Source organism: Dipodomys spectabilis, unplaced genomic scaffold (genome assembly GCF_019054845.1).
Source record: "Dipodomys spectabilis isolate Male_0828 unplaced genomic scaffold, ASM1905484v1 ptg000066l, whole genome shotgun sequence".
Classification (NCBI taxonomy): Eukaryota; Metazoa; Chordata; class Mammalia; order Rodentia; family Heteromyidae; genus Dipodomys; species Dipodomys spectabilis.
The window spans coordinates 3,756,013-3,884,041 of record NW_024870743.1 but is presented as its reverse complement, the minus strand read 5'-3'; the positions used below and the strand labels follow the sequence as shown (position 1 = coordinate 3,884,041).

Genomic DNA, 128,029 nt, shown 5'->3' with positions numbered 1-128,029 from the left:
AAATAACTTTAATTATCCACACAATTTTTCTCAAGAGTTTCTTTTTTGTGTGTGTTGATCCTGGGGCTTGAACTCAGCTGTTTACTTTTGGGTGTTTTTTTTTTTTAACTCATAGCTGACACGTCACTTGAGCCACACCTCCAATTCCTGCCTTTTGCAGATAGTTCAGAGGATTTTTCTGCCCGGGCTGGCTTCAAACCTCAATCCTCAGATTTCAGCCTCCTGAGTTGCCAGGATTACTGGCGTGAGCCACCAGTACCCAACGTAAGATGTTATGTTTTAGAAAATGAATATGCCTTGCAGTGTGGCAAATACTACTGTATTTCTTTTTTTTTTTTTTTTTTTTGTCGGTCGTGGGGCTTGAACTCTGGGCCTGGGCGCTGTCCCTCAGCTCTTCAGCTCAAGGCGAGCGCTCTACCACTTGAGCTACAGTGCCACTTCCGGTTTTCTGGTGGTTTATTGGAGATAGGAGTCTCACGGTCTCTCCTGCCTGGGCTGGCTTTGAACCGCGATCCTCAGATCTCAGCCTCCTGAGTAGCTAGGATTACAGGCGTGAGCCACCAGCGCCCGGCACTACTGTATTTCTTAACAGTAGAAGAATTTAAAAATGAGTATGTCTCTCCTACTGTTAAGTATAAAAGGATTCTTACATTATGTGCTTGCTTTTCATTAAACAACCAGAATAAGATTCAGTGTGTGTATCTGTCATATTTTTCCATTTTTCATGTACTGTCAAGTCACTCCAGACATGATCAATCAACATCATGTACATTTTTGTTTATATTGCTCAGGGAAAGATGAACAAATGTAACTTTTCCCTCATTTTCATTTTCTTAAAACAATAATAGTTGCTTTAATGTGATATGCCCCAGGGTCATCACTTTGCAAATAGCTAGTGACTGGTTGGGGATCCTTTAGGTTTTTAAATGTCCAGAGGAGGAGTTGGAGGTGTGGCCAATGAGCAACAGCCAATGAATGAAAGCCCTAGATACCGAGTCTGAGTCCCGGTCTTGGACAAAAGTGAATAAGTACCCAGAGTAACAGGGGAGATTTATTTGGTTTCAAAAATAACTACTATGGCTATTATCAGCCACACCATGCCATTAAAAATGCTTTTGTTACGAAATTACCTTGTGCGTGACACTCATCCAAGATTTCCACACAGACCATTTTTGAGGAAATATTGCAGTAAAATGAGAGTTTCTGAAAGAAGGCAGTGACTCCCTGTAAGCAGCAGTTGAGGAGAGGGATATTGGATCTTTCCCTGGCCCAGCCCCGGGTGGGGAAGAGTGAGGACTGCAGGAATCAAGGGTCAGACTGCAGAGAGGAGTCACAGTCCAGTAACTCTAGTTTTATTAAGGTAGCTCATGTTATAAAAGGGTTGTCATAGCAACAAGAGAAAAGCCTCTTAATCCATTAATCCAGAAACTGTGGGAACAGATCATTTCTGCTTAATATAGCCCTTAAAATGGCTCTTTCATAGTGAAATAGTCCCTACTGGAAAACAAGCAAACAAAAAAACATTTCCCTCTGCTTTCTCTGCTTTTTTGGTTTCTGCTTGTATGTTGAACTGAAGAAGATATATATACTATTAAATATTTTATATAATTTACTGACTTTACTAGAAGGGTTTGCAACTACATAACATCTCAAATGTTATTTCATTCAAAAAATTAGTTATACTATTTTAAACTGCAGACAAAAATTACTTTAAAATTTTGCCAGCAAAATAATTGTGTACAAGTTCTACTTTTATTTCAGGATCAGATTAAAACTTTTAGGACAAGAATCTTTCCTATTTAAATTCAGACCTTGTAAATATTTGATTTGTATATTTGTGAAGAAATCTGGACATGTGTACTTACTCGTTTCCTTATCAGTCTTTCATAATTATTAGTTAATTGATTTTAGGATTTCTACAGTATAATTGACAGAAAAAATTACTTGAGAGAAGAATTGTTTTAAAATAATGTCTATTCAGTGTCCAAAGTTTTAGACATATACCAGTAGTATTCTGAGGGTTTTATTCAGGCATCAATAGCCTCTCCTGGCTGAAACTGAATACACCCAATTTAACATAGGTGCAGCGTTCTGGCTAACACTGTGAATATCACCTCAGTTGCTCATGAGGACTTAATACACCCAACCCAGAGGCATCTAGTGGACAGCTGGTGACTTATACACAACTCGGATGCTAAATTTCTGCTTTCTACTGCCCTTGTAAAAGTGGGTTTATATCAGTGTGGGTTTCTAATGTTCAAGAAAATATGTACATTTACAATGAAATCCACACTGACATTTGAGTTTGATGAGCCAAAATGTAGAGGGCTTTACGGTGTTCTGCAAAACCACATGTAGCCCAATATAGTTGTAATAGTAACTCTTTGGAGAAGAAAGCTTAAAATGAAATCTTCCATGTGGATATTTTGTAGGAATGAATGCTCTCGTAATCAGAGATAAAGCTACTCTTTGAGGCTCTTGCTGCACAGAGGAAGCAGCCAGTGAGATTTTAACTGGCAGGCTGCTTAATAATGTTTTGTATGTTTTAAAATAATATTTATTTTAATAGATTTTTAGCATAATGCAAACCCCAGTAAAGAACTGATGACGAGCTTCATAAGTCATTGTTAGGAAAACTGTGAAACAGAACCTAAAGACACATTTTTATGCCAATTAATTTGTCTTGCCTGTAAAACTGATTATAAGTCTTCATTTAATACAACTTTTATAAAGCAGAAAAAAGACCCAACCCCAAACTAGCCTATATATTCTATAAATAGTAGGTAAAGAACCATGTAAAACCATTGTCTGAAGTGATATGTAGTCATCTCTACCCAGTGATACATAGTCATCTCTAGCCATGTTTTGTTACATTTTGCTACTGTGAAAAAAAGGAAAGACAGTGAAAAACAAAACTTTACCAGATGACCAGTTTTTTAATACTATGTTTGAAATGGAAAAGTGGCTGCTGTTTACTGGAGTCTTAAATCAGTATTTCCTACCCAGTCTAGTTTGTGCTAACCTCTTGGAGAGATTGATTTGTTAATATTGTTCTGTTCTTTCTTGGGAAAGGACATGTGTGGATGGTTCTCAACCTTTAAGCATCTTTGGTTTTGTCTACACGGTTTGCCAATGAAGTACATTTTCTGCTGACTTTTTATCACATGCACACACAGACTCGGATGTTGAACACAACTATGTTCCATGCAGTCTTGTTCATCTTCTGTCCCCTTTATGTCACTGCTGCCCCAGAGCAGAAGGGGCCTGACATAAGGTAGCAAGAATGAAGTAAGTGAAACTGGCTGAGGTGAACAGTTCTCTGGCAGTAGATGAAATGTGCGATTCCATTCCTGCCTTCCATTCAAAGCGGTTTTCTGACTTCTGCCCAGTAGTAGTCGAACCTTTGTGTCCCAGACGTGGAGGGGAGGCCCAACTCCAGCAGCCAGAACTTAATAGTATTTACACTTGCCTTCCCAGGTTGAAAATATCACGTGGTATTCTATGCTTTTTGTTTTTATTCCAAAATATATTTTTAAAGAGGTGTTATTTTTCAACAGATTCACAGGTCAGTTCTTGTGGTGTGGTCACTTGAAACCACAACTGTGTCATTTAAGCTGTGATGTGATAAAGTCATAACCACTTGCTTCTGATCTGTGTCCTCAGCTCACTGGTGGCTTATTGCTGGGTTTTAAAGGTGTTTTTAACTACATGTGGGTTTTTTTTCTAACTTGTGTGTCTTTAAAATTGATTAAACGGTAGTTTAAAAAAACATGTGTGTATGTTTGCTATTTTCAGAGAATTGCATCAGAATGCCAGCCCCATCATGAGAATGGTAGTCTTCAGTTTGGTGACAGTATTGTTAAGGGTCACTGACTCCTCAACTGCTTAAACACTGTTTGGGGAGGCAATGAAGAAGAAAGGACCGGCTCCTGGTCCATACAGTTGACTTTTTTCCACCTCTCATGTCTGGATCTGGTTTTTGCTTTTGAGAAGTAGTCCCAGGAGCCCCATTTAATAAGAGATTTCTCTATCATGGTAACTTAGGGGAACTTGCGCATTCACTTCTTGACTGTTAACGAACTGTGGAAGAAGTACCTTATGTTCGTTGCTATTGTGCTGAGGCACTGGGCTAAACAAAGAAATAAGTCCAGTCACTTTCCATATGGAAGACCTTAGAATATCCAACAGATTTAATCACACCTTTTTGAGATTCTAGGCCATGCTGAAAAGTAGTGGGAACCAAAAGCAATTTGTGTAGCATTCCTATTCTTGTGCTGGGTAATAAGAGAATTGAACATCTTGCCTTTGAGGGAGCTATTTAGTAATTGCTGGGCCATAGACACCGTCAAAACTTTGTTAGATCCCTAGGGAAGTGCAAATGAAATGGAGAGGTGAGGAGGAGGGGCATGGGAAGGTCTGGGGTGGTTCCTTCGGGCCTTGCCTCCTGGCCTCTTGTAGAATCTTTTTTTTTTTTTTTTTTTTGGGTCCGGTCGTGGGGCCTGAACTCTGGGCCTGGGCGCTGTCCCTCAGCTCTTCAGCTCAAGGCTAGCGCTCTACCACTTGAGCCACAGCGCCACTTCCGACTTTTTTCTTTTTGCTTATGTGGTGCTGAGGAATCGAACCCAGGGCCTCAGGCATGCAAGGCAAGCGCTCTACCACTGAGCCACCTTCCCAGCCCTCTTGTAGAATCTTACTGGGATGAGAAAGGGAGTTGGAGAAAGAAAAGCTCTGCCAAAAATTCTATAAAATGTTTTCCACAACAAAATAAGAATAACAGTAAAAAAATATATTCAAGTATATAGAACAGGAATGGGGCTGGGAAGGTGGCTCAGTGGTAGAGTGCTTGCTTGCCTTGCATGCATGAGGCCTGGGTTCCATTCCTCAGCACCATAGAAGCAGAAAAGCTGGGAGTGGTGCTGTGGCTCACGTGGTAGAGCGTTAGTCTTGAGCTGATAAGCTGAGGGACAGCGCCCAGACCCAGAGTTCAGATCCCACAACCGACAAAAAAAAAAAAAAAAAACCACAGAAATAACAGGAATTATGCATATTTAATCTAAAGTTCTGTCAACAATATGCTTATTATTTGACAATTTTTCTCCCAATTTGGAAAAAGGAGTGATTGTAAAATTTATCATTTTTGGCACTATGATGTGTCTGCTAAAGAGAAAGAACCTATGCTTGTTGATACAGATGGATTCCTAATTCACACAAAGCAACAAAGTTTTGTGGAATTTGGTAAATTTAGAAGAATCTTCAGCATAATATGAAAAAATACTAACATCCAAAGTCCTGTAGGCAGTATTGGTGACCTGTCTAAACTCAACCAGTTTTGTGTGCTTATTAGTTAATTGTCCCCTCCCCTCCTCTATATTAGGCTTGATATAAGCAATAAAATACATTCAAATAAATACAACAATCATCCATCATCCTACTACTGACAACCAGTTTTAATATTTTTGGTATATTTCTTTCTGGTTTCTCAATTGGTGGATAAAGATAAATATATATAATACTAAATTCTGGAACTTCATTTTGAGTTTAACATACTTCATTACTGTTTCACTTATGTTTATGTGTATGGACAACAGCAAGAAGAAAAAAGAATGGATGGCAGCCTTATCCAGATGAAAGAATATGTATTTAGTGGACCTAGTCCAACACAACACAGGAAATAAGTTATCCTGTCTCGTTTGTGGTCTTGGAGACAATGAGGATTGGTAACTATGCATCTTTTACTTTTCACTGGAGCAGTGTTTTTACCTAAAGGTATTTTCTGGAGGACTATGAGCACACCAGCAATTAATTGAAATACCTATTAACTCTTACCCAGAAAGATCATAGAACAATTCAGGACACATTCAATATGAGGAACAGCTGTATGATGATCATCTGATTTTCTGAGTCAGTTTACTCATGGAACTGACTAGCACGGAAGAAGCAGGGCACTTGATTCCTGCAGTCACACGCGCCTGGCAGTGGGTTCTATCAGCAGTTTGTGGTGATCTTTGGTGGGATCTGTGTCTTTCTGTCAAAGCCCTTGGGTAGTGTCCTCTTGAACCTACACTGAAGTCCAGTGTCACCCGATGGCCCTCTCATCTCCTTGTCTCACTGCTCCTGCTGCTCTGGCTACCTGACACTACGGACCACTGAACATAGAGAACATGTCCCCACCTCTGGGACTTGGTCCTCATGGTTTCTTGTGCTTCACCACTCTTCCTCCCAACAGTGGTCTTTTCCCTCACTTCCCCTTGGCTCCTGCTTCTGCACACCTCAACTCTCTATATGCTGTGCCTCATGGCACTCCTGACACCTGCCACTCTACTGCTGGTGTTATTCATTGCCCATCTCTCTTATTAGAATAAAGACAGGTGGCCAGGATTTTATCTGTACATCCAGTGCTGCTGTACATCCAATGCTCAGAATTGTACTCAGCATGTTATAAGCATTCCACAATATTTGCTGAATGGTGAGCACAGTCACTTGAGGTGTTTGGAATATAACAGGACTCATTAACTTGGATGAGTAGAATGAGTGACCAAGCTGATCTCACAACCGAGATCTTCCTCTTCCAGTATAGTATTAAATATCCTATAGTTCTCCCATTGTTTACTTATGAACAGTTTCTCTCCTAGTAAGTCTACAGGGGCATTCTGTTTTGGAGACTACCAAAGCTTTATCTAAACCCTTATTATACAACTATTAAGCTGCTTTTTAAAATAAACCATTCCTCACAATCCTGCTTAAATAAAAATGCCAGTGCTGGCGGGAGTTTCTAGCCAACGTTGTAAGGAAGGACCAGTTAGAAACATTTTTTTTTTTGATGGCCTGTAACAGAATTTTACTCTCTACCATTGAGCCAGACCTTCAGCCCCAGTTCACATCTTACCTTGACCAATAAGTGTTCTAAGCTTCCTCTAGCTATAATTAATTTTTTCATTTGCAAAGCATGGATCAGTGTAGCATGCAGAGGGGTACAGAGGAAATCCAGGGAAGAGAGGAAAGAGAGGTGGTTAAAATCTGCTGTGAGTAAACATATGCGGAAGAGGGAGAGAATGTCAGAGAACTTTATCAAGTAGTATGAAGAACTATAAGGTATACACAAAGAGTGAATGATAAACCCCAAGATTAAATAGTGAAAATTCAAAAAGGCTAAGGAGGAGAATCTTAGATATATTCTAGAAAATATTGTGACTAGATAAAGACTGTACCATGATACATAGGCTCGAAGATGCCCAAATGCGTAAGTCAAGGTAAAGTCAGTATAGATTCACTTAGTGGGAAATTTGGAAATAGAGAAAATACTGCCTAAGAAGCAAATGGAAAAGCAGCTCTTTAGGCTAAACATTAGTTTTACCAAAAGTTTCAGGAAAAATTATAAAGTAAAATCAGAAACATAAAAAAAGGAATCTGCCGGCTACCGGTGGCTCATATCTGTAATCCTAGCTATTCAGGAGGCTGAGATCTGAGGATCCTGGTTCAAAGCCAGCCTGGGCAGGAAAGTCTGTGAGACTCTTCAATAAATCACCAGAAGTGGCACTGTGGCTCAAGTGGTAGAGCACTCAGTTTGAGCTGAAGAGCATAGGGACAGTGCCTAAGCCCAGAGTTCAAGCCCCATGACTGACCAAAAAATAAAAAGAAATCTATGGGTTGGGAAGGTGGCTCAGTGGTAGACTGCTTGTCTTGCATGCATGAGGCGCTGGGTTTGATTCCTCAGCACTACATAAGCAGAAAAAGCCAGAAGTGGTGCTGTGGCTCAAGTGGTAGAGTACTAGTTAAGCTGAAGAGCTGAGGGACAGCACCCAGGCCCATAGTTCAGGCCCCACAACCAACAAAAAAAAAGGAATCCAGTCAGGCGCCTGTGTCTCATGCCTGTAATCCTAGCAATTCAGAGACAGATCTGAGGATTGCAGTTGGAATCCAGCCTGGGTAGGAAAGGCTGTGAGATTCATCTCCAATTAATCACAGAAAAAGCCAGAAATGGTGCTGTAGCTCAAGTAGTAGAGTGCTAGACTTGAGCAAAAAGAACTTAGGGGCAGCACTTAGGCCCTGGGTTGAAGGCCCAGGACAAGGAAAGAAAGAGAGAGGGAGGGTGGGGGATGAGAGTGAGAGGAAGGGAGGGATAGGGCAAAGAAAGGAAAGAAAGAGGGGTGGAGGGAAAGATAAATGGAATTTAGTGCTGCTGAGTAATGTGCTGACCTCATTCCTTTTAGGATAAGATCTCACTATATAGCGCAGACTGTCTTGAACTTGGGGTCCTGTTCCCTTCTGCTTAGGAGGCATATGCCACAATACCCAGCTCACACTGAAAAAGTAATGAACCTTTACCAAGGAAAAATTGTTGGGTCAATTAAGATATGATAAAATGAAACTAAATCTTAGGTGAAAATATGGGGCTGGTGGAATTTCAGAACATACCAAGTGGTATATAGGACTTACACATGTTTATGGTATAAACTAATAAGGGCTGGGAAGGTAGCTCAGTGGTAGAGTGCTTGCCTTGCATGCATGAGGCCCTGGGTTCGATTCCTCAGCACCACATAAGCAAAAAAGAAAAAGCTGGAAGTGGCGCTGTGGCTCAAGTGGTAGAGCGCTAGCCTTGAGCTGAAGAGCTGAGGGACAGCACCCAGGCCCAGAGTTCAGGCCCCACGACCGGACCCAAAAACAAAATTTAAAAAAAAAAAAAAAAAAAAACCTCAGATAATTGAAGGTGTTAAAACCAATGAGTGGACCTAATGCACTACTAGGTGTTAAAAATCCCTGAATGGACCAAATGTATTAGCTTTGTGTATGTGTGTGTGTGTTAAAGGGAGGAGGGAAAGTTCACTTGTCAATACATTTTGGCTTCAGAGATTAATAGAGGTTCAAGGTGCCCACTTAGCTTGAATGAGATATTAAGATTCTGGAAATGGGCAGGGGTCATAGGTCTTAAGAAGCAAAGGGACTGGACCTAATGACTTAATTCTGTCCTAAAAATTAAAAATAGGGTATATATAAAAAATGTTGCCTGGTGCCAGTGGCTCATGCCTGTAATCCTAGCTACTCAGGAGGCTGAGATCTGAGGATCACAGTTCAAAGCCAGCCCAGGCAGGAAAGTTTGTGAGACTTGTATCTCCAATGAACCACCAGAAAACTAGAAGTGGCACTGTGGCTCAAGTGGTAGAACACTGGCCTTGAGCTGAAGAGTTCAGTGCCCAGGCCCAGAGTTCAAGCCCCATGACTGACCCCCCCAAAAAACAAAAAGACATTGATAAAAAAACCTTTAAAGTGGCTGGGTATTGATTTCCAGTAGTTTCTGACAAGGCAATGTCCATTCTCTTCCTCTTAGTCCACATCATTTTCCTGACCCCTGCTTGATCTCTCTGCTTTCTGTAGGGTCATTCATTGTTCAACTCCCAACTGGTCCCCAGAAGACTGTTCACTCTTCTAAGCTCTCAACTCTGTCTCCTAACCCACCTTATTCTGATAACATCTCTCTAGAATATCATTATCTACTTCCCCAAGTGGATTAGACTGTGAAACACTGGACTCTGCACCTTGTTTCTGCTAGGAAGAGTTTGGTGATGAGAAGAGCTTTCAGAGTCTGAAACAGCTTTGCCCACACATTGAGCTGGCGCTGTGAACAAGTGCCTTGCTTGTTGTGGATTTCATCTGCACTGAATCAGAATTCTCTCCAATTCTAAGTCCTCCTGACCAGGAACACGGGCTTTACACTGTTCCCTCCTCCCTTGCATCCTGTCTGTTCTTCACTCTGTCCTCTGGTGCATAACTGTTTATTTTTGGCACCATCCTCATGTTAAGGAACCTGCCTTCTATGTATTTTTATGTAGGAGTATGTAATGCCACAGAGCATCATGTTGCCCCTCTCCTCTCTAGCAATGAGTATCTCAAGTAATGAGTTTGCCTAATAGATGTGTGTTTCACATCCCTAAGAAGTCAGAGAATTCCATGCGGTGAGATTGAAGGGGAGCTTTCCCTTCAAATTTTTGTGTACTTTGCAAAATACAATGAACACATTCTTTTTATGATCCAAGAAGAACAAATTTGTTTTTCTTTTGCCAGTCCTGGGGTTTGAACTCAGGGCCTGGGCACTGAGCCTCTTGTACTAAGGCTAGCGCTCTACCATTTGAGCCACAAGCACCACTTCCGGCTTTTTCTGTGTATGTGACCCTGAGGAATCAAACCCAGGGCTTCCTGCATGCTAGGCAAGCGCTCTACTGCTGAGCCACCTTCCCAGCCCCAAGAAGCATAATTTTTTAAGCAATGTGTGTGAAACTTCTTGGGACATCTATGGAAAAGTGGGCAGGTAAAAAAAATGAAATGTAAGCCATGTGAAGCGAGTTGGAGTGCCGAGGTCATCATCCGAGTGTGCTGATGCTGTGGAAAAAGATGAGGAGACTGAATTAAAGTGCTGAGGGGAGAGTAATGAGGAATGCAGGGAACATTCCCAATTTCCTGGCCTACAGAAAACCACACCGCAAGGGCTGGAAAGGCGGCTCAGTGGTAGAGTGCTTGCCTTGCATGCCTGAGGCCCTAGGTTCAATTCCTCAGTACCACATAAGCAGAAAAAGCCAGAAGTAGCACTGTGGCTCAAGTGGTAGAGTGCTAGCCTTAGAGCTGAAGAGCTGAGGGACAGTGCCCAGGCCCAGAGTTCAGGCCCCATGACCAACAAAAAAAAGAAAAAAGAAAAAAACACACTGCAAGTAGAGAACCTGGGCTTATTTGAGCTGTGCCATTACAGCAAAACCTTTATGCTGCATTTGCTAGAGAGGCAAGCCATGTAAACCACAGGGATACCCAAGAACATGGAAAGACACAATTTGGAAACAAAACTGGTGAGAACTCATTTTAGTTATCCTTTGCCGCAAAGGCAGAAAGTGTTAGAGGCCACGAGAGTGGAAGCCCACAGCACTTGCATCAGTCACAAAACATTTGTTCTCAAAGCAGATATGTGCTGGGCACCAGCAGCTCACACCTATAATCCTAGCTGCTGTGGAGGCTGAGATCTGAAGCTCATGGTTCAAAGCTAGCTTAAGCAGGAAAGTCCATGAGACTCTTATTCCAATTAACTACAAAAAAAAGCTGGAAATGTATCTGTGGCTCAAGAGGTAGAGCACCAGCCTTCAGTGAAAAAGTTAAAGGATAGAGCCCAGGCCCCGAATTCAAATCCCAGTACTTCCCTCCACACATACACAAAAAGAACCCCAAACGGGGCTGGGAAGGTGGCTCAGTGGTAGAGCGCTTGCCTTGCATGCATGAGGCCCTGGGTTTGATTCTTCAGCACCATAGAAGCAGAAAAAAAAAAAAAAAAAAAGCTGGAAGTGGCACTGTGGCTCAAATGGTAGAGCGCTAGCCTTGAGCTGAAGAGCTGAGGGACAGTGCCCAGTGCCCAGGCCCAGAGTTCAGGCCCCATGACCAACGCCCCCCCCCCCCCCAAAAAAAAAAAAAGATTCCGTTGCATTTTTTTGCCAAGGCTGGCTTCAAATGTTGGTCCTCAGATCTCAGCCTCTTGAGTATTTAAGATAATGGTGTGAGCCACCAGCACCCAGATCCTTCTTTCATTCCTTGGGTTTTTGTTGTTGTTGTTGTTTTTGCCAGACTTAGGGCTTGAACTCAGGGCCTAGGCACTGTCCCTGGGCTTCTTCTTGCTCAAGGCAAGTAGTCTACCACTTGAGCCACAGCGCCACTTCTGGTTTTCTGGTGGTCAATTTGAGATAAGTCTCTCACAGATTTTCCTGCCAGGGCTGGCTTTGAAGCACCATCTGCAGATCTCAGCCTCCTGAATAGTGAGGATGACAGGTCCGAGCCTTTGGCGCCTGGCTTCTCAGCCTCCCAAGAAGCTAGGATTACAGCTATGTTCTACCACATGTAGCCCAGTAACTTTAATTGAAAAAAATTCAATTTCAAAGCTATTACTTAAACATTTCATGTATAAACTAAAAATATGCACACTGTTTGTGTGTGTCACCTATGTTTGTGTATGTCACCTCCAACTCCAGATGTCATGACAGAATTGAAATTGATTTCAGGGGGCTGGAAAGGTGGCTCAGTGGTAAAGCGCCTTGTATGCATGAGGCCCTGGGTTCGATTCCTCAGCACCACATAAGCAGAAAAAAAAAGCCGGGAGTGACACTGTGGCTCAAGTGGTAGAGCGCTAGCCTTGAGCTGAAGAGCTGAGGGACAGTGCCCAGGCCCAGAATTCAGGCCCCACGGCCAGACCCAAAAAATAAAAATAAAAAATAAAAAAGAACCCCAAACAACAACAAAACTCCCTGAACTACAACAAATAACTAGAAGTGTCTTAGTATAACAATTATTTCAGGCAGGAGAATGTAGTGTGGAAGAATCGTACAGCAACTCCATTTTCCCCAATGACTGCAAATTCCCCATATCCCCTTGCTGTTCACCCCTCTCATAATTTTCATCATTTCTTTCTATTCAGTTTTAGATCACAAAATGTTACCCAATCTTTTTTTTTTTTTTTTTTTAGTTGGTCATGGGGCTTGAAATCTGGGCCTGGGCACTGTCCCTCAGCTCTTCAGCTCAAGGCGAGCCCTCTACCACTTGAGCCACAGCGCCACTTCCGTTTTTCTGGTGGTGTATTGGGGATAAGAATTTCACAGCCTTTCCTGCCTGGGCTAGCTTTGAATTGTGATCCTCAGATCTCAGTAGTTAGGATTACAGGTATGAGCCATTGGTGCCCAGCTGCCTAGTCATTTTTAAGTCATTAAAGTTTCTCATTTTAGTACTGAAATGCTGGTCTCAATGATGTAAAAATAATGTAATAATAAAAATATGAGCTGAGAGTGTGTTCCTTCCTGGTTTAGATCTGCCTTGGAGCAGGAGCTGGTTGACAAATATATTCCCTCCCTCTCCTCACCCATCCCACCATGCATCCTGGTGTCTGATGCCTCAGCCATCTGACATTAAAATGTGGACTAAAATGAGGCTTGATTCTAATCCCTTCTGCTCAGATTGATATCAGGGCTTCTTTGAGAAATATTACTAAAAGCCAATTGGGGCTTAGGTATGGCTTACGTGGTAGAGCAGCTGCCTAGCAAGCTTAAGATTTTGAGTTTAAATTCCAGTACTGCCCAAAACAACACGCATGCACGCGCGCGTGCACACACACACGCACACAAGACAAAAACTTCACATGGAGATCTGTATTTGGAGGCAGAAGGAACAGGAGGTCCAGGCAGCCTGGGACCATGGCTGAGGCTGAGGTGGGCTTGGCCAAATTCTTCATAGAGAAATTCTCCCCAAATGGTTCCACAGGACCTGAAGGACATGAGTCACTCCTCGGGGGCAGAACTTGGCCTGGGCATGAGCCTGCACATACCTAAAGCCAGTGTCCAGGCTTGTAGAGAGGAGTGGTTTCACCAACAAAGCGGTAAGCAGTTACAGTGACTGGGGGTAGGGGCTCTGGCACCTGTGGGAGGTGGGTTACAAGGTGGGGGGGGGATGGTCAGGGGCCTTAGAGGCCAGCCCTCAAGCCCACACGAACATGGCTGCTATGGCTGTCTTTTTCTTTTTCAATGACGAACTACATACACAGTCCACATGGCCCCTGTGTCTCAAACCTGCTGGGAAACCTGGCCAGATGGTTCAGATGTTTGCTGTGTTTCAAATAATTCAGATAGCTTGAGAGGTTTGAGCGCAGCTCCCCGTTCCAGGGCCACAGTTCCACTTCCTGTGTTGCTATCACCTTTGTAAAAGGACACCTGTCCCTTCTGGGTCCTCAAAAATGTAATCTTCTGAGTAATTGTTCCGGACTTGAAACCGCTGATTTGGACAGTCTGAAAATGGACTTTCATTAGATCAGCTGGGAGCTGTTGTGAAATCCCCTTCCCCGGACCTTATCCTCAACCAGCTGCAGTTTTGATGTCTACAACAGTTCTTGGCCACAGCAGAAGTGCATCAGCCAACTCGGGAGAAAAACCACGGAGGAGTGTGCTCCGTGGTTGTGACTTAGAGGGACAAAGCGGGCCCTCGTGCCTGTGTCAGGAAGCCCCCGGCCGGCTGAGCCCCCCAGGCCTGTGTCAGGAAGCCCCCCAGGCCGGCTGAGCCCCCCAGGCCTGTGTCAGGAAGCCCCCCCCCCCCCCCCCCCCCGCCGGTTGAGCCCCCCAGGCCTGTGTCAGGAACGCCCCCCCCTCCTTGCCCCCGGCTGGCTGAGCCTCCCAGGCCTGTGTCAGGAAGCCTCCCGGCCGGCTGAGCCCCCAGGCCTGTGTTAGGAACAACCCCCCTCCCCGCCCCCGGCAGGTTGAGCCCCCCAGGCCTGTGTCAGGAAGCCCCCCAGGCCGGCTGAGCCCCCCAGGCCTGTGTCAGGAAGCCCCCCAGGCCGGCTGAGCCCCCCAGGCCTGTATCAGGAAGCCCCCCCCCCTCCCGGCCGGTTGTGCCCCCCAGGCCTGTGTCAGGAACGACCCCCCCCTTGCCCCCGGCCGGCTGAGCCCCCCAGGCCTGTCAGGAACGATCCCCCCCTTGCCCCCCGCCGGCTGAGCCCCCCAGGCCTGTGTCAGGAAGCCCCCCAGGCCTGTGTCAGGAAGCCCCCCAGGCCGGCTGAGCCCCCCAGGCCTGTGTCAGGAAGCCCCCCAGGCCGGCTGAGCCCCCCAGGCCTGTCAGGAACGCCCCCCCCCTTGCCCCGGGCCGGCTGAGGCCCCGCAGAGGACCAGTCACACTGGTGATTGTCCAGAGCTCTGCCACTGTCACCGAGTGTAAGGGGTGCAGTCTGACGGGAGGAAGCGGGGAACCACAGCCACAAAGCCCATGCCAGGGGGCTTTTCCAGGAGGGGCCGGTCACCCACGGTGTCCAGCGGGAGGCGGTGCCAGTTCTTCCGCGTATAATTGTGGTTTATTTCTCTGAATAAGCTTAACTGCCGTGGAAGGTTGGGTCACACGGTAACTATAAAGGGTGGCCCAGACGCCGAACTAAGATTGCCGGGAGCACTGGCGAAAATACACTCATCCGAGGTCAGCGGCCCAGCCGCGGGCGGCCCGGCCGCGCCAGCCGCGCCGGCCGCGCCTCGGCCCCGCCCCGGGGGCGTGGCCGCCGACGCCCCGCCCCCACGTGACCTGTCAGTTCCCGAGCCGGGGGAAGATGGCCGCCGGTCGTGGAGAGGGCGACGCGCTTCGAGCCGCAGCCTCTTCTTTCCGCGTCCTCTGACCTTGCCGGTGGTCCAGCGGGCGAGTCGCCGAGCTGAGGACTGAGGACGTCGTCTGCGGCCAGAGTGGCGGTAACCGGCGGGGTTTCGCGGGTCGCCGGGGAGTGGCCGGGGTGAGGTGACGTGAAGAGGGGGCCTGAGGCGGGCCGGCCCGGAGGGTCTGGGGCGAGTCGGTGTGGAGGCCGAGCGGGGCGGGCCCGGCGCGGTGCGGGCTCGGGGCGGTGCGCGGGCCGGGGAGCGGGGCGGGCCTGGGGGGAGGTGCGGGCGGGAGGGGAGCGGGCGCGGGGAAGGGTCGGGCTGGGCGGGGCGGGTGCGGGCCTGGGGGAGTTGGGGGTGCGGGTCAGGGGTAGGGTGAGGCCTGGGCGGGGTGCGGCCTGGGGGAAGGTGGGGGGTGCGGGCCAGGAGGGGGTGCGGGTCCGGGGGGAGGTGCGGGTCCGGGGGGAGGTGCGGCCCGGAGGAGGAATGCAGGTCGCGCAGGTGCGGGCGGGGGGGGGTCGAGGCCCAGCGGGGCGGGTGCGGAGTTGGGGGGACGGGAGGGGGCGGCGGGGAGGTGCGGGCCCGGGGAAGGGCGGCGGTCGGGCGGGGCGGGTTGCAGGCTGGGGAGGGTTGGCTGCCTGCCGGGGCAAGGGGCGGGGAGGGCTAGGCCGGGCGGGGAGGCGAGGTGCTGGCTGGACGGGGCTCGGGGTCCGCTGGGCGCCGGGAAGGTCTGCGGCTCGTCTTCCCGGGGCGGGCCGCGCGCGGGGTCCGGGCGGGCCGGGCCGGGCCGGGCCGGGCCGGGCAATGGTGGTTTTCTTCGGCCAGGCCCCGCAGCCGCTCGCACTCCCGCGGGAGAGCCCTGGCAGTCGGTGCTGGTGGGAAGGCCGACGGCCTCCCTGGCGCGGTGTTATTGTTTTGCTTGCTTGGCTTTCGCGCGGGGCCCCATTACTCCATTGTGCTGCGCGGGCTTTTAAAAGCTTTGCGGAGGACGGGCCGATTCTTCGCTCGACCGGAGCCCCGCACGCTGCGGCAGGTATTTTTCATCGCTCTACTTGGATGATCTCTTTGTCAGCCAGCAGAACGGGATTGTACTTTTTCGAGTTATTTTGGCATATAGAAAGGTTGAAGCCATCGAAGGTATTTTTCTATAAATAACAGTTTTATGGAGTCATCGCTGCTCCCTAGAGGTGCTTTTTAAGACTGCAGCTGCCCTGCCTGTTTATGTGGAACTGGGGCGTGGACCCAGGAAACACCTCTTGAGGGTAATTCTAATGTGTAAGGTTCTGCCTACATCTTGACAACACCTGAGAGCAAACAGCTACATTTTAAAAAGAGATCGTGTCAGGTGGAAGTGGAGAGCCAAGGTTGAAAGATGATGTAGCAAGGTGTGTTCTTTGTTCCCTTGTCCTAGTGTGATGGACTGTTTTATCAGTGTCCCGTGAGGGTGATTGTTGAAGTACCAATTTGGGGCCAATTTTGTAAGTCTACCGAATGGGTTCTCTGTGGGACAGTGTAGAGTATATGAGAAGCTCTTCAAATAGTTTTGATGTACACCAGTTTGAGAATCCTTTTGTATTTTTCTTCACTGTGTGAATGATTGCCAGAGTGACATTGAACTCTAATAATTTCCAGGTTTTCATTTCTGCCACCCAGCTATTGGAAGCATTTCACCTTCTCACTAACTCATCCGGCCTAAGTGGTGGGGAGAGGTGGGCATAACCATGCAAGAAACGCTGCTATTCTTACTGGCTTCTCTTCTTTTTGCTCCTGGCCGCACCAGTCTCCAGCCACATGCACAGACTTGTAGTCATCTTCCACCTGTTTCTTCTTCTCTAGTCAGCCACATGATAGGAATTTACTGGGATTAGCTTGAGTCTTGCACTTAATGGTAACCAGTACAGACCAGACAAGACCTCTCCTCCCCTCTCTCCTCTCTTCTCCTTTCTTCTCTCCTCTCCTCTTCTCCCCTCCCTTCCCCACTCTTCAAACCACAATCTTCCAATGTCAGCCTTCCCAGTAGCTAGGATTGTAAGTGTGAGCCACCAGCACCCAGCCTAGGTTTTCTTTATTCATCTAAAGTGTGCTGGCATCCTTTGTGTTCTAGACAACATCTAGCACTGGGGAAATGGTGGCAGCAATAGGGAAGAAAGGATAAATGCAGAGATGACCAGAATTTAAAGCATATATTGTCCAGCAGTCAGGAAAGCCCACTGCTGAATTTCTGACCCCAAATACACAAACAGAATCCTGTAATGAATCCATATATTCTTGAACCCATGTATTTTGATCCCTATCCAGTATGTTGCCAATTCTGTTTTAGGCATTTTCCTCTTTTCCTGTTACTTCCCTTCTACTGAAGAACTGAGTCTTCATAGGCAAGAATGGCATCTTATTCCACCCATAGCAGAGTACTTGCAAATTATAGGTTCCCAGTGAACTATTAGATTGAACTGTTACTGATGTGTAGCTGTGTAGAATGTATTTTCATGTGATTATGTGACAAAAATAGATCACCTTCCCTTAAATAACTAGTTCAAAGGACATCTTTTGGGTAGGGAAGGCAAAAACAGTTTTGATTTATGGTTTTAAAAACTTTAAAAAAATTTCTGCTTAATACTAAGAGTATTAACCTTTTTATGTTTTAAGTATCCAAAGATAACCAAGTTCTGGTGGCTCATGCCTGTAATCCTAGCTAGCTACTCAGGAAGTTGAGATTTGAGAGTTGTGGTTTGAAGCCAGACCAGGCAGAAAAGTTTGTGAGACTCTTATCTCTAAAAAAAACTACCCCCCAAAGGCTGGAAGTGTCACTGTGGGAGAGCACTAGCCTTGAGAACAAAGAGGCTTAGGGACAGCACCCAGACCCCAAGTTCAAGTCCAGGACTGGCAAAAAACAAAACAAAAGTATCCAAAGATGACACACATACAATCTTCATAACAGATTATGGGAGAGGTAACAAGATTGAAAAATCTATGACTTTGAGTCTTTGTTTTCTTTAATGGTTGAACTTGATGTCTATAGCTGCTTTTCTTAATTGCATTCTTCCCAGTTTTATGTAATACTGTGGTATTAAAAATATTTGGTCCATGGGCTGGGAAGGTGGCTCAGTGGTAGAGCGCTTGCCTTGCATGCATGAGGCCCTGGGTTCGATTCCTCAGCACCACATAAGCAAAAAAGAAAAAAGCCGGAAGTGGCTCTGTGGCTCAAGTGGTAAAGTGCTAGCCTTGAGCTGAAGAGCTGAGGGACAGCGCCCAGGCCCAGAATTCAGGACCCACGACCGGACCCAAAAAAAAAAAAAAAAATTTGGTCCATATTAGGGCTGCTAGATGTTTATGTGAGTGTTTCACATTTTTATGTTAAAGTAACTTCTACAGAATAGTCAGAATAGTACAAAGAACACTTGTCTTCATTCATATATACCAACTGTAAAATAAATGTGATCCTGTTCGCAAGGGTTTCATAGAAATGAGTGATTGTGATACATTGTTGTATTCGAAGATGTAAAAGCATATGTGAAAGTCTAAAAGCACAGGTGAAATGTGATGTATAGATGATATTAACAGGCAGGGAAGGGCAGTAGAGGGTTGAGGGGAGAAAGGGAGGAGGAGATCCAGGAGAGGTGACACAGAGCTGAGTTGAAGGACATGTTCCAGTTCAGTAGGCGTGCCAGTGCTGGGTCAGGCATCCAGGCAGGTGGATCAGCCCCGGGAGCATGGCACACTCATGGTTGTGCAGATACAGGGTTCTGCTTACTGCCAGGCACTTCTTTGAGCACTGGAGGTTGAGTACTGGGACAGAGATAGTTCCCATTCTCATTGAGCACGTTTATTGGGAGCAGGAGGGACGGGACATTAAAAATAAATGGTGTGTTAAAGTAGCTGAGTGCTTTCTAGAAGAATAAGGCAAGGTTATGGAATGGGGACTGATAGATGCAGAGGTGATGGCTGATTTATAGAAGATTTAGGGAAGCTCGGATCAGGTTGACATTTGTACTAAAACTGTGTGGCCTAGCAGAATGAAGTACTGAATTGTGGGAGATGAGCTCAGGGAGACCGGCAAGGGGTGAAGCAGATCAGATAGAGCCTTGTAGGCCATGGCAGGTATTTGGGATTTTATTTTGAGTGAGAGGATAGTTGTTAGGGTGGGGGAGGGCTGAGCTCAGAATACTTACAAGGTGGTCACTCTGGCTTCTATATGGAGGTGATGAGTACTGGAAATACTAGCACCAGGACACAGTCACTGCATTTGGGTCCTTGTGGTTGGAAACTTATGAGACACTTGGGATAGAAGAGGCCACAGGAATGTATTGTGTCATATCTGGGGTGTACCGAATTAGTAAGATTTGACAACCTGATTACTATTTTTGCTTTGATGTCCTTTGTTTGTAATGGGAGAAAAGTAGAGGGCACCTATTAAGCCACTGGTCCTTTCAGGAAAGTATTCTGAATATACCAAAATGTTGTTGATATGTTAAATTTGTTTACAGATTCTAAAAATAATATATATATTATATATATATATTTTGGGGGGGGGGTCCGGTCGTGGGGCCTGAACTCTGGGCCTGGATGCTTTCCCTCAGCTCTTCAGCTCAAGGCTAGCTCTCTACCACTTGAGCCACAGCACCACTTCGGCTTTTTTCTTTTTGCTTATGTGGTGCTGAGGAATCGAACCCAAGGGCCTCAGGCATGAAGGCAAGCGCTCTACCACTGAGCCACCTTCCCAGCCCACAAAAATATTTTCATAGCATTAGTATGGTTATATCTACTACTGAAAAATATGGCAGACTATATCAATTGTTTTTGCTGATTGTTCAAAAGAATACATATAATCTTATAGCCCCATTTGACAAAAAAAAAAAAATGCTTATTTATTTAAAGAATGCAGTGTCTTCTATGGGCCAAGAACTGGGTTAGGTGATGAGGACTTAGTATAGAACAACAAATAGTTCTTCCTTTTATATCCTAGTGGGAGAGACTAAGAAAGGGTGGTTAAGAGATGATACTTTTCTGTTATATAAAATAGCTGATATTTATTGTGCTATGTATTAGGCACCATTTTAATCCTTTTACATATTTTACATACAGTTATTTAAAGATGAGAAACTTAGACACGCAGCCCAAGAGAATCACCAAAGCACACCAAGTGGTCAAGTCAGGAGTCAAAACCAGCAGCCTGGCTCTGGGGTGCCTACTTTTAATCCCTGCTAAGACTGCCCTTAACAAGTTTTTCTTGAAGAGTCAGCATTGAGATTCATATGCAAGATGAAAAGCTGCATTGTTTTTTCCTTGTGATTTTTTTTTTATTTTTGGTGGTGGTATGAGGGAGTTAATCCCTCAGCCCTTTTTGTTTTTTGTTAAAGTTATTTTTGAGATAGGGTCTAGTTTATGTCTGGGCTGCCCTGGGTATCAGTCTTCCTGTTCATTACTTTCTGTGTAGCTAGAATACAGGGCATACCACCATGCTGTATGTTAAAATTTGGCGGGTGTCTCTGCCCTGGGTATCAGTCTTCCTGTTCATTACTTTCTGTGTAGCTAGAATACAGGGCATACCACCATGCTGTATGTTAAAATTTGGCGGGTGTCTCTAGTTTTTTCTGGGATTACCTTGAACTGTGATTCTTTTTTTGTTGTTGTTGTTGTTGGTCGTGGTGCTTGAACTCTGGGCCCGGGCGCTGTCCCTCAGCTCTTCAACTCAAGGCTAGCACTCTACCACTTGAGCCACAGTACCACTTCCGGTTTTCTGAGTGGTTTATTGGAGATAAGAGTCTCACTGTCTTTCCTGCCCGGGCTGGCTTTGAACCGCCATCCTCAGATTTCAGCCTCCTGAGTAGTTAGGATTACAGGCGTGAGTCACTGGTGCTGGCTTGAACTGTGATTCTTTTACTGTTTGCCTCTGGAGTAGCTGGAATTATAGGCATGAACCGTTATGACTGCCCTACAATAGTTTTTTTAAGTGAAAATAAATATAGATATATCAAGCAAAACAAAATAACACAAGAGCCAATCATCTCTGCCTACCTGTGGCTGCTTTGGTAGAGTGGATTGGAAGGTGTACCTCTAAGTGAAAGGAGCAAGTTGAGCAAAGGCAGGTGCATGCAGCAGCATGACAGGTGTGGGCAATAGTGCTTCAGTTGGTCTGAATGGTGGTGTGGTGAGGCTGCATAAAGCAAAAGAGCCAATCTCTGATGCCAGTCCCAAGTATTACGATTGATACTGTAAGTGCGGGAACAAAGAGCATGCTGGGTATTGGTGGTGGTGTTTACAAATCTCTTACTGGTTTCCAGAGATAAAAATATATGACATATTTTAGAAAGTCAAGGTGTTGTATACATGTCTTTGCTCTTATGATTAAGATTATGTGGCACTAAAAATCTTTACTTTTCTCTTTGTTTTAGAGTCAATTCCTAGAAATTACTGGATCAGATAGCATAAGCTTTGTTTGAGGATTTTGGTTAGTTTATTTCTAACTATAAATCATGTATTTTGTTTGTTTTTAACAGGTAAAGTAAAGGTAGCGACAGCTTTCTGCAAAAATGTCAGTTCTGATTTCACAGAGTGTAATAAATTATGTGGAAGAGGGAAACATTCCTGCTCTGAAAGCTCTTCTTGAAAAATGCAAAGATGTAGACGAGAGAAATGAGGTAAAGTCACATGTCTAAAATGAAGTTCTTTTACAGGTATTTTTTTACTGCCTGCTCTGTAACAGGCACTGAGTAAGATAAAGGTGATTCTGGCACATGCCTCTCACCTTTGTTATTCAGGAGATGGTGATTAGGAGGATCATGGCCTTGAAAGGCCAGCCCCAGCAAAAAGTTAGTGAGGTATCTCCCCACTCCCCTCCCCCGCCATTCCATCATCTTACCAGGTAAGCCAAAAATAATGGCATGTGTCTGTAATCCCAGCTATGGTGAAGCAAAGATAGGATTGTAGTCTGGGGCCAGTATCAGGCAAAAAAGTGAGACTTTACCTGGAGAGTCAATTAAAGGAAAAATGCCTAGCGTCCTTTTTCATGTAGTAGAATGCCTGCCTAGATAGTGCACAGCCCTGAGTTCAAAGCACTAAAAAGAAGAAATAGGTGATTCTGGGACTCTCACTCAGGCTTACTGGACTGTTGTCCATTAAGTGCTTCATTAAAGTGCTTCATTCTAACATATAAATGATTGAAAAAAGGTTGAATTTAGGATTCGAATTCAAGACTTGAATTCAGGGTCTCTTATTGCTAAGCAGGTGGTCTTACCATTTCAGCCCCAGCCCCAGCCTCAGATTGTGATCCTTCTACCTAAAATCTCTTGGAGAGAGATCACTGGCACACTCCACCAAGTCTGGCTTGGTTGAGAAGGGGTCTCACTAACTTTTTGCCTGCTCACCTCAAACTGCAGTTTTCCTGATCTCTGCCTCCTAATTAGCTGGGAGTACAAGCATGAGCCACTGTTTTTCCCTTAATTTCTTTTTCCCCTAATATTCAGGAAGCTTGACTCCTGAAAATTAAAGCTTCTAGGAAGCTTTAGAGAGCATCTGAGACTCCCTTCCTACAAACAAACTCACTAGACAAGATTAAGAATTAAAAACATTTTTTTCAGTAGTTTCAATTCTGTTCATTGGTTGTACATTCCCACACCTTAGGACTTTAGATGCTACATCTTTAAGAGAGAGCTAAATAAGTTATATGTTATTAATAAACATTGATTTAAGTAAGCTAAATGATACTGATACTCCATCATGCATAGAACAACTGAAGGTTATTTGGCATGACTAATAAACATTTTGGATACATTTTTTATTTTATTTTATTCTTTTTTTTGGGTCCAGTCATGGGGCCTGAACTCTGGGCCTGGGCACTGTCCCTCAGCTCTTCAGCTCAAGGCTAGCGCTCTACCACTTGAGCCACAGCGCCACTTCTGGCTTTTTTCTTTTTTGCTTATGTGGTGCTGAGGAATCGAACCCAGGGCCTCAGGCATGCAAGGCAAGCGCTCTACCACTGAGCCACCTTCTCAGCCCCTGGATACATTTTTTAAAAAGCAAAGTATGCATTTATCTTATAAACCTTAAGGAAAATAATTCTGTTTCTTAGAACTATATTTTCAATGGAATGTAATTTTTTTGTAGATGATATGATCTTTATGCGGGTCTAGGTATATATGTGTATGTTTATATGATATCTGTGTAAAGACACGTAGACATTGTTTATAATAGTTTTCGAAGTTCTGAGTTTGAACTCTGGGCTTGCATTGAGTGGTAGAACTGGGAAGGCACTGTACCACTTGAGCCAGGCCTTCAGTCCCCTATAAATTTTTTATTATGGTGAAACATATATAACATGAAATTTTCCATCTTAACTATTTAAAAAAGTACAATTGAGTTGTATTTGTACATTGTGTAACATTTTTCTACATCTTTTTCATCTACAAAATTAAAACTATAAATAACCCTCTCTTTTCTCCATTTCTTACCTTTGGAAACTGCCATTTCACTTTATTTGTCCTAATTTGATGCTTCTGGTTATCCTATACAAATAGATTTATATGCTACTTATTTCTATATTTTTGTGGCACTGGTCATTGAACCTAGGACATTGCATATGGTAGGCATGTGGTATTGAGCTAATTTCCCAATCCTTATTTGTCTTGTTATGACTGACTTGTTGTGACTAGCATAATATATCCTTGTATTTTATTCATGTAGTGACATATAACAGGAATTCTTTCATTTTTAAGCCTAATATTCCATTTTATGGAAAGACCATGTTTTATTTATCCATTCATCCATGGAGGATGGAAATTTGGTTTCTTCCCTCCTCTCTGTCTTCTCCTCCTCTGTTCCTTCCTCTGCTGCCTTGTCTTCCCATGCCATCCTCTCTGTTAGCTGATACTGGGGCTTGAACTCCAAGCTTTGTGCTCTTGCTCAACTTGTTCTCTCACTGCTTGTGGTCTGTCACTTAAGCCAAACCTTCATTTCTGGCTTTTTTCTGGTTAACTGGACATTCTCTAATTTGTCTGCCTTGGCAGGATTTGAACCTTGATCCTTAGATTTCAGCCTCCTGAGTAACTAAGATTACAGGTGTCAGCCACTGGTACCTGACTGCTTCTATTTATTTCTTTCTTCTTTTAAAAAAATTTTAATGGTTATTTTTTCCTTTTAATTTTTTTTTTTTTTTTTTGGTTATGTGATACCGAGGAATCAAACCTAGGGCTTCGTGTATGCTAGGCAAGTACTCTACCACTAAGCCACATTCCCAGTCCTGCTTTTATTTCTTGACTGTTGTGAATAATACTACTATGAACATGGTATGTTTTTTTTTTTGCCAATCCTGGGCTTGATCTCAGGGCATGGGCTCTTTTGGCTCAAGGTTAGCACTTTACCACTTGTGCCACAATGCTACTTCTGGCTTTTTCTGTGTCTGTGGTACTAATGAATCGAACTGAGGGCTTCATGCTTGTTAGGCAAGCACTTTACTACTAAGCCACATTCCCAGCCATAAGTATGTTTTTAATGCTGCTGAGTTGATAGTTATTATTGTAACTTCTTATTTTTTAGACAGAGTTTTGCTTTGTAGCTCAGGTCAGAGCTGAACTTATTAACTAAGCCAGTATAGCCTTGAACTCTATATCCTCCTGACTCAGCCTCCCAGGTGACAAACACTGCTATGCATGGCTGTACTTTACTATTTTTGAAAAAATGTTTATATATGTGCACATGTGTGTACGTGTGTATGTATATCCACTTAGACACATACATATGTACCCACATATACATTTCTTTTTTTTTTTTTTTTTTTGGGTCCGGTCGTGAGGCCTGAACTCTAGGCCTGGGCACTGTCCCTCAGCTCTTCAGCTCAAGGCGAGCGCTCTACCACTGAGCCACAGCGCCACTTCCGGCTTTTTGCTTATGTGGTGCTGAGGAATCGAACCCAGGGCCTCTGGCTTGCAATGCAAGCACTCTACCACTGAGCCACCTTCCCAGCCCCCCACATATACATTTCATTTGGGTAGGTAATTTTAGTTTAACTCTGTCACCAAGAAATGCTTGATATAAAAACTTGTTATTGCAACCAGATACCAGTGGCACATGCCGATAATCCTAGCTACTTAAGAGGATCATGGTTCAAGGCTAGCCTAAATAGACATGTAATGCTTCCTTTTCAACTACTAGCTGAGTATAGCTATATGCCTATCATCCCAGCTATATGGGAGGCTGAGATTGGGAGGATTGTGGTTTCAGGCCAGTCTATGCAGAAAAGTCTGCAAGACTCTTATCTGAATGAGTCACTAGGCACGGTGATGCAGGCCTGGCATCCTGGCTATAATGGGAATCATAATAGATGGTCCCAATCCAGCATGTGCCCAGAAAAAAGTAACACCCTCAAGCTAACCAGTTCAGAGAAGGACTGGAGGTATGGCTGAATGGTAGAGTGCCTGTCTAGCAAGTATAAAGCTTTAAGTTCAAACCTCAGTGTTTCCAAAACATTTTTTTTGTTATTACAATAAAATATTACCTAATGTTACTCAGTTCTGAAAAAAAATCTTTGTAGAATTTTAAAAATTTGCTTGGACTCCCCTCCCATTTTTTTTCTTTTTTGTTGGTCGTGGGGCTTGAACTCTGGGCTATCCCTCTGCTCTTCAGCTCAAGGTGAGCTCTCTACCACTTGAGCCACAGCACCACTTCCGGTTTTCTAGTGGTTTATTGGAGATAAGAGTCTCATGGACTTTCCTGCCCTGGGCTGGCTTTGAACTGTGATTCTCAGCTCTCAGCCTCCTGAGTAGCTAGGATTAGATGTGTGAGCCACCGGTGCCCAGCCCCTCCCATTTTTTCTTGTTCATATTAATAAGTTTTGGTTACCTCTCTTGGAAACACTTTAAAAAATTTTTTTTTAATTTTTGCCATCCTGGGGCTTAAACTTAGGGCCTGGGGACTGTCTCCGAGTTTGTTTTGCTCAAGGCTAGCACTCACTCTCCCACTTGAGCCACAGCACCACTCTGGCTTTTCTGTTTATGTGATACTGAGGAATCTTAACTCAGGGCTTCATGCATGCTAGGCAAGCAGTCTACTAAGCCACATTCCCAGCCCACTTTTTTTAATTTTTAAAATACTTTTTAATGTTATTATAAAGGTGATATATAGAGGGATTACAGTTACATAAGTCAGGTAATGAGTGCATTTCTTTTTTTTTTTTTCTTGGTCAGTCATGGAGCTTGAACTCTGGGCCTGAACACTGTCCCTCAGCTCTTCAGCTCAGGCTAGTGCTTTACTACTTGAGCCGCTGTGCCACTTCCGGTTTTCTGAGTGGTTTATTGAAGATAAGAGTCTTTCCTGCAGTGGGCTGGCTTTGAACCTTGATCCTCAGATCTCAGCCTCCTGAGTAGCTAGGATTACAGGCGTGAGCCACCGGCACCCAGCAAGTGCATTTCTTTTTAGACAGTGTCACCCCTTACCTTGCTCTCTCTGTTTTTTCCTCCTGCCTCTACCCACTTGAAAACAATTCTTTTTTTTTTTTTTGGGTCCAGTCGTGGGGCCTGAACTCTGGGCCTGGGCACTGTCCCTCAGCTCTTCAGCTCAAGGCTAGCGCTCTACCACTTGAGCCACAACGCCACTTCCGGCTTTTTTCTTTTTGCTTATGTGGTGCTGAGGAATCGAACCCAGGGCCTCATGCATGCAAGGCAAGCGCTCTACCACTGAGCCAACTTCCCAGCCCTTGAAAACAATTCTTAAACATTTGATCAACTAAATAAAAGAATGTAAGAAAGAGTATCCTGACACTATACTTACAGTACAGTTGGCTATGATCAGATTCCTGCTTCTTTTCTTTCTACTCTGTTTATAAACTCTGTAGATCTCTTGGCATGTAAAGAGTGCTCGTGATGTCAAGTCCTTGCTCCTTATTGGACAGTGAAAGACTTGTTTCTTTCTCTCTCTCTTTTGCACGTGCGTGCGTGTGTGCATGTGTGTGTGTGTGTGTGTGTGTGTGTGTGCGCGCGTGTGCGTCTGTGTATGTCTGTGTGTCTGTATGAATCCTGGGTCTTAAACTCAATCAGGGCCTGGGCACTGTCCCTGAGCCTTTTTGCTCAAAGCTAGTACTCTATTACTAGAGCAACAGCTCCACTTCTGGCTTTTTTGAGTTCTTAATTGAAGAGTCTCAATTAGAGTTTTCCTGCTCTGCTGGTTTCAAACCTCAATCCTCAGATCTCAGCTTCCTGAATAGATAGAATTATAGGCGTGAGCCACTGGTGCCTGTCTCATTTCATTATTTTTTGGTGGTCTTGGATGTTGAACACATGGCTTCATGCTTTTGAGGCATTCTCTATACCACTTGAGCCATGCCCAATTCTTTTTACCTTTGTTACTTTTTCAGGGTCTTGTATGTATGGCTGGGCTGGCCTGGACCACAATCTATTTGTACTTCCCACATAGCTAGAATGACAGGCATGAACTACTGCATTCAGCTCTTGATTGAGATAGGGTCTTGTGTTGATACCTGGGCTGGCCTTGAACTATAAGCTTTCCCTGATCTTTGACTCCCAAGTAATTAGGATTACTTGGACACTAGCACCTAAGACTTTTATTATTTATTTTTATTGTTGCAAAATAACAAAGTCAGCTTCTCCCTGGTACAGGGATAGTGTTGAGGTGGGACAGTATTCTCCTGGACAAGAAAATGAAATGGGCTATAATCTAGCTATTTAGGAGGCTAAGATTTGTGGATCATGAGTCAAAGGCAGGGGCTGAGAAGGTGGCTCAGTGGTAGTGCGCTTGCCTTGCATGCATGAGGCCCTAGGTTCAATTCCTCAGTACCACATAAGCAGAAAAAAACGAAAATGGTGCTGTGGCTCAAGTGGTAGAGCGCTACCCTTGAGCTGAAGAGCTGAGGGACAGTGCCTAGGCCTAGAGTTCAGGCCCCATGACTGAAAAAAAAAAAAAAAAAGTTAAAGCCAGCACAGGCAGGTAATTTCATGAGACTTATTTTCAATTAACCTCTAAACGGCTGGAGGTGAAACTGTGGCTCAAGTTGTAGAGTGCCATCCTTGAGAGAAAAAGCTATGGAACAGTGCCCAGGCCCCTGAGTTCAAGCCCCTCTACTGATAGAAAGGAAAAGAAAGAAAATGAAATGAGATTTTAGAGACAGATTTTGTTGTGTGTTTATAGACTAAAGGGAGTCTCAAAGGAAGATTTGAACATATTTTAGTTCCACTGCAGTTATTAGAAGTACGTGCATTCTCTTTGGAGATGACTGTCTAAAAAGGCAATGGTTATTCAGGTCTGAATCACAGAAATAAGTAGAATGGGGAGTGTAGGAATTAGGAGGAACAGAAAGAAGTTGAAATAGTAGATGTTTTTCATTGTGGCCTGGAGGGAAGCTGAGGTAAGGATCTACCTGCTGTGCAAAGTTCAGTCATGCATAGTTCTTCTGTTTCACGTGGTTTCTTTTTCTTGATGTTACTCTAGGCAGTAGAGCAGGCATGCTTTAGTTCATTTATGCTGCCTTGATAACAGAATTCCAGACTGGATAATTTCTAAAAAAAACAGGGTTTTTTTTTCCTCGTGGTTTTGGAAGGTAGAGGAGTCCATGTTCAAGGGGCTGACGTCCAGTGAGAGCCGTCTTGCTGCTTCACAGCATGGTAGAGGCGGAGGGCTGGAGGATGGGTGAAAGAGAAAGGGAATGGAAAAGATGCAAGGGAGCTGAACTTACCCTCTTATTAGGATCCCACGCCTGCAATAACTAACCTGTCTCACAGTGACACACTAATCTGTCCCTGAAGGCTATGCTTTCATGACCTAATTAAGCTCTTACAACATCTGCCTTTCAACACGGTTGCATTAGGGATTAAGTTTCCAACACTTAACTTTGGGGGATACAATCATAACAAGGGGATCTACAGCTTATACATCCCCAATTTTTTTTTTTTTTTTTTTGGGTCGGGTCGTGGGTCCTGAACTCTGGGCTTGCGCGCTGTCCCTCAGCTCTTCAGCTCAAGGCTAGCTCTCTACCACTCGAGCCACAGCTCCACTTCCGGTTTTCTTTTTGCTTATGTGGTGCTGAGGAATCGAACCCAGGGCTTCATGCGTGCAAGGCAAGCGCTCTACCACTGAGCCACCTTCCCAGCCCTACATCCTAAATTTTTGTAAAGGAATAGTCTTGAGATTTGATAGGGTATGTAAATCTTGATGGGAATGGGACCTTTAATAAGTCATTTTCAAATGCAAGTTAAGACATGGTAAGTTACTCTTTACCTCCATCTGCAACTATAGTTATTGGATTGGTTAAGCAAGAACTAGTAGTTAAAAAATAGAGTTCAAGATTCAATTTACAGCTGGGCACTGGTGGCTCTAAGTGTAATCCTAGCTACTCTGGAGGCTGAGATCTGATAAGCCAGCTCAGGCAAGGAAGTCCTCAAGACTTAAATCTCTAATTAACCACCAAAAAAGCTGGAAGTGGAGCTTTAGCTCAGGTGGTAGATCACTAGCCTTGAATAGAAAAGTTCAGGGGCAGTGCCCAGGCCCTGAGTTCAATCCACAGGACCAGTACACACACACACACACACACACACACACACACTTTTGAGTTCAAGCCACAGGACCAGTACACACACACACACACACACATACACACACACACACACACTCTTTTAAGAATCTAATAAAACATTACACATCACAACCTGCCCAGGCCCTGAGTTCAAGCCACAGGACCAGTACACACACACACACACACACACACACACACACACACACACACACACTCTTTTAAGAATCTAATAAAACATTACACATCACAACCTTTTGTGAAATTCTCAATAATGTAGCTACAATAGGAATATCAGTTAACTTTACTTTGCACAGCATATGATAGCTTTCAAAACAGTGCTTTGGACAAATGAAGGTTTTGTTTTTTTCATATGACAAACTAGTGGATCCATCCTAACGTTAGTGGCTTCTGGGCACCCTAGGAACCCGGCCTCTGATTTCCTTTTCAGCACTGAGCCAGTTACTTGCCTCAGCTGTATTGATACTTTCCAACACTCTATGTATATTGAGCAACAAGGGAGAAAAGGGCACAGGCCAGCTGATCTCCTTGGAGAGTCTCGGGAGACCTTGCTGAAGAAATGTAATGGGATCATTTGTTGCTGTAGGCAAGGAGGAGTAGTGCAGGCACACTACTGCCCAACAAAATCCTGCTCCTCTCTGAGAATGTAGGCCTACAACTAGTCAGACTACTGACGCCTTTAGCTCTAGTTAATCAAATTAAAGGCATCTTCCTTGTTTATATTACGGATATTTATGCACACTTACTTTTTTTTTTTTTTTTTTTGGTCAGTCATGGGGCTGAACTCTGGCCTTGGGTGTTGTCCCTGCACCCTTCAGCTCAAGGCGAGAGCTCTACAGCTTGAGACACAGCACCACTTCAGTTTTTCTATTGGTTAATTGGAGATAAGATTTTCACAGACTTTTCTGCCAGGGCTGGCTTTGAACTGTGATCCTCAGATCTCACCCTTCTCAGTAGCTAGGATTACAGGCATGAGCCACTGGTGCCTAGCACACATTTATATATATATGTATTTTTTATTGTAAAGATACTATACAGAGGGTTACAGTTACATGAGTGAGGTAATGAGTACACTTCCTCTTGAACATTGTTACCCCCTCCATTGTTTTCCCCCTACCATCCCCTCCCTCCCTCCCTTCCCCGAGGTTCTTTTTTTTTTTTTTTTTTGATTGTGATTAAGTGATTACATAATTTCAAAGTCACAAGTTCATTCTAACTTCCCTGGAGCAAATTGTCTACCACAGTCTGTAATATATAACAGTGTTCACATGTTATATACCATATTTGTGATCAGCAGCATGGGGATATTTAGTAGTGGTTCAACCAGATGAGTGGGAGTTCTTTGTTTCTTAAGTCCTGTTAGTTTTGTCGTATCACCTAACATTTTGGATTTAGCATCCACTTATCAGGGAGACCATGTACCATTTGTCTCTTCGTTCTTGGCTTACCTCGCTCAACATGATTCCTTCTAGCTCCATCCATTTCCCTGCAAATGGCATTATTTTGTCATTTCTAATGGCTGCATAATATTCCATTGTGTATAGATACCACAATTTTTGGATCCATTCATCTGTGGTGGGGCATCTAGGTTGTTTCCATATCCTAGCTATTGCGAACAGTGCTGCAATAAATATGGAGGTGCACGTGTCCTTGTATATTGGTTCCTGTTGTTCAGGGTAGATGCCTAGAAGTGGTATGACTGGGTCGTAAGGGAGGTCAATCTTTAGCTTTCTAAGGACCCTCCAGACTGCTTTCCAAAGTGGTTGTATAAGTGTACATTACACATTTATATTTTTATTTCATTTTGTGGATCACTTATCTTTGTGAACTATCTGAAGTATAACTGTAATCCCAGATAATAAACAGAGAACTCCTCTGTGACTTGGAAACTACTACCTTAAAAACTATTGTGTAAATTTCATGCACTTAAATTCAGGGTCTGGGTCTGGCTTTAATTTATCAGTAATAGCAGTGACTTTGATATCTCACCTTTTATCTAGTAGATTCTACCTGAAAGGGATGCTATAGAAAGAATGCCAAGAAATTTAGAGCTGACAGAGGTATTCATGGTGTAGTAATTTATGTCTCTAGTTATGACTCAGAATCATAAACATAATATTTAAGATACTCTGCTTAACAAGAAAAATTGCTCTTTGGAAAGGTGATCATCAAATTTAATGTCTAAAATAGAAGCTTTTTCACCTGGAAAATCTATGTGAAATACACCTCATTCCCTAATAAGTGATGTGCCTGTTTCATAGAATCTCATATCCGGATCAGTATGTAAGAATATCTGTTTAATGTAATTTACTTTTGTATTTTATTTAAACTGATATTATGTTTTAATCCTTAGTTGCATTATCCTCATAATTACATTTGTATTTTTACCAGTTATTAGAATTATTTACTTATTTGTATGTTGCTCTCATAGAGTTCTAAGTTCTTTGAGAGTTCATTTACTAAACAAATACTTGAGGAGTGCTATGTGGCAGTCCATAGACAGTACTGATGCAGCAGCAGAGCAGGGTGTGTCCACCCTCATGCGGTTCACAGGCCTTGCGAAAGATATAAAAGTCAGTTATTAATCATGTAAATAAAAATTAAGTCCAACTGAGAATTCATAGAGTACAGAGGAATTAAAGGTGCCCAGAAAGTAGGTGGGAATGGCACAGGAGAGGTGGAGAGGCAGACATTTCCTGGTCTGTGTCATTCAGGAAATCTGTAGCCATGGTAAGGATATGAATTCTTACCCAAAGATCAGTGTGACACTGAAGAGTATGAAGCCAAGGAATATTTCACATTGCCATTTAAAGAAAATTATCCATACTTTCCCCTACCCTAATACACAGTAAGTAGGTACACTAGTATTTGTGAAATTTAACTTAATTTTTTTCATATTTCTCTTGTGTTTTAGTACTGTTGGTACCCAAAGCTTAACTGATTTGTTTACCCTGTTTCCAGGTCTGTTGTATACCTTGGCACTTTAAGAAAGTGATGTTTATGCTGTGCTTGCAGTAAAGGAGGCTTCTATTGGAGGTGTTTGTTCTACCCCAGAACCACCTGCCCAGCCCTGCCCTGTTTTCAGGGTTAAGGGAGCTATCTCTATATTCACTTTAGAAGCACAGAACACACTGACTGGATTAGCCAGGGCTTTAGTCTAAATAATGATATAAGAGAAGGCATAAACTGCACATGTATATTATATGTATAACATCTATGTTATTTGTTTACTTTCTCTCGTCTTGCTCTAGATAAAGCATAAATATGATTAAAACTCTTCTATACCCTGTTCTTTCATTATTGCTAGAGAATTTGGTTGCTATAGATAGCCTGAGATTTTACTTCTATTTCATTAATTTCCAAATCATAATACTGTACATGTTTGCTTTTTAATAAATTTACAGTGCCTCAGATTATTGATACTATGGGAAGAAAATTACATTATATTCTTTTAAATTCTTCATAACACAAAACTAAAAGTTTAAGGCTGTTTGTAAATGAAAGGAAGACAATAAGTACTGCTTGTGCTGAACTCACCTTCATGGAAAGGCAAATGCTACATATCTAGCAGCAGTGCTGTAATGCATACAGGTTGTCTTGATAATCTCCTGTGTCTCTTCCATTCCCCAGTGTGGCCAGACTCCACTGATGATAGCTGCTGAACAAGGCAATCTGGAAATAGTGAAAGAATTGATTAAGAATGGAGCCAACTGCAATTTGGAAGATTTGGTATATGTTAAAAATCATTTGCTCATTCGTCTCTTTCTTTTTCCTTAACTGTCTTTTTTTTTAAGAAGTCATTCAAAAATAATTGATTAAAAATGGTATCTTCGGACATATCTCACCTTTACCTAATGTGCTATGTTTGTTAGAGAGTAATTCAGGAGAGAATTTTTTGCTTGTATTGAAAGATCTTGAGTCTTTATGATTTTATATAGAACAACTGGCTGAACAGAGAGCACACATGCATATATAATTGAATGCCTGCCTAGAAAATCTCCATGCGTGAGTCATGTTTGCTTCCTTCCTGTGGAAGTCATTATACTTGAAAATAGAAAGATACATCCTCTACTGATACAGCTTCTGGATATCAGAAAGGAATCACCATCCCAAGAGGTTGTATTTCCTTTGAATTTCCCTTTTTGTTAGAATTGGTTTTGAGTGTCACTTAGCTACATTTAAAAAATCAGATTATTGGGCTGGGAAGGTGGCTCAGTGGTAGAGCATTTGCCTTGCATGCATGAGGCCCTGGGTTCGATTCCTCAGCACCACATAAGCAAAAAGAAAAAAACCGGAAGTGGCGCTGTGGCTCAAGTGGTAGAGCGCTAGCCTTGAGCTGAAGAGCTGAAGGACAGTGCTCAGGCCCAGAGTTCAGGCCCCCACGACCGGACCCCACCCCCAAAAAAAAAATAAAATAAATAAAATAGGATACTTGAGTCCTTTATTTAAAAAATAAGGGAGAATAATTATCACATAATTTCTGAACTCTCAACATGGAGCTTTTGTCCTATAATAGCTTGTGCATGTGCTCTCCAATCAGATTACAGACTCTTTACTGTCAGTTGATAGTAATGGTTACTATGGACTTGAAGTTTTGGTGGTCAGTGATATAAGTAGACAGAAAAATCCTTAAGAGAGCTTCAGTAGTATTTTATAGAAATCAATTTGGTATGATTGTTTAGCATGTGAATTCAGCTTTTTTCCCCTATTTGGAATGTCTTTTTTTACTTTCAAACATGTAATTTTGTATATGTGTTCAAGGATAACTGGACAGCACTTATATCTGCATCAAAAGAAGGGCACATACATGTGGTGGAAGAGCTGCTTAAATGTGGGGTTAATTTGGAGCACCGTGATATGGTATGTCCATTTTCCATAGAATGGCATTAATTAACTGAAATCTTATTAGCAATAATAGATCCATCTTCTATTTTTGTATATAAAGTGATAGTAAAGTGATGATTTTAGGATTTGGTGGACATGGCTCTCAAGAATTTTTTCTTCATTATAGAGCTTGACCTCACAGCCTGGGTACTGTCCTTGAGCTCCTTTTTTTCAAGGCTAGCACTGTACCATTTTGAGCCACAGCTCCATGACCAGTTTTCAGGTGGTTAATTAGAGATAAGAATCTCACAGACTTTCCTCTTGTGCTGGCTTTGAACTGCAATCCTTTAGAGCTCACCTCCTGAGTAGTTAGGATTACAGACGTGAGCCATCAGTACCCAGCTCAAGGATATTTTAAACCCTGGTGGTCTCCCTCTTTTAGAATGTTCGTTGTCTTAATTTTCAGTTTATTTCAAGGTTTAAAATCTTGCTTTACAGATCAGTGCTTTATCATCATTCTGTTTTTATTTTTTTGTCCAGAGGTCCTATAGTATTTGGAGATTTCAGGGAAATAAATAATTGAATATGATTGTTGGAATTTCTGCTTGGATAAAGACTTATACAAAGAGGACAGGGACATAGAAAGTTTACTGAAGAAAAAGTTTTAAACAGCCAAAACCAATCTTAAAATTTTGGAGGAGTCCAAGCTGCATAGTCCTTGTTTCAGATTTTGTGATCTAGTGTAAACCTTAGAGTAATCAGTCATGGTTGTAAGAATTTTGACTCATTCCATGTATTCTTCCTTTTTTTTTGGCCAGTCCTGGGGCTTGAACGTAGGACCTGGTACTTTCCCTAAGACCCTTTGTATAAAGGCTAGCACTCTACCAGTTGAGTTACAGTACCACTTTCTGCTTTTTTGAATAGCTTATTGGAGATAAGAGTCTCATGGGACTTTTCTGCCCATGCTGGCTTTGAATCTTAGCCTCCTGAGTAGCTTAGATTATGGGTGTGAGCCACTGGCGCCTGGCTCATTCCATATATTCTTATACTTTGCTGGAGAATCTTGGGAATTTAAAACTACATAGTAACTTCCTTCACAAAACAATGGTGTTGCAAAGATATATCCAGCAGGAACTTGAGCAGTAGAATTTTTATGTATGGGTATGATTCGTTTTTATACCCTTTCTCTTTTTCTTTGAAGGGTGGATGGACAGCTCTCATGTGGGCGTGCTATAAAGGCCGGACTGATGTAGTAGAGTTGCTTCTTTCTCATGGTGCCAACCCAAGTGTCACGGGTCTGGTAAGTGTTCATCAAAATATTAATTCGTTAGGTAAGTGGTAAGTTTCTCAGAGAATGCTTAGGCTACTTACACTTGACTTATCATGTCAGTGATTTTAAAACACTTGAGAATTTTGTAAGCTAACTTTACTTTTTATTTTTTGTCAACAAGTCTTAGAGCTAAAAACATTTAGGTAAAAGCATTTAGCTCTAAGAGTTATGGCTATATTTCAAAAGGAAAATTTGAAATCCTTAGGTATCTTGCCTATGGGTATGCATTTTTGCATATAATTTTTCTATATATCTGTTCTATATATTTATACTCTTTTTAGTTTATATGCCTCTATTGAGTTGCATGTTGGCTAGTTACATTAAATGTGTTGACTATAAGAGTAAATGTGTTCATAATAATACTTCGTTAAGGTTGAATGTGTCTTAGTTGCCAGATTTGTGTTAGGAACATTATTTTTATTTATTTATTTTTTTGTCGGTCGTGGGGCTTGAACTCTGGGCTTGGGCGCTTTCTCTGAGTTCTTCAGCTCAAGGCGAGCGCTCTACTGCTTGAGCCACAGCGCCACTTCCGGTTTTCTAGTGGTTTATTGGAGATAAGAGTCTCATGGACTTTCCTGCCGGGGCTGGCTTTCAACTGCAATCCTCAGATCTCAGCCTCCTGAGTAGCTAGGATTACAGGCATGAGCCACCAGCGCCCGGCATTATTTTTATTTTTAAGTAGAATTGTTTAATTGTTTAATTTTACTTTAAAATACCTCGATAGTTACAAATATCTACCTAAAAGATTGGTTTTCTCCCTGTTTTCCCCTTCTTTCCTCTCTTCCTTCCCACCTACCTGTCCATCCCAGCAGTACAGTGTTTACCCAATCATTTGGGCAGCAGGAAGAGGCCATGCAGATATAGTGCATCTTCTACTGCAAAATGGGGCAAAAGTCAACTGCTCTGATAAGGTAGGTTGGCAAAAACTACCTGTATTCCGCTTTGGGTTAGTCTGCATGAAAGGTCTAAGTTATAATCATTTTCATATATCTTCTCTAATGTATTTTATATTTTGTATATTAGTGTATTTTATATGGACATATAGCTTATAGATGGACCTTTATGTGTATTACATACTACAGGTGTCTTTTTGATGTTTATTGTGTCCTATTAATCATTCTCAGTAGAATGAATTCATTTCTTTCCACCTTCAGTCCTATGTATTTTCTCTAAGTTGTTATAACAGTAAGCTTTCTAAAATTCATATTTGCTTATCTTTCTCATCTTTAAAACCCTAAATTCTGCCCCTGGTGTAATGAATGGAGATAAGCCTCCTCTCCCTTCCTCCTGCTGCCTGTACCCTAGACTTGAATACTAGTCTGCCAAATGATTTGTGGTTTCCTGCAGCCCTTGCCCTTGGCCTGGTGTCATGCCCTTTCCTCCTCAGCTTCTTTTGATTCTGGAGGACCAGTTTATTTGATGCTGCCTCCAGAAAGCTCTCCAAAATGTTCTAAATGTTCTGTTTCTTTTATTGTTTGTTTAAAAACCCTTAGCACTTACCTCAAAAATTGAGTAAGTACTTATGTAATGATCTTATCTTTCTTTTGGAAAACTTTGGTGGCTTTCACTGTTTCAGGATAAAGCCTGACAGTCTATAATCAGGCTGTCAGACTTCAGAAGAATTGAAGGCTGCATCTGTCTTTCCTAAGATATGAGAAACAGTGAAAGCTTGTTGAAAATTAGAAGCTGTGTGGCTGTGTGATGGAAAAATTGTTTCTGATTGTAAAAGTTAAATAGGGACTGGGAAGGTGGCTCAGTGGTAGAGTGTTTGCCTTGCATGCATGAGGCCCTGGGTTTGATTCCTCAGCACCACATAAGCAAAAAGAAAAAAGCTGGAAGTGGCGCTGTGGCTCAAATGGTAGAGCGCTAGCCTTGAGCTGAATTGCTGAGGGACAGGGCCCAGGCCCAGAGTTCAGGCCCCACGACTGGACCCAAAAAAAAATAAATAAATAAAAAAAAGTTAAATAGATAGAGTTGGTTAAAGAATAAGCATTTTGTGCAGTGATTCATCTATTCAGGAGGAGGAAGAAAATGAGAGAGATAGGATTTATCTAGGATTAAAATTATATTGATGTAAGTACTTAAGTGAAAATTTAATTTTGTTAAAATTCATATTTTGAGCTAGTTTCTTCAGTATGTATCTGATTATAGTTTAAAATGCTTGTTTAACAGTATGGAACCACTCCTTTGATTTGGGCTGCACGAAAGGGTCATTTGGAATGTGTAAAGCATTTATTGGCCATGGGAGCTGATGTTGATCAAGAAGGAGCTGTAAGTTTTTTTGTGTTCAGCCTGGTAGTAGAGAGATGTTTTTGGTTTTAGAGAAAGAACATTTTAACTTGGTATATGCCTAGAAAAACTTACTTCCAATTTTTAAATTGTATTAATTTAGAAAAACATATATTTTCTTTCTATTCTAAGTATGTTACGTTAAGAAAAGTATGATAAGTACATGTTTATATGTTTAATGATATTAATAAGTACATGCTAATGCACATAAATTTTGGGAGATCAAATCTATTAACAATAATTTTTCAGTATCCTATAAGCTGCTTGAAAAAGTCTTCAAATATTGTCAAAAGAGCTTTTATGTTCTATTAAAATACTTTTTCCTTAAAAATTTAAAATAGTAGTATAACCTAGCAGATGTAGATATCCCGCCTTCACTACTTCCTTTTAGGAGAGTTTGTCAGTATGGGTGACTTGTCTTTGTGGCTATGTTATTTTAATATGAGATAATGATAGCTAATTAAATGTACAGTTTTTAAAAGAACTACTTAAATAAGAACCTCTTTGAAAGTGGGTTTTTAGGTCACTGCTAGACAGTATTTATTCACTGTTTTACTTTAGTTTTTCCTATAAATTTTATCATAAAGAATTTTTACTTTGGGACTGAGGGCATGGCTCAAGGTAGCACCTGCCTAGCATATGTGAGGCCCCAAGTTTCGTCCCCAATACTGAGGGAAAAAATAGAATTCTTAGTTTGATGCTTGATCACCTTACTTCGTATTATTTAGTTTAGAGCATGTTTAATTTTTAGTCATTCTGTCAGTTAGTTTCTATTTCATTCCACTCATGAGAGCCTGTTCATTGTAAATATATCCAGTTTCAAGTCTCATTTAAAGCCTTGAATCCTCCCACTCTTCCTAATGACTGGAGAATTCATATTTCTTTAAAAATCGTAAGTACAACTCCCAGCCATTTTTGGTAGGTATATAGTTGTTGATTTTGAAATCTTACCATTGGAAAGACTTTTAGTGGCTAAAGGGTGTAAGTCAGTTTTATAGTACTTGTTAGCATGCTTGAGGCACTCTGCAGTTGATCTCCAGTACTAAGAGAGAAGGATAGGAGAAAGAGGAGAAAGAAGAAGAGATAAAGAACTTAGTTTGTAGGAAGTCATGTTTTCTAGAATTTACTAATTTCTTGGAATTTTTTTTTAAGAATTCAATGACTGCACTTATTGTGGCAGTAAAAGGCGGTTACACACAGTCAGTAAAAGAAATTTTGAAGAGAAATCCAAATGTGAATTTAACTGATAAGGATGGAAATACAGCCTTGATGATTGCATCCAAGGAAGGACACACGGAGATTGTACAGGATCTGCTGGACGCTGGGACTTACGTGAACATACCTGATAGGGTAAGTTAGGGTTTCAGATTTGCTTCTGGTGGCAAAGTGGCTGGTAGATTACCTTAGCTCCGTCTTAATCCCTTAAAGTTTCTTCATGTCTAACACAAAAGTTGTTATAAGTTTTGTTTCTACTCTTGAAATGCGTAAGTTTAAGACTATTCAATCCTTTTGAAGAATGTCCTTGGTTACTTTTCCTAAATAATTTTGTTATTGAAAAACATCATACTTAGCCAGGTGCTGGTGGCTCACACCTATAATCATATTTACTCAGGAAGCTGAGATCTGAAGTCGAGGTTCAAAGCCAGCCTTGGTGGCAAAGTCCCTGAGACTCTTACCTTCAGTTAACTACCAGAGACATGGAAGTGGAGCTGTGGCTCAAAGTGGTAGAGTGCTTGCTTGAGCAAAAGAGCTTAAGGACAATACCCAGGTCGTGAGTTTATGCCCCAGGACTGACAAAAGAAAAAGAAAAAGCAAGCAAGCAAGAAAACATGTCACATTTGGCTGGACTTGGGTTCCTTACCTGTAAGCCATGCCACAATGAAGGCATAGGTGACAGGGTCATGATCCAGGGCTAGCCCTGGGCCACAAGCAGGACCCTGTTTGAGAAATAACTGAAGCCGAAAGACTGGAGGTGTGGCTTAGATGGTAGCATGTCTACCTAACAAGCGTGAAACCCTGTGTTCACACCCTAGGACTGCCAGAAAAAGAAAAAAAATGTGACATGTACAATCAGCTTGTGATTGTCCTTCGTGTATATTGTTAGTCATAGCTGGTGCTATTCATTGTATCGGGACTTAAAGAAATTCCTTTACACTGAAAAGTTTCATAATTTGCTGGACATGCTAATTCATGCCTATAATTCCAGCTACTTGGGAGGCAGAGGTAAGGGAGATTACAGTTTGAGGCCAGCCTGGACAAGAAGTTAATGAGACCCATATCTCAACCAATAAGCTAAAGGTGGTAGTGCATTTTTATAGTCTCTAATGTAGAAGGGATAAGTACGTATAATCTTCTCAGTGTGGGGTATGTTGATTCTAGCACATTGGTGAGGTACAGTGAACTTCATTTGAATCTGCACTGGAGGAGGAAACTGTCTTGTGTGCCACTGGCCTGAGCCTGCCCAATAGCCAGATATCCATGGACACTAGTCTGAAAACCTATACTCACCCTTAATTAAATGTGGCTCTAAAACCAGTGATAGAGTGAGTTAGTGTTACAGTTCCCATTGGTGTGTGTGTGTGTGTGTGTGTGCGCGTGCATGCACACATGTGCATGTTTGCATTTATGCACATATGCATATATGTGTGTGTGTGTTAGTCCTAGGACTTGAACTCAGGGCCTCAGCAAGGTCCCTGAGTTTCTTTGCTTAGACTAGCACTCTACCCTACTTCTGGCTTTTTTTGGTAATTAATTGGAGACAAGAGTCTCAAAGTTGATTTTGAACAGCAGTCCTCAGATCTTAGCCTCTTGAGTTGCTAGGATTACAGAGATGAGCTACCAGTACCTGGCTCCCTTTGGCTTTTATATATAGCATTATCCCAAAGTTTTTAAAAATTATTATGTCATGTCCAAATGTATTTTCTCTTTACTGAAGCCAATGTTCATTTTATTTAACTCACATTTGTAATGGTAGATTAACTTCCAAAAGACTAGGTTTTCTAACTTGATTTGCTAAGTTTTTATTTCATGGATTCTAATTTTGAGGCATAATGTCCTCTTTTCCTTACACTGAAGACTATTAACATTAGGTATTATTATTATTATTATTATTTCTGTTTGTGACACTTTTCCTAAGAACGTTTTTGAGCAGTTCTATAGTGAGAAACTTTAACATATCAAAATTATCCTCATTTCATCACCATTTGATCTTGTTTTTGTCTTTTCAGAGTGGGGACACTGTCTTGATTGGTGCTGTCAGAGGTGGTCATGTTGAAATTGTTCGTGCCCTCCTCCAGAAGTATGCTGATATAGACATTAGAGGACAGGTGGGTGTGATTATCCAGCTCCTGTTGTTACCTTGGATGTGTGTCAACAGACCACAGTGTTATTATTCCAGCTTTCCTGTGGTGATAGGCTTACCTAATACATTTAATGGGTATATTATTATTGTGATTATTATTATATCTTATAAATATTCACATCAGATTAAATTCAGCTAGAAGTAAACTTGAATATTGATAGCTTTTTAGCACAAATGTCCCTTGCTTATACAGATCCATTCATCCTGAAATGGGCAGTTTGTGATGGGAGGCCTTGGTAGGTGTTTCTCTCTCTCTCTTTTTTTTTTTGCCTTTAAAAAAAAATAACTTTTTTTAAATTGTGAAAACACTGTACAGAGGGGTTACAATTACATGAGCAAGGTAATGAGTACATTTCTTTTTTTTTTGTTTTTGGGTCTGGTCATGGGGCCTGAACTCTGGGCTTGGGCGCTGTCCTTCAGCTCAAGGCTAGCGCTCTACCACTTGAGCCACAGTGCCACTTCCAGCTTTTTTTTTTTTTTTTTTTTTTTTAATCTTTTTGCTTATGTGGTGCTGAGGAATTGAACCCAGGGCCTCAGGCATGCAAGGCAAGCGCTCTACCACTGAGCCACCTTCCCAGCCCATGAGTACATTTCTTATCAAGCACTGTTGCCTCCTCCTTTGTTTCCCCACACCATCCCCCCTCCACCCACCCTCCCCCTGCTGCTGTCGCCCCCCCTCACCCCCCCAGTTTCTCTCTTTAGCATATGGTTTTGTCTTCTCTTTCCCATCCATGCAGCCTGCCTTTCCTAGGCAACTTGGCAGTGTCTATGGATTTGGCTTCAGGCAGTCACAGCTCATAGAGCTACAAAAGTATTTGTTTTTGCTCAGGAAAAGCAAAACAGCTCATAGAGCTATAAAAGTATTTGTTTTTACTCAGGAAAAGCAAAACAAATAGTAAAATAAGATCTAGATAACATCAAATAGTAGAAATTTATCTAATACTTTGAAAGCTTAAGATTTTTTTTAAAGTTCTTTTTTTTAAATTTTTTTTTTATTGTGAAAATACTGTTCAGAGGGGTTACAATTACATGGGCAAGGTAATGAGTACATTTCTTATCAAGCATTGTAGCCTCCTCCTTTGTTTCCCCTTCCTGTCCCATCCTCCCCCCACTAAAAATGTTCTTGAAGCCTAAAATGACAGTACTTTTCTGCTTTTTTTCCCTAATATTTGGTTTTAAAAAATCTATTATAGCTAAAGCTATTTTTGAGCTAATTTAATAAATAATGTATCTATTCTATGCTTAATACAGTGCTTTTGAAAACTGTATTTCAATTTTGGAGAGTTTATGGTTCTTGTTTTATGCTCTAGCAAATCTGAGAGTCTTCAGGTAGGTAGGGAAAGAGGGTTCACAAAAATAGAGGCTTTCAAAGGCCTTTTAAAAGATTGTTGGATTTTCATTATAAGAGCGAGCAAGAATGGGTATTTTGACTACAACTATGGTAATAATATGAGAACATTCAAAAAAACGGGCAAGTGAGGACTGTCCTAAAGTTAGTTTGTTGTGGAGGTGGTGAGGATACTGGGGTGGGCAAAGATGGAAATAGAGAAGTAGAGCAATCATCCCAGAGCACCACATTTTCCCATATTTGGTGGAGGTTTGTATACCACTGATCTGTCAGTCCTGCTTCCCTGTGTTGGCGTCAGTTTGGTTTTGTGATTATCTAGCTCACCTTGCCAGGTCAGTTGTGGAACAACTTTTTTGGATTTTGCATTTAGGAATCTGATCAGGACAGAACAGGATGCAGAAGGAATGCCAAAAATGATAACAGTAATAATGCTTTATGTCAAAATATATTATTTTACATTACCTTTAGAAAATTTGGGCAGAATTACTTATTATATATTATAGGTGAAACTCCTTAGGTCAGTTTGTTTTTTTTCTTTTTCTTTTTTGTTGTTGTTTTTTTTTTCAATCATATGAAAATGTTTACAATGTAAAGTTAGGTTAAAAAAATGGATACAGTGGTGGGGGAGGTTTGGGTGGGGGGGAGGGGGGAGGATGGGAAGGGATGGGAAGGGTAAACAAAGGAGGAGGCTACAATGCTTGATAAGAAATGTACTCATTATCTTGCCCATGTAATTGTAACCCCTTTGTACAGTATTTTCACAATAAAAAAAAAACAAGTGCAAATAAAAAAAAATGGATACAAAAAGCTATATCATCTTAACTGTGTGATATATATACCTAGAAAAGAAATACACCAAAAGTTTTTCAAATGATGAATTACAAGTTTTATTTATTTTTTATACTTATTTAAATTTAAAACTTGTTGGGGGATCCAGTCGTGGGCCTGAACTCTGGTCCTGGGCGCTGTCCCTCAGCTTTTCATCTCAAGGCTAGCCCTCTACCACTTGAGCCACAGTGCCACTTCCGGCTTTTTTTTTCTGCTTATGTGGTGCTGAGGAATCGAACCCAGGGCCTCATGCATGCAAGGCAAGCGCTCTACCACTGAGCCACCTTCCCAGCTTAAATTTAAAATTTTAGCCAGGCGCCGGTGGTCCACACCTGTAATCCTAGCAATTCAGGAGGCTGAGATTTGAGGATCATGGTTCAAAGCCAGCCCGGGCAAGAAAGTCCATGAGACACTTGTCTCCAATAAGCCAGTAGAAAACTGGAAGTGGTGCCGTGGCTCAAGTGGTAGAGCATAACCTTGAACTGAAGAGTTGAGGGACAGCTTCCAAGCCCAGAGTGGGGCTCCCAAGCCCCACGACTGACCAAATAAATAAATGAATAAAAATAAATTTAAATTTTTTCTACACTCTAAACCCTCACTTATCTAAGTAGAGGGATAGAAGTAAACAAAACTGTAAAAGTTTTAATAGGTATCTTTGTACTCCCAACCAAGACTGAGTGTGCTGGCATATTTATATGACTGGTCTAAGATTGCAAAGTTCAGACAGTGATGCCTTCTAAGCCAATGCATGGTCCTGAAATCAATTGAGTTCCAGAAGTGTAATTTATTAATTACATTGGAGTGTTACTCTTAATGTCAAGTAATAATTAAGTTTTCTTAGGCTTCTTCATAAAGAATTTCTCAAAAATAAATCCCAGATGACATACAGATCAGTACTTCCCTTCATGCTGCCTGTTATAATGGCTTCTGAGAGAACTGTAATTTACAAATAGCATTTGTCCATACTGTATCTTATAGGAAATATTTATTGGTGTGTTTTAATTACACAGGACAATAAAACTGCTTTGTACTGGGCGGTTGAGAAGGGGAATGCAACCATGGTGAGAGATATCCTGCAGTGCAATCCTGACACTGAAATATGCACAAAGGTAATGTCTTCAAGAGGAGGAATGTTACTTTCCCTTTGTAAAGGAGAGGATAGATGAATGAAGAAAAGAAGTGGGGGAGGATATAGTCAAAAATTCAATGTATATCCTATAAAATTAAGGAAAGTGAGGGAGGGGTGGACAGGGAGGGGTACTGATCAACACACTGTATTCATAAACTCCTTTCTACAATATTTAAAGTGCTTTCCATGTTAATTTAAAACTTTTTAAAGAATATTTTTTACCACTGTGTTTTTATTTCTGTTTACATTATATGGAACCTGCACAAGAATGGTGACTATGAAACTATTCACTACAAAATACAGAACTAATGAATCTATTACTATATTGGATTATAATTTAAACAAGGCACCTACTCCCTTTTGTAAAAGTCATCCATCTAATTCTAACAAGCTGTTTTCCTCTTTACAATGTGAAGGGGGGTTTTTTCTACTGAAAATTACATTTCTGCTGAAAATTACATTGGCTATGTGTACAAAAAAATAGAGACAATAAGACCCCATGGCACTAAAAAACTCATTAAGTTTTTTTTGTGGCAGTGCATAAAATATTATAAAATGGTGTGAAATTGAAATATCCTTCAATAATGAAAAATGGGAGGAGATGGAATAAATTCTTTCATTACCATCCCTATAGTTCCCTTCAGAATTTACATTTACAGCAGGACAAAGGCTGAACTAATGCAACAGTAATACTCACTGGACACTATGTTAGAAATGAATTTTACAACTTGAGTGGGGAGGGGAGAAGTGAGGGGAAAACTGGAGAAAATGAGGGAGGGGATAACAGAGTTCAAAGAAAAATGTACTCATTACTTAAGTAATTGTGACCCCATGTTCATCATTTTTACAGTATGTCTCCTAGATCAACGTACGTGCAGCAAACTTGTTTCTGAAAATAAACGTAAATTAAAGAATATTTTAAATGTAGACTACAGAAGAGTCAGATACTTTTAGTCATTTGCATTTGTATAATGTTAAACCTTATCTGTATCTGCAGGATGGTGAAACACCACTGATAAAGGCTACCAAGATGAGAAATATTGAAGTAGTAGAGCTGCTGCTGGATAAAGGAGCTAAGGTGTCTGCAGCGGATAAGGTAAAACCTGCAGAGAAAACACTTTTTGGCGAGCTGTTGGTGGACTGACCTCCACATCTAGTGGACTCAACCCCAGTCCTTTTGCGTTTAGTTTGTTTTTAATATAAGGTCTTAAGCTTTTGCTTGGGCCGGCCTCAAACCTCAATCTTGTCTCCACTCCCCTAGTAGGTGGATTGTAGGTGTGTGCCACCATACCCTACAGGTCATTTTCATTTAGCATCACAAGAAATCAGGGTAGCTGAAAACTGGGAATTTATTTGTTGGGATTAGAGTCATTGATTCACATATTTGTGAAGTATAATATGTGGCAGAATACTTGATAGACTAAAGAGGTTTTTTTATTCTACTTTACAGTTTTACTTAGTGTTTGTTATGGATACTAATAAGGGAAGAAGGCTGCTCTTAGGGGAGCCAGAAGATAGGGATAGTGGAAGAGATGGTAGTGGAGAAAAGGATAGATGTGGCACAAAGGACTCCAAATTTAAGGGTACACCACACTAGCAGATGGTTGACAAGTTGTGGGAGCTGACAAGGTTACTGTGCTGGGTAAGGAGGTGAAGGTAGCTGTGAGATAGCAGATGGAGTGTTGGAGGAGGGTGGTCGGTGTCCCTGGACAGTAAATGCTAGGATGACAGAGGGGTACTGAGGAAGTACAGCTTTCCTGTTTCAGTAAGTTCAGCGAGGACAAGGATGATATTCTAGAGAGCTGGGAAGAAATCATTTCTGAGAAAAGCTGGTGAAGAACTAGAGAAGGATTATGGAAAGGAGGGAGATCAAAAGTTATAGCATGTATGTACTAGGTGTGAAAATTTGGAAGTTTCAGATTTTCTGTTCTATAGAAGTATGAAAAACAATACTCTGTCTATACTGTATATGACTGTGTGACGTTTGAGTTACCTATATGACAGTGTGAAAGTTTTACAGAAAACACCACTCTGTCTGTACTGTATATCACTATGTGAAGTTTGAGTAACTTGCCATTGTTTTACAGAAGGGGGACACTCCCTTGCACATTGCTATCCGAGGAAGAAGTCGGAAACTGGCAGAGCTCCTTTTAAGAAATCCAAAAGATGGGCGTTTACTTTATAGGCCCAACAAAGCAGGAGAGACTCCTTACAACATTGACTGTAGCCATCAGAAAAGCATTTTAACACAGATATTTGGAGCCAGTAAGTATCAGATTTTATCTCTGAATTAAGCTTTGAAATAATGAGTGTCAAAAAGTTGAAAAACAAAAGGCCAACTTCTTCAGTTGTCATTTAACTGGAGAATATAAAAGTTAAACAAGTTATTATTTTCTTGTGAAAAAATAATCCCACTAAGAGTCTTTTGCAGTGCAGTATAGTATTCTGAATTAAGCACATTAAGTAACCACCTTTTAATGCTCCTAAAAAATCCATCCTGTTTTTCTAAGCTCTTCCATCAGGTTTACTTTGTGCTTTTATCAAACATGCTTTGTTTTCTGAGCATTTGTAGTTCTCAGCCTTTTTGTTTTGTCCACCACTGGCTGTGTTCTCTCTTCATCCTAGGCATATTCTGTACTTACTAAAATCACCTCTTCAAAGTTTATTCTTAGTCAGCTCCTCCCTTTTCTGTTACTTTTTATATTATTTATTTTATTTTTATTTTATTTTTTGCCAGTCCTGAGGCTTGACTTCAGGGCCTGGGCACTGACCCTGAGCTTCTTTTGCTCAAGGCTAGCACTCTACCACTTGAGCTACAGCACCACTTCTGGCTTTTTTGTTATGTGGTACTGAGGAATCAAACTCAGGGCTTGATGCATGCTAAGCAAGCACTCTTCTACTAAGCCACATTCCCAGCCCTCTGTGACTTTTTAATCTATTTAACTAGATAATATGTTTGTCTCATTTAAATACTTGTGTTTATTTTTCCTTTTTTTTTTTTTTTTGTCAGCTTTGGGGCTTGAACTCAGGGTTTGGGGGCTGTCCCTGAGCCTCTTTATGCTCAAGGCTAGCACTCTACCACTTGAGTCACAGCACCACTTCTGGTTTTTGAGTGGTTAACTGGCGATACAAGTCTTACAGGGACTTTTCTGCCCAGGCTGCCTTCAAGCCACAATTCTCAGATCTCTATTTTTCCTTTCTTATACTTATTATATGTGACTGTTACTCTATTTCTTTGAAATTTTGTCCCCTCTAGATTTTACCACATTCTTTAGGTCAGGAATGACTTCTCTTATCTCTTGAGTTCTCTGTAACATTTAGGATATTGAATATTGTAGTAAAAGACTTGTTACTTGAAAAGGATGCACATGAGAATAGTCTTTCACATGTGGTATTTTGAAACACAGATTCTTTTCTATGAGAACAAAAAAAAATAACTAGTTTCAGAAAGCAGCAGGGTATTGTAGACTCATCACCTTCCTGTTGGGCTTCTCAGTCATATCTTCTTTTGACATGTGTGTGAGTTTTTGTATTTGATTTTATATTTTAATTTAATTTTATAGGGTCTTGCTATGTAGCATAGGCTAGCTTCTCTTGCAATCTCCTTGTATAGGCACTACATCCAGTGGTAGTTTTGTATTTTAAAACATTTTTCTAATCATAATAATAATACATACACATTAAATTTCATGAGTAAAGAGCTGGTTGCTAGTGGCTCATGATGTCTGTAATCCTAGCTACTCAGGAGTCTAAGATTTGAGGATCATGGTTCAAAGCCAGCCTGAGCAGGAAAGTGTGCAACTCTTACCTTCAATTAGCCACCAAAAAGTTGGAAGTGGAGGTGTGGCTCAAGTAGTAGAGTGCTGAGTAATAATGTAAGTTTAAGACCTAGTACCAGCACAAAAGAAGAAAGAAAAAAGAAAAGACATGAATTTAGTAGAAAATGCACATTCCCTATTGTCACCAACTTAAAATTATTTCAATGACTTCCAGATTTTATTTAAAATTTTACATTTTTTTTACTTTATGTATAGCTTTAAAACTTAAAAATAAAATCATACCATATTATAAAAAGTTTTAATAATTTAGTATCATAATCTTAATTATTCCATGATCTTTCATTATAGATGCTAATAATACTTTCAATTCTCTTTTGATGAAAATCTAACTTGTTTTGTGGTAACAACTAGGGCTGCAGTGAACAGTGTGCTAATACCAGGGCTTGAACTCAGGGCCTCATGCTCTCATTTGATTTTTCCATTCATGCCTGTTACTCTACCACTAGAGCCACACCTCTACTTCTGGCTTTTTGATGGTTGATTGGAGATGGAGTCTCTCGGACTTTTCTGCCTGGGCTAGCTTCAAACTGTAATTTTCAGATCTCAGCCTCCTGAGTAGCTGGGATTACTGGCATAAGCCATCAATTTACTGGCATCAGCATACAATTTTTTTTTTTATTTAAGTGTTTGTTATATATACTAAATTTATTATCTTGTCCTCATTTTCCTCACTTTCCTTTTTCTCCTTCACAATTTGCCAGTATATATCTTAAAACTAATAGCTCTTGTAAGTTCCATGAAATATGGTATTTTTTAAAGACTCTCAACCTATTTTCACACAGATCTAAATGTATACAGTAAGTTTTTCCCCCTAATAATTAAGAAGTGAAAATTGATATTCTTTTCTACTAATAATGCCACTGTGTAACATAGGGATATGGTATGTTTTTAATTACAGGACACTTGTCTCCTACTGAAACAGACGGTGATATGCTTGGTTATGATTTATATAGCAGTGCCCTGGCAGACATTCTCAGTGAACCTACCATGCAGCCACCCATTTGTGTGGGCTTATATGCACAGTGGGGAAGTGGGAAATCCTTTTTACTCAAGAAACTGGAAGGTAAAGATGTTTGTACAAAGTCTGTGTACACATAACAATGTTTTCTCTGAAGTAAATAAAAAATACAGCTCTGTATAGGTATTTGTGTGACACAGTTTGCTGAAATAAATTGGTTGGGGTTTTGTGGGTCTCGGTTTTCCTCATGGTCATTTGAGTTTATTTCTAACATCAGGCCAAACCCTTAGCTGGGTTCACAGGAGGATATGCCAACCAGACATTTTTCCAGGCCTTGCTTTCTACACAGCTGCCTCCCATCCCTTTTGCCTGGCAAAATTGTGCTTATTCTCAGGACAAGTTTCAGTATTGCCTCACATTTTGTAGAAAGTGTGAGTGAGGGCTCATTTGGGATCAGCACACATTTGGGATCTATGGTTCTTAAATCTCATTGGAGGAAGAAGATGAGATCACAGAAACAAAATGGTGTACTTTTATTTTCTGCGCACAGAAACAAAACATCATTTGTATAATGCAAATGACAAAACACCAACAAAATCTTGACAGATGAGAGTATATGCGAAAGAGTTTGGGGCATCCTTCCTTAGAATGAAGCGGGGCAGTGGGTAGGCACGTAGGTGTGTCCACAGGAAACAAGTTGAAACCACAGAATTAAGGCTTCATATTCCTTTCTCTTTCAGATGAAATGAAGACATTTGCAGGACAACAAATTGAACCTCTTTTTCAGTTTTCTTGGCTTATTGTATTTCTCACCCTGTTACTTTGTGGAGGGCTTGGCTTACTGTTTGCTTTTACAGTTGACCTGAATCTTGGCATAGCTGTGTCATTGAGCTTCCTGGCTCTCTTATATATATTCTTTGGTAAGTCTTTCCTTTTATCTTCTTTGAAAATGAAGAAAAAATATTAAGACTAATTGTTTTACTTAAAACATGTTTGCCTTTTACAACTTATATGTAATTTTTCTAATTTGGCTAAGAAAATTGATATTTGCTATTTTAGAAACTGGTTTACAGGAACATGGTCCATAAGCTGGCTGCAATAGTTTTAGAACCTAATAAATTACTTGTTAGTATTTTAGCAGGACTCCTTTTAATTTATTATATTTACTGTATGGCTATTAATTACTTTAAATGTACATCTTTTTTTTTTTATGTTGGCAAGTACTAGAGCTGAACTCAGGGTCTGGGTACTCTCCTTTAGCTTTTTCACTCAAGGCTTATGCTCTACCACTTGAGCCAGAGCTCTACTTCTGGCTTTTTGGTGGTTAATTGGAGATAAGAGTGTCATAGACTTTCCTGCCCAGGCTGGCTTTGAACCATTATCTTGATATGGGATTATAGGCATGAACCACTAGCAGTTGGCTGTAAATCTTTCTTTGAAGAGAAAGCTATAGCCTTCCCTGTCTGGTTCTAGAGCATTTGACCATAACAGAAAAGGTTACTTTATCTAAACGCAAAGAAGAAAATACAATATAATCCCTGCCATTGGGAGTATCCTCAGTTACAAGTTCAGAGTTGCAAAACTGATCAATAACCTTGAAGTGCTTAGCATTTGAATCTGAGCCATGGGACTGTATTTAAATCATTATCTTTCTGTAATTCTTAGGTCATATTTTAGTTAGCTTGCATTTTTTTCACTTACCTTTTCTGTGATTCAGAAGTTAGTTAAAGAATTCTTTTTTTTTTTTTTTTTGGGGGGGGGGTCCGGTCGTGGGGCCTGAACTCTGGGCCTGGGTGCTGTCCTTCATTTCTTCAGCTCAAGGCTAGTGAGCACCACTTCCGGCTTTTTCCTTTTTGCTTATGTGGTGCTGAGGAATTGAACCCAGGGCCTCATGTGTGCAAGGCAAGTGCTCTACCACTGAGCCACCTTCCCAGCCCATGTTAAGGAATTCTTTGAGGAGTAGATTGGAATGAATGTGAACCATTAAAGATCATACTATTTGGGCTGGGAAGATGGCTCAGTGGTAGAGCGCTTGCCTTGCATGCCTGAGGCCCTGGGTTCGATTCCTCAGCACCACATAAGAAAAAAGCCGGAAGTGGCGTTGTGGCTCAAGTGGTAGAGCGCTAGCCTTGAGCTGAAGAGCTGAGGGACAGCGCCCAGGCCCAGAGTTCAGGCCCCACGACTGGACCCAAAAAAAAAAAAAAAAAGATCATACTATTTGGATGTCATTACTCAATAGTTGACTATTTGGAGAAAAGAACCTGCCTGATTAATGATTGTTTTCAATAACTTTTTTAAAACTGCATTTCAGTTGTCATTTACTTTGGTGGACGAAGGGAAGGAGAGAGTTGGAACTGGGCCTGGGTCCTCAGTACCAGATTGGCCAGACATATTGGATATTTGGAGCTCCTCTTCAAGTTGATGTTCGTGAACCCACCGGAATTGCCAGAGCAAACGACAAAAGCTTTACCTGTGAGGTGAGTTGTTCCCTTTGTTGGAGACAACTTCTAATAATATAAAGAAAAAATTATTTTTACTTAATAAAGTTTACATTGCACTGTGTTTCAAAAAACAATGGTAAAGGAACCTTTTATATGAAAAATAAAATAAAATTTAAACATGCTTACACATATGCTCATGCATTTCATAATGTGTATCTGTCTTTGTACATCATCACTTTTTTCTAAAAAAAAGTGTTTAACTCTGATTTGCTACATTTCATTTGTTGAGCTTACTATACACACACACATACACATACTCTTTTGGTTACCTGTTACCATCCTTTGAAGTTTGTTTTTGAGCAGCACAAAGCAGAGTTGGTGCTCAAACCAAGGTCTTCATGCAAGCTAGAAAAGTGCTCTTCCATTGAGCAACATCCCACTACTGCAGACATCCTTTGAGACACGATTTGAAAAGAACATTGGATTAAAATGGGATCCTACTGTCTGGAGCTCTAGGCTAGTGATCCGGCATCTCCTCAAATGAGCATGCAACCTGCGAGCACTCAGCTTCCTTGTCTGTACTGCTCTCTCTTCATTGCTGAAGGATTTCCATGTCTGTGTAAAATGATTCATATCTATTAGGAAATTTATGAGAAAATGTCAAAGATGAAAAACACTTAGGCCAAGGAATAAAGAAAATTGCTTATGGCTTCAAATAAAAAGTTAAATGAAAAAAAAGCAATTAGGAAATTAAAAGCAAAAGAACTTCATTAAGAATTAGCAAAAAAAAAAAAAAAATAGGACACTAAAGCTGAAAAACTTTCAAATTCTAGTAAGATAAAATACATGTAATTTAAAATAAAAAAAAAAATAGGTCAAACCTTCAAAACTGTATAAGAAAGAAAAGTCAGCCTTCATATCTCTGGATTTTCTACCTTGAGATTCTACCAACCACGAAAAAAAACATGTTTAAAAAAGGAATTTGCATCTGTACTGAAAATACACAGACTTTTCCCTTAAACAATATAGTATTATAAGAGCTACTGAAAAAGCTTTATGTTGTAGTAGGTGTTATAAATAATCTAGTGGTAACAAAGAATACAAATACTGGGCTTTTTTATTTTCAGTTGTAGAGCTTGAACTCAGGCCTGGGCACTGTCCCTGAGCTTTTCACTCAAGGATAGTACTCCACCACTCTGAGCCACAACGTCACTTTCAGTTTTCTTTGAACCACAATCCTCATATCTCAGCCTCCTGAGTAGCTAGGATTATAGGTCTGAGCCACTGGCACCCAGCTTGTGCTCTTTCATATGACGGACTTGAACTGGTCCTAAAAATCAGTCTCCCATGAATTCTGAGGGAATAGTGTAATTAACAGATGGGAATTAATTATTAGGAAAAGGATTTAAAGATGAGACGTTTAAAGGAAAACATACAGAATAGAATAAAATAATTGAGACTCTCCAATTAACAACAACAACAACAAAGCCATGAATTCTGAGGGAATAGTATAATTAACAGGTGGGAATTAATTATTAGGAAAAGGATTTAAAGATGAGAAGTTTAAAGGAAAACATACAGAATAGAATAAAATAATTGAGACTCTTATCTCCAGTTAACAACAACAACAACAACAAAGCCAGAAGTGGAGTGGTGGCTCAGGTGGTAGAGCGCTACCCTTGAGCCAAAAAAAAAACCCTCTCAGGAACAGCACCCAGGCCCTGAATTCAAGCCCCAGCAAATAATCAGCATTGATTCTGAGATCCAAGGTGTAAATAATTCTGTTATTTTTAAGAAGAATTGTTAAAAGACTATTTTACAACTATGTCTAAATCCATAGGTATTGAAGCTATAAATAAAATGAGATATTAGAAAAATTAGTTTATAAATAACATTACTAGGAGTAAAATTCTTTATGATTATAATATTTTCCCACGTTCTAAAGCCTTCAGTTGGTTTTAGAAAACTTCCTTTGTGCAACGTTTGTGGGTCATCTTGACATGGAGCACTGCCTTTTAATCACTCTACAATGCGGCCTGCTGAGGTATCTGATAATCCTTATCAAAGTTCTGCCATAGCTTTCTTCCTTCTGCCTTTAGAGTTACTTTGTATACATTAACTTTTGTTAATGTTTTTTTCTAAGAGAATAGTGTAAGATGTTGAAAGTAGAGGGTGCCTAAGTCCAAGGTCTTTCTGTGCTCAGAACTTTGAAAGCAACATCAAGAAAGTATAGAGCAAATGGGAATGACATATGTTCAGGTTATTTGTTGCTTTAGGTAGTTGAGTAATGTTTTGATTGTTTTTTTCCCAAGGTTTTTGTTTACAGACTACAATAGGCTGTCCAGTGTAGGTGGAGAAACGTCCTTGGCTGAAATGATTGCAACCCTCTCAGATGCTTGTGAGAGAGAGTTTGGCTTTTTAGCAACCAGGCTTTTTCGAGTATTCAAGACTGAAGATTCTCAGGGTAGGATTTTCTTTCTTCTTTTGTTGTGTGTGTCCAGGGGGTGAGGATGCAGTAAATAAACATTATAGTCACCAGATGCTATGATGCATTATTGTTTAAAAAAAAACCATTTGTTGTATTACAGGTAAAAAGAAGTGGAAAAAAACATGTTGTCTCCCATCTTTTATCATCTTCCTTTTTATCTTGGGTTGCATCATTGCTGGAATTACTCTCCTGGCCATATTCAGAGTTGACCCAAAACATCTGACCGTCAATGCTGTCCTCATAGCAATTGGATCTATAGTGGGGTTGGCTTTTGTGCTGAACTGTCGTACATGGTGGCAAGTGTTGGACTCGCTCCTGAATTCTCAAAGAAAACGCCTCCACAGTGCCGCCTCCAAACTGCACAAATTGAAAAGTGAAGGATTCATGAAAGTAAGTGCTCTTTAGCTATTACAAAGAATTTTAATGTGTATCTACTACCACAACCATGCTCACTTGGGCTTTAGAGAATGTGTTCTGTGAATGTTAAGGTGATGGATGAAGTGTGTGTGTGTTTGTGTGTGTTTCAGTGATGGAGATTGAGCTACATCTCTAGACCTGTTGGATTTTGTTGAGTTTAATTAGCTGTTATTCAAGACTATATTTTGTTTTGCTTTTTATTTTGTGCCTGTCCTGGAGCTTGAACTTAGGGCTTGAGGTTTCCCTGAGTTTCTTTTGCTCAAGGCACTCCACCACTTTAGCCACAGCTCTACTTCTGGCTTTTTGTGTGACTAATTAGAGGTAAGAATGTCATGGACTTTTCTTTGAACTGCAATCCTCAGAGCTCAGCCTCCTGAGTGGCTGGATTACAAGTGTGAGCCACTGGTACCTGGCTTCAAGACCATGTTTTAAAAGCTGTTTTAAGATTGTACGAAAATTCAGAGAACATACAGAGATATCCTATATGACCTGCCCTCCCACATGTACAGAGATGACTATTATCAACACCCTTAACCAGAATGGTACATTCATTACAGTTGATGAGTCTACAGTGACCCATTACGATTCCCTGTGATATAATTTACTAGGGTTTATTCTTGGTTATACATCCTGTGTGTTTGGACATGTGTGATAAGATATTTCCATCAGAATAGTATCATGTCATGAAATAGTATCATTGTCATGAAAGCCTCTGCTTCACCCATCATTTCTTTAGATCCTCCAACCCTGAGTTTCAGTGATCTCTTTACTCTCTCCACACTTGTGCCTATTCAAGAATATCATGTAGTTGGAAGCATATACTCTGCAGCGCTTTCAGATTGGCTGCTTTTACTTGGTAATCCACATTCGCATTCCCTCCAGTCTTTTCACAATTTCAGACCTCATATCTTTTTAACACTGACTAATATTCTAGTGCCTGAGTGTTCATCCATTGAAGATATCTTTATTGCATCGTTTTAGCAGTTATGAATAAAGCTACTGTAAATAACCTGTGTGAAGGTTTTTCTGTAGACATGTCTTCAGCTCCTTTTGGTAAATACCAAGGAAAATGATTTTTAGTTTAGTTTTGTCTAAAACTACCAAATTGAACAAGGCCTTATAGTGTGTACCTGTAACCTTGGTAGCTACCTGGGAGGACATGGGGATGGGACCCACTCCAGACCATACCTTGCACCCAAGAGGTTTCAAGAGTTCTACAGGCTCCTCATTTCATCAAGGTCAGAGGCTACTAGGGAACTAACAGTAGTGTAAAATTCAGCATCCAATTCCAAGTCTTTGGGTATTCAGAGCCTCTGATTTTTGGCAAGTAAATCATAACAGCCTCCACTCTGTCCTGACATGCTGAAGATGAAGTGGTCTGATTTATCTGTAGTTACCTTGCAAACAGTGAAACATTCCCTTCAGCTTGAGGTGGAACCTCAGCTGGGACAAGGACTTTGAATTTCTTTTCTTCTTGTTGGATATGACTTTTTACCTTCTCAAGAGTCATGTTTAATGTTCTCATGTCTTCTGTGCTTTGTGTAGGTTCTCAAGTGTGAAGTGGAGCTGATGGCCAGGATGGCAAAAACCATCGATAGCTTCACTCAGAATCAGACCAGGCTGGTGGTTATCATTGATGGGTTAGATGCCTGTGAGCAGGACAAAGTCCTTCAGATGCTGGACACGGTAAATACGTCTCAAGCATTTCCAAACTTGTCCTTGTTACTTTGTGGCAGAGGAAGGATGCATGACCACACAGTGTACTGTTTGAGTACTCCTGGTTTTTCTAGTCAATTTTCATTCACAAAAGCAACTATGCTTTGTGTAGAAAAAGAGTAACAAGAGTAAATGTTTCATCATGAAGACAATTAAATGATTTGAGTTAATGACAGTGTGAGGTGAAAGCCAAATGGAGCATCTCTCGGGGCAGGTGTGGCACCAGCTGTACTTTGCAGGTAGTTATGGTTATACTCCACAATATGGTAAGGAATCCAGAGAACTTGGAAGCTCTTTGTAACTATGCCATAACTGTGGGCCAAGACCAGTGTGCCTAGGACATGTGCTCACATATATTTTGCTGTGTGTTGATCTTTATTGTATGGATAGCAAATATCTCAAGTAGTTGTACCAAGGGGTTTCAAACAGCAAATCAGTTCGTAAGTACTATGTAACTTCATACCTTTCCTTCCAAATCTTTCTCAACCCTATCTGATAATTGTTTTCTTGTCAGGGTTTGTTACTGTCAGGTGGTGACGACCCCAGATTAAATAGAATAAATTTTGATGGAAAACGTCTACTTTTAGCATAGTCACTAAAGAATAGCATAGATTTCAAAAAGATATTTTATTATTTTGGACAATTTAAAATTTGTCTCACAACTATACATTTTTTTTTCTCTCCCACAGGTCAGAGTTCTGTTTTCAAAAGGCCCATTTATTGCCATTTTTGCGAGTGATCCACATATTATCATAAAGGCCATTAACCAAAACCTTAATAGTGTTCTTCGTGATTCAAATATAAATGGGCATGACTATATGCGCAATATAGTTCATTTGCCTGTTTTCCTCAATAGTCGAGGACTCAGCAATGCAAGGAAATTTCTGGTAACATCAGCAACAAATGGGGACATTTCTTGCTCAGATGCTACAGGTAAAGATCCAGCTCCTAAAGACTTATGTTCAAAGTCATTTTGAAGTTTTTTTTTTATGGTATCTCTCTTTATCTTAAAAAAATATCATTGGTATGTCACATCACTTGAATATTATACATGACAGAACTCTGCACAAGCTGCTTTCTTGATCTGTTTTTTCAGGGATACAGGAAGATGCTGACCGAAGAGTTTCACAGAACAGCCTAGGTGGGGAGATGACAAAACTTGGTAGCAAGACAGCCCTCAATAGACGGGTAAGATGTCATTTGCTTTATTAATTTAATTAGCTAATTAATTTAAATTTTTCCCTTTGAAAGCACTGACTGTACCTCTAGGCCTGATTCATTTTAGTTATGTATCTGTATTGCAGTTATTCAAGTAGAGTTAAGTTGATGCAACCTAGTCTTTTGTAAATATTGTATTAAACTCTTCTGACAAACATTATTACTGGATTTCTTGAGCTTTGGGAGTTTCAGGAAGTGTCTTCATTTACAGCCATAACCGCCTTTGAAACAAAGGAGGAGTCCCTGTCTCTCCCAGCCTGTTCTCAGCCCAGGTGCTAACCCAGATCTCAGTTGGATCAAAACCTGAATGAGATTTTTAATCAAAAGATGCATGTATTCATTCCTGAACATGTCCAGATTATGCCTGTTGTCCTCATTGCTGTAAATGGGGAAGATGGTATGCAAAAATTTGTGGATTTGTCTTTGTTCTGGCCTCCCTCCTTGCCTAATGTTGGCAGGGTGGAAACTCTCCCTCTACTTAGTGATTCTAGCTTTCCTAGACTCCGCAGGTTTCTCCTCCAACATGCTCCTATCTTGATACTGCTGTTTAGGAACAGCTATTGTTTCTTTTTGACTTGCCGTCATTAAATTTGAACATTTTACTTTTTAAAAACGAAGTGATTTTGATGACAGTCGATCTTTCAGTCTTATGCCTCTATCCTTTACAGGTGTGGTTGTAAAGTTGATACGCTGAATGACAGTTGACAGCACTAAATTCAGAGGAATGTGTGATTTGCCATTTTGAATTTCTTTCCTGGGAGGCTAGACTCTTCACCTTTCCCTTGCACCTTGACCTTAGATAAGGATACACCTTTGTTGTGCAGGGTCTCCTCTTCTGAGATGGAATTATCATTCCATTCCACCCTGTGGAGTGCTTTTTAATTCTTACAGAGGTAAAAGGATCATTAAAGTGGCTAGGCTTGTGATATAATTGTCACACACTTTAAAATTACCTAAAAATCAAATACTGAATCCTTAAAATGAGATGGGCTTAGTTGCCATATTATTCTAGGTTTTTATAAGTATTAAATCTCCCCAGGATGTGAATATAGTTTTCTTTGCACAATGTTGTTTGTTTTTAATGTGAAATTAATTTCACTAATAAATGTAAACTATAAAAGTGCAAACTTCAGTGCACTGAAGACAAAGCATTTGATGCAGTTGCCACTCATAATACTTTATAACTACTCTATCAAGTTTCTGCCTCAGGAATGGTAATGTGTACTCTTCTTCTGCCACTGATTGAGACACCTTATAAAGCCTGTATTCTCAGACTTGTGTGGGTTTGCTCTGTTTCAGGACACTTACCGCAGAAGGCAGATGCAGAGGACAATCACGCGGCAGATGTCCTTTGATCTCACAAAGCTGCTGGTTACTGAGGACTGGTTCAGTGACATCAGCCCTCAGACCATGAGAAGATTACTCAATATTGTTTCTGTCACAGGTGATTTTAGTTATTATCTGTAGTAGATGATAAGCTTGATGTTATTTTTGTGGTGCTAGGGCAGGATCTCCGGGCTTTCCAGATGCTAGGTGAGCAACATGAGAAACACACCAGCTCTGAAAATAAGCTTTAAAATTAACAAAGCAATTTAATTGCAGAAACAAAGGGTTATCCTGTCTTTATGCTTACATTGTTGGATATCAGTTTTATTTGTGTTAAGTGATGAAGTCAGTGTTAGTTGATGGCAAAAATCAGTATTAGTGTACACTATTGTTTTAAAATTTGATGGTTTTAAAAATCTTTCACTTCATCTCAGTTTTATATTATTTCTGTGTTTAAAGATAATTTTATGTTAATATATATAACCGAATATAGTTAACTTAAAATCTAAAATATGAACATTCAGATTGTACATACTACTATGATATTTAGAATTAAAAACATTTACAACAAAATGGAGGATTATTGCCTTCTGACTGGATTCTTTGCATGGAATTCTGTCCTCTACCATATTGAGACTTACAGCAATCACATAAAACTTGTAATTTAGATAATAAAATGGGTTTCTTACTCTGTACATTATTGATTGGTACTTTGTAGTATGTCCCAGTATTAAATGTAAGGAATTGTGTTATGCAGAATTGTGTTTCATACTAAGGTTGGGTTCATGCTCTGAATTTTATTATACATAAAGTTGTGTTTGATATATTTTTGAAAATTAAATAAGGTCTCATCACACTTTAATTGTTTGATCATGGAATTGTTTCACTATATTATTGATAACATTTAGATAGTCATTAAAAAATGTGTGGTAAGTCTCTGTGCCTAGTATCATTTTCAGAAATTAAGCTGTGAATAAGATCAAGTCCCTTTCTCAAGTGGGAAGCCTGAAGGTGGATGTCATGTAGGATAGTGAAATGGAGATAGTACTTAGGCAGTCCTTTCCTCCCAAGAACTTCTCTGGACTTGGCCTCTACCTCTAGTTACTGCCCTGTTTTTCCTGTTGTTTTCCTCTAATCCCTCTAAATTCGCTCCAAGTCTCTTTTGCTCTCAGCAAAATTATATTTTCAAGTCACCAGTAGCTGCCATATTTTAGAAGTCCATTGGTCAAACCTTAATCTTCGTATCTGACCCCATCAGCAGCAGTTAGCAATGTTTTTGTTTTTTTTTTTTGGGGGGGGGGGGGTCCAGTCGTGGGGACTGAACTCTGGGCCTGGGTGCTGTCCCTCAGCTCTTCAGCTTAAGGCTAGCGCTCTACCACTTGAGCCACAGCGCCACTCTCAGCTTTTTTCTTTTTGTTTATGTGGTGCTGAGGAATGGAACCCAGGGCCTCATGCATGCAAGGCAAGCGCTCTACCACTGAGCCACCTTCCCAGCCCCTTAGCAATGTTTTGATCAGTTCTCCTTGTCACACTTGCTTTCTTCCTCTGCCTTCCAAGTGCAGCACATACTGTGCTTTCCTCCTGCATGCTGTGGTTATTCTTCATCCCCACTTACCATTTAGTATTAGAATGCTCTTGGCCACAGTTCTTGTAGCTCTTTTTTTCTATTTAGACCAATTTTCTTTCTTTTTTTTTTTTTCTGTTTTCTTTTTTTTGTCAGTTGTGGGGCTTGACCTCAAGGCCTGGGCACTGTCTCTGAGTTTTTTCACTGAAGCCTAGTGCTCTACCACTTTGAGCTACAGCACTACTTTTTTGTTTTCTGGTGGCTAATTGGAGATAAGAGTCTCATAGCCTTTCTTGTTCTGGCTGGCTTCAAACCATGATCTTTAGATCTCAGCCTTCTGTGTAGTGGAGATTACAGGTGTGAACCACTGGTGTGGCCTGGCTGACCGACCAAATTTCATTTGCCATGCTTGCTATGGTTAGTTTTTAGATACATGCACTGTGGTTTTTCTTACTTCTTTTTAAGTCTCTGCTTTCAATGAGATCTTTTTGCACAAACAAAACTACCTATCTCTGGTAGTCCTTGCTTTATTCCTACCCTGCTTTGTTTCACTAATGTACTCACGATCACTTTGTTTTACTATCTGTCTCTCCCATGAGTAGAACATAAAACACAAATGGCAAGGATTTTTGTCTGTTTTGCTATTTCCTCAGTATCCACAACAATATCTGTGTCACTTTGTGGATTACTAAAAATTGAATGACATAGGAAGTTTTATGTATATCTGGAGAAAAACATTCTAAGCAAAAAGAACAGCAAATGTAAAGGATCCAAGGTAGGATTCTATGAACAACTAGAAGGCAGTGTTGTTGAAATTTGGAAGAAGAATAGTGGCAAGTGATATCAAACTAACTCATCTTCCATGACTTGGTTCTAAAAATTATTTAGAAGATTTAGCAGCTGCTTTTAGATTTGGTACTCGCTTTTTTCTTTTCATGAAGTAGTTCATATGTATCTCCAGCATAGCCCTTGCCTTATAGTTTTACAGTTTTCTTCTTATTTCTTCACCATCATAATCTGGTCCTCCAATTCAGTCCTCAAAGTTCTTACCAGTTTTTGCCTTCAGTTTAAAAGTTCTAGAAGTATGTCATCCATGTTGCAAGCATGTTTTAATGCTTTGCTTTTCATTGTCTGTTTTTTATTCATTTACTTCTACATTGACCTATTCTGCTTAATAGAGAGATTGTCTCTTGTTATGATTTATGATAAATTCATTTCATAGACTTTTGTTTAACTTTTATGTGTTCTCCTGAGAGTAGACATTGTGAAAGCCATATGTTCTTTAAAAGCACTTTATCCTCAACATTTGTACATCACTATTTATGATACATGTATGAGTATCAAAGTTCACTTGGATGGAAGGCAAAACCCTGTCACTGATCTAACAGACCAGATCCCATCTACTGGAAAAAGAGCATTCAGAGATAAAAGCATAGTTTGCATATATAAGTAGATTTGCTGACAGAAGGGAATCTGAAGATGCGGGAGTAACACATCTATAGTTGTTAGTAGTAGGGAAAGAAATAACTCTAATGTGAATCAAAAATAAGTAGCTACCTTATATCAGTTACATAATAAACTGGTAACAACGAAATAAAACAGTCCATGTTTAAAATTTAAAAAACTAATATCAGCAAATTGTATCTTTACCAAATCAAGGTGAAACTGATTATAATGAAGTGTAATGATTATGAATGAAAGGAAGCCTTGGTACTGAAAGTGTGACAGTAGCAACTGTCCACATGTAAGCATGCCCAGTGGTAGAACACTGAATTAGAATTTCCAGAAAACCCTACAAATAGACAGGGTGGTTTGATTAAATATACACATATACATTTAAAAAATATTGTAACTAAGTTGCTAGGTTACTGACACAAATTGCTATTAGTGCATAAAAAATGGAAGTCTTTGGGATTGTACATGCATCCATAATAAAGAATGGACCAATGTGTTTAGATCTCTTTAAGGCTTAGCAGTAGTATTTCCCTGGGTGAAGTGATATTCTACTATATGTTTGTGGGCAGCATTGAGACTGTGATACATGGTTTGAAAGAAGCAACAATAGCAAATCAAATAAAAGATAACTTTAGAATTAAGTAGAATCATTCTGATGCTTTAGAATCTTTATTTGACGTTATTCTTTTTGAGACAAGGTTGAATTCACAATCCTCTTGCCTCAGCCTCCTGAATACTAGAATTGCAAGCATGCACCACCACACCTGCCTCTGTCATTATCTTCAAAAACCAGGATTTTAGAAATTATAAAACACTAGATTTAAATTTGTAGTGTAATCAAATGCCAAATTAAAAAAAATTAAGTTAAACTATTTGTGAATTTGCTGAATGTTTTACTTAACATAGTATTATACAACTGTTAATTTTAACATGTATTTGTATTCCTTACAGGGCGGTTACTGAGAGCCAATCAGATTACTTTCAACTGGGACAGGCTTGCCAGCTGGATCAACCTTACTGAGCAGTGGCCATATCGGACTTCATGGCTAATATTATATTTGGAAGAAACTGAAGGTGTCCCAGATCAACTGACATTAAAAACCATCTATGAAAGGTACTTAGTGTGACATCTTTGTATTTAACTTCATCTTGGGTTGAGTCTCAAAACAAAACAAAATACATAGAAAAGCAAACAAATAAAAATAGTAAGTATAAAGTGTGTGCTTTTATACTTCTGAATGCATTCTCACTAATTTATACTTCTGGTCTTTGATCTTTTAGAAATCATCTTATGAGATAGATGAGTGGTATTTCCCTTCATTTTATAGTAAAATACTAAGCATTATTTCTTGAATAAATATGTCTGGTCTGTCATATCCTGGGCACTGTAATTATCAACACTTGCTAGATGAACACAGGTAGCCTGTACTCCTAGCTACTCAAGAAGCTGAGATCTGAGAATCACAGTTCGAAGCCAGCACAGGCAAGAAGTTCTTGAGACTTTCATCTCCAATTAACCACCAAAAAAAAGTTGGAAGTAGAGCTGTGGTTCAAGTGGTAAAGTACTCAGGGACAGCACCCAGACCCTGAGTTCAAGTCCCAGGATTCCCCAGACAGCTGAACTCAGGAAAATATTTCTCTAGGTGGGTTTGTGGGAGTGGGACACTCTGGAGAACTCTTTTTAAAATAGACTTTCTAATGAGTTGAAATTAGTCCTAATGCAGAAGACTTGGCTTCTTTAAACAGCACTAATTTCTTTAGCAGCCTCACTTTCCTTGGGACACCTTTACATGCACTTCTAGAAAATGAAAGATTTTCAAATTCTCTGCTTTGTTTTTGTTTTTTGTTTGGGGGGTCCAGTCGTGGGGCCTGAACTCTGGGCCTGAGTGTTGTCCCTCAGCTCTTCAGCTCAAGGCTAGCGCTTTACCACTTGAGCCACAGCTCCACTTCCGGCTTTTTCCTTTTTGCTTACGTGGTGCTGAGGAATCGAACCCAGGGCCTCAGGCGTGCAAGGCAAGTGCTCTACCACTGAGCCACCTTCCCAGCCCCCTCTGCTTTGTTTTTTTTTGCTTTTATTTCTCACTGTAAAACTGACTGAAAGCAGAAATAACTATATTACAGCCTGAATGCTGGGCTCTCTTCACATTTCCTTCATCATATTCATTAGTCCATCACTTGAAAACCCAGCTTTACACAGAGTCTTAGGACATGCACAGAATGTAGACCAGTCTTTGCCAAAATGTAATATGTGTGAACTCAACTATGAGACCCAATAGAAACCTCAGGACACATCTTTACCTAAATCTGTGATTCTGGTGGCATTCTGGTATTCTGGGCTCCCACCAGAATCACCCATTAAGCTCTGCTTACAGCATTCTAGAATAGCTTGCAGCTCTTAAGGTTTCTAGCTTTCTCCTGTAAATCCGCTGGAACAGTTTCTGAACCAGATTGCCAGGGATAGTCACAGAAACAACCATACTTCTTTGGTATCAGTTTTCTTCGTTAGTGAGACTTGTGTCACTGTGACAAAATACCTAAGAAAACAACTTACAAGAGGAAAGATTTCTGTGGCTCAAGGTTACAGAGGTCCTAGTCGGTTGTGTCAGGAGGGTGTGGCAGAGTGGAGAAGCTGGTTAGGAAGTGGTTAGGAAGCAGAGAGACACAGCGTGTGCTCTGCTCCATTTCTAAAAACTCCATCTTAATTTCCAGCACTTTGTACCTCATAAGAAACTATCAAAAATTTATGTTTTTAAATTAATTGAAATATGTATGTAGACAAAAGAAAGTATATAATTTAAAGGTAATAATTACGACATCTTGCTTATGAAAAATAGAATGTGAAATATATTGGGAGTGCAAGTATTAATCATATAACAAAGTAACTGAATTTTTGCAAGGTAATATTTTTGTTGAAGTAAATATAAAATACTATATATTGGAGACATAGGAAGTGATGTCAGCATTGCTTTTTGATTAAACCAGTTTACTACTTTAGACTTAGGCCCTTGGCAGAATTGCCATCTAAAAGTGGATTAGACCTGGCTTGGAGATACTTTCCATTTTTGGAGAAATAAATAGGTCTCACATTTTTTTGTTGTTGTTGGTCATGGGGCTTGAACTCTGGGCCTGAGTTGTCTCTGAGCTCTTGCACAAGGCTAGAGCTCTACACTTTGAGCCACAGCACCACTTCCAGTTTTTAAGTATAATTGGAGATTAGAGTCTCACAGCAGTTTTTCTGCCCTGGCTGGCTTTGTACTGTGATCCTCAGATCTCAGCCTACTGAGTAACTAGGATTATTGGCCTGAACCACCAGCACCTGGCAAGTCTCAGATTCTTATCAGTACTTACAAATAATATTTGTAGCTGGGTCAACAAAGACATAAAGACATGGTAGACTCCAGTCTTTGAGAATTTATAAGGAATTGACTTAAATAAGATGATTTGGAATGGAAAACTATACAAAGCCAATTTGATCAACATATTGCAAAGTCATTTATTGGAGGATGTTAGAATAATTTAGATGACTGTTTCTAGTTAGCCATAGTTGAGTTTTTTGATGCTTGTCATTTGAATAATAAAAAGTTTTATTTACAGCCGACAAAAAGCAGCAGTATATAATTGATATTCATTTATTTCATTAAAGAAATCTGATTTGGTAAAAACAATCAGAAAATAGTATTTAGTATTTTTAACACTAGTAGTAAAATTTATTTTTTTAATCCATAAAAAGCCTCATTTATTTTTATAGCAATTTGATGACACATCTGCTGGCATTATTCAGCTGAAAAAGAAAATGTTGGTTCTTGGTGTTTAGTAAAATTGCTTTGTTAAATTATTTTCTAAATTGTTCAACTTTTAACAAATGACATTTGATACTAACACTGGAAAGCAATTTTAGCTAATTAAGTAGATCCCTCTATAAACCATTGGAACATTAAGATGACATACTGTTCATTCAAGATTATTTTAATTGGTACAATTATTGTAATTTTCTTGCAATTATGCGTTGAGCTAAAAGCTTTTGTCTTGATCAGTTGAAGGTTTTTTTTGTTAACATACATTTAGTAAGAAGAAAGTGTAAAATAAAAACTCTAGATACTAAAGATTTTTTTTCTCTGCTTTTTATTTCAGAATTTTAGACAGTCATTGATGTATTTTGGTATAAAAGTTTATTTCTGATATTTAGAATATTTTAGGCAATGATAGACATTTTTAGAGAATCAATTTAAGTAGCTTTCATGAAGATGGTGCTTAATTTCTGTTTTGACACTGCTTAGACAATCTTTTACTCATTATAATGGTCAGAATAATTTTTTGTGAAGAATAACATATTTCATTTTGGTATTCTTGTTTTTTAAAAAAACAATTGGACAAGTTTTGAGAGAGCATAAGAATAATAGCCAGTTTATATTTTATTGAAACAGCTGTTCGTTGAATAGACATTATGGACCTAATTAATGACCTTCATAGATATATTTGATATCTTTAAATTATTTGGTAATATTTGAATGAGTATAAGGCTCTTTCCCAAACCAAACTTTTCATATGCTTAAGATAATTCACTCTCCCAATCGTCCATGCCTCGCTTATCTCTTACAAACCTCCTCCATCATCCTTTATTTCTATGCCCTTCATCATTTGGAGTGAATCTTGTATAGGCTTGTTTCTTTTATATGTGGATTTGAATAGTTTTAATAAGATGAAAAAATGAACATTAGTTTAAATTTGTGAAGTTGTTTCATTCCCTTTGTAATAAAAATATCTTCTTTGTACTGATAATTTTTGTGGTAATTACAATTTTGAGATACTAGAAATATTTATTCCAGACATTGTTTTATGCAGGCTGTTTAGATGTTTTTGTATGCGTAGCATAGAATGTTACAGAAATTCTGTATTCTTAATATGATAGGTATTTTTATAGGTATTGAAGTAGTCATCATTCAGAATTTATTAAATTACTATCTTGTATTTAATAGTTATTTCCATCTTTGTTCCCAAAACACACTTTACCAGAATGCAGAGGTTAAATATTTTGTCAGTACCTTTATCATTTTAAAGAGATAACCTAATCTAGTCCTTTTGGACATCATAAGATAATTCTCCATATGGAGAACAAAGTAGATTTGTACTGAAATAAAAATTATACAAATAGATACAAAAAGATTAGTACAAATAACATTTCACCTAGCTAGGAAAAGATAACTGTATTTACTGAGTTTATTCTGTAATATAGAATGAAGACAAATATGCATTGTTGGTTTTGCACTGTTTGTATTCATTGTCTTGGTGGAAATTAATTGAAAAAATGTAGATACTTAAAGGTGAAAGGCAGAATTTATTTATTTATTTAGTAGGTTGTGGGGCTTGAACTCAGGGACTAGGTGCTGTTCCTGAGCTCGTTTTGTTCAAGGCTAGTGTTCTACCACTTTGAGCCACAGCTCCACTTTTCCAGCTTTTGAGTGGTAATTGGAGAGTAGTGTCTCACTGGGACTTTTCTGCCAGGCTTGCTTTAAATTGTGATCCTCAGCTCTCAGCCTCCTGAATAGCTAGGGTTATAGGCGTAAGCCACTGGCTAAGGGCAGAACTTTTGGAGTTTATTTTGATACACTTGAAAATCATGCCCACTTTTGTTGTTTGAAGAATGAAAATGAAAGAGATTAAACTCTACATGTTTGACCATTCTTGAGTTTATCTTTTTATATTCTGAAATTTATTTGTTTTGTTGTTGCTGCTGGGTTTGTAGCAACATGCAAAAGTATGAGTTAATTAATTGGAGAAAGCTTAAAATTAATTCATTTATTTAGAAAATAGTCTTGAGTACCTAATATGGGCAAGTATTGCTCTAGGATACATCTGTGAACAAAACTGCAGAGATTTCCAGAGAGCTTTGTATTCCTCCAGTGAGTGGCAGGCAATAAATAAATAAAACATAGAGTTGCCACATTAAAAAGCAACAGGCCTTGTGGAGAGAATAAAATGTAGACAGTTGGGGAGATGCAGAATGATACAGGCTTCATATTAAATGAGTCAGGATAGTCCTTGCTGAGAAGGGAAGAGGGTTGTACAAAGGCATGAAGGAGGTGTTTCCAGGTAGAATGATAGATTTGGACTAAGGTCCTTAAGACCAGAGAGCACTTAGGGGTGTTGGTATGGTGAGAAGGAGCCCAGAAGGGGACAGGATAGGAAGGGAGGCTAGAGGAGTGGGTTCATGGACTACTTTTGAAGGACTAGTGACAAAAAGGACGGTGACTTTTCCTCTGAGTAGAGATCCATTGTAGGGCTTTGGGGAAATTGTACCCATTTCCCTAATGTTCTAGCAGCTATATTGTTTGTGCATACTTGGTCTGTTGATACAGAAAAGTAAATTTTGTAAATTGTGTACTGGGAAAAGCATGAACCCAGTTACAAAATAATAGTAAGATAAATGAGAAAGTAGTTGGGCAGCTACTTACTCCCCAATGAAGATGAAAGAAATGAGAGAAAATGAGACATGGTGGTACTCTATGATTAAGAGGAGGCTAGGTATTGACCTCAGGACACTGAACAAAACTGTAGTTACTCTAAATACTGGTTGGAATGTATATAACTAAACTTTCTCTGTGTCCTGTTGTGATAGTTTCTTGTCTTACTCATTTTATTTATTTTCTAGTAAAATGATAGATTTAGAGCATAGTTTGGTGTTGTTTCAAAAATTCCTTCTTTCCTTATAGTCTGCACCTCTGATGTTTAAACCCTTGGTTAACAGTGAAGGAAGGTGATTTTAGTATATTGACAACTGCTAGGTGTAGGGAGATGTTACAGACATTAGAAAAGTTAGTGAGTGCTGTTGCAATCAAACTAAATTTGATTTGTAGGAAATCAAATGTTAAACTTTTCATAACCCATTAGGCTATAAGGATAAAGTGATATAATTAATCAAGATTCTCTGCAGAATGAGAATCAAAATCAGGGTTATACTGCAGTTTCAAGCACCCTGGTTTTCAGGCCCTTTTCTCTGCTTTCCACCTTTCACATGTGGTTCTTCTGCCCCATCCTCCCTTTTCTTCCCCTCATTCTTTGGTCTCATAGTATTCCCTTATACGGCTTGCTATAAGAATTCTTATAAGGGGCTGGGAAGGTGGTTCAGTGGTAGAGCGCTTGCCTTGCATGCCTGAGTCCCTGGGTTCGATTCCTCAGCACCACATAAGCAAAAAGAAAAAAAGCCAGAAGTGGCGCTGTGGCTCAAAGTGGTAGAGCACTAGCCTTGAGCTGAAGAGCTGAGGGACAGCGCTCAGGCCCAAAGTTCAGGCCCCAAAACCGGACCCAAAAAAAAAAAAATTCTTATAAATGCTTGGAATACTTGTCTCTAGGAATTGTAACTCCTCTAAACTGATGGATTCCTTGCTTCCATCCAAATGCTTGGAATAGAGTAGGCATTAGTGGATATGTCTAAAAGAATAAAGAAATCTGATGATGATTTGGATTGAAGAAGGCCTGAGTTCAGGAAGATGGTGGATGAGAAGCCTCACTTTATCTTGAAAAGAATCCTGTCATACAGATGTGTCTTTGGTTGGTTCTATGTATAAATGAAATGTTTTCTTACTACACCAGCTGGCCAGGTGCACTTGAAGTTGTGGTCTGCATAGATTGAATATGATTGTATATTTCAGGCAACACCTATGGTTTCTGCTTTTTGTTGGTGATAATACTAAAGATATAACAATGTTTTCTTAGGCATTTTCCCATAACTTTGAGTTTGACTACATTTCTAAGGGTCATACATTTATAATACCTTTATTGCGGTCATGAATGGTCATACTGCTTTGTGTTCGCACTTTTAAACCGGGCATTTATACTTCACTTCCTTACAGATTATTATCGGTGTCCTTAGGTTAGATGACTTGGAGGGCTCCATTTTTGATTTACTAAACTTTTTTTTGATGTGCACTCACCAAACAAATATTTATAGCTTATTTTGTGCTGGACATATTCCAGTAGAAGTACCAGCCTCACTCTGTACGTGCAGTACATTGAGTGAAGTACTTTCCCTGGATCATCTCATTAGTACCCTGTGTAACTAAGGAGGCAGAGCACTTAAAGTTGCTAGCAGTTTGTGCTAATGAAAAATAAAACGCACATGCGCGCGCGCGTGTGTGTGTGTGTACATATTGCACGTGCATGCCAGTACTGGAACTAGAATTTCAGGCCTCAAGTTCATGCCTGGCACTCTACCACTTGAGCCATATCTCCACTTCCAGCTTTTTGCTGGTTAGAGATTAGAGTTTTAAGGGTTTGTCTGCCCAGGCTGGCTGTAAACTATGATTCTCAGATCTCTGTCTCCATAGTAGGATTACAAGCATGAGCCACCAGTGCCCAGCTAAAGAAAATGTCCCAAAGTTGTGTGTTTCTAATTTCAACGTGAAAAACTCCAACATATAGGAAAGGCAGATAAGAAAGGCAATTTCTCTAAAATATATTTTACTATGTAAAAATTTTGTCTACTATGTTTAAACTTTTTAAACCCTTTAAAAAATCTTTAAAGTTTCTAATACAGACATTTTGTCTTTAAATATTTTTAAATCTGATTATTGTAGGATTCAGAATTACTAACATTCTTGAATGTCTCAGAGATCTATATCTATTTTTTTCCTTCTTTTTTTCTTTTTTTTTTTTTTTTGGGTCTGGTCGTGGGGCCTGAACTCTGGGTCTGGGTGCTGTCCCTCAGCTCTTCAGCTCAAGGCTAGCACTCTACCACTTGAGCCACAGCGTCACTTCCGGCTTTTTTCTTATGTGGTGCTGAGGAATCGAACCCAGGGCCTCGAGCATGCAAGGCAAGTGCTCTACCACTGAGCCACCTTCCCAGCCCCTATATCTAATTTTTGACAGATGACCTTGCCATTATAACTTTGTTTTTGATTATTATTTTCAATAAAAATGCCATTCCAGATTTTAAAAAAAAAACTCTGGAAAAACAAAAATAATGTATAATTAAAATTCTAAGAGCTAAAGTGGCCTCTATCAGCAATATTCCAAAAGTCCACAAGATGGGAGTATTTCATCAGAAATGTTAGCATGCTTCGCCGTGAACTACAATCTGAGACTTTTTGCTGTTCTTTAGCAGAAAAACAAGGGTAAAAAAACCAGATTAAAGAAGTAGTGAATTTCCATTTCTTTAAAAAAAAAAAAAAGTTTCAGAGAATCACAAATAATAAGTGCTTATGTACTCACATGAGGTAGTACTAATACTTTTTTCTCCTGTAGTTCTTTTTGTTTGCAGGATTATGGAGTAAGCTGAGGGCCCTTGTGCAAAAGCATTTTATCACTCACTGGGCAGCACCCCTAGTTCTTTCCTAAAATTTGTTAAATTTAACTTTTGGGGAAAAGATGGATATTAAAATAGTATTTTAAATCTGCTTATGCATTTAGTTAAGATTTAAAAATACTAATAGTTAGGAAGTGGCACTGTGGCTCAAGCGGTAGAGCGCTCGTGTTGAGCTGAAGAGCCCAGGGACAGCGCCTAAGCCCAGCGTTCAAGCCCCATGACTGACAAAAAAAAAAAAAAAGATAAAAATACTAATAGTGCCAGGTGCCTATTGCTCATACTCATAATCCTAGTTACTCAGGAAGCTGAGATCTGAGGACTGTGGGAGGAAAGACTGTGAGACCCTCACCTCCACTAAACTACCAAAAAGCCAGAAGTGGAGCTATGGCTCAAGGGGTAGAGTACTATCCCTGAGAAAAATGAAGGTCAGAGACTGCCTAGATCCTGAGTTCAAGCCTCAGGACTGGTAAAAAACAAATAAATACTAAACATTATAGAGATCCTGTGCTTATTAAAGATTAACTCGCGTGTGTGCGTGCGTGTGTGTGTGTGTGTGTGTGTGTGTGTGTGTGTGTGTGTGTGTGTGTGTGTGTGTGTGTGTATGTGCCCACCCTAAATCACCTAGAGTCTTATAGACTTTTCCTGACAGGTCTGGCTTTGAACTGTGATCCTCAGAACTCACCCTCCTAAGTAACTATGATTATAGGCATGAGCCATTGGTATCTGGCTCTAAAAATTAAATCTTTAAGATAACTTGTGTAGGTTAAATCTTGAGAATAACTTATATAGAAAGGTTTTAGAGTTCAGGCTTCACAACCGGGAAAAAAAAAAAAAAAGAAAAGAAAGGTTTTGTTTTAAGATAAGATGCACATGGATTATTGATTTTGAGCTGAGAGCTTTCATTATCTGTACCTGTTACTCAGAACTTTGGTTTGGTTTATTTTCCATACAACTGTCCCTGGCTGTATTGTGGTTCATTTGCTGCAGCTTCACTGTGTCATAGGTTTTTTTTATTATGTTTTTAATACAAAAGTAGTGATCCCTCACCTATCATGGGCTTAGGTTACAGAAAAGTAAGAATCCGAAAAGCAGCAATAAGTGAACCGTGGTACAGTGGGGACGAGTATCTAACACTGCTGCTTCGTGAATTTTCATTTCTTGCTGGGGTCTCTGACCGTAACTCTTGCGATAGGTGAGGGATCACTGTATTGTAGTTTGAATTCAGGGCCAACATCTTTGTACCTATGTATCCTGGATGGATTATTGGAGGGAAACACCACACCAGCTTGTTGATTGAGATGAAGTCTTACTAACTTTTCCCAGGACCCTCCCAATCTCTGCTTCCTGAGTAACAGCTTTACATTCATGTGCCACCAACATGCAGTTTTATCTAGAGTTAGAGTGCCAAATATTTGTTTCGGTGTGTACGATTAGTGTGATACGTTTTTCAGTTTCTTAAAGGCAACAATTTACATGGACACCTCATTACTTGGTATTAACTTGTGATATTAGTGTTGCCTCAACAGCTATAAAAAGAGATTCATTTTATCTGAGCATTTTAAAGAATCATATCATACTATAAACTCCTGATGGTAAGCAGGCTGAGCTTTTTAACAGTAGATATTATCTTGATATTTGGTCATCTGGGAATTATTTTGCTTCTTAACTCTTTCCAGAAGTCTCTTGTGACTTGTGATCCTTGATGGAAATGATCAGTCACTTGCATTGCTCTACCAAGGTGAGCATCATACCGCCATGCACTGATTTTCAGATGTTCATTCTCAGTGGAAACATTTTTTTAAATGAAAGCTTCTCCCAATAACTAAAGTCAAATTTACATAAATGAAGTGATTCAGATGATAATATTTTAACAAATTCACTTTGAGCTGTTTTAAAGAATGGTATAAAGTTGAAGAATTGTGAGTGATTATTGCAATTCCTTATTTGTTTAAACGTTTCTCAAGTTTTGGTGTGTAGCCTAACCAATAAGGAGAAATAAATATTACCAATTTTAAATGTTCTTTACAAGGCAATATATTTTACTTAATCTAGAAACTTGAAAGATTAATTGGAATATTGTTTCTCAGGCAAGTTGCCAACAAGTTGAGCAACAAGTCGCTCACATTTCTTAGAATTATTGGGAATGTTTGCTATTTTCCTCTTACTAGGTCTTGTCACCTGGACCATTTCATTTATTTTAAGCACTCTAGTGTCTACTCTGTAGTAGTGTACTGCTTATATAACTTTGTGATCAGAAAATGCCGATCTGGATTTTAAAAAACAATGTAGAGATGTCTATGGCCTTGTTTGAACTGGTATAATGGGGCAGGGCACTGACTTTTGGTGCAGGCAGACGCAGATCCTGGTGATGCCATTTATGTTTGTGGTGAGATCAGCCACCGTAACCTCTCTAAGCTTAACCTCTTTAAGCCTCAAGTAAATTTACAAATTATATTTTTTTTAAATTAAAATATTTAAAAATTGGGCCAGGCGCCACACTTGTAGTCCTAGCTACTCAGGAGGCTGAGAACTGAGGATTGCAGTTCAAAGTCAGCCTGGGCATGAAAGTCCGTGAGACTCATATCCAATAACCACCAGAAAACTGGAAGTGGTGCTGTGGCTTAAGTGGTAGAGCACTTGCCTTGAGCTAAAGATCTGAGGGATAGGACCCAGGCCCAGAGAAGCCCCATGACTGACCAAAAAAAAAATTAATAATTCATAGGGTATTGGGAGCAAAATGGGCTAAAGTACTCTCTGGATTGTTATAACTTTTAAGTGTGTATTTAATTTAGAATGTATATAATAAAAAGAATCATGAGTCCCCAGTGTACCTTAGTCAGCACATTTTACATGGCATGCAGGTGCAAAGCCATTGCTTATTAGTGGTATACTGAGCCTAGGCAGATGCTCACAAGCCTTACTATTGTACCTCAGGCTTATTGGTACTTTCTTATACCTGTATTACTAGAATTACAGTGGAGTTATACTTCATTTTTAAACTGAAAACCAAAGTTGCTCAGACATGGATAGAACAGCTCTGATCTCTGTGAAAGCATGGTTTTCTTTCCTTTCTTCAAGAGCTGAGAGGATATACCTGCATGGTGAGGCCTGTGAAGCATCTTCAGAGCCAGACTTTGAACTCAGCTTCCACCCTTTTGAAATGAGGAAACTGGAACCTAGAGAAGTAGAAGAATTTGCCCTAAATCTCCCACAGTTTACAAGTAATTGAGCCTCTGTTTCAAAAAATTAATCTTTATGCATTATAGCCTTATTCTAAATTTTCTGCAGTCACTAAGTTTGAATTAGAACAAAGTCTTTGAAGTAGCAATTAGCCAAGCTCATGCCTATAATTCTAGCTACTTACTAGGATCACGGCTTGAAAACAGACTGGGCAAAAAGTTTGAAGACCTCATTTTAACAGAAAACATTGGGTATGGTGATAGACCTCTGTCATCCCACCAGGGGTAGCAAGCATAAACATGAGGATCACAATCCAGGCTTGTCTGGGTAAAAAGTGAGGATCCTGCCTCAACCAGAACCAAAACAAAAAGGAATAGAAGTATGATTCAAGTGATAGAGTGCCTGCCTAGCAAGCTCAAAGCCCTGAGTTCAAACTACAGTATTGCAGATAATTAATTAGTGGAAAAGGAAAGAAAGTCAGCCAGATGCCAGTGGTGCACACCTATAATCCTAGTTACTCAGGTAGCTGAGATCTGAGGGTTGTAGTTCAAAGCCAGTTGGGGTAAGAAAGTCTGTGAGACTCTTATCTCCAATTAACCACCAGAAAACTGGAAGTGGTGTTGTGGCTCCAAGTGGTAGAAGCTAGCCTTGAGTGAAAAAGCTCAGGAATGGTGCCCAGGCCCTGAATTCAAGTCCCATGATTCTCTCTCTCTCTCTCTCTCTCTCTCTCTCTCTTTCTCTCTCTCTCTCTGTCGTCTGTCTGTCTGTCTGTCTGTCTGTCTGTCTGTCTGTCTGTCTGTCTGTCTGTCTGTCTCTCTCGTGCATGCACACAGAAAGAAAGTCATTGAAGTAAATGAATGTTGTCATCTTGGGCAGAGAATAGAGCTCAATGGTAGAATGCTGGCTTAGTGTGCACGAGGCCCTGGCTTTGATCCACAGCACTGCCAGGAAAAAGAACGGTGTGATTTTGCTGTTGTTGTTGTTGTTGTTGTTGAGAGCATAGCAAAGTTGTATTTCATATAGGAATTGTATTCCTAAAAATCATGGTTTTCAAAACTGCATTTAATGCTAAATATTTTGCTTCCTCTATAGCGAGGAAGTACTTCATTTGGGTCCCCCGTTAGTGCTCTTGCTCCTGTTATCAAAGGTGACTGTAGAATAGTTACCAGGTGGACTCTTAGAGGAGGTTACAATGCATGCGATGCTGGAAAGGCAACGCGTAGAGCGCAATTTATAACTGTAAATCTCTACAATAAAAAGAGCTTTCAGAAAGGTCTTAAATGAGTAGCTTAATTTTATACACTGAGGAGCAAGAAAAAGAACAGCAAATTAAACTCAGAGCTAGCAAAAGGAAGGGAATAAGAAAGGTTACAGTAGTAGATATAAGTAAAATAGCAGTAGAGTGAAACCAGGAGTTGTTTCTTTGACAAGATCAACAAGATGAATAGTCCACTGTGAGATCCAGGCTCTAGTTGGCCCTGGGGCCTGAACCTGAGGCCAAAGTGAACACAGGTGGCTTGAATGGATTCCTCTGAGCATTAGGCACTTCAGCATAGTCGATTTTTCTCAGTTATCTACAGTCTGGAGTTCTGTGTATGATATTTTAATTGGGGGATTTGATTAGGCAGAAAACTCCACAGTTGTACAGATTATAGGTAGAAAAAATCATTCCTATTGTCCTTTTGTTGGATTTAATGTTGAGAGAGTAACTATAAAAACTTAAATCGCAGGGCTGGGAAGGTGGCTCAGGGGTAGAGCGCTTGCCTTGCATGCTTGAGGCCCTGGGTTCGATTCCTAAGCACCACATAAGCAGAAAAAAAAAAGCTGGAAGTGGCACTGTGGCTCAGGTGGTAGAGTGATAGCCTTGAGCTGAAGAGCTGAGGGACAGGGCCCAGGCCCAGAGTTCAGACCCCACGACCGGACCCCCAAAAAAAACTTAAATCGCATGCCTGGGTAGGAAAAGTGGGCCGTACTGTAGCTGCAGTTATTCAAACACAGATGCTGTCATTTATCATTGGACAGCTGTAACAGACCAAACTGATATCTCTGGAGCAGATAGTTGTCACCTTGAAGGGAGAAAAGCCTTAAAGCATTGTTGTATTTGCAAAGAATCAAGATGTGGAATGTGTGTGTGTGTGTGGGGGGGGGGGGGGGGAGGAATGACTGGGAGTTAAAAAACAACTATTTTTGAGTTATAATGGCTATAACTCATATTTTTCCCTAAAATGAGTTTCTACATAATAAAGTGAGGTAATAACATAGTTGGGTTATATGGTCTTCATCTGCTTTCCTGGCCTTTTTTTTTTTTTCTTTTTTGTCAGTCAGTGGGGCTTGAACTCTGGGCTTGCACGCTGTCCCTATGCTCTTCAGCTCAAGGCCAGTGCTCTATCGCTTGAGCCACAGCGCCACTTCCAGTTTTCTGGTGGTTTATTGGAGATAAGAGTTTCACGGACTTTCCTCCCTGGGCTGGCTTTGAACTGCAATCCTCAGATCTCTGCCTCCTGAGTAGCTAGGATTACAGGCGTGAGCCACTGGCACCCGGCTTTCCTAGGCATTTTATATTAAGTTGTTTCATTTAAAACCGCTAGGGAAGTGGAACTGTGGCTCGAGTGATAAAGCACTAGCCTTTAGTGTAAGAGCTATTGGACAGTAGCCCTGGCCCTGAGTTCAAGCACCAGTATCATGGGCATCAAGTTGAGATCATATTTTGGTGGTTAATTTTACCAGCTTACTACTTTGTACTTATTTAAAAGGTTTTACATGGGTTAACCCTGTGCCGTAGGTTAGGGCAGTGTTACAAATGTGGACCCAAGGTTCTGACACCACTAGTGAGATGGCAATATCAGTTACTTCTGGGTCAGAAACTTGTCTCATGACCTACATGATGTAGTCCTGAAATTGCCAATACTTGGAACACAGGCAACCTAACTCTTAAAAATATATTAACTGAAATAATTACAGCCTCTTCAAAATCACAGGAGTATCTGAACTTGTCCATACTAACAGAGATGATCAATGACAAAGCTAGTAAGAATAGTTTTAAGTGAGTATATTTTCAGGAATTTACAGTAAAGAAAAAATGTTACATTAAGCGATGTGTGGTCACCCTTGTCTTACCTGTAATCCTAGTTATTCAAGAGGCTGAGGTCTGAGGATTGTGGTTCAAAGCCAGCATGGGTAGCAAAGTCCATGGGACTCCCTCCCCCCCCGCAAAAAAAAAAAAAACTAAGTAGAGATTTGGCTCAAGTGCTAGAGCATTATATTTGACAAAAAAGAAGTTCAGGACAGCTGAACTTCAGGACCTTAGTTCAAGTCCCAAGACTGGCACAAAAAAATAAAAGGTTAAAATTAAAACCCGCTGTACAACTATTGGAAGATAATATTTAAAAAGAAGTGGTATTAGAGCTTGGTGCCTGTGGCTCATGCCTGTAATCCTATTGAGACGTAGGACAGTTTGAAGTCAGCTCAGGCAGAAAATTCTGTGAGACTCCATCTGCAGTTAACCAGCAAAAAGCTGGATTGGAGATATAAATCAAATAATAGAGCAACAGCTATAATCAAGAAAGCTGAACAAGTATGTGAGATCCTGAGTTTAAGCTCTTGTACCAGCCTGGAGAAAACAGAAGGGAAGAAGAAAGAAGAGAAAGAAAAGAAAAGAGGGGAAAGGGAAAAGGGAAGGAAAGGGAGGGTATTGGGGCAACTAGGTCTCTATATGCAGAAAAAAGTTGGACCCGTACCTCTCATTAGGAACAAAAGTTATCTCAAAATGGATGAACTTACTCTTTCTCAGGTAAAAGATTTTGCCAGTGTCAGAAAAGATAGAATAAAAATGATTTTTATTCTAAAAGATCAGAAATTATTTAGGAGGAAAACACTACTCACTCTAGAAATACTTATTGACCGGTAATGTTGTTAAGCATTTTGTGCTAGCACTGGAAATTGGATGGTGAATTAAACCAAACCTTTCACAGTTTTGATGGAACTGACAGTCTGGAGGGGGAAGCAGACATTAGAAACATGATTCCACCAGTGGATATACAATTCCAGGTGTGATGTGTGATATGCAAAACAATATATGCTCTGGGACATATATGGTAGAGGAAGATGAGCTGTTCTCAGGGAGGGCATAATTGTGTGCAGTATAGAGGGTGTGGAAGTGAACTGGGTGAGCTTCTGTGGTCTTTCCATAGGTCTTAGTGGATATAAAAGTGGGTTTGGGATTTTTTTTTTGTTTCTGATCCATTGGCTGCAGTGCTGAGCAGCTTCTCTTCTGTATGCCCCACATATGACCCAAAATCTCCAAAGTTTTCTGTGAATAAAGAGCCACTAAGAAATGGGCAGATAGCCGGGCGCCGGTGGCTCACGCCTGTAATCCTAGCTACTCAGGAGGCTGAGATCTGAGGATCGAGGTTCAAAGCCAGCCCGGGCAGGAAAGTCTGTGAAACTTTTATCTCCAATAAACCACTAGAAAACCAGAAATAGCACTGTGGCTCAAGTGGTAGAGTACTTGCCTTGAGCTGAAGCGCACAGGGACAGTGCCCAAGCCCAGAATTCAAGCCCCACAACTGACCAAAAAAAAAAAAAAAGGAAAGAAATGGGCAGAAATCAGGCATCAGTGGCTCTCACCTGTAATCCTAGCTACTCAGGAGGCTAAGAGCTGAGGATGATGATTCCAATCCATCCCAGACAGAAAAGACCTTGAGACTCTTATCTCCAATTAACTACCCCAAAAAGCAAGAAGTGGCTCTGTGGTTCAAGTAGTAGAGCACCAGCCTTGAGCAAAGAGGCTCAGGGACAGTGCCCAGGCCCTGTGCTGAGTTCAAGCCCTAGGACTGGCATAGGAAAAAAATGGGGGAGAGGGGGAAGAGGCAATCTGTATCAGAAAGTATTTGAGGGTATATAGTAGAAGGTAAATTTGTCTCAAGGTAATAAAATTCTAAGGTGATTAAGAGTTTTTAAAGAAACTTTGGCCTGAGGGTGTAGCTCAGTGGTAGAGTACTTACCTAGCTCATATGAGTCCCAGGTTTTGATCAGAACAAAAGAAAATATATCTTAACTTCCTATTAAATAATGGCATTATTAAACTGTTACTTTCAGAAAAAAGTATGATAGATAATGCCTCTGCATAAGTTATATTCTTATATTTTAATTCAAAATGAATTTTTTTCAATGTAATTTAAATTCTCATTTTGAATGCAAGTAATATGAATGGCTTATGTAATTTCTGCCAGGAATTAATATGGGTTTTCTATAAACCACCGTCATTTATAATCAAAATGGTTTAACTTACATTGATGTTGGCATTAACAAGTACTGCTCAATTGGAGGCATAGAAAGAAATCACATTTAAACTCACTGGGAGCTCATTGATGCCTGAGGTTTTAAAATGCTTTCTGTGGGCCATTTAACTGCTGGCAACTTGAGTTCACATGATTCATAATACTAGAAATTTAAATTCACTCTTAATTGAAAAGTGAAGTTACTTAAATTCCTTAAATGCTAACCTTTGGAAAAATATCTGAAAAATAAAGGCCCATATGATTTTGATGGCTTACTGCCAAAAGTTTATCATTTACATAAATATCTCTTTTAGCAGAAGAGTTTAATGTGGTGAGCTCAAAAGGTTAGAATAGAGACTCCAATCTGGAAAGCAGCAGTAGACTGTTGGCTTGTGAACGGCAGCATTGTTTGTGGATTGAGAACACTGTTCGCATTCAGGCTTAAGCTGCGCTGGCATTAAGATTCAGCTAATTTGTTTCATGTGACTTGTCAGCTGTGTGTTTTTATCTAAATCTTTCTAGCCTCTCTTTTTGGTGTTCAGTCCTGAAATAGTGAAGTACCTTTTTAACTGTTTCAGGTCTGGCATGGTAGCCGCTTGTGCAAGTGATACTCTATGGTAGTCCTCCAGGATTTCCATCTCTGCTTGGTTGAAATGCCCTTTTACTTTATTAAAAGTGGTCCTGTTTCAAAGAGCTTTTCTGTTCTGTCCCTGTGTAGGTCTGTAAAAGGACTTCCTAAAATTCATTAAGATGAAATTGCTATCTTTATCCTTATTTTCTTGACAGCATCCTATTCTTTTCTTGTTTGTTCATTTTGCTCTGGATTTTCCCTTAGATGACTTTTAATATTTGACTACCAGCCAAGTGCTGAGTCTCAGCAGTGAAGTGTTGCTCTGTTGGAACACTGTAACTGTCACTAAAACAGTCAGATTCCCATTTCTCTTTTGAAGGGATGGAGATCTTAAGGCTCCTCTGAAATGGTGCTCATTACTACATCCTAACACTTCACATTGCATAACTGGGAAGTGAGTGTTCGAAGATAGCTCTAGTGATTTTACTATATATACTGTAAATGTAGTCATGCTTAAGTTGTACTGTTTCACATCTTCGATATTTCATCACAGTCACTTCTAAAAGTTTATTCCTGATTCTTTGTAATTCTTGTTGCCCTCTGTCAGCATCCTAGCTTTACAGGGAACCTCCATCTGCTTTTGTAGGTTGGTCTGTTTTCTGTTTGTATATAAATGAAAACAAACATTATTGGTTGGATTCTTTTATTTGACCTCCCTCCCTTCCCCCCTCTCTTTCTCTCTTGTGCTGGTCCTGGGCACTGTTCCTGAGCTTTTTTTGCTCAATCCTAGCACCCTACTACTTGAGCCATAGCTCCACTTCTTACTTTTTTAGTAAGCTATGATTACAAGTGTGAGCCACCAGTACCAGCTCTTGACTTTAGTTAATAGAAGAAAACTTACTGTGCTTGCCTAGCAAGCATGAGACCTGAATTCAAACCCCAGTACCTTTTAGAGAGGAAGGGGAGAGATGAACTGTTAGGATCTCTGATGGGTTTAAAAAAAAAAGTGTATGGTGTTTTCTAATCTACTTTTCTGTGTTTATCATATATATATATATATATATATATATATAAAACCTTTTTTCTAGTTTGTGTAACTTATTTAAAAGGTCTTTATGTTTTCTGCAAAGGGAAGAACTGAATGCTCATGTATTTAAAAATCTTGACTTTCAGAAGGGGCCAGTGTCTCAGCTGGCTGTGTGACTTTGGACAGTGTATGTCATTTATGAACATACTGTCCTCTCCTGAAACAGGTGGCTTCCAATGTATGATTTCCCTTGCTTTGCTGTTTCCGTAGTCCAGGACCTCATGTAGTGTTACACATGGAATTTTGTGATTATAACAGATTTTTGTTCATTTAAGAAAAAGTATTTTTAAAATCTGACCAAGGTGACTTACATGTTGTTAATATAAGCAATACATTTAAGTTATGCAAACTTTGGCTTTCTAATATTACTAATGGTGCTTATTATTTATTTCTTGTTTGAAGAATATCGAAGAATATTCCAACAACTAAAGATGTTGAGCCACTGCTTGAAATTGATGGAGATATAAGAAATTTTGAAGTTTTTTTGTCTTCGAGGACTCCGGTTCTTGTGGCTCGAGATGTAAAGACCTTTTTGCCATGCACTGTAAACCTAGATCCCAAACTACGGGAGATTATTGCAGGTGGGTATTCTCAGCACTTCAGTTTTACTTTTCTGAAGCCCTCAAATATTTCCTGTTTCTAACTTAGCTATGTAAGCTCTCAACACTATGAAAAACCAAGAACCTTGAACCATACACTTCTCAGGAGAATTAATGAAATTAAAGACTAGGAGTCTTGACATCCTTTGGGAGTTGTTAAGAGAATGTTACCTGCTAAGAAAACCTTTATATTGGTTTTAAGTTGTTAATTTAAATGTATAAGCTGGAACTTGAGGGTAGTAACATTAGGATTTTAGGATAAATGAGGTTTTTCGGGTACCAGTGTATACACGAGAACACAAACACACCAAAGCTTATTTTGGAACATTGTGTTTTGTTGATCCTGTTCTGCTGCCAATCCTTGAGTTTTCCAGGAATTAAGATGAGATCGCCTTATTAGTCCTGCAACACTGTGTAAAGTGAAATAAGGCATACACCAAACGACAAATACTGTATGATCTCATTCATACATGTCATACAAAAAGCTCTTCTTGTGGTAGAACAGTGCCCAGCACAGTCTGGGAGAGAGAGAAGAAAGGGAGGAAAGGAGGTCAGTCAGTGGGTACAAAGTTTGCAGTTAAACAGGAACAAGAAGTTCTGCCTTTCATTACACAGTACAGTGACTGTAGTTAACAGTTAACTATTACAAAGTTATTTCAAAATACCTAGAAGAAAGCATTTCAGGAGGTCTCATCATAAAGGAATAATGAGTGTTTGATATGCTAATTTCCCTACATCAGTTATTTTACAACATACACATCAGTGAAGTAACACATTGTATTACGTACACATGTACAACTGTTATGTGACAGTTTGAAAACTGAGTTGCTACTGCCTTCTTTCAGTTACAGTGTTATAAAACAGATGTGTTTGTGAGGATGGAATCTTGTTTGGAGATGGCTGCATTTTGTAGTTTGTAAACCCACAGTTTTAGCTAATATTCTGTATATTAATAAATAGACAAATTTGAGTTGACATTGTAAGACTCCTAAGAATTGTTAATATAGCACAAATAAATCTTTAAAAGGTCATAGTAAAATTGAGTCTGGTAACTGAAGAGAAGAATCTAGATGTTGGTGACTTTTCACCTAGTGAGAAAAACTTTTATGTATACGTTAGACAATTTTCACTAAAAGCTCAAGATTTCTTGCCATTGATTTTGGAATGCCTGGCAATTGTGATAAAATCATGTTTCTTTCTGGTAAACTAATTACTAGTGTCCTGTTTTCTTTTTGCCTTCTTGGATATGGCGGAATCTTCCAGATGTTCGTGCTGCAAGAGAGCAGATCAACATAGGAGGTCTTGCATACCCTCCACTCCCCCTACATGAAGCTCCTGCACGTCCAGCATCGGGGTATAGTCAGCCCCCATCTGTCTGCTCTTCCTCAACATCCTTCAATGGGCCATTCGCAGGTGGGGTTGTGTCACCGCAGCCACACAGCAGCTATTACAGCGGCCTGACAGGCCCTCAGCATCCCTTTTACAACAGGGTAAGGAGGGGTGCACCCTTTCTAAGGATTTGTTCCAAGGAAGTCTCAGAAGTTTTCTGTGTGTGAATTTTGTGTTTTTAAACTATACTTTGACTTTAAAATAGAAAAATGTGAAGTTTAAATATAAAATGAGTGATTTAAAAACAAACAGTTTTGAATGTTAGCATGTCCCAGAGCTCCAAGGTATCGGAGTGTTAGAGATGATTTAGCTTATTTTCTTGATAAAAAAGTGAACTGCACAAGTTCAGTGGTGACTGGCTTATGCTCTACAGGCATTGATTTCTCTTTGTCAGTTGTTAGATAATGCACCTATAGTATGTCCTGCGTAATAATTTATATCATCATTTACTGAAGTGATAAATTCCTATAATAGGTCCTTATATATAGTATGGTTTGTATCTTTGACATATGAGAAAATAATCGGAAAATACTGCTTGGAGTACTCATTAGAGCCAATTATTACTGTTATAACCCATTGTTAAAGTTTAATATCAAGTTACATTCAGTATGATTCCTAAATCGAAGATAAAAGCACAATTATCAGTGGTATTCAGACTGTATCAGGCTTAGTTGACTGAAGGTATTTATTGCTACTTACCAACCTTAAACGCTAGTATTTCACATAGGAAAATGAGGCATGAAACATAGAAATATACTTTCTGGAACTCTACTCTGGAGCCCATAGCAATTTCTTATTTTTGTTGTCTCTATTAGTTACAAGTAAATTCTCTGGTGATGTGTCTCATGTAAGCAGTGGACTCTCCACCTGTAATACACTTGCTTGTTTAGGGTGTAGAGCACACTCTGGAGTGTCAGGATAGGTAAACTCTGTGAACTTGAGTGCACTCTGGGAACTGGAACCCATGCTAGTGTGTTTGTTCCCTGTGATCCAGACTTTTTGGGTCTTACTGGGGTTAATCTTTATTTGTAAGCAATAGTATTCTAATAAAATTTCACACTATTTTCTGAAGAGAGATTATGGGTTAATATACATAAGTTACTTGGAACCTAACACAGGACAAGCCTGTAAACACATTAAAAGTAAAGAGAAACATTTGATCCAGAATGTAAGGTGTAAAACATAGGTGCTTAAAAAAAGTATATATTAAATGAGCAACATAAAAATGTAAATAATGTTTTAAGTTTGGGTTTGATGTCTTGTAGACTATGAAGGAGCCTTCATTATTTTTTTGTTTTGTCACTTGTTTTAAAACTTTTGGAATTGCATTGATTGGTTGGTTTCATTTGATAAATCTCATTACACTTTGATTTCTGTAATTGTTCATGCCCTCTTTTGTTACGTGTTTTTCCATAGCCATTCTTTGCCCCATACCTTTACACGCCAAGGTATTACCCTGGCGGTTCCCAACATCTCATCTCACGCTCATCAGTAAAACCGAGTTTGCCCAGAGATCAGAACAATGGCCTAGTAAGTATATTAAAAGGGTAACTAAAATACTAATCTCATAAAAAACAGACACTATTAGAAGTTGGGGTTTTTCCTTTCCAGAGTAAAATAATAAAACTTATTCATAAAAAATTTTAAGAAATATAAAATGTATACTGTTTGCATTTCTGGTAAATATCTGTAGAAAAAAATGACTAACAAGTTTCAGTGACAAAATGTTGTGATTTCTGTCAGAAATTTCTGACTTATAATACAGTATTTGTTACCAAAACCTTAAAAAACAAAACTGTTCATCTGATCATTTCTAAGGTCTTTTTAAAATGGAATACATACATTGTACTGTGATATATACATATATATGTATACATGTTCATATATGTATGTATATGTATATTTACACCATGGTATAATAAATAGAAGATGGAGCCAGGCATGGTGGTGCATGCCTATAATCCCAGCACTTGGGAGGCTGAAGCAGGATGATGGTGAGCTTGGGACCAACCTGAGTACATAGTGAGATTTTTTTTTTTTCTCAAAGGAAAAAGGGGTAGGGGGTGGGGATTTAGTGGGGGGGAAATTCAGTCTAGTGATGACACAAAATAAGCAGGGTAAGAGAAAAATCATTCAAATGTAGTTTTAAATAATTAATTCAAAGCAAAATACACATGCCTAACATATTAGGGACTCCTGATGATAAAATTAAATTTAAAAAGAAAAAAACCTCCCAGCTAATGTAATTTTAATTGAAATTTAAAATGCCCTAAAGAGGAATGCTAATTGCCTAAATGTTTGGGTGTTTTACATATTATTAGTGTAGCATTGTGGTCATTCATCTTCATGTGATCTTCATACGTGACTCACTCCTGAACCCTGCACCCACACTCTTCTGTTTTATGTTGGTAGGAGGTTATCAAGGAGGACGCTGCTGAGGGGCTTTCTTCACCCACAGACTCCTCGAGGGTAATGAGCAGTCTTGTGGTGTGGACCGCTAGTATCTCATTGCTTCTTTAGTAGTAATGACGGTCATAATTGTGCTGACAGCAGTTCACTAACGCTGCACTTGTGTGATGGGAAGCGAGTGGAGAGTAACTGAATACTAATACTTGTAGCTCGTGGATGAAATACGAGGCTAACGTTTAACTTCTCCCTTTATTTCTTCCTGCTTTTCCCCTTTACAGTGACATCAGAGGGTCTTTTATTCTTCAGTAAAAAAGGGCAGATTCCAATAGCCACTGGGAACATTCAGCCAGTATTTGTTCGTTAGTCCTGAGCTCTGTTTCACTTTTGACTGGTTTTGATAAACCCTGTAGTTGCACTTGGTGCTATATATGTTGAATAGTTCGAGAAATATCCCAAATCAAAGAGACATGAGCAAGATGGTGTAGACGAAGCACATTTTCCATAACTCATTCTTAATCTAAAAGTGATTACAGTTAGTGAAGCTCTCCTTTTTTTTTTTTTTATTTAAACAACATTTCCAGACAAGCACTAGAGCTAGTTCAGCATGAAAAGGAAAATGTATTAAATCGTTTTGCTCATAACACTTGAAAGTAAGCTTCTTCAAAAAACAAAACCCCCAAAATTCATAGAAGTCATTTGTATGATTATTCAAGACCCTTAAAAATCTTAATTTATTCCATCAGTGTGAAACCAAAGAACCTAGTTTGTCTTTTAACTTTTGTTTCTATGCAGATACAATATACCATGCAAATTTGATCTGAAACAATGCTAAAATGCAATATATTAGAGTTAATGGGTAAAATATTTCATCCTATTTTTTAAAATTTTATTTTATTGCAAAGGTGATATACACAAGGGTTGCAGTTATGTAAGTAAGGTAATGAGGATAGTTCTTATTGAACTTTGCATCCTATATTTATCCATAATTTTTTAAAAATTTAAAACAGTGTTTAGGTAGGCAATAGTTTAACTTTTAATTTCCTTTGAATTAATGTAGTGAGAGAAAAAAACCATTTTATTGTTTCAAGGAGGAGTTGATGATTCTTAAGTCATTAACATTTCAATTGAAATGTTTAAGAAACTTCAATTATCTACAAATGATAGACATAATCAGCCACAACAATTCTGTTCACGTGCTCAGGGAACCTTTAATCCATGGATCATTGCCACTGTATGCAGGAACAACTTTTAGTTTACTCAGAGAACCTTTTATACAGACAATCATGCATGCAGTGAAGTGCCCTGAGCTAAAATTCCTCAGCAAAGATTTGATGAAAACCAGATACTGTGAAAAATTTGATGCATTCATTAATGACACAGAAATGCTGGAAAAGTAGCTATTCCTTTGCTTTAAAATGTAGGCCATCTAGCTGTAATTAAAAAGTGGCTGAACAATGCTCAATAGGAAATGTACTCATTATCTTCCTCATGTAACTGTAACCCCTCTGTACAGAATTTTTACAATTAAAAAACGTATAAAAAAAAGTGGCTGAGACCCAAGCTTGGGTGGTACATACATGTTATCTCAGCATTAAGGAGGATAAGAAGGAGAACTGTTGAGTTCAAAGCTAGCCTGGTCTGTACAGAGAGGGATGACTATATCAAACAAACAAACAAACAGAGTCTAGTTTGTCCCCTACCCCTTATCACATGACTACAACACGGAGAAACAGTGTAATTCCTGAGGCATGTTTAGAAACCCAATAAAAGTACTCTGACTATATTAGTGCCCTTGTTTAGTAAAATAACCACATCATTTATTGCTTTTAAATACTAAAAATAGTTTTGGTATAGTGAATAATATAGAGGCTTGCCAAGCTTCCTTTGCTTTTAAAAAATTAATAGTAATAGTAGCATTATAGACTAGTACTAAGAAGTAGAGATGTAGTTCAGAACCACATTGAAAACAGTGGTGGAAATGTGAAAATCCTACACGTGGGCATGTTGGGCATACTCAGGCTGCACAGGAGGGTACTTAACAAAAGTCACTTTCTGAGGCTTTCTAGTGTTGTCTGGGACAGCAGAGCTAGTGCTGTCCACCAACCAGCAGTCTCCAACATGCACTCTGGATGAGAAGGGCTGCTCACACAGGTCAAGAGCTGCACATTTTAAAATACAGTTTTATTGTTATTTAGCAATTGTACAGAGACATTATAATTCCATAAGTCAGGTAATAAGTACAATTCTAGGACAGCGCCAGCCCTTCCTTCATTGTCCCTCAATGTCACCCTCTCATCAAGTTGCCTAGTTCATTTTTCACATAGTATATATTTAGTACCATGATTGCATTTGTTCACCCTTCTCAGAAATATTTTTTTAAACAAATTGTCATGCTATTACAAACATGGAAGGGAGGCAGACCAGTTAACAAAACAGATCTTTATAAAAATATAAAGATTTTTATCACATTAGCATTATAGCTTATGAAATTCAGCCAAGGATTTATCAGATACATATATATCCAAGTGTTTCACAAAGCTGAAGAGTTAAAATATAAGCCTTCATGCTAGATTTTTCCTCTAATTTTATGACTGAGAAAAAAACTAATGCCAAATTTTGTGAGAATGGAAAAATAATAGACCCAAGCTCTGCTCTGAGAATATTTGAACTAGATCAAACTAGTGTTTCCACAGAGCAATCTTTTTCAGAAATGAAGTCTGATACACCTCTTGCTTCTAAAATCAAGGAGCTCATTTCTCTGGGCTCACCTTGAACTGACTTTCCCCTCGAGGCTCTTTTAAGGACAGTGTCCTGGGTCTGGTCCAGCTTCTGTGACACGGATCAACTGTATGAGGCTTGCCTAAGTATGGGATGTAGCTGGACTGATGGAGAGCCAGAAAGTTCCCACCTATTTCGTAGCACATGGTTCTCCAATGTGCTGCTTCCTTTGTCACACCCGGCCTTACAGAGATGCCAGTGATAAGCTACTTTCCCATATGGGAAGGTCAGATTTAAGTATGGGTCAGCCTTAATGTTACTTTAAGTACATTATTATTATTGTTGTTAATATTGAAAAGACAAATTCCACAGAGCTTTAAAGACTCAGAATTCAAACTCTTTCAGGTTAAGTAATCTTTGTGTCGTAGTCCAATCTGTTTAGATTAGCTCAGCTGTTTTATCTTTTGGTTCTCCTCAGGCTTAAACGGTACCAGGTCACCTTGAATTCCTAGAATTTAGAAGTTTCTAGGCTATTTGAATACTTAATATAGTCATGCATCCTTCTTAATGGCAGGAGTATTTTCTGTGAATTGCACTGTTAGGCAATTTTGTCACAGAGAAAATATCCTAGAATGTAGTTACGCAATCTATAACTGCTATGACATTATCAGATGACATGCTATTGTCAATCACATGTGGTGCCAGGTGGAATAAAATGTCATATAATGCATAGGTATACTTTAAAAATCTGAAAGATTTCCAGGGAGGTTTTACTTGGACTTTGACCTTCTTTTAATGAAGTTTTTACTAGGAAATGCTGTGCCAACCCTTGAGCAATACTGGTTTGATCTCTATTGAGTCCAGTTACCTGTGTATTGCTTTGGAAAGGCAGATTTGCAGTAATTTGAAAGGTGAACCACACAGTCCAGAAATACTGAAAACAAAAGGGAAATTTAGGTGTGTCATAAATACATAATGCAAAAAGTATATGTAGATGTCTATTTTGTTATTGACTAAAACAAAATATACACAAGTGTAATCTAGCTGAAATCCATCCCAGCTTACACACACAAAACCATACATGGTATATGAGCAAGTGTAAAGATGCAATAGGAAATCATAACTGCATGAAGTCAACTGGAGCACATGCTGTGCTCCTGTGATCAATAAGTTCACAGCCACTTCTGTTGCCATTGCGCGGAGCTCGGGTGTTGTGAGAGTCTGCCCAGCACTGTGTGACCCTGATTGGCTGAGACTGAGCAGTTTGTCTCTCCTGTACATTGTGGATTGTGACTACACGGCTGTCTCTCAAAGTTCTCATGTATATATACATATAGCATCTGAGATAGGTGCTACTTGACTATTAATTATTGGCAAGGCTTCTGGTCAACAGCAAGGTACTAGCAGTTAGGAGATTGGAGTGTCAAAAGTTCTACATGGACTTTCAACTGCACATTTTTAAGCCCTCACATTGCTCAAGGGTCTCTGCAGTGACATTTAGGTAAACCATTCTGTGACCCTTGTGAAGGGCAGAGCCCTTTGTGGAAAGCATATATTGGGCTAGGTCCCCTCAGTGGCCTTCTGTCTGCATGAAGTCCCACCTCACCCATGTGACCTGCTGCAGTCATTTCATAGCTACTTCCTGTTGCAGTTGTGAGAGCCTGCACTTTTAGTGATGAGGAATACTATTGATTAATAAAGGTACTTAAAAAAAGTATTGGTTTTCACTGAATAGAAGGCAATTTATGCAATGACCAAGAGAAAAAAATAAAATGATGGGCTCACCTGTAACTCACTTTTATTTCCACCACTGGTTTAGAACCTGTAACCCATTACAAATAATCATATGTCCAAACCAAACTGTCTCTCATATTGCCAGGAGAAGACTTGGACAAGAAAGTTAAAGGTGCCCTGGGTAAGGAGCTCTGCGGCATTGTAATTTTGTTTAGACTGTAGGCTTTGGACCGGTGCCCTTGGCATCTCTCATAGACACTTCCTACAGTAGTTTCAGCCAGTGTGGGCACCAGTCACACTTTGAACAGTTGTTCAGAGGTGCATTCTTATTCTTTTGTTTGAAGTTGGAAAACACTATTGTTTTCTTTTTCTGTTTTAATCCAAAAACTTACTTTCTGTGTAAAAGGCTTTGCATCAGATTTCAATCAAGAAAACATTTTTCTAAACAGTTAACATCTTTCACATAAATTTAGTGGTATATTTAAATCCTGGAGTATAGTTAAAAGTTGGACAACAAATAGTGTTTATTGTAGTTGTTTAGAACTTGTGGTTTTTAAAAGATTGCCCTTACAGCCAGGTGCTGGTGGCTCACACCTGTAATCCTAACTACTCAGGAGGCTGAGATCTGAGGATCGAGGTTCAAAGCCAGCCTGGGCAGGAATGTCCGGGAGACTCTTATCTCCAATAAAACACCGGAAAACCAAAAGTGGTGCTGTAGCTCAAGTGGTAGAGTGCTAGTCTTGAGCTGAAGAGCTGAGGGACAGCGCCCAGGCCCAGAGTTCAAGCCCCATGACCAACCAAAAAAAAAAAAAAAGATTGCCCTTACACTGTAGTGTTAAGGTTTCTCTGATAGCTTTGACAGAATGTTTTTCAAGTAGTTTGAAGAGTAAGTTACATGATAATTATAATAATAAAAAATTTAAAAAGTAGTTACATTTTCAGCTAGTAAGAAATAGCTTTTTCTTGTGTTTGAGATATCATAATGAATTGTAATGTCATTAGAACTACTTTTTTGGTATTTTTGTAAGTCTCCATAGTCACTTTCTGAAAGTTTACTTATAATAACTTTGACAATATAAACTAGAAAATGATGTTCTTATGATGGACTCTAGGTGTTGGCTATGTTAAAGGAAAGGCTAGGAAAGCCCTACTCTTTACCATACCAAAGCAGTGTGATAAATTAACACAGTGCTGTCAGTCATCACTAAGCTGTTCTAAGTATTTGAAGAATATTTGCCACCAATTAAATAAGAAAAAAGTGAACAGCAATGGTTGCTTGCTTTGGAATAATTTTAAAGCTTATATATGACTAAATAGTTATGCTAATTGTAGTATTCAGGCATTTTTTTCCTCTCTCTTACCTTTGTGGTTTCTTCAGCCATAAGTCTGGAGATATTTCTTTGAAAAAACGCACATTTAAAAATGTGTTTCTGAGCATTAACTACAGTATAGCCAGATTATTCCCTTTTATGAAGAAGTCATATGGTAGTCTAATTAACTAAGTCTTTTTTAAATTTAAATTTTATTGTAAAGGTGATGTACAGAGGGGATTCAGTTACGTAAGTCAGGTAATGAGTACATTACTTTTTGAACAGTATTACCCTTTCCCTCTATTGAAGGGTTTTGTCATTTAAGCTTGGATTTAGGAGAGTATTGACTTGCCCTAGCAACTTTTTTCTTACTAAATGTATGGTGCATGACTTACTCTTTTAATAGAAAAATATGGACAATAAGAATATAATTTTAAGCTAACCAAGCACTTGTTACTGAAATGAACTCTGAGTGTGTGTGTGTGTGTGTGTGTGTGTGTGTGTTAGAGAGAGAGAGAGAGAGAAACTAGAGTGCTGCCTGCATACATAATACTTGTGGTTTGATGTTTTGTTTTATGCTCATGTCCTTCACTCTGTTTTATTCCTTCCTTAAAGCTATGTGACTCTGGGTTTAACAAACAGAGACAGGTACAGAAATTCTCAGTGAAATCTTCTTCACTTTACCTATTAGGCTGTTAGATGTAGGCCTTGGCTGCATAGCTCATGCTGTGCTCTTGATAAATCTGAGCTTGTTTCATTGCCTTGGGTTTTATTTTAATAGTTGCTTTTGGCCTTTGCATGGCACTATTTATCAATTGTAAGCTTATTTATTGAATTTACTAAAGATGATAATGTTCTAATCTACTTACAGTATAAAGAAGTTACCTCAAGGTATTAGTGATAATAATTTTACTTTTACCTAGAGAAATTCTAATTTGTATGCATTTTAAAGCTTAACAATTTAAACAAGCTAACATTTGCTACTTTCAAATGTCTAAATTAGATAACATTTAAAAGTATTTATAAAATCATTATGCTGAAATATAAGTTTGGCTTCCCCATAAATCTGAAGGAAAATGCATGGTAGATGCTGAAATATTATCATGTAAACTATTCTATGTATTCTCAAAATAATGCATGTAGTTTCTGTTAAGAATTTAGTTACTGGATTGTTGAATATATAGATACAGATTTTTTTTTCTTACTGTTTCTTTATCACTTTTGAGCTCTTTTTCCTTGCTTTTATGAGATTTCCATCAGAAGATCCTTATTTTGGTTATATATAGATTCTTGGTCAAAGTCATTTCTTTTTTCTTTATTTTGAAGTTGGGATGTAGCTTAGTGGCAAAGTACTGTCTAGCAAGTACGAAGTCCTGGGTTTAGGTCCCCAGTACAGGAATGGTCTTTTATTTTGATGGTAGTAGTATTTGAACTTAGGGCCTTGTACTCACTAGGAAGGCTTTCTGCCTTCTGTGATCCATACTCATGGCCTTTTTTCTTTCTTTTTGATGTTTTAGCAAGAATTTATTTTTTAGTGTATCAGTATAAAGTAGGGAGAAATAGAAAAAGAGGTATTTCCTACTCCCCATTCAGAAAGTGGGAGTTAAAGACTCAATTGGGGTTCTATTCATACAGCCCTTTTTAACTACTTTTCATTAATTGCACTAATTTTAGCATCTGTTGATGGATCTGTACCTTTACTATTGTTGTGGTGTTTGCCAGATAGTATTTTCAACTTTTCTCTTCCACATTTATTAATTATAATTCCAAAAAGGGATATTGTCTTTTTTCTAACATTTATTTCCACAAATATTTAATTGAATCAATATGAACTTACGGATATTTATTTGATGGTCTATAACCCAGCATAAGCATTGTTTATTTTGTTAGTCAAACTATTCTTTTATAAAGTTTGAACCAAAAAAAAAGTAAGCAGAATATAAATGCTTCCAGAGCAAGGAAGTAGGTTGAACAATAAAACATTTAAAAAATTCAAGATCATTTAAAGATAGTTATTATTCAGTAATAACAGACATGAGGTACTGACATAGATACTGACACGGATGAATCTTGAAAACATGCCCAATAAAAGAATGGTCATGTGTTGTATGATTCTATTTGTATGTAATGCTTATAGGGATATCTAGTCCCTAGAGACAGAAAGTAACTCATTGGCTTCCAGGGGCTAAGGGCAGGATTTGGAGGGATGCACAATTAGTCTATAAATACAGGGTTTCTTTTGGAGATTTTGAAAATTACTAGATTATTATAGTGATGGCTCACTACTATGCAAATAAACTTAAAAGTTACTGAATTGTAGCCAGGCGCTGGTGGCTCATGCCTTTAATCCTAGCTACTCAAGAGACTGAGATCTGAGGGTCATGGTTCAGACTTTGCCTGGGCAGCAAAGTCTGTGAGTTTCTTATCTCCAATTAACCACCAGAAAACTGGAAGTGGTGCTGTGGCTCAAGTGGTATAGCGCTCGTCTTGAGCTGAAGAGCTGAGGGACAGTGCCCAGGCCCAGGCCCAGAGTTCAAGCCCCACAACTGACCAAAAAAGTTACTGAATCCTATAACTTAAATTTGAGAATTATTTATCATATGTAATCTCAGTAAAGTTGCTTAACAAGGAAAACAAATATGGTATTAAGAATTCATAGACAGGGCTGGGAAGGTGGCTCAGTGGTAGAGTGCTTGCCTTGCATGCATGAGGCCCTGGGTTTGATTCCTCAGCACCACATAAGCAAAAAGAAAAAAAGCCGGAAGTGGTGCTGTGGCTCAAGTGGTAAAGTGCAACCCTTGAGCTGAAGAGCTGAGGGACAGCGCCCAGGCCCAGAGTTCAGGCCCCATGACCGGACCCAAAAAAAAAAAAAAAAGAATTCATAGACAGATTTTTCATAATACATAGTGACTGACTATTGTCTATAATAATCTAGGCAAAGTAGAGCTGTGTGTGGAGCTATTAAAACTAAATTATGACTTGCATTTTGCTGTTCATATATTAAAAGCAATTATTCAACCCTGGACGTTTATACTTAGTTAAAAACAAATGTTTGTTTTGCTGGATACTGTCACGCCTATAATCCTAACTACTTAGGAGGCTGGGATCTGAGGATCACTCAAAGCCAGCGTGGGTAGGAAACAGTCTGTGAGACTCTTGTCTCCACTTAATCCCCAGAAAACTGGAAGTAGCATTGTGGCTCAAAGTGGTAGAGTGCTAGCCTTGAGCAAAAGAGCTCAGGGACAGTGCCCAGGCCTTAGAGTTCAAGCCCTGTGACTGACAAACACAAAAAACAAAAACAAAAAAAACCAAATTATAATATATTCCATGCCACTAATTTCCAAACTTATATGTACCTATAAACTTGCTAAGACTCCCTAACTCATAGAGTTCTTACTCCAACTGTGTGTTTAATATGATCTGATACCCTAGCTATATTCATATGTAATATCTGTATATGTTATAAATAGACTGGTTCTCTATATATTTACCAGTTAGTAGTAAGATTATTATGCTTTCACATTGCAAGTAAATTTAACAAGTGACTAAGAGGCATTTTCAACTATGTAATAGTTTACTCTTGTCCTGAAAGTGATTTTTAAAAAGGCAGCAAAAATATGTGCTCAATATACTCTTAAGGATATGCTAAATCTTATTTATAATAGACAATTAGATTTAAGAGTGAACAGATTGTTTGGAATATCTTTATCTTCTAGATCAGTTGCTCTGTCATCTCTGTGTTATGGTTACAGCTTCTATAGTCTCTTCTAAAATAGTTGGAGCAAAGTAACTAGGAAATTGATATTAAAGCTGAGAAATCAGGGTCTAGTTCAAATCTACACTAGCTAGCTATTTAGCAAGTGACGTGTAAGGCCTAACTTGGCCTCCTTTGACATTCATACATATCTCTGTAATGGAGGAGAATCATGCAATCATGCACAGTTGACCAGAGGCAGATCTTTTTTTAGAATGTCACCACATCAGAAAATGTATTTCTTGTAAATAAGTGCTAGACTTATTTATTATTTTGACTCTTGTTTCCTCCACCCCTTCCCCCCCTCCCTGCACCTCTCCCTTCCCACCCCCACCCCCACCCCCCGCCACCCCCCCGCCCCAGTCCTAAGGCTTGAATTCAGGGCCTGGCTACTGTCCCTGAGCTGCTTTTTTTTTTTTTTTTTTTTTTTTTTTTGTCGGTCATGGTGCTTGAACTCTAGGCTTGGGCGCTGTCCCTCAGCTCTTCAGCTCAAGACGAGAATTCTACCACTTGAGCCACAGCACCACTTCCGGTTTTCTAGTGGTTTATTGGAGATAAGAGACTCATGGACTTTCCTGCCTGGGCTGGCTTTGAACCAATTACAGGCGTGAGCCACCAGCGCCTGGCCTGTCCCTGAGCTTCTTTTGCTCAAGGCTAGTATTCTACCCACCACTTGAGCCATACTTCCACTTCTGACTTTTTTTTTTTATAGTTTATTGGAGATTGTCTCACAGATTTTCCTGCCTGGGCTGGCTTTAAACTGCAATCCTCAGATCTCAGCCCCCTGAGTAGCTAGGATTACAGGTGTGAGGCACTGGCTCCGGCTTTGACTTTTCATTTTAAATTAAGAACAGATGTTATATAAGTTTTACTTACTTTCACATGTGTTTAGATTCCATTATTGGAATCTGTTGTACAGGTTCTGAAGATTCCTTGGACACAAATACAGTTGAGCTATGAAAACTTCAACTGTGGAGACTACTGAGGTAGTTTGTAGAAACACTTAAAGCTACTCATTTAACATAGGCACTTTAAAATTATATCAAAGATTTTTGTCTTTTGTATTCCTATAATAAAGGTATCAGTAACTTTTTTCTCTTTTTCTGTTTTAACCTCTCTTCTTTCTCTTTTTTAAGGTAGCACCCTTATCTCTTGAAGTTGGCTGTAGACATTTGTGAACTTGGCCAATGCGTGGCTATCATTTAAGAAAAGTGATTTTTGATGGAGCTATCTTTGCTATAGTAAAAACTATTGAGTGTAGTTAGATCTATTCCTTAATGCTGTTTCCTTACATGTCACAGACATTGGTTGTACTTTTTCAGTAGGATAACTTACTGAATTTTATGTTATTGCACATAGCTGGCATTAAATGCTATTCATCTTGTATTTTCTTTGGCTTACCTAGGGATCAGGCCCTGCCACAGGAACAGTGCTGTCACTGAATGCAATGACTGTGGACACCGTGTGTGAGAAGTTGAGGCAAATAGAAGGGCTGGACCAGAGCATGCTGCCTCAGTATTGTGCAACGATCAAAAAGGTGATGCGTACATTGACATGCCTGTTGTCTAGAGACAGGACTGAGGGGCAGAAGACAGGCCTCTGGACCACATACTCCGAGCTGCTCAAAGTGGCCAGGGTCTCTGCTGAAATAGGAAAGCTCTAAATGCGATATGGGATTCTTAGTATTTTATATCCTGACATTGCACGTCTATGTCATCTTACAAATAGACCAAAAAATTATAAAGTAGCAGAATTACAGTGTTCTATTTTAAGAATGATCTAACATAAGTGCCAAAAATGCCTTGATGAGAAATAGAAAGCTCTAGAAGATTTCACATTTAGCTAAATAACTCATCTTTCCAGTATGGAACAGAATATTTGATGGCCTTCTCTTATATAGTCTGTTTTCTTTAGTTGTGCAGGTTGAGTTAATAAAAAAATCTGAAAAATGAAGCTTTTGAGAATGTGGATAAATATGAGCTTCAGATTTCAGAGCATTTCAGAATTTGGGCTTTTGGATTAGGGATACTCCACTGGTAAGGTCTGCAAATATTTCCAAATTGGAAAAACTCTGGAATATGAAACACTTGGTCCCAGATATTTTGGATAAGGATATATTTAATATATACTTGTGTGATTTAATCATTATCAGAGCAAGCCACACTTACTTCACTTCCCACAAATCCTCAGCTATGTGACACCTAAGATATATAGCCATATTACATTCAGTGAAGCCACCTAGTTTGGGGCTTTCAAGGCCGGTGCATCTGTGGAAATTGGTTTCTACTGAGATCATATTCTCACAGTTCTGGTAGGTACCCTGATACCTGAGATTGCTGAGAAGACATTTCCTACGTGAGATTATCCGAGTTCAGTTAAGGGAATTTTCCCCCACTGTTATGTTTTTATATCACAGTGTTAAACAGAACAATAATAGTTGTTTTTAGTGACTACATACTTTAAAGATTCGTGTCTATGTGAAATGTCTTAAAGGATTAGGAGCATTTATACATACCATCTGACTAATTTTACTTATCCAGAAAGGTTTCAGATAATGTCTGTTTCTCCCGTCCTGGGTTTGTGCTGATCCCTGTCTGCATGAGTCAGCACTGCCTTCCCATGGACAAAGGAGACCTCCAGGTTAATGTCAGAAAGCAAGACTCCAACTCAAGCCCCTTGAGGGGATTTGGTTTCCTTCAGGATAATAGTTTTCTTCCCGCTGCTCTTTACCCACTGACCCTGGATTTTTGAACCCAGAATAGCAATCCAGTTCTTTCATGCCGTAAATTCCTTGGCATTGTCAGTAAAAGGCTTCCACCACAAACTGATTCTGTGTACATTTTCTTTTGATTTAGCTTACCAACAGGATGTCCTGCCTATTGTAAGCATAGAGACTCAAATTTTCCAAGTTAATAGAGTCAGTCTTTATACATCATAAAATCAGTAAGCTATCTATTATTAATAAAGAAGATTCTTATTGAGGGAAACAAAAATTTCAGAGACCCAAAAGTGGTAAGACAGTTTGTGTGTGTGGGCGTTTAACAGGTTGGGAAGTTAGTGGTGCTGGCCATTCTTTGTGGCTGAAGTTATCTATTAGAATTGGGTCATTGTCACTCTGCATTTAGAACCAACACAGTCACAAAGACAGGCGTTACTGTCTTCTTCCAGTTCATGTTAATATTTTCTAAGATTAAAAAAACAAGCCATTGTGTTGTACCCATGTTGGAGTAAGTGGTTTTAGAAATAGTTGGGAGTGTTAGCATATGTGTTGGTCCCTGAAGAGTGATTTGTCTTGAGTGTCTTCCACTTGAAAAAATACAGAGTGGCATATGTTGTTCAAATTCAGCTAGTTTTTCCTAGTTTTTAATGCCCTCCTTAAAAACTACTTTTTAATCAGTAGTAATTCAGAATATTTTAGATTTTGTTTGTACTTTTTATGCAGGCAAACATAAATGGGCGTGTATTAGCTCAGTGCAACATTGATGAGCTGAAGAAAGAGATGAATATGAATTTTGGAGACTGGCACCTTTTCAGAAGCACAGTAAGATATTTATAATCTTGTGGCATTTATAGAAAGATTTTATTATAACATATAAAATTATTTATAACATTTTATAAAATCAGAACCAGTAAGTCCTGGCCTAAGCTGATACTTGTCCATATGAAAATCTTCTCTATTGAGACTGGACAAATAGGACTACCTTAAAATAAAAAGTTTCTGCACAGACAAAGAAATAGCAATCAAACTAGAAAGACAACCAACTAATTGGGAAAAAATATTTACCAGCAAAATATCAAGACAAGGGTCTAATATCTATTATATACTGGGAACTCAAGAAACTAACCCCTCACAAATCTAACAAACCAATCATGAAATGGGCAAGGGAAATAAAGAGAGACTTCTCAGAAGAAGAGATACAAATGGCAAGGAAACACATAGGAAATGTTCATCATCCCTGGCTGTAAAGGAAATACAAACAAAACAACACTGAGATACCACCTTACCCCAGTCAGAATGGCTCACATACTAAATCAGCCAACGACAAATGCTGGAGGGGATGTGGAGAAAGAGGAACCCTACTGCTGGTGGGAATGTATACTAATGCAACCACTTTGGAAAACAGTCTGGAGGTACCTCAGAAAGCTAAATATAGACTTCCCCTATGACCCAGCCACACTACTCCTAGGCGTCTAACCATGAGCAACAGGAGCCAGTATACAAAGACACAATGCACATCCATGTTTATTGCAGCACTGTTCACAATAGCCAAGATTTGGAAACAACCCACTACTGATGAGTGGATCTAAAAATTGTGGTACCTGTATACAATGGAATATTATGTAGCCATTAGAAAGGACAAAATAATGGCATTTGCAGGGAAATGGATGGAACTAGAGCAGATTATTTTGAGCGAAGTAAGCAATAACAGACAAACAAACAGCACAAGGTCTCCCTGATATGTGGATGCTAAAGCCAAAATACAAGAAGATATGGCAAAGTAACAGGACTCAAGAAACAAAAGACAGCCACCCATTTTGTCATATCATTGCTAAATGACTCCATGTTCTAGACCATATATATGGTAGATATATGCACGCAACAGAGGGAAGCCAGGGGGAGGAATAGAATAAGTGGGAACAGCCTACACTAAGCAAAAGGAAAGAAATGCAAACATCACCTGATGTGGAAAAAATAACTTTTATTGTCAAAGCTCATAGAATTCACAAACTGTATAGACCATGATAATGACAATTTGCCTTGTGAAAGTTAAAAATGTGTTTGTGACTCTATCACTATTCCACAGTACTGTGAAATATGTGAAATTTATGTAATCATCTAATCTCAGAAAAAAAGTGAGAGAAGGGATGGTGACGAGAGATGGCTGACAATGCTGTCAGACACTTTGTACGCATAGACTGTTTTGTAGAATGGGAACTTCTTTGTACAACTACTTAAAGATAATAATAATGATGATGATGATAATAAACAGGAATATGACCCCCCCCAAAAAAAGAAAATCTTCTCTACTAATTTTATACTTGGGTATACCAGGTGTCATGGAGGATGTACACAGCAGCACTAGGCAGTCTTTGTGCTGGGGCATTTCATTCAAGAATCTGAGGAAGTGACCACTCACGGGTTTTCTGTATTGACAAAGATTCTGTCCTTGACCTAGCTCCAGCTAGGCCCCTGAGCTGTCTAGACCTCAGCCTTCAGTGTCTGTCCTTGACAGACACCATAGATGCCGTAGATTGGTGTCTACTGCTATGTAGTTTAGAAAGAACCCCTTCCCTCAACACAAACACCCTTGATATCTGATCAAGTACCTCCTGTGCACTGACTACTTCCTAGATTATGTCTGCCTACATGTTTTGTCTTCAAGAGTCCTGGCAAATACATTTAGTCAGACTCTCCTGTAGCTGATCCTCACTCTACTCCTTGGGTATAAATTCCCACTTGTCCTTGTTCATCCTGTTCTACGTTGAGCTATTACAATAGTTCCTGCTTAAATTCACTTTTACAGTTTATATTACTCTCCAGCTCTGGTTTCTTTGACACCCTCCAAGTGCATTTTCTTTTGTCCTCAAGTACATTTTTAAACTAAAATAACAATATAGTAGTTCTATATATGATTATTTCTGACATTACTTTTTTCTTAGTATTATTAAAATTAAAGACAAAAATATACAGTACAGCTGGGCATTGAGGGCTTGCAGCTGTAATCCTTAGCTATTCAGGAGGCTGAGATCTGAGGCTCATGGTTCAAAGCCAGCCCAGGCAGGAAAGTCTGTGAGATTCTTTTTTTTTTTTTTTTGTCGGTCATGGGGCTTGAACTCTGGGCCTGGGCGCTGTCCCTCAGCTCTTCAGCTCAAGGCGAGTGCTCTACCACTTGAGCTACAGCGCCACTTCCGGTTTTCTGGTGGTTTATTGGAGATAGGAGTCTCATGTTCTCTCCTGCCCGGGCTGGCTTTGAACCGCGATCCTCAGATCTCAGCCTCCTGAGTAGCTAGGATTACTGGCGTGAGCCACCAGTGCCCGGCTGTCTGTGAGATTCTTATCTCCAGTAAGCCACCAGAAAACCGGAAGTGGCACTATGGCTCAAGTGGTAGAGCACTAGCCTTGAGCTGAAGAGCTGAGGGACAGCACCCAGGCCCAGAGTTCAAGCCCCATGACTGACCAAAAAAAAAAAAAAAGAAGATATAATGCAAATTCATTAGAAATTCACTTAAGGGAGTATGCTTTCTTATTTCCATTATAATGTTATATTTTTAAAACCTCTAAAGTTTCTAAAGGTGACTTTATAGAGATTTTTTTTCTTTTGCTAAGGTTCTAGAAATGAGAAATGCAGAAAGCCAGGTGGTTCCTGAAGATGCACGTTTTCTTAATGAGAACACCAGCGCCACGGTTCCTCATGGTGAATCTGCTCGCCGGTCTTCACACAATGAATTGCCACACACCGAGCTCTCCAACCAAGCTCCCTACACACTAAACTTTAGTTTTGAAGAACTGAATACCCTTGGCCTAGATGAAGGTGCCCCACGCCACAGTAATCTAAGTTGGCAGGTATTTATTAAGCATCATTTTTTGTCTTACTGAATAGGGGCAATTCGCTGCTACGTTGTTAGTGCAGTAAAACAGTCATTCAGGAAACAATGAGTACTCACCTGGGTAAGAATGTGTTCATTCACCTGAGAGGGCCAGTCAGGAAAATTGAGGAAAAGGTAAGGTTTATTAAATTGAGAACCCAGGGCAGCAGCATGGAGTAAGCAGGAAGTGGGCAAGTTAGAGTATTTCTCAAAATTCAGTTATCATTGGCTAAAATACATAGCCAATGTTATCCTTTCCAGTCTTGCAGTTTGGTTTTCCAATACACACACACTCCACGTACTGCTCTGTCTCTATCTCTGTCTCTTGCCATCTCCCTCCCTCTTCCTTTCCTCTTTTCTTTCTGGGTGTTTGTGTCCCTTTTGTCATCTACTGTTGTGCAGGTAGTATCTCCCATGGGATGTTCTTAGAAGAAGGAGGAGAGGGGAGCAGCATGAACAGAAATGAAAGACGTGTGAGAAGAAGTAAGGGGGAATAAAATGAAAGTAAGCAAGGAAAGTAAGCACAGGGTGCTTTCCCACCACGGAGGGAGGGAAATTTACTAAACTACAAGGACCTCTGCATTAAAGGAGGGCTGTACTCTGGAAGCAGAGTGTCTGCCTCATTTTTTTTTTTTTTTTTTGGGTCCGGTCATGGGCCCTGAACTCTGGGCCTGGCCGCTGTCCCTCAGCTCTTCAGCTCAAGGCTAGCGCTCTACCATTTGAGCCACAGCACCACTTCCGGCTTTTTTCTTTTTGCTTATGTGGTGCCGAGGAATCGAACCCAGGGCCTCGAGCATGCAAGGCAAGCGCTCTACCACTGAGCCACCTTCCCAGCCCCTCTGCCTCATTTTTAAGGTATTTGGTTTGGCGGTAAAAACATTTTCATTCTTTTTCCATACTGTCCACTTTCTTTCTTTATACTCTATCTACTTTATTTCTTTAAAGTGAGAATCCATTTTATTTATTATCAAATAACTGATGATTTAAGATAAAATTACTTATTTTCACAATAAGTAAGCTTTGATCTCCATTTCAACAGCAGTAGTTATTCATTTCCATTAGATTCCTTTTGAATGTGCCAGTCACTCCTCATCCTTGGCTACACTGTACCAAGTGCTTCCACTCCATCATGACAGAAAACACAGTCTTTATGTAGTAGCAGTTCTCAAATTGCCCTTTAGTCTTAGCTGTCTTAAAAATTATTGAGAATCCCAAAGAACATTTGCTGATGTAAGATTCTTGTTTCATTTTTTGTGTGTGTGTGCCTGTACTGGGGCTTAAACTCAGGGCTTAGGTGCTGTCTCTTAGCTTTTTTGCTTAAGGTTGCCAGTCTACCACTTGAGCCATAGCTCCACTTCGAGCTTTTTGGTGGTTAATTGGAGATAACAGTCTTACAGGCTTTCCTGCCTGGGCTGGCTTTGGAGATAACAGTCTTACAGGCTTTCCTGCCTGGGCTGGCTTTGAAGCATAATCCTCAGATCTCAGACTTCTGAGTAGCTAGGATTGTAGGTGTGAGACACCAGTGCCAAGTGCTTGTGTAAGTTTTATTATAACTAGTTACTGTATTAGAAATGGAAACTGAACATTTTTCTAGGTATTTATGTATTTAAAAATAAACAAATGACATATTAATAGAAATAACATTTTAGTAGGCGGCTCATGCCTGTAATTCCAGCTACTGAAACCTGAGGATTGAGGTTTGAAGTCAGTCCAGAGAGGAAACTTATCTTTAGTTAACCAACAAAATGCCAGAAGTGGAGCTGTGGTTCAAGTGGTAGGTAGAATGGCAGCTATGAACACAGGCCATAAGTTCAAGCCCCAGTAACAGCACAAAAAAAAAGGGAGAGAGGGCTGGGAAGGTGGCTCAGTGATAAGAGTACTTGCCTTGCATGCATGACGCTCTGGGTTCGATTCCTCAGCACCACATACACAGAAAAAGCTGGAAGTGGCATGGTGGCTCAAGTAGTAGAGTGCTAGCGTTGAGCTGAAAAGCGTTGAGGTACAGTGCCCAGGCCCACAGTTCAGGCCCCATGACCGACAAAAAAAGAAAAAGAGAGAGAGAAAAAATAATTTTTTATTAACAAAATTTAGTGAGGATGGCATGGTTTTGCACATTTCCTAGAAGATGACTGGGTCCTTATGTACCACTACATTGAATCTGGTGTGACATCATTTGTGTGTGACTCTAGTAAGGCCACCGTGCACTCTTGTGTAGATAAGACTGGTTAGGCCGATAATATCACGAGATTCTCAGGAGTGAGTTTCCACCTTGTGAATCCCCTGCCACCGAGGTGTATATAAAACGCACTGCTTTTGAGAACAGCCGCATTACTCATGTGGTGGGTAGCTCAGTCCTTCCAGTTTGACTGCATTCCAGGAGACCCTTTCAAGGGGAAGGCTCTTCTTTGCTTCTGTGTCCTAGTTTCAGCCTTTTTCTTATCCTTTCTTATACTTTCCTGGTGCTTTCTCCCCATTCCCTTTTTCCTAATCTGTACTGCTTATTCCTTACTAGCTCTTCAATGATTTATGGCAACTTGAATCCTAAAACTTCATGTTGAAAATAAAACTTAATTTCTTATTTAATTTCACTCTTAACTAGGAAGCAGCTACTGGCCTCATGGTTTTATTTCTGTTATCTATCTTTTATTTACCTTTTCTATTGCACTCTAACCTTTTTAAATATGTGTGTATGTGTGTGTGTGTTCGGTGTATTTTGGCATTTTTAAGTATATTGTCTTGATCTGAATTGGAATCATATACAAATTAGATCAGGTTCTTTTTTTAAATCATATTTTGAAGGACTTGAGTGCTTTATTTTAGAGATATGTCTTAATTCTTTCTTCCTTCCAGGTGCGTTTCTTTTCTTAATGTATATTAATTGTACAAAAGCATTTTACTGTGTCAGTTCCATGTATTAAATATACTTTGATCATATTCACCCCAAGGGGAATTTTTTTAATCAATGAAAGTAAATTTTGCCTTACATAAAATTGTAGTTTTGGGCTGGGAAGGTGGCTCAGTGGGAAGAGTGCTTGCCTTGCATGCATGAGGCTCTAGGTTCAAGTCCTCAGCACCACATAAGCAGAAAAAGCCAGAAGTGGTGCTGTGGCTCAAGTGGGAGAGCACTAGCCTTGAGCTGAAGAGCTAAGGGACAGCACCCAGGACCAGAGTTCAGGCTCCATGACCAGAAAAAAAAAAAAAATTAAAGTTTTGAAGTTATTAAAAGCAAGTGCTTAGCCGGGTGCTGGTGGCTCATGCCTATAATCCTAGCTACTCAGGTGGCTGAGATCTGAAGATCGCGTTTCAAAGCCAGCCTGTGCAGGAAAGTCTGTGAGAAAATTATCTCCAATTAACCACCAAAAAAAAAAAAAAGCTGAAAATGGAGGTGGCTTAAATGGTAGAGTACTAACTTTGAGCAAAAAAAGCTCAAGGACAGCACCTAGCACAAACAAAAATAAGTGCTAAAATGATTTAATATAATTTGTAGTTTTACTTTTAAATTTTACCAAATTTTAAAATTTTTATAAAGCTTTATAATAACAATAGTTCTATTTAAAAGTTCACATTTTTTTTTGTTAAACTGTGTAGGTAGAATTATTTAAAAAGATCTTGGTATCCTGATGATTTTTTAAAATTGTTAGTATACACATATACTTCCTAAGCTGGCATTTGTCTTTTTTGGTTGTTTTGGTTTTGCTTATTTGAATTCTTAATTTTTTTTTTTTCTGTCTTCACAGTCACAAACTCGCAGAACCCCAAGTCTTTCGAGTCTCAATTCCCAGGATTCCAGTATTGAAATATCAAAGCTTACTGATAAGGTGCAGGCTGAATATAGAGATGCTTATAGAGAATATATTGCTCAGATGTCTCAGTTAGAAGGGGGCACTGGGTCGGCGACAATCAGTGGTAGATCTTCTCCCCACAGCACATACTACATGGGTCAGAGCTCATCAGGGGGCTCCATTCACTCTAATCTAGAGCAAGAGAAGGGGAAGGAGAGTGAGCCAAAGCAAGATGATGGGAGGAAGTCGTTCTTAATGAAAAGGGGGGATGTGATAGATTATTCATCATCTGGCGTTTCCACTAATGATGCCTCACCCCTGGACCCTATTACTGAAGAAGATGAAAAGTCTGACCAGTCAGGCAGTAAGCTGCTCCCAGGCAAGAAATCCTCAGAAAGGTCCAGTCTTTTCCAGACAGATCTGAAGCTTAAGGGAGGTGGATTGCGCTATCAAAAACTTCCAAGCGATGAAGATGAATCAGGTACGGAAGAGTCAGACAATACTCCACTGCTCAAAGATGATAAAGATAAAAAAGCTGAAGGCAAAGCTGAGAGAGTGTCCAAGTCTCCAGAACATACTGCTGAGCCTATTAGGACATTCATTAAAGCAAAAGAGTACTTGTCAGATGCTCTCCTTGACAAAAAGGATTCATCAGATTCAGGAGTGAGATCTAATGAAAGTTCTCCCAATCACTCTCTTCACAATGAAGCCACTGATGGTTCCCAGCTTGAAAAGGCAAATCTCATAGAGCTGGAAGATGACACCCACACAGGGAAGCGGGGAATGCCACACAGCCTGAGCGGCCTGCACGATCCAATCATAGCTCGCATGTCCATTTGCTCAGAAGACAAGAAGAGCCCTTCAGAATGTAGCCTGATAGCCAGCAGTCCTGAGGAGAGCTGGCCTGCGTGCCAGAAGACCTATAATCTGAACCGAACACCCAGTACTGTGACTCTGAACAACAACACTGCTCCAGCCACAAGACCCAATCAACATTTTGATGAGATGGAGGGAATTAGAGAGTCTTCTCAGGTCATGTTGATGCCTGGGCCCACTCCAACTACTATTCAGAATGAAAATCTAAAAAGCTTGACACATAAGCGAAGCCTACGTTCGAGTTACACAAGGCTCTCGAAAGATGCCTCTGAGCTCCATGCAGTAACCCCTTCTGATAGTGCAGGCTTTGGAGAAGAAAGAGAAAGCATTCTTTAAGGAAAACAAGTAGAAGTGGTGGAATGTTAGGCCCTATCACAAAATTGTCCTGAATTTTGAATTCATCCACAGCCTTCAGACATTAGGAGTTTATAAACCTCACTACCATTATTATGCTTTTCATTGGCACATAACTCCATAAAATTGTTGAGACATCATCTAAGTATAAAAATAAATCAGAAAGGGCTGGTTTGTTAAGTATAAAGGGCTTAACTTGCAAAAGAAAAACCTAAGGATCCCCTTTGTAGAACAATTATTGAACACACACCTGGGGGAGATGGTGTTAGATAAAACAAAAGCAAATTCATTCATAAGGTGTTTAGATAAGAATTTACAGGTTTTAGGCATGGAGTTGTGGTACCTGCTTAGCAAGGTGAGACCAAACCTCATTTACCTCCCCCCCCCAGGCAAAAAAAAAAAAAGACAACAACAAAAGGAATTTTGATGTGTTTGGAGTAGCCAGAGACTTAAGGGTGAATTAATTTTACAACCAATATTCTATATAATATACAAATTGATGACTAAAAAGGTTTTAAGTAGAAAATATTTACTGAAGAGGGCTTTAAGAAAGTCAGCAATACCCAGAGTAATTTAACAGTTTAGCTGGGCCAGCCTTACCATTAGTACGATTCATTCGGTAACTCTTAAGTTGTGTGCCCAGCTTTTCTAAGGGGTCTTAGCAAGAGTCGGGGGTGGAATTTTTTCTTTTTTTTTTTTTTTTTGGTGGTACTCTGAATCCTGTTTAGGACCTTCTAAATGCTAGACTGAGCTGTATCCCCAGACCCAAGCATGAACTCTTCCTCTGCAGAATCAAGCAGATATGGGCAATAATTTGTGGAATGATGTATGAAGAAACTTTTACATAAGAACATTAGTGATGAAGACAAGGAAACGTTTAATTGGGTAGAGCTAAATCATTGTCTTCTATATTAGGGCAGAGTGTGCCAGCGGCATTTGTCCCCTAAATCAGCATGTTAATTGTGAGGAAGGATTATTAAAAGAGGAAGTACATTTTTTGAACATTGAAAAGCATGAAACTGTGTGAGTAAAAACAAGATATAACTGGTGTGACCGTGAAACCCTCTTCTTTGCAATTATTGTTCACAGACATTAAGAGAATGATCGCATTTCGGTATTATGTAGGCTAGAGAGGTCCCTGCCATCATGCATTAAAATTGTTCGTCACTTTCACATAGCTTATTATGTAGAATTAGTTCTAGCAGTATATCTTATCACAGGTGGGACTGCAGAAGGTGAGGTCACAGCTGTGTGATTACCCAGACAGAACCATGTGTGTATGTGTGTGTGTGTGTGTGTGTGTGTGTGTGTGCTGCTCACCTACTTGACCAGGCCTTGTGCTGAGAGTTGCTCTTCTGTGTTTCACTGCCTTGACGTTTGAGTACAATGGAGCATTTTATAGTTTACTTTGCATGACCTTTCACAAATGTTTTAGCATTAACAAAGGCAAGGTGTTACTGACATTTATAAATTGTAGTGTTAACATTTTAATATTTATGATATTTATTAGTTTGCAATGTGCTGTAATATTTCAGAGTCAGTGTTTTCCTTTTCAGGTGAGTAGTTGCAGCTTCTTCCTCATTGGAGGATACTTTCTCATGCTGTTTGTGAAATTAATACTGGAGTACTAAATGTACAAGTAGATTTAGAAAACAATAAAAAGTTGCATGTCATTCTGACTCATGGAGTTTTATTCCCTATGGTAAATGAATCATTTTGATTAAAAATAAAGAAGTAATGTGTGTGTTTGTTTTTGTCATGTATCAGCAGTTGGTAAAGACTCACAGGTCATAGAGTTGGCAGAAGTGTTCCAGCCACCCCCACAAGTGTTTCTGAGAGAACGTGCCTCTAAAGTCTCCATGCCATCCAGTGCTTTCTCTTAGCATCTCTGACAAAGAGTTCAATGGTGCCATAGCATCTTGCTGTGCATTTCTATAGCTGAGCAGGCCAGATGATCCAGGTCCTGGAGAACAGCAATTTATTACGGAACATTCTGGACGTTTGCTTTTTCTGACTGATACAGAAATGACAGTACAGATGGGTTATTGAGTCACCATAATTTCTTTGAGTCTGTATGCCAGTTTATGTGTATCTATTCTATTTATAACACACTGCCCAGACTGATGCACACATGCACACTGCTTTAAGCAGGATAAAGATGGATAGAAACCTGGGGCTTGAATCTTGCTATAGAGTCTTACATTGTATGGACCAGTCTGCCCCCACTGTAAACCACAAGGGAGATGTGTTAATGTGTGTCATATAAAGGCAGGGCTGCTCCTCTTGACAGGGTGCTGCCTGTGCACATATCTTTGGACAAGCCCAGAAATGACAAAGCTGTTGGTATTTTTCACTCGAGACAACTTGCATGGTGCCGAATGCTTAAGGATCAGCCCTCCTATGCTGGGAAATTTAAGTATACGGAAACTGAAACAACATTTCACTATTGAAGGAAAATTTGTCTTCACATGATGTATTAGAGCTTTATTTATATAGTGCTTAGAATTTAATTGCCTAAGTAATTTGAGCTAAAATTCTCTTGAGAGTTCTGGATCATTTGCATGCTTGTAGTACTACAGTGAAATATATGTGACTAATTTTTTTCTTACTAATCAGAATTTTTTTGGAATGAAATTAAATCTTTTTTTTTTTCCTTCTGGCTAAAGTACTAAATTTAAAAGGGTTTAAGACCACATAATTTTGGGTTACACCAGGAATTCTCAGCCTCTTTAGAAGTATCCCATAGTTTAAAAATCTCTGAGTTCCTGGCTAAATCTTGAGCATATCACAGTAGTGGCCAGGAAAAGAGAGAATGAGGAGCTCTTGTTCCCTTTGTCTTATGGTGGATGACTTAAGGGGGAAGAGGTAGAAAAGGTGTGGTGAATTTTTTGGTCAGCATTTGAGACTGGAGCCCAGCCTCTTATCCCCCACCTCACAGGTCCTGCTGACCCTTGAAGGAGGGTAGAAGCCAGTGGGGTACCTTTTTGCTTGGGGTGGGGATAAGGCCTCAGTGCCCATCTGAAACAGTTTAGGTAATTCTCCAGGTCATACTACCCCCTGTCATTCCCCACTCAAGCTTAAACCTTGGCCATGATTATACAAATGAGCTGAAAAGTTGAAGTTCACAGTAAGCCAGCACTGAATGCTTTTTAAATGTCTTGTCGCTCTACCAAGGTTGAGAATCCCTGGCTGAGACTGATTAAATAGAAAGAGACTTTAAGATCTTACGTAATTTTAAACCCTTTCGTGCCTAGGAAGAAAATGCCGTCCTTGAGATAGATAGATCTCCAGAAGATGCAGTCTAAGGTATGTAAAAAATTAGTTTTCAAAGTGTACTAGTATTAAGCCAGCTGTGGAAAGAGTTTTTCCTACTTACGGAATTAATATTCTTACCACTTAGTTTTGTCAAATATGAGTTAAGTATCTAGAACAACTGCTAGGAAGTAGCCTTGGTCACCTACATGATGGAAGTTTTTCATAAAATGAGTAACATATCCCAGCCTGGGCTCTATCATCTTGACAGCTTTGACCCTGGCCTTTGTGGAGATTGAAAGACATTTCTAGAGCTTGGGGTGGAATCTTTTTTCTTCTTCTTCTTTTTGTGCCAGTCCTGTGGCTTGAACTCGGGGTCAGGGCATTGTCCCCTGAGCTTTTCTGTTCAAGGCTAACATTCTATCACTTGAGCCACAGCTCTACTTCCAGCTTTTATCATTATCATTATTATTATTTGGTGATTAATGAAGATGATTTGGTGATTAATTGAAGCCCAAGTGAGCTTTAAACTGCATCCTCAGATCTCAGCTTCCTGAGTAGGTGGGGTCACAGGTGTGAGCTACTGACACCTGGCTTTGAGTTCTTTTTGAGCAGGGCCTCTGTGGACATGGAGTGAGCACTAAATATTCTGGTTGCCCAGTGCAGTGAGGATTTTTTGGAACATAAAGCGTCTGTAAGAATGCAGAGGCCCGCCAGGAGGGAAGAACAATTACAAATGTTCTGTGACTTAGGGATCTCACCTTGATAAGTGTAGACAAAGTGTAGATGGTGCAAGTAGAGATTTCATGGGAGGCTCCAGTGCTCCGATACTGACGTCGTTTTGTGATCTTGGGGCTGACTGGGAACTGCAGCTGCTGTCACCATCCAGCCTCAGGAGAGAGTTAGACCACCATTATCAGCCCAGGAAGAGAGCAACGTTGGAAAGTCAAACAGCAGCTCCCAAGTGTGCATGCCTTTCCCCATCATGCAGCTTGGGTGCCATTAGCAGTGGCCCATCTATAGTGCCAAAACTGTTAGGAAGATGGTTTTTTGTTTTGGGAGGCAATACTGGAGGTTGAGCTCTGCACCTCATGCTTCCAAGCTGATGTTCTACTATTTGAGCTGCTTCTCTAGCCCTTTTTGCTTTAATTATTTTTTCAGGTAGGGTCTTCCTTTTTTTGCCCAGACTGGCCTAGACTTTGATCCTCTGACATACATCATTCCTGCATACATATGTGCCACCATACCTATCTTGTTGGGTGAGATAGGCTTTTCCTAACATTTTGCCCTGGCAGAGGTAAAAAGGATAACCTTTCACCTCTCGTCTCTGCCTCCCGAGTAGCTGGGGTCACAGGAATGAGCCATCATGGCCTTGGGAAGTATCATCAAAAGTCATAAAAAAATCTAATTGAAGTGAGGACCAACCTAAATTAGCAACTAATTAATTACATAAAGATAAGGGTGCTGTTGCAGACCACACAAAATCTCTCTGCCTGGGCCAGGTCACTGGCTTAGAGAGAAGCTTGCAGTCCTTGCCCCTCTCCTGCCAAACACGGGGGGCGCTGCTTAGCCAGACGTGTGTGTTAGGGGCTGTATCTTGCTTTGTTGGGAATCTAGCAAACATGAATAGCCTATTAAAATGAATTGTTCAAACATGAAAACAGTTTACAGATGACCCTTACGTTTAAGAAACGGTTAGAAATAATTGTTTCATTCACTATCATTTTCTAATATTAACATTTTATACTTATTTACCTCATTTTTCTTCAAGGCAACAAGGGCTCTAGACCTTAGTCCCCTGTCCATAGACCCGGCACTGCTTCCTTCTCATTTCTCCTGACAATTGCTTAGCTTCTCATGGTTGGCTTCCTCACCAAATATGAGGGAGTAAAGAAGAAACAGCGGCGTGCAGTCAGCTGGGAAAAAAGATGTGTTCACCTCACCAGTGTAATGTGTTCTTAGTAGCTGTAGAACTTAAATTAGTTAGAATGAAGTGTTCTTTTAATGAAATTTTAGGTAAGAGTCCAAATGTATAGCAAAAAGCATGTAACTTATCTCTACATGACCTGGCATTTCAAGTCTTACAGCATGGTCTTAGGTATCTAATAAAAAGATTGTTATTTTCAGAATTATCATAGTTCCTGACACTTGTAACTACCTTTTAATTTGTGTTTCTGAGAGTTTGTAGGCTGCATATTGTTTTTCAATGCAAATTAAACCACTTTTATTTTGAAAGACATTTTTTTTTTTTTGGTTTTGTGTGTGTGTGTTTCAACCACTATGTTTTGTCTTGAGTTCCTTTCAGTCTTTTTTGTACCCTGAGTTTGCTGTTGTTGTTTGTTTTTGTGTGTTCTCACCACCCTTTTTACCACAAATGCACCCCCCCCCCCCTTCCCCAGGGCAGCAGAGTAAAAAAAACTCAATGCAGCTCTTTAGGCCAAGCTCTAGATTTCAGAGAGCCTATGGACAGTCACAGAATACTTAAAGGATAAACTAGAATAACCACCTAGGAAACTGTCCAGAAATCCTGTGGCATCTTACAGTATCAAGTGTACATACCTTACTACTGGGTCTGAGCAGTTCCTTACTGGCTTACCCTATCTGTCACCTGTCTGGCCCTGATAAGCTAGTCTGTTTCTACTTCTAGTAATCTTTCCGGAAAGAGTCCTATGCTTTATTCAATAAACGGCCCCGGGTGGGCATCCATAGCCCATCTTGATCAGCTCTAGGTGATGTTTACTTCTCGCCTACTTGTGTGACATAAACCCATTGTTTAGTCTTTAACAGGCCTTGTGTGACATAAACCCATTGTTTAGTCTTTAACAGGCGCCCATCGGATAAATTAATGTTAATTATAGAATCAGAGTGGTTCACTCCTGCACTTTACATTAGAATATTGAAAATGTTTAAGTATAACTTACCTATGCTGAACATGTTTTCTCTGGGATCAAAAATTGAGGTATGTAGTTAGAGTGAAAAATAGCGTTTTAGACAATCACAGTCTGGGATGAAGTTTTCTTTTATTGAGCCCAGACCTTCAGCGTTGCTTTTAGCAAGGGTACTTTCTTTCTTTCTTTTTTTTTTTTTTTTTTTTGGGGGGGGGTCCGGTCTTGGGGCCTGAACTCTGGGCCTGGGCACTGTCCCTCAGCTCTTCAGCTCAAGGCTAACGCTCTACCACTTGAGCCACAGCGCCACTTCGGGCTTTTTCCTTTTTGCTTATGTGGTGCTGAGGAATCGAACCCAGGGCCTCAGGCATGCAAGGCAAGTGCTCTACCACTGAGCCACCTTCCCAGCCCCAGCAAGGGTAATTTCAAAGATCTGCCTTACCCATCTTTGTCATTCCATATCTCAACCACTGGTTAAGTGTCACCTAGGAAAACCATGGTTCGCTGAGACTCCTGTATAGGCCGTTCTGTATTGTTTGGGATTTTCCTCATCATATTGAGGATAAGGAACTATTGCAACAATCCCCCAATCTTATAACAGTACATCTGACGTCTACTTCATTTTTGTGTAACAGTTCAATGGAACCCTCGGTTCACCTAAAGATCAGGCTCCATTTTGTGGCTCTACTGGGATCCAAAGCTGCCCAAGGACAGGAGGTGGAGGTGGGGGAGAAATGTGCAATGTCTGGGATCTTACATCAGGGGATGCTGCTGAGCCAGCGGCAAGGCAGGCTGGAGGCTGGGTGTGGCTCTGCACCTTGAGGATCAGACTTGTCTGTGGCACTTAGATTCAGACATAGTTGCTCAGCGCCAGTTACACATAGTATTTTGTATTCAGCTTTAAGAGCAATTCCTTTTGTTTCCATCTTTTACATTTTACCTTGTATGACATTCTTACTGTGATAAAGATGTCTGCTAAAATCATAACTCTAATCAGAAGGAGGGTCTTAGATGAAGTCGGTTTCCAATTGGCTAATTATTTCCATACTTTCCAAAAGCCAAACAGCTGTGCACTGTGGGGCAGGTTTTAGGGAGACCTGAGCAAGGCTAGGGATGGGGCAAGGAAGGAAGTTTCACAGCCCCGAATTATTCGAAGAACTCTCAGATGATCAGATTGCCACCAGGAATCTGAAATCTGACCAGTGTTTAGGGTTTGATTATAAGTATTTGGAATAGACATTCTGTTGCTATCAATTTTTTTCCATTTCCTGGAATTCAGCTCAATACATACTTTATATGGTCAGAGGTACAAAGGCATTGCTCTTGTTATCAGTTCTTTAAACCCTCTTCAGCCTTCCAGAGGCAAAGGTGACTCACAGTGGCCTCTCCTGGCACTGCCTGAGGGGATTTGCTCCTGGCTGGCTCCCACCTCTGCTCCCACTGGGCGTGAACCTGCAGAAGCCAGGGTGGCCATTCTCCTGCCCAGAGATAGAGCTCCCCCAGGAAAGCCACTGGGAGAATCCAGTGGTCTACATGATTGTCTTTAAAGAAATTCTTCTGCCATCTAGCTCCTTGACCACTGTCCAGGCTTTATATCAGGATTTCGTTCATTCTAAGATGCATCCCCCCACCACGTTTTGATTTATCTGACATTAGATTGTATCTTGAGGCCACTAGAGTCAACGGTAGCATTTTTCAGTAGTTCCTAAAGTAATAACATACCCTACTGCTGATGGACTCTTGATTAGACTTATTACGGTGTTACTTTAGTATATGACATGGACTTGTTTTGGATCTTTAGCCATATTAATGGGTTAGCAGTGATTTATATTCAACTTAACCCCCCACCCCCAATTCAACATGTTATTTATGTTAACAATTATTCTTCATCCTGTATCCATAACATACTTAAAGAATCATTATGCATTTGTTATAACCAAAGTAGCTTACCTGTGTGCCTGACCATGTCCATGACCTTCATGTATATTAACTAATTTAAACTGTATGACCACCTTATAACTATTGTCTCAATTCACAAATACAAAACTGAGAAACAGAGATGTTAGTGGTTACTCAGTGTCACACAGCAACTAAATGACAGAGACAGGGTTCAAACCCAGTGTGTGATTTCATAATGCCCGCTCCTGCAGTGAGTGGTTTTCAGTCTTTACTGGAAGGGGTCAGTTGTTTCTTACAGTTTGCTAAGATAGTTTACTTTTAGCTTCATTTGTATGCCGTCATCATCATTAACATTATCTACTTGTTTTAACATGTGATTTGGGGGCTCTTGAAGGGCTGTTTTATTTTTAAAATTTTTGTTATCGTTAGTTATACAAAGGAGTTCCAATTCAACATGTCAGTTTATGAATTCAGTGCCTCTTGATCAATGGTTTTCTTTTATCGCTCTCTCCATCTCTTCCAACCCACCCATCCACTCAAGTCAGCTGGCTTCAAAGGGCTATTTTAGAAAGGTAAGTTTTTACTAAAACTTAGAGCCATGTGCATTATATTTATAGAGAAAAAGTCTTGAATGATAAGTTTATGAAAAACAGCCATATGAATTATATTTATAGAGAAAAAAGTTGATATTTTTAATATTGAATGTCCCTTTCCCCACAAATTATTTTTGGACACTTAATGTTTGATTCAAATTATTGACTTTACGTTTAATATCCTTAATCCCATTATTATCATGGATTAGACCAATACATCGAAGTTTATACAAGATGCATTCATGTTATTCGCAGTCTACTGTTATCTGGTTTCATATTTGCCCTTTTGTGTCTGCTGTTAGCATTCTGTGTTAAAATATAATTCTAAGTGCCACTGTGTGTTTTCTTCATAATTTAATATTGAATAATAATGCTTAATAAATATTAATAGGTAAATAACATATCTACTTTAAAATCATTATTGCAATAGAGTTGTTTTTTTTTTAATGACTGTGGCTGCTGTCTCCTAAGGGAAGGGAAATAAAAGGCAAAACTGAGACCCTGTTCTGTCTAAGGCTAATCACCAAAGCTGGGAAAGGAGCAGATGTATCAGGGATGGTGGATTGATATGGTCCCGTGACATTTCAGTCTCTTGTAACTGAACTGGGAGTTGTAGACTTTTGACTTTAGGCCCAGACTCCTGGGGCTCCACATCAGATCTGACCACTTGCCCGTGTACACCACGTAAAGAGATATGGTGGTGGTGACAAGCAGAGAGGAGGTCATTATTAAGGAGGTTTGTCATGTGGCCTGGCCTTAGCCCTCCAGCCTGTTTCCAGCCACCTTCAAGATGCAGGTAGGAGCTTTTGATTTAGACAAGGAATTAGATCTGGGGGGGAGGGGCTAAGGGTGTAGAGAGTTAAATAAATAGTCCCAGCCACAGGGGGTCAGGGTGGCCATGTTGTCAGTCCTTGTTGGGGGTGGGAGGCGGTTCTGGAGACATGTCCTCTGTCCTGGGAGGCTCTGATGCCCCTTTCCCCCCATCTCTCCTTGTGAGCATGTTGTCCATAAATCCTGTCCCTCCTGAGAGAGTGGCTTACGGCAGAGGCACACAGAATGGAGGCAGGGAGGCCACACTTGAAACCTACTTTTTAGTTAATTCGGGAGCCCATGTAGGGAGTCAGCACAGCAGCATTTAGACAGCCCTTAGGTTGCCCTCTGTCTAATAATCCGAGTGCTCACCACCAGTTACGTGTGACGAAAGGGACGTCACATGGTGAACATCTAAATCCTAACCTCCCTGCAAGCTCAACGTTGTGATGAGCCCTAGTTTACCAGTGAGGGCTCTGAGATCATGAACGTTAGAACCGACCTGACCCTAACATCAACAGAGCAACCCCCGACCCCACTGCCTGCCCGCTGCGCGCTGCCCTGCCCGCTGCCCTGGCCGCTGCGCGCTGCCCTGGCGTTCTGACTGAACCAGCAGCCCTGAGGCTCACACCCCAGTACCCCCAGGACTGCAGCTTCACAGCACGCTGCTGGGAGGCAGGCCAGCTTCTGTTTGCCAGGTTCTGGGAGGGAGGACAGGGGTGAACACACCGCAGAGTCACTGCTGGCTAGGCCCCCTAGGATCCCAGACAGCCTCAGGCCTGGCAGACCAGGTCCTGGTCCAGGTGTGGATCTGCAGGACATTGGGGACTCATTGGCTCTTCAATCTGCCTGTGTCCCAACACTGTCTGCCCCTTGCCAATGGGAGTCTGCACTGAGCCCTGCCCGCTGCGGTAAACATAACTAGTGTGAATATATTTAAACTGGTCTCCGTGTGTATTTAAAGTTTACACTACCAAATGGCTGGTTTTGAGTCCGCAGATTTCGTATTTGACAAGCGGCCAGACTCAGAAATTAAAGCAGCCCAGGAAGTATAGCTAAAGAATCTGTGCAGCCAGTTCTCCCCGGCTTTTCTATGGGTAAAGCTGCTGTATTAGGGAAGCGCAAGACCCCTCCACACCTGCCTCCTAGGTATAAAGATGATCCATGTCAGCGCTGTGAGCGCTGAGAGCAGGTAGAGACAGAAAACCAAAGGTCAAGTCTGACAAATGAAAGTCCTGAAACTCACTCCTTTGAATCTGTGCTTGGGGTAACCTTACCCCAAGACCTGACTCACCGTGTTCTGGTGATAGAGCCACTCACGTCTCACTGATATTTGGGGCTCCTAGAGTCAGGAGCATGTTCATTCCCTGCCCAGAAAACAGGAAACACCCAAGGCAAAACCCCACCATTTTTTGGTTTCCCTGCTCCTACCTCCTAGAAGGAAGTGCTTTCCCTTACCTCCTTTTTTTCTGTCTCCTTACTTTATCCTGGCTTACTAGAATAAACCCTTGCTAAACTTCTGTTTGTCAATTTCTTCTTTTGTGACACCCTTGAGGTTTGTTGTTTTTTTGTCAGAGATATCAAGTTCCTGTGACTTTCCTGGAAACAGGGCAGTTGAAGAACGTTTCCTCTCCTTCCTTATGAGCAAGTTCCTCTTTGGGTTGTACACTTCTGCTGTAACAATGCCATTGCTGCTGGGGAGTTCAGTGGTCAGCACACAGCCGCCGAAAGTCACAGAGCTGAATAGTATGGTCTCAGCAGGAGCCTGGCTCTGTCATCGACTTATTAAAAGATTGTGTACTTGTTGGCTTCATATTCTTCACCTGTTAAACATTAAAATGATGCTGGCCACTGGTCGCTCATGCCTGTAATCCCAGGAGACTAACATCTGAGAATCATGGTTGGAAGATAGCCAGGACAGGAAAGTCCATGAGATGCTTCTCTCCCTGTAACTTCTAAAAAGCTGAATGTAGATGTGTGGCTCCAGCAGTGAGCGCCAGCCTTGAGCGCAAAGCTGAGGGACAGCATCAGGCCTCAGTCCAGTCTCCAGGAGTGGCAATAACTAAATAAAATGAAAGCAAAATTAAAAATAAAATTGAAGCTGGTGGGTGTGAGTCAGCAGTAGAGCACCTGCCTAGCGGGTGAGGCCCTGAGTTCAAATCCCAGCACTGCCAAATAAATAGTAAATAAAAATTAAAATGTTGAAGGAAGTTGATGATTCCTCAGTGCTCATGATGATGTTCAAACAACTGGATCCACATGTCCCCCAACAAACGGCTTACTTAGCACTGAACTGTTACATAAACACAAGCTCAAAAGTGACCATAGATCTACATGTAAATGTCTCTAAAGGGGGAAAAAAATACATCCATATGACTTTGAATTTGGTGTTATTCTACACACAAGACTAAAAGTACACTCCATAAAACAAGCTTACCTTGGGAATGCTGAGCAAAAAAGAAAGCAGATACAGCAAGGGAGAAGCCCAGCATCAGAGATTCACCCCTGTAATCCAGGCTACTCAGGAGGCTGAGACCTGAGGATCAAGGTTCAAGGCCAGCTCAGACAGGAAAGTCTATGAGTCTCTTATCTCCAGTTAACCACCCAAAAAGCTGGGAATGGAGCTGTGGTTCAAGTGAGAGAATGCCAGTCTTGAGCAAAAACTAAAAGATCTCAGGGTAGCACTGAGGCTCTGAGTTCAAGTCCCAGGACTGGTATACACAAACACATAAAAATCCCTCAACCCAGGAAGTATGCCCCCATGCAGCTATTTTGTGAACTTGGCACTGGCTGAAGGAAAGCTTGAATATCCTCTGCACCAAATTATCAGATTACTAAATACATTGCAATCAGCTGAAAAACAGCTCTCAAACCTTTTAGGTAAATGTAATGAATCCTGTCAAGACTGTTTTTGTCTAGCCTTCAGAAGTAGAAGAGTTCTTACCTTTGCAATATAGAGGTATAACGTTCTTTCAAGAGACCTACACATTCTTATTCCACACTGTAACATATGAAGTACAGAATCCAGGTTCTGAGTATTTTCAGCATGTTGCAACTTGTTCTAGCATGCAGCAGCACTAATCTTAACTGTGTCTAAATTAGTCTACTCCCAGCTGCCTTAAAAAGTAGAAGAAAGCAGCCTGGGACTAGTGACTCATGCCTGTAGTCCTAGCTACTGAGGAAGCTGAGATCTGTGAGTTGTGGCTCAAGTGGTAGAGCACTAACCTCCAGTGGAAAAAGCTAAAGGATAGCACCCAGGGTCTGAGTTCAAGCCCCAATAGCACACACAAAGAAGTTTTTTCTTCACCATAAATTCGACTGACAAGTGGAGAAATCAGAAGCTTAGCATTTGTTCTGGACAAAAATAGCATGGGTTTGAGGAAAACAGTAATTGGGGATGAAAGGTGGTGTTTTCTCTGTGACCCAGAAACAATGTGTCAAAGTTTGCACTGGAAAATTACAACATTCCCCAGATCCGGAAAAAGTGCACATGTCAAAATCACAAATAAGAGCGTGTTTGCTTGTTCTTCTAACATCTGTGGGACTGTCCAAACCAGGAGGTCACCAAGTCCCTCCACGTCCTGGGGAAAGATGTCACACTCTGGGAGCTGCTAGCCCTACCACTCTGGCTGTGGAAAGAGATGTGCTTTCAGAAACAGTTTCTGGCCAAAATCTGTTACCAGGTTTAGCACAAATGTCAACCTTTCTCTTGGGATGGCCTGTGGAAGTTTGGGTCCTGTGAAGATGGGGGTGGAGCTATTCAATAAAGGCATACTCCAGCCAAATAAGTTCTGTTGTTACATAACTGATTAGGACTTTTGGTGTAAAGAGAAAATGTGATTCAATATCTTAAAAACCTACCCCTACCTGACCTTTTTCTCCCAGAGCAACATGTAGGACAGTATTCCGCTGACATTCTTAAAAGGCCTTGCTTAAATATGTCTTCTCCGCCATTTCCATAAATCAAGCCTACCACTGAGTGCAGTTAAAAAAACTCTGATGTTGCTGTTTAAATAAATTCTGAACGAGGAGCACCTGAACTTCTTCTGAGTATGAGATGCCCAGGTGGACAAGTTTGGGTCACAGTTACTGCCCATCCCTTAGGACAGGAGAATGAGCATGCATCTTTTTCCATCCAAACATAGGTATCAACCTTCAAGTGCATAGGTAAAATGGGTCACTTCATGTGGGCCTTTCCTGGGAAGCTAGCTACCAGAGGATTTACTCAAGCAAGACTAAAACAAGAAAGGAGAAGACACATGGTCCAGGAAACAGGGTTCCAAAGAGAAGTGAGTCAAGTCTGTCAAGATTATAGCAAAGGCTCACTTCATATCAATAGCCATGCACCAAAAACAAGTCTCCCTGGGCGAAAGGAAAGAAGCTGAGAAGTTTTGAGTGTATGTCAAATAGATAAACAATAGACATATTGGAAAGTTGAGGAAAATAGGTTATAGAAAAAAAACAGAAAAGGTAAAAGCTTTAGAAAAACAACATATATGCAAGAAAAGAGGCATTGTGTTGGTTTTTTTTTTCTTTTGGGGGGATCCGGTTGTGGGGCCTGAACTCTGGGCCTGGGCACTGTCCCTCAGCTCTTCAGCTCAAGGCTTGCGCTCTACCACTTGAGCCACAGCACCACTTCCGGCTTTTTTCTTTTTGCTTATGTGGTGCCAAGGAATCGAACCCAGGGCCTCAGGCATGCAAGGCAAGCGCTCTACCACTGAGCCACCTTCCCAGCCCTGTGTTGATTTTCTAGTTTAGTATAGAGTTGGTTTTTTTTCCTCCTGTTTGTTTGTTTTGCCAGTCCTGTGGCTTGAACTCGGCTTGGGCACTAAACCTTAGCTTTTTTTTTTTTTTTTTTCCTCAAGGCTAGAGCTCTACCACAGCTTCTCTTCTGGCTTACTGGTAGTTTGTTAGAAGTAACGTCTCATGGGCTTTCCTGCCCTAGCTGGCTTTGAACTGTGATACTCAGATCTCAGCTTTCTGGATAGATGTGCCCCATGGATGCCTGGCGTAATATAGTTTTGATAATTAAATATCAACAGATGACTTGTGATTACAGCTGTGCGTGGGAAGAAACGCAAGAGGACGAAGATGGAGCTACACGATGGGAAGGAAGGACCACGTTCTCTATTGTGGTAGCAGGCACCACAGCACTCAACGGAGAAGGAGCAGAAGGAGCAGTGGGCCCAGGGAAGGGCTGACACAGGCAGGGGCTGGGCCAAGGCCTTCTTCTGTCGTCTGGACGTCAGAATGTTCGTGTCTCACTGCATATGAAAACAAAAAGTGATGAACCCAGAGCCACCCTGGCGTCTTTTCTCCTGCTCTGACCACGCTGCTGAGGCTGCCGCTGTCAGCACGAGCCAGGGAGGACGGCCAGCACGACGGGGCGCCCCCCAGGCTCGAGCGCTGCCCGGAGCAATTGGGCAGCAAGCCTCCCCCGCACGCACACCTTTCAAGCTCCATCCGGGCTCCACGATCCCGAACCCAACTTGCTGTGGGAACGATTGGCTGAGCCTCAGCCAATCACAGGCGTCCAGCTCTGGCCCGTATCAAATAAAACTGACAGGAGCTGCAGCCAATCAGGCGGCCTCGGAACCTGCTTCCGGGAGCTGTATCCAATCAGGCAAGCTCGGCATTGACTTCCGGTTCTCTACCTCACTGTCTGTTCCCTGGCTGTAACTACTACCTGTCCACGTGGTGGGGCGGGACGTTCTGGAACATTCTTTGTTCTGTTGGGCGCCTGCCTTCTGGCGTGGTAGACGAGGTTCCTTTGGATCCGCAGCTCACTTGGGTACAGTTTGGCGGGTCCTGGGCCGGGTCTTCCGAGAGCCGGTGCGCAGGCGCAGTGAGGCCCGAGCCTGGCTGGCCTCCTCGGGCTGGGCCTGGCGTGGCGCCCGCTGCGCCTCTGGCCGGAGATCCCACGGTCCCGGGTCCCGCGTCTGCCTGGGTCTGGGGCGAAACCTGGGGCCTGTCCCCCGGGTCGACGGTCAAGCTCCCCACACCCCTCCGGGGAGCCCCGGGAGCCCGCGCTGGGGCCCTGAGAAGGGAGCGGGTTTGGAAGTGCGATGGCGGTGCTCACGCCCCATTTCCCCGGCCTCCCTCTCCCCAGCCTCCCTCTCCCCAGCCTCCCTCTCCCCAGCCTCCCTCTCCACGGCCCCTCTCTTCTCCCCAGTCCCCCTCTCCTCTCCCCAGGCCCCCTCTCCCCGGCCCCCTCTCCTCTCCCCTGTCCCCCTCTCCTCTTCCCAGGCCGCCTCTCCTCTCCCCAGTCCCCCTCTCCTCTCCCCAGTCCCCCTCTCCTCTCCCCAGTCCCCCTCTCCTCTCCCCAGGCCGCCTCTCCTCTCCCCAGTCCCCCTCTCCTCTCCCCAGTCCCCCTCTCCTCTCCCCAGTCCCCCTCTCCTCTCCCCAGTCCCCCTCTCCTCTCCCCAGTCCCCCTCTCCTCTCCCCAGTCCCCCTCTCCTCTCCCCAGTCCCCCTCTCCTCTCCCCAGTCCCCCTCTCCTCTCCCCAGTCCCCCTCTCCTCTCCCCAGTCCCCCTCTCCTCTCCCCAGGCCGCCTCTCCTCTCCCCAGTCCCCCTCTCCTCTCCCCAGTCCCCCTCTCCTCTCCCCAGTCCCCCTCTCCTCTCCCCAGTCCCCCTCTCCTCTCCCAGCCCCCCTCTCCTCTCCCCAGCCCCCCTCTCCTCTCCCCAGTCCCCCTCTCCTCTCCCCAGTCCCCCTCTCCTCTCCCAGCCCCCCTCTCCTCTCCCCAGTCCCCCTCTCCTCTCCCCAGTCCCCCTCTCCTCTCCCAGTCCCCCTCTCCTCTCCCCAGGCCGCCTCTCCCCAGTCCCCCTCTCCTCTCCCAGTCCCCCTCTCCTCTCCCAGTCCCCCTCTCCTCTCCCCAGTCCCCCTCTCCTCTCCCAGTCCCCCTCTCCTCTCCCCAGTCCCCCTCTCCTCTCCCAAGTCCCCCTCTCCTCTCCCAGTCCCCCTCTCCTCTCCCCAGTCCCCCTCTCCTCTCCCCAGCCCCCCTCTCCTCTCCCCAGTCCCCCTCTCCTCTCCCAGTCCCCCTCTCCTCTCCCAGTCCCCCTCTCCTCTCCCCAGTCCCCCTCTCCTCTCCCCAGTCCCCCTCTCCTCTCCCCAGTCCCCCTCTCCTCTCCCAGTCCCCCTCTCCTCTCTCCAGGCCGCCTCTCCCCAGTCCCCTCTCCTCTCCCAGTCCCCCTCTCCTCTCCCAGTCCCCCTCTCCTCTCCCAGTCCCCCTCTCCTCTCCCAGTCCCCCTCTCCTCTCCCAGTCCCCCTCTCCTCTTCCCAGGCCGCCTCTCCCCAGGCCCCCTCTCCTCTCCCCAGTCCCCCTCTCCTCTCCCCAGCCCCCCTCTCCTCTCCCCAGGCCGCCTCTCCCCAGTCCCCCTCTCCTCTCCCAGTCCCCCTCTCATCTCCCAGTCCCCCTCTCCTCTCCCAGTCCCCCTCTCCTCTCCCCAGTCCCCCTCTCCTCTCCCCAGTCCCCCTCTCCTCTCTCCAGTCCCCCTCTCCTCTCCCAGTCCCCCTCTCATCTCCCAGTCCCCCTCTCCTCTCCCAGTCCCCCTCTCCTCTCCCAGTCCCCCTCTCCTCTTCCCAGGCCGCCTCTCCCCAGGCCCCCTCTCCTCTCCCCAGCCCCCTCTCCACGGCCCCCTCTCCCCAGGCCCCCTCTCCTCTCCCCAGTCCCCCTCTCCTCTCCCAGTCCCCCTCTCCTCTCCCAGTCCCCCTCTCCTCTCCCCAGCCCGCCCCTCCCCAGCCCGCGCCTGCTGGCAGCGCCAGCGCTGGGCCCTGTCCACAGACACCGAGGTCCGCGCCCGAGGCGTTGCAGCAGGGGTTCGCAAGGCTTGTTTGCTCAGAGCTTGTGATTGATTCGTTCTTCCTGCATGCATGGGTAAGTGCTGTCTCCAGAGCGATCACAGGCGTGCGCGCCAGGGTCACCTCCCTTAGCTGAATGGAGACAGAAAGGATTTTGTTGTCAGTCGTGGGCCTTGAACTCTGGGCCTGGGTGCTGTCCCTCAGCTCTGCAGCTCAAGGTGAGCGCTCTACCGCTTGAGTCACAGCGCCACTTCCGGTTTTGTAGTGGTTTATTGGAGATGAGAGTCTCATGGGCTTTCCTCTCCGGGCTGGCTTTGAACCGCGATCCACCAGCGCACAGCAGAAAGGCTTCTTTTTTTTTTTTTTAAATGACAAAAATGTAATCCTTGATTTGGTTGGCTTACTTCACAATAAAGATAACCAATGAGTTTTACAATACTCCAAGCCCTTTATGTCTACTTTGGGCAAGATGTATTTAAAGCGCACAGTGTAAAAAAAAAACAAACTATCAAAAATGTTATTTTGGCCGGGTGCTGGTGGCTCACGCCTGTCATCCTAGCTATGCAGGAGGCTGAGGTCTGAGGATCGTGGTTCAGAGCCAGTTGGGGCAGGAAAGTCTGAGACTCTTACCTCCAGTCAGCCACCAGAAAACTGGAAGTGGTGCTATGGCTCAAAGTGGTAGAGTGCTAGGTTTGGGCAAAAGAGTACAGGGACAGTGGCATAAGTTCAAGATCTATGACTGACAAAAAAAAAAAGAAAAAGTTTCTGTTTTAAGTATGGGTTATCATGGCAGTGAGTGGCACTGATATGGAACATGCATTTAAGATACAATTATTTTTCATGATAATTTGCAAACATTCAAACTGATAACTTAAATGGCAAGAAAAATGTGTGAGCATTTATGTTCTTTCAAAATACATTAAGAGGGTTATGGAAAAACTTTGCAGACTACAATTCTAAGTGTTTGATCTCCTTTCAGACCAGGTTCAGATTATCCGCTGTTGTGTAAAAACTTGTCCTCAGGTGAAATGTCATGAAACAATTACGCATTATAATACAGCTGTTGACTGTCAGTACTCTGTCCTGCAGCTCAGGCCTTGGAGGTTGGCTGTTGACTGTCAGTACTCTGTCCTGCAGCTCAGGCCTTGGAGGTTGGCCGCGCTGGCCCACCTGTCCTTACTCAGGGTCTGTCTTGTAGCTGTGGTTGGATGGAGGCTGGGGTTGGAGTCTTCTCCATGGCATCCACCTGCCCTCATAGTACTCGCCCACAGTGGCAACCCCAGCCCAGAAGTTTGCTCTGCAGCTTGGGCTTCCTCACAAAATGGCAGCCACATGCCAATTGTGAAGGTCCTGAGAAAGACAACCAGGTGGAAGTTGTCTTACATTTTATTGTATTTCTACTACTGGTGCTTTAACACTTTTAAGTCGGGTGGGGGGAAGGTAGGGGTTGTAGTAAAAGGCACCACCCCACCCTCTTGTGCGAGTGTCAGAATTCTAAAAGAAGCCCAGAAGATCAGAAATACTTTCGCAGCCATTTTTCCCCCCATTTGTTTTTGGTTTTGTGCCTTTCCTGAGGTTTGAATTCAGGGCCTGGGTGTTGTCCTATGCTTATTTTGCTCAAGGCTAGTGCTCTACCATTTGAGCCACATTCCCACTTCTGGCTTTTTAGTGGTTAATTGAAGAGTCTCTTCAGTGTGTCTGCTTGGGATGGCTTTGAACCAACCATCCTCAGGTATCAGCCTCAGCCTCAGTAGCTAGGATGCCAGGCGCGAACCACCAATGCTGGGCTTTTGTAGCCATTTTGGAAAAACACAAACTACCACAGAGCACTTCAGAGAGAAGAAAGACAAATACTCTTCTGGGAGCTAATTCCATTATTCAGAGAACAAGTAGAAAAAAAGAAAGAAAGGAAAACCCCGTACTACATTCTGGCTGTGTCGCAGAGTGGTTTTTTAAGAACTATTAATCTGGGGCAGGGGAGCGGTGTACCCGTCACATGATAGAAGCTAAAGGATTCCTTTGCTTTGTTTCTGGGGAGATTAGGAGCCAGTTAGTGTGAGCACTGAGAGACAGGGCAGGGGCAGGCCGGGAAGCCACTGCGAGCTCCTGGGCCTCCTCTGCCTTTGGGACCTTTGGGACCTGCCGTAGAGCCACTGGAGGTAGGTAGGCCGGGAAGCTGGGGGTGGGGAGGGATTTGAGATCAACACCATGGCCTTCAGCATTCCTTTCGCATCTGATCGCCCCCTCCCCCTGCGATTTTTACTTAGTTGGAAATGTCAGTTAAAATTCACACTCTTGCTATAGTGAAAGGGATGTAAAAAATAGAAATGGCTTTCTTTTCAGACACTGTCACCGTAGTGCTCTTGCATATGGCTTCCAGTATGATTTTTTTTTCCTTCCATTGCGCTGATGATTTGGCTATGGGATCTCAGAAAACTTGAGCTCTTGCCTAAAACTGAGAGTATAAAGGCCTGACAGAGAAAACGTTGAAATGTATAAAATCTTCAATATATGCTATTTTTGGATTGCATATCAACATAAAAATGGATTCAATCCCTTGTTTTTATCTAGTTACAGAAAAGTTACACCTTCCTCTGTGTCGGTGTGTAGAAATGGACCAGAATGACTTCAGCTAGTCACTCTGCCTTGAAAGATGTCACCTCAGCGGGCTCACGCCTGTAATCCTACCTACTCAGGAGGATGGGATTTGAGGATTGAAGTTCAAAGCTAGCAGGGCATGAAAGCCCGTGAGACTTTTATGTCTAATCACAGAGAAAGCTGGAAGTGGCGCTGTGGCTCAAGTGGTAGAGTGCTGGCCTTGAGCAAAGAGAGCTCGGGACAGTGCCTAGGCTCAAAGTCCAAGCCCCAAGACTGGCAAAAAAAAAAAAAAGTAAAAAAAGATGTCCCCTTAAAATATGAGCTTGATGGACACAGTTGACTTAGTATCCATTTCCAGTAGTCACAGGAGAGCTGTGTCCATACTGAGCAGAAAGAGCTGTTGGATATTATTCTTGGCTATTATACGCAGGGACTTACCTTGCTACTTCCTTTAGTATTGCAATGGTCATTTCAAGTCCAAAACATTGAATTGTAGGAATATGAGTATATGCGCATGTATATTGTTTATGTATGCCCATGTGACAGCGGCGGGGGTAATTTAGTCATATCTGAAAGACTCACAGTTCATACATTTGTATCCAAGTTACATTATATACTATGAAATACGGCACATGCATCTTTCAGGTAGGCTGAGATGATCCTTCCCACTGCAGAAGTGGGAACATTGGTGTGTCATTATCCACTCCTGCTTTGGCTCTGCTGAAAGTCAGATAGCTCAATCCGTAGAGAAGAATATTTGGGGAAAAATAAATGTCCTAGTGAGTTATGGTGGTCCATAAAGTATGACTATCTAATGTGCCCTTTCCTGGGGTTAACAAACAAGTTAATTGTGCTTTAATGAATAAGTTTGAACTATCTTGGCTATCGCTACATAAGACTCGTGGAAGCCGGTGGCACGCGGACAGTCCAGCAGCTGGAAGAGATGCCAGCGCCGTTCCTAAATTGAGAGTGTTAGTGGCAAAGCAAGATAAGCCTGGAGGAGTTACGTGGCCAAAATTATCCCTGCCATTTCCACCAAATGTTTCCACCGAGCATTGCGGGCGT

The 128,029-nt window shown here is 40.7% G+C and overlaps 1 protein-coding gene and 1 long non-coding RNA gene across 5 annotated transcripts; both read left to right on the top strand.

Annotated features, from left to right (window-relative positions):
• The first annotated feature begins 15,095 nt into the window (after positions 1 to 15,095).
• Kidins220 (kinase D interacting substrate 220) lies at positions 15,096 to 108,802 on the top strand. 4 transcript variants are annotated; one of them, XM_042680735.1, is made up of 29 exons: positions 15,096 to 15,230; positions 21,632 to 21,772; positions 33,298 to 33,396; positions 34,429 to 34,527; positions 35,693 to 35,791; positions 36,634 to 36,732; positions 37,994 to 38,092; positions 39,263 to 39,460; positions 41,338 to 41,436; positions 44,658 to 44,756; positions 45,774 to 45,872; positions 46,864 to 47,041; positions 49,514 to 49,678; positions 50,314 to 50,493; positions 51,885 to 52,050; positions 54,327 to 54,478; positions 54,603 to 54,892; positions 56,465 to 56,605; positions 57,325 to 57,568; positions 57,732 to 57,823; positions 59,153 to 59,297; positions 63,150 to 63,312; positions 82,019 to 82,197; positions 83,479 to 83,705; positions 85,021 to 85,134; positions 96,935 to 97,066; positions 98,972 to 99,070; positions 101,858 to 102,094; positions 105,855 to 108,802. In XM_042680735.1, exons 2-29 carry the CDS (start codon positions 21,665 to 21,667, stop codon positions 107,109 to 107,111), a joined length of 5,259 nt encoding a protein of 1,752 aa, XP_042536669.1. In that variant the 5' UTR covers positions 15,096 to 15,230; positions 21,632 to 21,664; the 3' UTR covers positions 107,112 to 108,802. The 4 variants fall into 4 exon arrangements, with proteins under 4 accessions (XP_042536669.1, XP_042536668.1, XP_042536671.1 ...); XM_042680734.1 differs by having other exon boundaries at positions 36,631 to 36,732; XM_042680737.1 differs by lacking the exon at positions 85,021 to 85,134.
• A 1,328-nt stretch (positions 108,803 to 110,130) lies between these two features.
• LOC122108766 lies at positions 110,131 to 112,620 on the top strand. Its single transcript, XR_006147629.1, has 2 exons — positions 110,131 to 110,435; positions 112,153 to 112,620. It is a non-coding gene; the product is annotated as an uncharacterized LOC122108766 (long non-coding RNA).
• Positions 112,621 to 128,029: the final 15,409 nt, after the last annotated feature.

What these genes read in the sequence shown, in the direction of transcription:
- Kidins220 (XM_042680734.1), top strand. Translation starts at nt 21,665, where the DNA reads ATGTCAGTTCTGATTTCACAGAGTGTAATAAATTATGTGGAAGAGGGA. An exon ending in ATTTGGAGCACCGTGATATG is followed by an intron (nt 34,528 to 35,692) that starts GTATGTCCATTT and finishes TTTTCTTTGAAG; the next exon opens with GGTGGATGGACAGCTCTCAT. An exon ending in TTCTTGCTCAGATGCTACAG is followed by an intron (nt 57,569 to 57,731) that starts GTAAAGATCCAG and finishes CTGTTTTTTCAG; the next exon opens with GGATACAGGAAGATGCTGAC.